The sequence below is a fragment of the Phyllopteryx taeniolatus genome, chromosome 2 (genome assembly GCF_024500385.1).
Source record: "Phyllopteryx taeniolatus isolate TA_2022b chromosome 2, UOR_Ptae_1.2, whole genome shotgun sequence".
Taxonomy (NCBI): domain Eukaryota; kingdom Metazoa; phylum Chordata; class Actinopteri; order Syngnathiformes; family Syngnathidae; genus Phyllopteryx; species Phyllopteryx taeniolatus.
In genome coordinates this window covers 14,729,107-14,873,285 of record NC_084503.1, presented here as the reverse complement: position 1 = coordinate 14,873,285, position 144,179 = coordinate 14,729,107, and the positions used below count along the sequence as shown (strand labels likewise).

The 144,179-nt window shown below is 41.1% G+C and overlaps 3 protein-coding genes across 7 annotated transcripts in view; all 3 read right to left on the bottom strand.

Moving 5' to 3' along the window:
• Positions 1-31,615, bottom strand: part of LOC133472066 (C-Jun-amino-terminal kinase-interacting protein 1-like) — a 46,796-nt gene extending 15,181 nt beyond the window's left edge. Inside the window, exons 1-5 of the mRNA XM_061762400.1 lie at positions 31,263-31,615; positions 22,215-22,326; positions 10,653-10,907; positions 2,191-2,272; positions 1-733 (exon numbers count right to left, since the gene is read on the bottom strand). The exon at positions 1-733 is cut by the window's left edge and continues 395 nt beyond it. Coding sequence (XP_061618384.1) covers positions 1-733; positions 2,191-2,272; positions 10,653-10,907; positions 22,215-22,326; positions 31,263-31,318 — 1,238 coding nt within the window. The 5' untranslated portion in view covers positions 31,319-31,615. The remainder of the gene's footprint in view (positions 734-2,190; positions 2,273-10,652; positions 10,908-22,214; positions 22,327-31,262) is intronic.
• An 18,934-nt stretch (positions 31,616-50,549) lies between these two features.
• On the bottom strand, positions 50,550-97,905 carry LOC133472043 (guanylyl cyclase-activating protein 2-like). Of its 5 annotated transcripts, none has more exons than XM_061762371.1 (9): positions 97,792-97,905; positions 97,316-97,507; positions 94,281-94,395; positions 56,068-56,156; positions 55,690-55,994; positions 55,445-55,594; positions 53,557-53,688; positions 52,851-52,959; positions 50,550-52,760 (listed from the first exon to the last, which is right to left on the bottom strand). In XM_061762371.1, exons 5-9 carry the CDS (start codon positions 55,885-55,887, stop codon positions 52,633-52,635), a joined length of 717 nt encoding a protein of 238 aa, XP_061618355.1. In that variant the 5' UTR covers positions 55,888-55,994; positions 56,068-56,156; positions 94,281-94,395; positions 97,316-97,507; positions 97,792-97,905; the 3' UTR covers positions 50,550-52,632. The 5 variants fall into 5 exon arrangements, with proteins under 5 accessions (XP_061618355.1, XP_061618364.1, XP_061618341.1 ...); XM_061762380.1 differs by having other exon boundaries at positions 97,316-97,518; positions 97,792-97,845; XM_061762357.1 differs by lacking the exon at positions 97,792-97,905 and having other exon boundaries at positions 97,316-97,720.
• A 21,416-nt stretch (positions 97,906-119,321) lies between these two features.
• On the bottom strand, positions 119,322-125,623 carry chst1 (carbohydrate (keratan sulfate Gal-6) sulfotransferase 1). Its single transcript, XM_061762342.1, has 2 exons — positions 125,330-125,623; positions 119,322-121,013 (listed from the first exon to the last, which is right to left on the bottom strand). Exon 2 carries the CDS (start codon positions 120,965-120,967, stop codon positions 119,690-119,692), a length of 1,278 nt encoding a protein of 425 aa, XP_061618326.1. The 5' UTR covers positions 120,968-121,013; positions 125,330-125,623; the 3' UTR covers positions 119,322-119,689.
• Positions 125,624-144,179: the final 18,556 nt, after the last annotated feature.

The window sequence follows — 144,179 nt, the reverse complement described above, 5'->3', positions numbered from 1 at the left end:
ACTTTCTTTATTCTTTCGTCCAGGATTATTCTGTCCACATCCTCATCCTCCCCACAGTAGTTTTCGTCCGTTGCGTCCACATACTCGACTGATGATCCAGTTCTCAACATTGCCCCTGCCCCTGTTCCTGACCCATTGAGACTGAAGTCCAGTGCCAGGGAAGAATGAGTTGACAGAGCCATGCTAGGTGGCGTGATGAGCGATTCAACGCAGGATGCGTAAGAAGGTGGGGCGATATAGACTTCGTCCTCCTCGTAGATGGAGGGGTTGGACTGGTCAGGTAGTGGCTGGTAAGGAGGTGGGCCTTCTGTATCAGAGCTAATGGACATACGACCCTGCTCACTCAGTTGTGAAAGGAAAGGCCGGTCCTGCGTGCAAGGAGGCTCTGAAGGGTCCGAACAGCGCTGCACTGGAGTAAGATAAATCTCCTCTGTGGGCTCCAGAGGAGCCTCTGAGTGGTGCTGGATCCTCTCCTGTTGGTAGCCACAACCATCCACCTTGCCAGCTGGATAGAGAGGAGCTGGTTTGTAATTCTGTGGCGCAGGGGGTGGTTTCGCCTGAAACTTTGGCCGCGTCGACGCTGCTGTTGTTGAGCTTTGTGAATCTCCAGACGTCTGCGAGTGCCTGCAGGGGGCGTCGGTGGAGGTGCCTCTGTCTTTGGTCTGCGCACCGCCGCTGCGCACCTTGTCTTCGTCACTCAGGCAGCTGTGCTCACGCAAGGGTGTTAGTTCACCTGGAAGATGAGAAAAGACACACAGCAACACAAAGACAGCACACACGCACAAAGAAACACAAAGGCCACACGCACACAAAAGGTTTAAGAACATGATGCACTCGTGACCACCAAAACAGACACATCCAGCGTGAAGGCGGACATGGCAACAAAATAGTCATAAAAAGTCATACAAAAAAAAAACAGAAAGACACAAAAGTATAAATGGTTAGGTAACATATGTCAGGATTACACAGCTAAATCCCCATTACTCATAAAAAGTCAAAGTACGCCGAAGGGATGGTGATTGACCGGTTATGTCATAATCCACTGCCAGGAAGTGCAGGCACGATGATTTTACTAGGGATGATACGCTGACATCCGACACAACAGATTAGCAAATACTGGTGAATATTTTCATACAATTCAACATTTAAAGGACCCCCCAAAAAGTTTGTCTTGATTTGCTGCTGAACAGTGTTGTCACATGAGTTTCTTTCAAAAGTACAGTTAACTAAATCTTTATTTTATTTTTTTATAAATATATTTTTGTATGCAAATTATTTTATCATGTAATTTGTTGCTACTATGAAGCTACCCATCAGAACAATAATTGTTTCTCACGTTCATAGTGAAAAGAAGCCAAGCAGCAACATGGCTTGGTTGCAGCAGGCTGTGAAAAGATTATTTTTAGTGTGTGCAATGCATGAATGTCATTTGCTTGTTTAAATGAAATCAGTTGTACCATTAACTTAGACTCACAACATTTGTTACACATGCATAATCTTAAAATACAATACATGAGCAGTAGATGACAATAAAAATGCTTAGTTTTGACTGAAAAGTACACGAATTAATTAATAACAATTCTGTATGATTTATTATTGTGGTTGTAGTTTGCAGAGTTGTAGAACTGCACTGCAGTGAGCAGTTTCAAATAGTTTGCCTTTAATTTAAATAAATAATAAGCACATACAAATGAAATGAGCATAATTCAATAAAGTAGACAATTTATTACAAACGTAAGCAGTTGAACTCCACATGACCGTTGACAGTCCAACGGAGAAATACAGTTATCTTTGTAAAATTGTCATTTTTGATGACGTGCCCAATAAAGATTTTTTATATTCTTCATGATATGAGGCAACCCTCTTAGAGGATATGTGATCTACAGTAGAAGCATTGAAGCACTATTTTTGAACCAAAAATTTTACATCCGAAACTGACAGTTTAGGGACAATATATACAGAATGAACGGTGATAAAGTGAAGAAAGTGAAGGGAAGAAGTGTTGTCATTCAGTTCAGGAAAGGCAGTTTGATCTGTTGTATCATTAACGTTTTAGCTGTAAATGTGAAAATAAAGAAAGTATTAATTTAAGATAAAGGTCAAATTCCCATCTGAGAGCATGTTGTATTTTGAGTGTATAAATTATTTGCACTTAAAGCTGCAGTCTGTAATGTGTGAAATTACCCTCACCAGTTTTGAGAGGTGACGATGATCCCGAAACCTTTTCCTGCCATGTGTATTTCTTCCCAAAGGAATTGTTGTTTAATGTATCCTGAGGAAAAAGAGAGGTAATTAACAAATGAAGGAAGTAGTGGGAAAGCAGAAGATGAAGAGAAAGGGCGACTAAGCTCTGAATTCTGAGACTCCACCTTTTGTCCCCAACTCGCCACACAACACACACAAAGCTTTTTTCTGGTGAATATGCACTGAATGAGTCTTTTGTCTGTGCATAATGGTGTGAATTTAAAGGGAACCAGACCTTTTCCCCATTGGGAAAACATACCATTATTTAATTTTCTATTCGATTTTAGTGTTCATTCTTGAAACACAAACCTGGAGTTCTACCCCAATTTCGTTGTATCTGCCATGACAAGAAATGGTTTTCTCTTTTATTCTATTCTGTACATATACAATAACAGTGAGAATCTGTTTATATGTTCAATTACATTGTCAAGTTACCATGATATGTAGTCTCTGTCTAAATTCTAAACAGCAGGTACAGGGTAAATTGAATCTTACTTGTGCAGAAATAATAAGTGGTATTATCATAATAATTATTGTAAAAAAATTTATTTTATTTTTTATTACTAAAGTCACAAACACATAAAAATGTACAAATAATAATAATACACTCCTAAGTCAGATCAGACCTGAGTCTGCTCTAAAAGAAAAATAATACAAACCCAATTCCAATTAACTTGGGACGTTGTGTTAAACACAATGCAATGATTTGCAAATCATGTTCAATCTATATTTAATTGAATACACTACGAAGACAAGATATTTAATGTTCAACCTGATAAACTTAATCGTTTTTAGCAAATAATCATTAACTTAGAAATTTATGGCTGCAACACGTTCCAAAAAAGCTGGGACAGGTGGCAAAAAAGACTGAGAAAGTTGAGGAATGCTCATCAAACACTGTTTGGAACATCCCACAGGTGAACAGGCGAATTGGGAACAGGTGGGTGCCATGATTGGGTATAAATGGAGCTTCCCTGAATTGCTCAGTCATTCACAAGCAAAGATGGGGCGAGGATCACCTCTTTGTGAACAAGTGCGTGAGAAAATAGTCGAACAGTTTAGGGCCAATGTTCCTCAATGTACAATTGCAAGGGATTTAGGGATTTCATCATCTACGGTCCATAATATCATCAAAAGGTTCAGAGAATCTGGAGAAATCCCTGCATGTAAGTGGCAAGGCCGAAAACCAACATTGAATGCCCGTGACCTTCAAACACTCAGGCGGCACTGCATCAAAAACCGACATCAATGTTTAAATTATATCACCACATGGGCTCAGGAACACTTCAGAAAACCAATGTCAGTAAATACAGTTCGGCGCTACATCCGTAAGTGCAACTTGAAACTCTACTATGCAAAGCAAAAGTCATTTATCCACAACACCCAGAAACGCTGCCAGCTTCTCTGGGCCCGAGCTCATCTAAGATGGACTGATGAAAAGTGGAAAAGTGTTCTGTGGTGCAACGAGTCCACATTTCAAATTGTATTTGGAAATTGTGGACGTCGTGTCCTCCGGGCCAAAGAGGAAAATAACCATCCGGACTGTTATGGACGCAAAGTTCAAAAGCCGGCATCGGTGATGGTATGGGGCTGTGTTAGTGCCAATGGCATGGGTAACTTACAAATCTGTGAAGGCACCATTAATGCTGGAAGGTACATACAGGTTTTGGAGAAACATATGCTGCCATCCAAGCAACGTCTTTTTCACAGGACGCCCCTGCTTATTTCAGCAAGACCACATTCTGCACGTGTTACAACAGCGTGGCTTAGTAGTAAAAGAGTGTGGGTACTAGACTGGCCTGCCTGCAGTCCAGACCTGTCTCCCATTGAAAATGTGTATAGCGCATTATGAAGCGTAAAATACGACAACGGAGACCCCGGACTGTTGAACAGCTGAAGCTATACATCAAGCAAGAATGGGAAATAATTCCACCTACAAAGCTTCAACAATTAGTGTCCTCAGTTCCCAAACATTTATTGAATGTTGTTAAACGAAAATGTGATGTAACACAATGGTAAACATGACCCTTTCCCAGCTTTTTTGGAACGTGTTGTAGCCGTAAGATTTTGAGTTAATGATTATTTTCTAAAAACAATAAGGTTTATCAGTTTGAACATTAAATATCTTGTCTTTGTAGTGTATTCAATTTAATATAGGTCGAACATGATTTGCAAATCATTGTATTCTATTTTTATTTATGTTTAACACAACGTCCCAACTTCATTGGAATTGGGGTTGTACATACATACAGACATAAATCAGGGTGAACTTTTTCCAACTTTTGTGTTTTTTTTTATACATCTAGATGGACATACTGGTCAGTGAATAAGTAGTGCTCATGGTTCCACAAGTGACACATGAGTGCTGAATGAGATAAAAATAATGAACTGGAAACTCCTGGGATCAGAATATTTGGTTGCAAATATGGTTCCTTTTACTATGCCCACCCACCGATGCATGACTCACTTTCCATTCTTCTGTACCAGGCGGAGACAGATGTCGCCGTGGTAATGAAAGACGTGGAAGCATCTTGCCATGAATTCAATAATATCATGGGCAAATGCAACTGTGTGTATTAATTACCCAGATCTATGTGGAAGTGACTCCATGTGATACCACCTGACTGAAAACTCGACCTCCCATACTTCTTCATCAAGATATGACATTGGTCATATCATTGAGAATAAATGAGGTGTCCACAGATGAATGAGTGAGTTTAGAGCACAGGTAGGATTTGCCTCCAAGCCCAGACTCACACAGAAATACTTACAAGTGTGGTGTAACCAGATGGAAGATTATCGGGATTCAGGATTAATCCTGATATCAGGTTGGCGTTTCTGTCTGAATACATTTACTCAAAGAGTCTTAGAGAGGACAAACAGAAAAATAAAAGCTGCCATGTAAGTCTGGGTGAAAAGGGACACAAATGTTTTCTCATTAAAGTAACAACATTGACTCAACACTGAAAGTACTGTGGTATCCCTCTCTTGTTATTCATCACAGAAGCCAAATGAAGCAGCGCCGAATATTTGCAGTTTGCATTTTTATTTATTCACTGACCTGGAAACAGTCACCCAGTTCCGTCTCTCTGCAACTCTCAAGCACTCAGATTGTAGAATACTACCCAGAAATCATTGGCACTCAAATATCTTATGTAATCATCTCAGCCAGAGTGGTTGTGGTTTGACAGTGGATCTTACGTCTGCCAGCATGATTGATGAAATTAAAACTAAAGCAACCACAACCACATACAAGTTATTCTATCATCATTTTTAGTCATTGTTTAAAGTATTTGTTTTCCAAGACATTTTTGTATTGTAGCACCGCTATGAATAATGAAGTACAGATCAATCACATTAGGTGCACATGAGCAATGTAATATGATCCAATACAAATGCTGTGATTCATCGCCATGTCAAATGATTTAACATCATCGTCATCAGGTACCGCAACTACTCTCTAATAGTATTATACAGAGCTGCCAAATGTTACGGAACATCCCTATATTGTTACGGAAATCACTGAACGTTGACTTGTTACGGCTGTAACACTGATTGTTCCAGATAAAAAAACTTTTTTGCGTCTGACATTACTGGTGTGTCCACATTGAACAGCTATTTGGTACACGCCATTTTATTACGCCCCGTGGCTGGCAAGCCACAGAAGCAAAATTTCTCTTTGCGTCCGGTGTCAATGCATTCCAAGTCACTGATCATCGCCTCCATAGTACCACATAAACTACACTTATTACCATGCTTCTTACAAAAGAATCACAAAGGGAGGACGAAGTGCTAATTGTTAAGCTATCATGTCATGCAGTTGCGAAACATTAAAATTAATGATTTGGTGGTACAGTACACTTGTCACATACGTCTGGCTGGAACCGCGGTTTCGCTGAGAGTAACCAACTTTCAATAACAAAATAACAGGCCAATTAATACGTGTTTAGAGATATAAATATAAAATCATGCACGACCACACAGGAAGCCACGTCTGAACTGGAAATGAATTAGTACGTCACAGCACACGTCACTTCAGAACGTGGGCAGGTTAAAAATATATTATTATTATTAATAAATTACGATTATGACTGTGGCGGCACGGTGGCCGACTGGTTAGAGCGTCAGCCTCACAGTTCTGAGGAGCGGGGTTCAATCCCCGGTCCCGCCTGTGTGGAGTTGGCATGTTCTCCCCGTGCCTGCGTGGGTTTTCTCCGGGCACTCCGGTTTCCTCATCCCAAAAACATGCATTAATTGGAGACTCTAAATTGCCTGTAGGTGTGAATGTGAGTGCGAATGTTGTTTGTTTGTATGTGCCCTGCGATTGGCTGGCAACCAGTTCTGGGTGTACCCCGCCTCCTGCCCGATGATAGCTGGGATAGGCTCCAGCACGCCCGCGACCCTAGTGAGGAGAAGCGGCTCAGAAAATGGATGGATGGATGGATTATGACTGTTGCACGTAAATATTCTTGACAAAATTAGGAAAATATGGGAATTCAGACAAATTTGGACAAATTGTTCTGGTAGTGAAATCTTATAGGTTGGCAGCTCTGATTATATGTGCATATTGGAATGCAGGACAAATCTAGATGTCGGATTCATTGAGGTACTCTGCATTATACATCTGTGTGTTTGTAGACAGTATTTTTTTCACTTGGATCGCATTAATTAAACTAGGCAACTGTACCTAATGAAGTGCTAAGTGTGTGTAAATTCATACTTTTAGCTGCTGAAGAAAGCGAACGACTTCCTAAGAACACAGCCTTTTGGAGCAATTGTTTCCTTCATACTTTCTAGTCGTGACAACTCAAACACAGAAAGGGAAACTCGGAAGAACAACGCTAAAGCGGCTTCAGCGGTCAGTTTTCCACCTCAGGGAAACCAGACAAACTAAAACACTGACAAATGTGACGCTGCTCAGAAAATCATTTTGACAGCCTACAAGCCTGGAGGAGTGAGTGTAGAATCATATATATATATATATATATATATATATATATATATATATATATATATATATATATATATATATATATATTTATTTATCGAATAACCTCAATAAAAAATAAATACAAATTATACTTTTAAAGTGCAAAATAACAGAGTTCAATTGAGTTATTATTTTACTGTCAGTATATGGTCGAACAGCATTTGCTTTCTCCACATGTGCAGCAATATACTTTGAAACTTCTTGATACAGCTGAGGTTTGGTTTTATTGACACGGCGGATAGGAAATTAGGAATCCTGTAGTGAGGCTTAAAGTGCTCAGCTGTCTCTGTGTATGCCTTGTTGAAATCACTGTTCCTGCTCTGCATGTCTTGACCTCTGAGGTGCAGTGGTGCACGCAATGAGATACACACTTGCAGTAACAAAGAAAGTATAAGTAACGATCGAATATTGTTAATATGACTCATTTTTCACAGAAGAATATATGCCATAGTGTATTGTTATATTGGCTGTTTATACAGTGGGTACGGAAAGTATTCAGACCCCCTTAAAGTTTTACTCATTGATATATTGATATATAAGGTAAGTTTAGCGCTCTGCTCAATGCGCCACGATATTTCCTGCACTATGCATGTGCATGTCCCATGATCCCCTGTGCACTTTGTAAGGGATCATGGGAGATGTGGTTTGGTTCTCAGATCAGCCCACTAAATGGCGCCATAAAAAAACTATACTGTTTGATACTCCCATGATCACCTATGACGTCACAGACAGGAAAACTTAACAGAGTAACGTCTTTATCATTAAAAGTGGTAAAACACACACACATCCATGTAAAGTCTGCTGCGCTTAAATCCAATGCGTTTTTTCCTAGTATCGATACAATCAATTGATTACCTTTTAGATTTAAGTCGATATATTTTCGTCCGGAAGGCTAACTATCGGACTTACGGAAACGGCTAACACGGCTAACAGGGCTACAGATTAGCTAGTACCTTCATGGAACCTGCACGTTGGTTATTCATCTTTCTGGGAAAATTCAGCGATACGTACAACTGCCGAGAGTCTCAAACTGCCGCAGTTTCCTGCCATGAAAGGCAGATGTGAAAGCAGCACACACCAGGTGACTGAACTACTGCAACGATCCTTCAGCAACAGCAGGAAAACTTAAAAAGCTTTGTCACAATAATCATGGACTGAACGAAAAAAAAAAGACTGGATGCACTTTCACTGGAGAAACAGCAGGGGAAAGCGTGAAAGTCCAGTTTGCAATTTAGTTATTTAAATGTAAAGGGAAGCAAAACATGCAAATAAGAACTTGATTTTTGTTGTTGTAAGTTCAACATATAAACACATATTTTTAAAAAGGCCATACTACAGCGTGTGTCCCATGAATGGTTTTACTGTACGTTGTGATGCATCTAATCTAACCTTAGAAGCAGTATTATGCGCTGCACTTATTGCACTTCAAATTCTGTGGACTGTTATACAGTACCTGCATTTGATTTGCAGTTAGTTGTTCATCTCTTAGAAAGTTAATGAAAACAAAAATTAAATGCTAATTTTTGTTGAGTTTTTATTACACAATACTTATCTTTTTTTTTTTGGGACAAATACCCCAAAAACAAACAAAACCTAAAACTAATACTGGAAATAATGCAAACTAAAAACAAAGGATTTTTGAAAAAATAAAAACTAACAAAATCTGCTGTAAAAACTAATTCAAACTAACTGAATTTGAAAAAGAAGTCAAAACTAAATCAAAACTAACTATAATATAAAATACAAAACTATTATAAACCTGGTATGTATGTAAGTATGTATGAATGTATGTATGTATTTGAGATGTCACAATATTCACAATATACCGAAATTAAAAGTGCCTCAGCATCGCCGAGGTCTGGTATAAAATAATGAGCCATTATTGTGTTTAAAATTTAGTTTTGTGCCGGTTATATGTAGCAATGCCGCTTAGCCAGGATACAACAGCCACTTTTTTTGCTTCCAGTTGAAGTTTCAAAAGTCAAACTGCAAGATTAAGAACAGTCCCCCAAAAGATGAGTGTGGATGTTGCCTTATCACCAACCCAGTTTGATTAGATTGGACTAAACTGTTCTTTTTATTAAAAGCAGACCAAAGAACAGTTTGACATGTTTTCCTTGAGAGACTCTTCTTCCAACTGATCCAACAAGAGACATAGTGAGCCTGTCACACTAACATTGCCTAGTTTATTCTTCATTATTTGTTGGATTGGTGTCTAATGGGACAGGGAACAAATATCCTTTCAGGTTTTTCTTCGTTAATCTCCAACGTTCCACAGCTGGTTTGGTTTAACTACATAGAACACATTTCACTGTAAATTGTAGCCTATATGTAAAAAGTTTATTCTTCTTAGGAGTCTGCCCTTTTACAAACAGTGTCAGTAATCAGGTAGATGTTAGCCAAACCCAGATGAATGGTAGCAATCAATGTTAAAAATATGGAAACCTCTTGGGGTCTGGGAGTAAGATTCATAGGACAAAAGGCCTCTGCAAGAGCTAAAGCCAGCATGGATCTCCTCAAGATATGTTCCTGCAAAGCCAAGACAAGCTAAACCAGTAAATGTATCCATGCATGAGGTGGTTAGGCAATGAGAACCCCAACAGAATAAGCATTTGCTATCATATTAACTATCATTAATTAGAATAATAACAGTACATAAAACGTGCTGAGGGAGCGGGATGACTAAACATGATGAGCGTGATGACTAAACATACATTCATCAGACGACCTAAACATACGTTTGCCGGATGACCAGAAACATGACTCGGATGGGCACCCATAAAAATAGTTCACACTAAATAAAGTGTGTCTGACAACACGGTGAAATCAAAAAGTCATAGGGCAACACAGTCCTCAGACTATGACACAAACCTGCCACCATAAACAGCCATTACCATTTACAAATCACACAATTCAACTTTGAACTTCCCGTCGAGATGGTTGGCTATTGCATGATATACTCTACAGATTTAGCAAAGGTAAATGTGCTGTATGAAAAGACTGGACAGGCACACAGTCATATTATACTTACACTCACACGCTTATATAAGCTCTTGTGTACTTGTAAGGTTGGCCCTCAACATACACTATTATTCGATTCACAGTGATCATAAAACAAAATCACAACTCTTGTTTCCATTCACATATGACAACAATAGAAATGATACAAACACCAAGGGGAGAAAGGTCTTGACAAAGTCTTGACAATAGACTGTTGTTCAGTTGAGTGAACACATCCTCTTACAGCAAATGCAAAGGATTCAATAATAATATGACTGCCATTGTCCAATAACATTTGCATTCAAAGACCAATATGTGCTATAAGATAAAATATGATTTTCCGACACTGTTGCGTGTATGCGTATGTGTATACAGTATGTAAAAAAATAAAATAATGAAATAAACAAAAAGACTTTACCTGTGTCCGGGGCACAACTGGAAAGAGGTTAAGGGTTGTCGGTCTCTTGGGCCGGTAGGTATCCATGGTAACAGGTTCTGTAGGATCCTTGGTGACTGGAGGAAGTGCGATGGAGGCTTTGGAAGACTCTTTATCACCGCGGAAACCGTCAGCACCATCAATGAGATCCAAATGCAGCATCTCTGCCTGGAGCTGTCCTACGGCGCCGAGCTCTGCCCTCCCCGCCCTGCCATTGGTCCCTCGTCTTGTGTGGCCCTGCAGTGATTGGAAGGCACATCCTGTCATTAGTAGCAGATAAACAGAAACAGACAACAGTGAGCGAGGGAGAGGGAGTGTGAGTGGATGACATGAGGAGACTGAACTGGCCAATTAGAACATTCCCTGACTTTGGCTTGCAGCACTCTCACCGTCAACACTAAGCTGGCGAGAGCCCCCAAAACAGCTGAGAGCCCCTTCCTCCCGTGCACTACAGAGTGTTTAGCTGCACAGCTTTTCTTTAACATGTTGAAATAATGGTTCATGCTGATGGTCTGACTTGGTGTAAAAATCCCCACTACATTGCCATTTGGCATTATTAAGACATTAGCTTTTAAGCTGTATCGGATGGACATTATCAGTCATTCAACACACACTACAGTGATGCAGCTTTATTTCACTATGACGAAAAATAATAGGCTATGTTCACACAGCAGGTCAATTCCAATTTTTTTGCCCAATGTGACATGTATCTAATTTTTTCATGTCAATGTGAACAGTGCAATTCCGATTTTTTTTTAAATTTTTATATCCGACCCAGGCCGGTATCGAACACGAGTGCAATATGAACGCTTAGCCAACCCAGACGTCATCAAACTACGACAAACGTCACAATTGTTGGACAAAACACGCGACAAAATCAAACGGCAGACAAAGGAGCAGAAAACAGTCAGTGTGGAAAAGATGATGCTGTATAACTGATAAATATAATAAAATGTTGGCTTCGGTTGCACAAAATCCTTGAAATTACCATAAATGCGTCATGACGAGACCTCCGAGAGGGGCCATATTTATTTCCGTCAACACAGCGCCTCCTGTTTGTGCACATGTGCAGCGTGACGTCCTTTTGTGCGCAGGCGTGTGACGTTTAAGGACGCATTCAGTCTTCAGTCGAAGTCCAATTGTTTTTGTAACGTTGAACAACTACATAAAAAGATCGGATTTCATTTAAAAAAATCTGAATTGGGCATAATTGCCCTGCAGTGTGAACGTAGCCCAAGCCATGTTTTGTAGGGAAAACCATGGGAATAGGCAACTGTTATTTTCGCCAATCCTCAAATGAGTTCCAGAAAAATCACACTACTGTACTTATTTGGACTTATTTTCAACCTTTAAAACATATTTGTTAGTTGAGGTGGATTTGTAACCCTGCTGTCGGGGAAAATAATGAGTGCACACAGCAGTACTGAATAGACAGTATACACAGATTTTTCAAAATGTTTGCAATATTTTTTGTCTGCCAGTAGGGGGCACACAGGTTGCAATGTTACAATATCCATCCATCCATTTTCCGGACCGCTTATCCTTACTAGTCACTGATGGTGTAGTGGTACACTCGCCTGACTTTGGTACGGGCAGCGTGCGTTCAGTTCCCACTCAGTGACGGTGTGAATGTGAGTAGGAATGGTTGTCTGTGTCTATATGTTCCCTGTGATGACTGGCGACCAGTTCATGGTGTAGTCCGCATTTCGCCCGAAGTCCCCTGAGATAGGCTCTGGCGCCCCGTGACCCTAACCAGGATAAGCGGTGTTGAAAATGGATGGATGGATGGCTTATCCTTACTAGGGTTGCGGGTGTGCTGGAGCCTATGCCAGCTGACTCTAAGTGAGAGGCGGGGTACGCCCTGAACTGGTCGCTAGCCAATCGCAGGGCACATAGAAACAAATAACCATTCGCACTCACATTCACACCTATGTGCAATTTAGAGTCTTCAATTAAACTACCATTCATGTTTTTGGGATGTGGGAGGAAACCGGAGTACCCAGAGAAAACCCATGCAGAACATATGCAAACTCCACACAGACGAGACTGGAGTTGAATCCTGGTCCAAGAGTGCCGCCCATGCTACAATATGCCAATTGTGAAGAAACATCAAGTCTAATCTACTAATTGGGCGCACCCAGGTTTGAGAAGCTTTTTTGAACAATGCTGTTTGATTTGGACATCCTGTGTCTGGTGTTGCGCATCTAAGCCTCATCTGTTTATGCTATTCAGAAGCAATGAGGGAAAAAGTAGAAAGCTACGATAGCTTGACACGCTGGCTGCTGACTAGCCAGGTGCCCAAAAACATGGGATGCATGGGTGACACAATGTTTTTCATACCCATCATCATTCGTCATTAAAGTTAAAGTTGCAGCCTTAAGTTAAGAGCACAACCAGAACGTTTGTTTTGAATATATATAGTACGGTATTGTGCCGCGACCCGACCCGGATAAGTAGAGAATGGATGGATGGATGGATGGTATTGTGCCTGAGGTTAACATTTGTAACACCTCTATGAATAAAGATAGTTTTTGTTTCAGATGAAAATTGTGTGAATTGCAATTGTTTGTTCCACTTTCTGCTCCATGTCAAGGTCGGATTTGTGAAATATATGGTATACTGTAACACTAAATGAATTAAAGATCGTCATCTCAGTCCAGATTGTTACTGTTGCCTGTTTTGCCTCTGCGAGGGTGGAGATGTGCTGTTGTTGTTGAATGAAAGCTCCATTCATATGGAGTTGAGAGCCTGTCTGTTGTACGGAATAGATAACTGAGTAAAGGCATCTCGAAGCAGTTTTGGGTGTCAAACTAATTTTTGTCACAGGCCACATACAGTTTCACTCAGAGGGCCGTTATGACTGTGAACCCATACATGTAAATGTTGAATTGCTTCCTCATATTATTACAGAGACACAACAAATTGATGGATAACTCGTTTTGAAATCATAAGTCAAGGATAATACTGTAATTTGTTCAATTATTTTTCAAGTTACTGTAAAAATGGGTATGGCAACGAAAAATGCCTGCAGTATCTCAACCTTATTATTTGAAATTTTGGAACAGATTTGAGCAGGAATCATGAAAGTTCACGCACATGATTTGCTATCACAGGCCACATAAATAGTCACCAATTCTGATCATTACCTTTATGGACAGAATTTCTAAGCGCAGCCAAGGTGTTGAGGGTGTCCGTTTTGGTGACCTCAGCATTGTGTCTCTGCTTTTTGCAGATGATGTGGTTGTGATGGCTCCATCAAGCCGCAATCGTCAACTGGAGAGATTCGCTGGAGGGATTTGCAGCCGAGTGTGAAGCGGTTGGGATAAAAACAGCACCTCCAAATCTAAGACCATGGTCCTCAGTCGAAAAAAAGGGTGGCGTGCCCTATTCGGGCAGAGGAGGCAGTCCTGCCCCAAGTGGAGGAGTTAAAGTATGTCGGGGTCCTGTTCACAGTGAGGGAAGAATGGAGCTGGAGATCCTCAGGCGGATCGGTGGAGCATTTGCAGTGATGCGGACTCTGAATCCGTTTGTTGTGGTAAAGAACGAGCTGAGCCGAAAGGTGAAGCTCTCCATTTACCAATCAATCTACGTTCCTACCCTCACCTATGGTCACGAGCTGTGGGTCGAACAAGAACAAGATCGCCGATACAAGCGGCCGAAATGAGTTTCCTCTGCAGGGTGTCCAGCCTCTCCCTTAGAGATAGGGTGAGAAGCTCATCTGGGAGGGGCTCACAGTAGAGCCACTGAGAGGAGCCAGATGAGGTGACTCGGGTATCTGGTTAGGATGCCCCCTGGTGAGGTGTTCCACACATGTGCCACTGGTAGGAGGCCCCGTGGATGACCCAGACGACGTTGGAGAGACTACGTCTCTCGGAAGTCCTGGGAATGCCTCGGGATCCCCCTGGAAGAGCTGGACGAAGTGGCTGGGGAGAGGGAAGTCTGGGCTTCCCAGCTTAAGCTGATGCCCCCCGCAACCCGCCCCCAGATAAGCGGAAGAAAATGGATGGATGGATGAACGGATGAATGGGCCACATAAAAAGATGTGGCGGGCTAGGCCTCGAGTTTGACACCTGTGAATTAAATGCAGAAATATTTATTTTCGTATGCCTTTGCGCCAAATAATAAAAATGATTATTCTATTCTATCCATCCATTTTCTGTACCGCTTATCCTCACTAGGGCCGCAGGGCGTATCCCAGCTATTTTAGGGCGAGAGGCGGGCTCCACTCCGAACTGGTCGCCTGCCAATCACAGGGGTCTTCTATTCTACGTATCTAGATATTAATATTAACTAATAATGGTAATATTGTTGTTATTATAACATTTATAATACATTATGTTAAAAAAAGGCTTCCCAGCCTTTTCAGTGTATGCAACCAAGATTGGCTGCTTTTGGCTTAACAGCTTTCGGCTGGTGACCCAAGAGTGATCTTTTTAACATAATTTTGCCGTCATCGAGTTCAGTTGACATCTGAAATCGAGCAGCCGAATATTTGAAGCTGAAATTGTGTCCATTGAATATTAGGATGGTAAAAAACATTCAGTGTTCGTTATACAAATTCAGAATCTGGTGACACAGATGTACTGTACCTCCATACATTGTGTCCATGCAGATGCAAACAGAAAGCCAAGTAACATGGTAAAATACATTAATGTTTAATCAATTGCATCAGATGACTTCATTCAACCCAATTTCTCTGCGGTAAAACATCAATCACATTTGCCCCCCCCAAAAAATAATAAGGTAGTCAAGTAGGAAGTGTAAACTGCTAAAATTTGCTGTCTCAGAGGCAAAACTAGGAAGACAGCATTGTTGTGTTAAGTGTCATTTTGTGTAAATGAATGCTCCAGATGTATCAGAGGGCTTTGTGTTCTTAGCTATGATAACTATTGCGTCTCTAGTCACATTACACTCAGGACATTGGAACTGGTTTGAATGCTTAAAAGCCTAATTTTCCTTCCCTTTAACTATTTCAAAGAGAAGATCAATATCTGCTAATGCACCCGGCTTTTGCTCGTCCGCTTGTGTTTTATGGCCTCAATTTATAACTGTCCCCTTTAAAAGAGCACTGCTCTGTTGCTAGGAGACAAGTGACGAAGTGGAGGCGGATGAGGAGTACATGCTGCTGGCGCCCTGACGACGCTGCAATACTGCGATGCTCAGCTCTCATCCAATCAGAGAAGCCAAAGCAGGGGAAATCTCACAATAGCCCTAAATTGCAACCTGATGACTCACAAATGATATAAATCACAACTATGTCATCAAGAAAGATTTCAATATTCTTAAAGGGAATGTCTAGCCTCAGAAGAAAATCTGTTCAGATGTAACATTGCCAGTGATTATCCTCTCAATAAAATTGTCACAAGACACTGTTGTTGTTTGCATTGATGAGGCAGGGTCCTTTCCGTCCATGAGTAAATGAGATGACGTGAGCAGTATCCAAGGAGGCAGTTCAAACCAGCCCTTGGTTTATTTTCAGCTCGAACACATGCGGGTGGGGAGTAAAACTAGGTTGCCATGGAAATAATGTAGCTCCATTTGCTGTTTTGCTGAAACATCTCTTACCCCACACCCTCCCTCACGTTCACTATGCTGTTTAATTCCTATTAATCTCATTGGCAGTTCCATCCAGCCTTTACGTTATTAGTAATTTGTTGTCATTGATTTTATTGATTACGTTTTAGACCACTAAGTACAGGAAATTCATTCATTAATTTTCCACTACATGGCCTGTTAAGGGTTGTGGGTAAATTGGAGTCTATCCAGGCAGAGTTCGCGTGAGATCAGGGGTACACCCTGGAGTGGATGAAAGTCAATCACAGGCAGGGCATATAGTGACAAACAAACGTTTACACTAACATTAACAGAAGTTAATTTAGACTCCCAATAAACAATCGTACCCAAACTCACAAACTAAAAATAAATAGCATCATTTAAACCGAATACAATTTGAATACAGAATTTAAATTACAGTTTTAATCTGAAAAGGCTTACTCTGGTTTTGCATGTTTTCAACACATTTTCAAATATAACTTCTAAGATTAAAGGTTAAAGGATGGAGGTGTTGGCAAATGGACAAAAATACCATCTCACTGAGTTAAGTTTAAGACAGTGTGCTTTATTGTTAATTCTGGTAAATATGGAGTCAATTGGCAATTTGTGCACAGTAATGATCTTAGTGGTGATCTTTTCCTCGAGCGTACTGATGTCCCTGCTTTCCACTCTGTGTGGGCCAGGAAATCCTCTTCTCCTCATATAAAATGACATCAGTCACTCAACACAGTTGAGTTCTCATATTACTTGTATTCCCCGGGTTGTAGACGACCGTGGTCAGCAAACAGTTTTTTGCATGTCGGTCATGATTTAGCCTTGATCGTTTTTGATTACTTCAAAATCAAAATGCATTCATATTTCTGAATCAAGCTTCGCAGGACGTTCCGCTGGGTAAGTTTAGCGCTCTGCTCAGTGTTCCACGATATTTCCTGCACTACGCATGTGCATGTCCCATGAGTCCCGAGAGGTGGGGTACATCCTGAACAGGTCGCCAACCAATCGCAGGACACATAAACAAACAGCCATTTGCACTCACATTCACACCTACGGGCAATTTAGTCTCCAATTAATGCATGTTTTTGGGATGTGGGAGGAAACCCACCCAGGTACGGGGAGAACATGCAAACGCCAGACAGACGAGGCCGGATTTGAACCCGGGTCCTCAGAACTTTGAGGCAGATGTGCTAACCAGCCGTCCACCGTGCCATCTCATAAATCATTGCGAGGCACAATTCACCAAACGTTGGGTTGTTGGCCCACTAAGAATGTGAGCTGGCTGAGATTGGACGTGTGGGTGACGTAAGAGGGGGCTATTTTGAGCTTGTCTCTCGCTCCCATTCATGTAACAGGAACTGGCCGCGACAACCATTCCATTCGACAATGAATGCAAGCTTCACTATCTCATCCACCACAGTTACCTTAAAAATTACAAATATAGTATTGTTGTAAAACACAACATGTATACTTTATAGAATGTATTTTTATCTCTGCAGTGGCTGAGACTTGCTCGCATAAAACCTGTAAAAGCTGTGTGAGATGATGGGCAGGTAACAACCATGGAATGGTCAGGTAAAATTAGGGTTGAGCATCGTTTAAATTTGAGCGATTCCGGTCCCGAATCCGGTTCCTCATTTCGCTTCCGGTTCCAAACGATTCTCGATTCCGATTCTCTTAAGGTGCTGCGTCAAAAAAGTTTGCATGGTTTAAATAAAGGGTGTCCAAATTATTAACATTAGCAGCCTGCAGTATAAACTAAAATGAACATTTGACTCGGGGTTCTTTATAACCAGTATCAATATCAAACCTATGAACAAAAAGGCAATGTGTGTGGAACTAACCCACTTGACTAAATATCCATTAATTAATGTTTGAGCTAAAATTTAAAGATAGCATTGTTAAAATAGTGATTTGCGACTGTTTTATCACATCAAATTGTTTATATGTGCACGTTTTAACTTGACTTCCTGTTTTAAGCTTGTAGCTTTGTATTTTGAAGGGTAAGCACCGGAACTCAGGATTTTAGCACAAAAAGTACATCACATGACACCGGTGAATTTTGAAAGCGAAAGTAAACGTAGACGGCAAGAAAAAGAGTAATAAATGGAACCAAATACTATAAAATGTTGATTCCTTTACCTTCCCACCGATGAAGCACAAGGTTAGTGTTTGTGATACTGTGAGACGTTTATGTGAACTTTGTCGAAATTCATTGTGATGTAAAGTTGCTAGTTTGACCTTTGATGAAGTTTTACCTCAATGTTAAGCTTTTTTTTTTTTTGTCATCCTGTCTTACGTTGGTTTGAAGACTAAAATAAATGCTAAAATCCATCAGTGCAAAAGTGCAACCCACCGTTTAACTTGTTGGGCGCCTCAATATTGGCATAGATGTATTGTTTGACTCACCCAATTTGACTTGATTGAAGCTGCGTGCGGTGTAGGCTGAGACTCAGAGCGGGTGGGACCGCGTCAGACTTCTGCACATTGTGAAAGCCTCCTTGGCACAATATAATCTTATTCCAAGTGTTGCACTGAGGCGACTGGTCATTTATTTTAACAAAGTTGAGACACACTTTTGTTCGCCGTTGGCCACAAGCATGTCTTCTTGTGCATTCTTCTTCGTTGGCTTTCACCACCACTTTCTTTTCGGCGGACCCTAGGCAATGAAACTGGGAACGTTAGTACCGGTTCCAATCGGTTCTCGATTCACGAACCCAACCCTAGGTATAATATATAAGCCATAAATATATGAATATAATTACCAAAACTACGTCATACTGTCGGTGATTTCAAATCCTGTCATTTCCAAGCAGTTTATGTTCAAAGGCTTTTGCATTCAAACGACAAACCGCATAGATGTCAAACTTAAACCATGTCACAGACACATTTTGACCTATTTTATGCATAAAACAGTAGAAAAAAAATCATTATAATGGAAGGTGACCTTTAAATATCCATTTTCTGTTTCATCTGAATTGTTCCTTGGTCCTTTACTATTTCTTCTTTGATGACACAACAGCCAGCCCCCCCCCCCAAGGCCCACATTCAGAGCTAGAGATATTACAATATATTATGTTCAGGAAGGCTATTCTATGGTTAGCACCCCAAATAAGAAGGCATGAAAAAGCATAGCGAAAGATCCCAAAATATCAAATGCTAATCTGCTAACGTAAATGACTCAGGGGAAGAAAAGCTTTCGACCCTCCTGTTTGTTGTCTTGGTTACAAGAAAAGAAATGAATAATACGGGTGAAGGAGGAAGCGGCATCAATGGTTCAGAGAGAACAGAGCTGAAGAGATCTGACAGAATAATACATTCACCTCTCTTGCGTTTGCTCTCTGTAGCCGTCATAATCTGTCTCTGGGTCTTTATTTTATAGTTCAAACATCATCCAATTAAATAAAAATATAAATCATTCATTTACTATGCCACAAGTTCAAAAAACACACAGTGCAGTAGGGGCTAAGGGTGCCCAAAATGTGCTTTAAGATAATGAAATAACATGACACAGTGTGGGATTATATGCAGTAAACTCATCACACACACTTTTACCAAATGTGCCTGAGTCGGGCATCTGGCATCTATCCGCTACTGGCAGGAAGCTACAGACCAACAACTCTGTGAGAATGACATCAAATCCCTATGTCCTGTTCACCTTTGGATTGTATAGTCTAACTTTGTTGTGTAAAAAAATTAAGGTGCACAGCAAAAAATAATTAGACAGAATGAATTAAAACAACACCTTTTGATGAGCTCGTTTTTCTAAATCAGGCAATGAGCCCTCGTGATCTGTCAGGGTGAATCCTGCCTCTTACCGAAAAGTCCATTTCACACAGTTTCTGCAATATGGGGTGCATCAAAATACATGAAAGTGGAAGAAAATTACAGTAGATTGTGTTTTGTAGTACTGTGCGAAATTACGATCTAAAGCATATCGTAGTGCACTCTTCAAATGTTTACCAAACCCTCAATCGTGCTAAATTGGGATTTTGACGTGTGGGGTATTAGGTTAGCACTGCTGCTACACTGATGAAGCATCTGAGGTGGGTTAGGGTGTCTCACGTTAGCTCAGCTCCTGCTCTGTTACATTTGTGTAACAATTGGAATGACGATAAATCAGTTAGACCTGCCTGTGAGTACAATGCAAGGATGATGTTCTAAAGAGGTGACTGTTATAGTACACGGTTCACCAGTGTGTTCAATAAACAGAGTCTCAGTCTGTACAGTTTGCACGTATTTCAAAAGAGTATGAGTTAGTGAATTTTTGTGTGACAAAAATGACTTTTGACGCCCTACAAATCGCATGCTACACAAACACTGTATGGACAACGAATTAAGTTTAATGTAACTGCAACAATGTTATTACTTTGTGGTAACATTTTTACATCACCGGCAAATATTCATTGATGGCACTGCTAGAGGAGAAAGAATGTAAGCAATATACCATCCACGGAGAGCTTAGAAGAGAACAAAATGGAACTGTTTAACTGCACTCTTAACCACAAGTTCCTAAGTGTGTTTCTACCCTAACCAGCTGATGGCTGTAATTTTGAATGCTTTTAAGCTCGTTTTTAAACCATCTGTAGCTCTTATAGAATTATTTTAATTGTTTTTACCATAACCTGCTGTTGCTGGAACTCAGAAGTCTTTTATATTGTTTTTAATCTCTCTGTAGCACTTAGAGATTTCATTGAATAAAATGTAAAGTGTGTAGCTCATTTTACACTATGTGAGTCCCAGGATGAATATGTCTTGAAACAATGAGTCCCAGCCCTGGAACATTGAGTCCCTGCAACTAACCCTCATCACGGAGTATACAGATACAGTAATCCTCCGCTACTGTATACAACGGTTGTTGCTTCGCGGTCCCGCTATATTGCAGATTTTTATATGCACAGTTTGGACAATATTTTTGTGTTATCCATTACTCTTGCTCTCTCTCAATATATTATGTTGCAGCCTGCCATGATAGCAAATTCTTTTGGACAATATATTTTCCCAAACACGATAAACAATAGTATTGTTGATGTTTTTATTTATGCCATTGATATAATGACATTATGGAGCATAATAATTGAAAAAAAAAACCTTTAAGAAAAGAAAAAAGAATAATCCTTTTTAAGAACAGTTAACTTTCAATTCTAAAGAATACTGAACATTAGCATTTTACTGTAGAAAAATAAATACCATACCTTTGATAATTAGAAAATATAATTAAATCAGGGCGGCACGGTGGACGACTGGTTAGAGTGTCAGCCTCACAGTTCTGAGAACCGGGGTTCAATCCCCAGCCCCGCCTGTGTGGAGTTTGCATGTTCTCCCCATGCCTGCGTGGGTTTTCTCCGGGCACTCCGGTTTCCTCCCACATCCCAAAAACATGCATTGATTGGAGACTCTAAATTGCCCGTAGGTGTGACTGTGAGTGCGAATGGTTGTTTGTTTGTATGTCCCCTGCGATTGGCTGGCAACCAGTTCAGGGTGTACCCCGCCTCCTGCCCGATGACAGCTGGGATAGGCTCCAGCACGCCTGCGACCCTAGTGAGGAAAAGCGGCTCAGAAAATGGATGGATGGATAATTAAATCAGACTCAGGCTCTGTTCGCAAGTGGCTATTTCTGACCATTTTTGTGTATTCTTTGAATTACAGATTCTGGTGATATACTGGTGCATTAAGATACGAATTGAAATCATTCCAAGTAACTCAAACACTTATCTCAAATCATCTTTCCCATTGTAATTAATGGAAATGCCATTAACTGGCTCCAAAATATTTGTAATGTGTTTTCAATTTATGTATTTTGAAATTTTTATTTTTTTTTACAAGAAAAAAGTGTGAAAGGGTCTTAAGTCAACTGGCAAAGGCCCAGCTTCCTCTTTGTCTCGAAAATGCATAAGCTGGATCCTGGAGCAAAATACAGTGGACTACAAAATGCATATCTGATGAATCTTTACAGAAAAAAACCCAAATGTTTTAGTCCTTTTGCTACAGTCTTACCTTTATATCCGGGCCATTGCAGTTGAGGCTCATTCCACATTCATCTGTGATCTCCGTAATCTCTGACAGGTCATCATCTTCAAACTCACCCAAGCTAATGTCATGGGTCAACCTGGTCAAAGAAAAAAGTGACAAGAGTTTAGAGGAACAGCCTCATCCCCAATCTTAAATTACCAGTCTGACAGAAAGACTACACCATGCCAAGCAATGGCCTCACAGATCACAAGGTCATGAAAAGAATCAGTTAAAAGGTCTGTAGTCATTGTCTAAAATGTACATCTGTAGAATAACAACACTACGACTTCACAGCACATTTTTAGCAGTCTTGGCTTCACAGTGTTTATTCCATTCGCAATTAAATTCAATCAACTCAAAAGGCACCTACAACCCCACGATGACCCCTGGAAATGAGATTATCCTCGACAAATGCATCCTGAACTGCATGAAACAGGATCCAGTAAAACATCATTTGTGCATACACAGTGTCTTTTGAACATTAAAGTATAAGCACAGACAGATCGGCGGCATAATTTTATTTCATTTCCAATATTTTACAATTATGTCTGATCTTATTTGTTCTACTTTCTTTGTATGTATGGGTTACTTGGGTTGTTCCCAACATCTGGTGAAAATTTCATGTCAATTGCACCGTTGGAAATATATTTAGTGAGAAAAATGGTGATGTGTTAAATACTTACTTCAGCCACTGTGTGTGTGTCAGTCATTTTATATATATATATATATATATATATATATATATTTATATATATAAAAAAATCATTATATATATATATATATATATATATATATATATATATATATATATCTTTTACAAAAATATTTAACTATATTTATGATTTCATCCGTACTGAAGCCGAGCTGTGGCTAGAAAGCAAAGCGCAGAGTTTCTGTCACCAAAATGCATGGGTGTAGTCGGGAATGGTCAATTTATCATTGCCAACAGCCTAAAAAAATACAGATACTGTGTCCTTATCCTTGCCCATTTCATCTTCTTTGTGTTCATCTGCTTCCTCCTTGACAATCACAACTTGTTTTTGTGGTTCAATAAAATATAATTCAGTATAGCATATTGTAAATGGAGCCTCAAAACCTGACACAGGGTCACAGTCACTCACTCAGGGCAAGGTGGGCAAAATAGTTAAGCTGCAGTGACATCAGTCTGACAATAATTTCAAGATAATGTCAAGTCTGAAAAGAATGAAAATGCGCCTTGTATATAAATAGCTATGATCATCTAAAGACACCACAAGTAAGATGTGCACGAGATTCAGGCAATCAATGTTTCTGTTTACATAATAATGAGGTACTGAAGGAGGAGAGAAAAGAGACAGAATTCCCAAATGGGTCCAAACACCTTCACCATTATATATAATACATGTATCTAATAGGGCTAATAACATCAGTGAAGAGTAACTGATGGTGTAATGGTGCATTCGCCTGAGTTCGGTGCTGGCAATGTGGGTTCAGTTCCCACTCGGTGACGGTGTGAATGTGAGTGCGAGTGGTGGTCTGTGTCTATACGTGCCCTGCGACTGACTGTCGACCACTTCTGGGTATAGTCCGCCTTTCGCCTTAAGTCAGCTGGGATAGGCTCCAGCACCCCATGACCTTGACCAGGATAAGTGGTACTTAGAATGGATGGATGGATGAATGTCAGTAAATTCATGTAACTGACATCAATGCTTAATTTCTTAAAATGAAACCCAACTTTTGGCACATTCAATTTTTCAGGTTCTTTGAAATCATTTTGCTGTTACTTTTAAGGAAAAGAGATAATAAGAAGCTTATTTTATATTCCATGTTTTCACTATTTATATGTTTACTAAATGTATGTGCATGACAGATCCAAGTTTGCAATCTTTGAAATGTGGCACCCCCTGCTAAAACCTGGATCCACAGTAAAGATCTGGCATTTGCTCACGTGTCTAACTCAACAAAATTTTAATTATTCGGTTCAGAGTTTTGAGCTTTCTAGACACATTTATGTTTGTGTACTGAAAATCCACAGCGTCTCAAATTTCACATCGGCATTCTCTGTGATCGATGAAGACTTGAAATGGATTGTACATGTCAACTTTGTCATCCCCTTAAAATGATACCAACACCCTTCTAACATTCTAATTAATGAATCTGCTTGAATATCCTTCTTTTACAGCAAGAACAAATGCAGCATCCTAATACAACTGATAATAGTTTTGTGGCTATCATGGACAAAAAGTACATAATTCTGTACATGCCACTGATTTGTGTTAAGCTGTGAAATATAAAGTTGCAAGAAAAAGTGATCTAAGTCACAACAAATGACAGTTTTCCTAAAGTAATACTACAAAACAATTATTGGTTTCCATGTTTTCATTGACCACAACATACAAACATCACCTTGCGTGGTGGAAATAAAGTATGGGAACCTTTTAATTTAATAACTGGTTGACCTCCTTAGGTAGTGAAAACCATAACCAAATGCTTTCTGTATTTGCAGATCAGACCTGCACAACGGTCAGTTGGAATTTTGGACCATAAATCTTAGCAAAACCGTTTCACTTCAGCAATATTCATGGAATGTCTGGTGTGAATCACACTCTTGAGGTCATGGTGCAGCATTTCTATTGGGTTTAGGTCAGGACTCTGACTGGGCCACTGAAGTCATTCACACTTGTTGACTTACTCCTGTCCTTTGGGTGATTGTCCTGTTGCATCACCCATCCTTTGCTCCGCTTCAGTTGGCAGACAGCTTGTACTAAGTTCTCCCATCATTCAATGTCTTGATAAACTGCAAACTTCAAACAAGTGGACGTGTGGCATGCTGGAGAAATGGCGCTGCTCATCTGGCGACATGGTGAAGGGCTCCTGCTGCATGTCTTTTGTTGGGTTGTAATGTTCCTGTTTAATATCGATTTTCGGTGGAATGGATGCACGGACTAATTGGAGGGGCATGTGCATGCTTTGGGTCTTACGCTGGGTGCACATCTAGAATAAATTGGGATTGAACCCCGGTCCTCAGAACTGTGAGGCAGACCCTCTAACCAGTCGTCCACCGTGCCACCTGTTTATGATCCAGGAAAGTATAAATTACAAATTAATATTTGACCTCTCTGGGACTAATAAAGTATAACCTGTATAAGTAAGTACAAGTCATTATGATTATTCTTCTCTAAAAATTAAAATGCTTTATATCACTAGCTCAAAAGAAAAAAGTAGTTAATTGTAAGTGAACTGGGAGGATCCAGAGCAGTTAATTTAAGTCTTAAGGAGTAAATTTTCTCTTGGGTTGACTTTAACATTTAATGTATTATTCAGTCATTTTGGACCTATTCTAAGAATGTATCATCGTTCTCCCATGATAGCATTATAATTCATTTAACTTGGTCCAGTTGTGTTCACATCGATACTGTGTGTAGTCATAAACATCAACATTCAATATACAATACTGGTCCAAAAATGTCGAGAAAAAAAGTTTGTTTCCAGTCTGGTTATTGTCTCTTCAAATCAATTGCCCAGATTGAATCACTTCAGATTGAGTGTCATAACAGATGCTCAACCCACCGTTGACTGTGCTACATTGTTCTACAATGACATCAGGGAGTAGCAGCACTGGAGAATGGATGCCTCAGCATTTCAGATGAACGTCGACATTATTCTAACAACGAGGGATAACAGGACATTTTACAGCGGTGTTTGTTCTTCTGCTTGTGTTAATGAGTGACAGTGTGACCTCTCACACGGCACTGAAATTGATGTTTTTCTCATATCATAGATAGGAATTAGCATTCCCAATTTGAACTTTAAGAAGCCAATGCTTTGCAAATAAACAGAGGTGAGTAGAGTAGCCAAATATTAGATTCAAGCAAGAGTACTGTTACTTTAGAGTAATATGACTCAAGTAAAAGTAAAAGGTAGTCCTCCAAATATTTTCTTGAATGAGCATAAGAAAGTATTCAGTGAAAAAAATGTAATGTAAATGTAAAATGAGTAACCCGTGAGTAACTTCTGATTAATAAAAAAAGAGCATGAACGTCAAATTAAATTAAAATAATAATAATAATAATAATAATAATAATAATACTGTAGTATATGGGAGTCCACACACACTTGTCACTATTTCAATTTTTAACTGCCCAAAAACCAACAACACATGCGTTGGGCCCTACAGAAATATTATTTGCTTTATTCACTTAAATGACTGAATGAAGAAGCTGTTTGCTGGTGACCAGACTGATTGATAGTGTTTGTCTGTGTGTGTGTGTTTGCTTGATGAGCACGCACGAGAGAGAGAGAGAGAGAGTGCGAGAGAGAGACATCTGCAACTCACTGCAAGGTGTTTTCTCAAGTTAGAAGTGGGCTGAAATTTCCATGTTTGTGCAGTCACAATTTAAAAGACTATGCCGCATGACAAAGCTGTTGTTTTTCGGAGTCTGCAGGGTAAAGATTTCCAAAATGAGTCAATTTGATTGGCCCACGAAGTGCTTCTGTGCGGTGATGTGACTGCCTTGTGCCGTCTCATTGGTGAATTGGAGTCAAATGACACTCGTGATCATGTTGGATTGGCCACAACGGCGCGGAAGTCGATTGTGATATAGATATAAATAGATCGCACACACAATAATGGATAAATAAAAGTAGCGAGCGGCATGTTGATCATTGTAAGGGAGTAAGAGTATCGATTTTTCTTCACATAAATACTCAAGTAAAAGTACAAAGTATGTTGCTTTCAAACAACTCTGATAAGTACAATTTATCCAAAATGTTACTTGAGTAAATGTAACAGAGTAAATGTAACGCGTTACTACCCACTTCTGCAAATAACAGATAAGTTATCAATCACCCTCCATGTGTATCCCCCAAAACCATCCCTGACCCCACTTTGCCAACTGCAAAAGTTGCCTACAGACTGTGTCACTGGTACTGAAGTTAATAAATGAATGATTTCATAAATGAATACATGCATCCATCTTCCATACCGCTTATCCTCACTAGGGTGGTAGGCGTGCTGGAGACTATCACAGCTAACTTTGTACACCCTGAACTGGTCGCCAGCCAATCGCAGGGCATACATAGACAAACAACCATTCACACTCACATTCACACCTACGGGCAATTAAGAGTCTTCAATTAAACTACCATGCATGTTTTTGAGATGTGGGAGGAAACCGTAGTACCCGGAGAAAATCCACACAGGCACGGGGAGAACATGCAAACTCCACACAGGCGAGGCCAGATCTGAACCCAGGTCCTCAGAACTCACAGGCAGATGTGCTAACCAGTCGTCCACCGTTCCACCCTGAATGAATGAATTCATGAATGAATGAATGAATAAATAAATAAATGTATGGGTATTATATAGAATATATGACTAAATCTCTTCATGCTTCAGCTGCTTTATGGTGGGGACCATACAATATGAGAGCATAGACATAAGCAAGAAAGGTAATACAGTAACAGAATTATGAGATGAGGTTGACTGATATAAAATCTGATCATTCATATATACGTTATATGCTGCTGAATGCATCATGTCCAATCCGACATGATACAATACAACAGCGCTTGCATTTATTCTGCTGTAACACATGGTTACAGCTAAAGAGATTTTGGAGTTATTGTTATTCAGTACCTTTGACTTAAAGCTGTTGTTTCCATCACAATGATACATTGGAGTTCAACAGCCAAAACATCAATTTGGAGTTTGACTAAAAATATCCATCCATCCATCCATTATCTGAGCCACTTATCCTCACAAGAGTCACAGGATTGACTAAAAATAAATAAATAAAATAATTATAATATGTGCCATATCACGCAAGCTCCCATTGTTTTTGAGTGGGCCGAGTTCAACTATTTTGACATTAATAAAAGACATTGGTTTCTATATTCTGCGGCTGGTTTTCATGCATTCGAGTCCATCTGTTTGTGGGTACGGAAAGTTTTCATCCATCCATCCATTGTCTGTACCGCTTTACACAAGGTTTGCGGGCCTGCTTGAGCCTATCCCAGCTATCTTCGGGCGAGAGGTGGGCTACACCCCGAACTGGTCGCCAGCCAATCGCAGGGCACACATAAACAAACAACCAGTCGCAGACCCCCTTAAATTTTTTACTCTTTGTTATATTGCAGCCATTTTCTAAAATCATTTAAGCTCATTTCCCCCCCCCCCACATTAATATACACACAGCACCCCATATTGACAGAAAAAAAAGGAATTGTTGACATTTTTGCAGGTTTATTACAAAAGAAAAACAAGAAGCACCCTTTTGAGCTAATACAGCCATGAGTCTTTTTGGGAATGATTTTGGTGGGCAGCCATTTTCACGTCTTTCCAGAGATGCTCAATTGGGTTTAAGTCAGGGCTCTGGCTAGGACATTCGAAAACAGTCACGGAGTTGTTCTGAAGCCACTCCTTCGGTATTTTAGCTGTGTGCTTAGGGTCATTGTCTTTTTTTAAGGTGAACCTTCGGCCCAGTCTGAGGTTCTGAGCACACTGGACAAGGTTTTCGTCCAGGATATCCCTGTATTTGGCTGCATTAATCTTTTCTGCACTCCGCCCCTGCGGCTGACAAACACCCCCACAGCATGATGCTGCCACCACCATGCAGCCATGGCCCAATGGTTAAGATCATTGCCTCCCACCGTGGGGGACCTAGGTTCAAGACCCCTACTGGACCATCTGCCAACATCCCCCGGACTCACAGCTGTGGTGTCCTTGAGCAAGACACTGATACCCTGAAATGCTCCCCGGGTGCTTCAGCTCCTCCCTGCTCCTGTGTGTTCCACTTACATGTGTATGTGTTCACAGTGATGGGTTAAATGCAGAGAACAATTTTTGTGTGCATGCATGCATGTTCATGACAATAGAAGATTCTTATACTTCTTCACTGTTGGGACTGTATTGGACAGGCGATGAGCAGTACCTGGTTTTCTCCACACATGCCACTTAGAATTAAGGCCAACAATTTCTATCTCTGTCCCATCAGACCAGGTAATCTTATTTGTCACCATCTTGGAGTCCTTCAAGCTCCATGCGGGCTTTCATGTGTCTTGCACTGAGGAGAGGCTTCCGTCGGGCCACTCTGCCATAAAGCCCCAACTGGTGGAGGGCTGCAGTGATGGTTGACGTTCTAGAACTTTCTCCCATCTGCCGACTGCATCTCTGGAACTCAGTCACAGTGATCTTTGGGTTCTTCTTTACCTCTAACAACCAAGGCTCTTCTCCCCCAATTGCTCAGTTTGGACGGAAGCTCACTTATGGCTGTGTGATATTTCAGTTTTTCTTTTTTAATAAATCAGCAAAGATTTCAACAATTTCGTTTTTTTGTCAACATGGTGTGCCGTGTGTACATTAATGAGGGAAAAAAAATAACTTAAATGATTTTAACAAAGGCGGCACGGTGGCCGACTGGTTAGAGCGTCAGCCTCACAGTTCTGAGGTGCGGGGTTCAATCCCCGTCCCCGCCTGTGTGGAGTTTGCATGTTCTCCCCGTGCCTGCGTGGGTTTTCTCCGGGCACTCCGGTTTCCTCCCACATCCCAAAAACATGCATTAATTGGAGACTCTAAATTGCCCGTAGGCATGACTGTGAGTGCGAATGGTTGTTTGTTTCGATGTGCCCTGCGATTGGCTGGCAACCAGTTCAGGGTGTACCCCGCCTCCTGCCCGATGACAGCTGGGATAGGCTCCAGCATGCCCGCGACCCTAGTGAGGATAAGCGGCTCAGAAAATGGATGGATGGATGGATTTTAACAAATGGCTGTAATATAACAAAGAATGAAAAATTTAAGGGGGTCTGAAAACCCACTGTATTTGACAAGAAGGACTAATGAGTGTTAGCGCTTCTTGTGTTACCTGCTCGCAAGCTAGCACTGACCGGTTAACTGACCTATACTTATTACTTGTAACCAAAATGCAGGTGTGTGTGTGTGTGTATGTATGTCTGAGTGTGTCCAGATGTGTGTGTGCGTGTGTGAATGTGTGTCTGCGTGTCTGTGTGCGTCCCAGTGTGTATGCGTGTGTGCAAATTAAGGGAGTGATTAATCTGTTTCATTGCTTTTAACGTAAAAGCTTACTTAAGTGTAAACAAAATCAAGATTTTAAGAAGGCATCGGTTTGAATGCTGGGACGAAATATTGCAAAAACGATTCCAATGGGAAAGTCTACCAGCGTCATATGCTCAAACTTCGAGGTACCATACTTATGCACTCCAATACAACACCACCAGATGCTATTTCAATAACTATTTCCGCAACAACTGAAACATTTTACGTTTTGTCAAGTAAAAGCATAAATTTTTACAGCAGAGTTTTACATTAAACTGACCCGCAGTCATTCAGTTTATGATGGTTGGGACACATTGAGATTACTTTTTAACATCTAAACCCAATTAAGATGGCTAAAAATATTCTAAAAGTGAATGTTATTCAATCTGTTCCATTTAGATTGTGTCAGGGACCTAACAAAGTGGCCAACAACAGCATAGTGCCATTACATATGTCAGGAGCATCACAATAAACATATTGAACCTGGCATTTAGTTGTTAAATTAGATTAAAATTAAATTAGATGTGCAGCATACCTGCAGCTGTGCACAATGATTCACACCTTTATACTCCTACTTAGAGACTACATTGGTGCAAGCTGCTGGTCATTCATCAGCTTTGACTTCTTGCAAGGACATTCTTAGGACCAGAGCAGGACGGTCCTGTCAGATGCCACACATCCACATCATTTGATGTATGAAAACAAGCCCAACACTTGCCTATTCACACAGAGCTTTTCCTGCACTCACGCCACTGTCAGAACAACATTATGCGAGTTATGAATTCCCTGGACATGCTATTTTTGGTCTGCAGGCTCTACATCTCTTCCTGACACACAAAGGCATACCCCTCCATTCAAGGGCAAGCCTGTCCTGAGCTTTAACATGCAAAGACTCTGCAAATAGAAAGAGGACATGTAAACAGTTGCACACAAACACAAGGTCACACAATCATGTTGCTGCGTGCCAGGAAAAAAAAGAGAAAACGTTCACAGTGTCCTACCATTTTTCCCATTGGTCCTCCATCCAACCCTCTTCTCCTTCGCCTCCCGAGTCCATACTGTAAGTGAGGAGGGCATCCGAAGCCGAGAAGCGGAGAAGGAGCGAGGGGTTTGGAGAGTGAAGGAGGGAGGGAGTGTGAAGGGGAGGAGCATCAAGAAGGAGAGCTGGAAGAAAGGGGTGAGGTGCAGCTCATACGGGTCGATGGAAGAAGCGTTAGATTCAGCTCTTGCTGCTGCTTCTCTTCCAGAGAAGAGATATTGAGAGGGAATTATTTAAAATAGAGAAGCTAAGGCCATCTAAGAGGAGCATTATTCAATCCGTTTCCGCCTCTTTTCCACTCTGATGTTTACACTGCCTGTGTGGATCAGATTGACGATGCTAAGGCAGGAAAATGCTGGCGTAAGCAGAATACCCGATGGACAGAAAGCCCAGACAAGAGAAGCATCAGCACAACAGGGCATTCCTCTCACTATGCACCATAGTCGTGCTCAATTATTCATGAGGTCCAGTGATCACACACTTTTTTTCTCTCATTCCCTTTCCATTCATCTGAGTAAAATACTATTGTAGCTTATAGCAGTTACAATGGTCACCACTCTTAGCTGTAATGATTGCGTCGTACTAACCAACACCGCAATAAAGAGACACACCCATTTAAAATGTGGGTTTTCATGTGGAACAAACAAATCCTGAAATTGCGTTGAAAAATGTACAGAGGGGTGAAAATATACAGTGCTGCCAAATGTTATGGAACATCCGTATTTTGTTACAGAAATAACTGAACGCTGAGTCGTTACGGCCCTAATACCGATTGTTCGTTCTGGATACTGGGAGGAAAAAAATCCAATGCTCTCCGGTGTTTGGCCACCGTGACGAAAATTTCCTAAGTTAATTAATTGAAAGAAGCACTGTATTCTTAAAAAACAAAACAAGTGAGAGAGAGAGAGAGAGAGAGAGGGAGAGAGAGAGAGAGAGAGAGAGAGAGAGAGAGAGAGAAAAGCTGCTTAGTGCATACTATTTTATTACGCCAGTCAGGGGGGCAGTGTCAACGCATTGTAAGTCACTTATCATCGCCTCCATGGCAGCGGATAAACTTCATTTCTTACCATGCTTCTTACACGTATCGTTTACGTTATCACGAAGGGGGGAGGAGTGAGTAGGAAAAGATGGAAAAGCATGATGCTAATTGCTAAGCTATCGTGTCATTACGTCGCAAGACACCGAAAAAAATTATTGGGTTAACAGTACACTTGTCACATAGTTCTGGCTGGAATCGCGTTATGGCAGAGAATAACCCAAGTTTGAACAACAAAATAACGAGCCAATTAATACGCGTCTGGATGTATAAATGTAAAATAATTCACGACCTCACAAGACGGGACCCCCTGAACCGGAAATGAATTAATACGTCACTGGAGATCAGGTTAAAAGTATATTAGTAATAATGAGTCACTGATGGTGTAGTGGTACACTCGCCTGACTTTGGTGCAGGCAGCGTGGGTTCAGTTCCCACTCAGTGACGGTGTGAATGTGAGTGCGAATGGTTGTCCGTGTCTATATGTGCCCTGTGACTGACTGGCGACCAGTTCAGGGTGTAGTCCGCCTTTCGCCCGAAGTCCGCTGGGATAGGCTCCAGCGTCCCGCGACCCTAACCAGGATAAGCGGTGTTGAAAATGGATGGATGGATAGTAATAATGATAAGTATTTATTATTTAAGGTATATCATATAAATAGCATGCACGAGACGACATCTTTACATTCACAAAATAGAAAGCTAAACTATTGTCCAAGGTTGAAAATAGAATTGGTAAAGGGGAATTAACCCATAGACAGATATTTTTGACGATAACATGTCAAAATTTCATGTACTTTAATTGAAGCGTCCACCATTACAAGGTTCATACAATAAAAACATTAAAACAACAAATATTGAAGCTATAATTTATTAACGATAGCGATTATAGAGGAATGATTATGTTGTATAATTGAACAGTATGCAGAATAATTTTTATCCTATTACAAAATATACTGCAATAACTGTCCCACGGTAATGTTCTTGACAACATTTGGAAAATATGCAAATTCTGAAAAAATGTATACAAATTGTTCTGGAAGTGAATTTCTATGGTTTGGCAGCTCTGAATATGTAACATGAGGATTCATAAAATAATGTGATTGTATAAGCATTTAGAGTTTTATTACAGATTTAATACCTCAATTTCTTGCAATAGTTCACTCTGTTGTTACAAAAGTTTTTGTATGTCTCTTTTCATCGTTCCACTGATTTTGATTTCAATCTATTGCATGGAATAACACTCACATTACAATTTTTTTTTTTACAAAAACTAAAGGAATTATTATAACTGGGTGATTGTATAGTGTATTAACTAAAGCATTCAAAGAGAAATGATAATTTGCCTACTAATCCATTTAATAAGACAATACCAAAAGAAATAAACTCATTTAGTTTTATTTACAAGCTGTCCCTGAACACAGCTCATTCACACAGGCACTGACTGCCAATGTAAAAGTGAAGGGCAGCTGCACTGAACTGCATATCAGCATTAATTACACGAACAAATGGTTAACCAAAATAACAATGTAGAAAAAAACAAAATACAATAAAACTGACACAGAGATGCATAGTTACCGCCGTTTGAATGTGGTGGTTTTTGAAGTTGTGACTCCCACCTCATTCCACTCTTTCTGGATCTCTGCTAGGTTCTTGAATCTTCTCTGTTTGATAAACCGCTGATCCGCTTATCCTCACTAGGGTCCCAGCTATCTTCGGGCGGGAGGCGGGGTACACCCCTGAACCGGTCACGAGCCAATTGCAGGGCACATAGAAACAAACAACCATTTGCACTCAGATTCACACCTACGGGCAATTTAGAGTCTTCAATCAACCTACCACGCATGTTTTTGGGATGTGGGAGGAAAACCCACACAGGCACGGGGAGAACATGCAAACTCCACACAGGTGGGACCGGGATTTGAACCCTGGTCCCCAGAACTGTGAGGCAGATTTTATATATATATGTACTGTTTCCCTATGTTGAGAGTTGAAATACTGTTACAAGCACACACAATTTTAATTCCAAACAAAACTGGGACCCGCGCTCTATGCCGAGTAAGGGCCAGCTTTCTCGATTGGAATGTGCAGATTCAGCAGAATTAAGAGAGAGGAAAGGAAAGGGAGGAAGCAAGAGAGAGAGAGCAAGAGAGAAGTTAGAGCTCATCATGATGAGAACTGCAAGGGGCAACAACTGCCATCTGCTCCAACTGAGGGTTGCTTACAAACCAGTTCAATTCAATCCACTGAACCAAAGCGTTCTTGTTGAAAAGCCTGTTTTTTTTTTTTTTTAATTCGAGAGAGGTATTTTATCAGAGGGAAAGTGTTTAAATCTAAGTCAAAACGACAGTGCAATTTATGTGATACATCTTTATTCCCAGTAAAATATTCAATATTGCAAATAACCTCAATAAAACGATAATAAAAAATAAAGAACAAAGCCTAATCATTTGATTAAAACAGTCTATATGAGGCAGGGACTTCCCTGCCTCATATAGACTGTTTTAATCCATAATAAATATAACAATCGGCCACTTTCATGTAATTATTTTGTCTTTTCAACAACAAATGCAGACTGAATACAATATTTGACATATTGTAATGCCCTTGGATGTGGTCAAGGATGACAGAGTTGTTGATGCCTTTCAAAATACAGTGAAGCACATTCATACAACAGCTGCTATCGGCTACAACTACAACACTGGCTCTCAGACTGGAGCAAGCTACACCTTAAAATGTCCCTTTGCTCTTTCATCTGAAATGTTCCTTTTCTCTTTCAACCTTGCTGACGCCACAACTCCCTCTCAACTTTGCCGACACTACAAAATACAGTGCCTTCTTTTTCGTAGTTTTCCCATTTTGGGGTAGCTATTGTGGCTAAGCCTTCTCCAACTGTTACTGGTAGGGGGACTCCTTTTGTCAATTTATTTTCTTAAATTTCATTATTACTGTTACAATGACAATAAATAAATTTTACGTCTTCTTATTCTTACGTACTCCATTTGTTTGAGGCCTAGTTCCATATAGGATTAGTTATAGGTTTTAAAGACAGCTGCCCTTCCTGAGTTAAACCCTCCCTATTTATTATATATATAAAGTTGTGCCAAAGAGTAACAAGGTGTGGTCCTGGAAGATTTATAGTGCCAATACAAAAATTATACTCAACTGACTCACAACATAGCAAATATACATGGACAACAGTCATGGGTTCACGCTGATTTCCGCATCCTCCAGACTGAATTATATTTTTTAGGCCAAGTTACTGTTGCGTCTCAGTAACAAAATATCTGTTAAAAAAGCTGTAATCACAGACCAAGACAGCAACGCGCCTTTATTGAAAATCGTTAGGTTCAGGAGTCCGGTCATTGCACCGGACTATTGCAATATTAGTCATTCGAACTGCTCTAAGTGCTAGAGGACTCTGCATCTTTTTGCACAATAGTTTTTTGTCAATGTCTTTATGTCTCCAAAGTGTTCTGTAAATTGACTGTCTGTTGTACTAGAGCGGCACCAACTACCAGAGACAAATTCCTTGTGTGTTTTGGACATACTTGGCAAATAAAGATGATTCTGATTCTGATTCCAGTGTGTCTTTAGTAATCCCTGGGGCCTCCTCCCAGTGGAATGTGCACTAACACCCTGCAGAGGAAAATAATTTTCGCCCGCTTGTGTCCGTGATCATATATATATATATATATATATATATATATATATATACATATACACAACAGGACACTTCTTGCTCTCACAACGCCCCCAACAACAACACACTACAATAAACACACATATTTCGTTACAGTATTAAAGATCAATAAGAATATGTAAATACATTCATTATTTAATGTTAAACTAAATAGTGATAACAACAATGTCAGCCTCATTTGTTGTGGATAAAATTGAAAAATGTATATAGAATTTATAGAAATTACAAATGTGTATTATGTTTCTTTCTTACGACATACACCTATTCACAATAATATCCAGAAGTTGGTTCGCAAGGAATTTTCTTGATTTATTATTGTATTCAAAGTTAGTGTATCTTAACTGTTGTTGTAGAAAATCTGTTCTTGTTGATAAGATAACGTCTAATTTATGTTTTGCATTTTGAAGTTGGTTTCTAAGCGTATCTGTATTAATTGCATATTCTTCTGTGAGGTGTTTAATTTTTTCCTCAATTCCATTTTCCAATTTTTGTTCTTGTTTTTTCTTATATGAAGAGCATGATATGATTCGACCTCTAACACAGCTTTTCTGGTTTCCCACTGCAAAGATGGGGATACGGTTGGGGAGTTGTTGAAGTTAAAAAATTCCTTCCTCACGAAATAATCAAAATCTGGGTCCTTCAATAGGGACGTGTTGAGGCGCTATGTTGGTAGGGGTCCAAAACTTGACTCAACTTTTAGATTGAGAGAAATTGGTGCATGGTCGCTGATGATGATTGGATGTATTTTGGGGGTAATTCTTTGAGCTGCCGAATTGTTTGAAAGAAACAAATCTATTCTTGAGAAAGAGCGGGGAACTTACGAGAAAAATGTGTATTCTCTTTTTGTACGTTTTTTCAGCCTCCATGTCAACAAGACCAAAGTCATCCATATACTGCTCTAGTATATTGGGGCATTGTGGCTGATTGCTATTTTTGAGATTTGTGCGATCTATTAAGGGATTTAGCGTAAGGTTAAAATCACCTCCCATGATAATTGTAGAACTGGCTGACAAGTTTAACAAGTATGAAAAGAGCATGTGAAAAAAGGCTGGATCATCTTTATTAGGAGTGTATTCATTGACAATTGTGTAAAGCTTGTTAAATATTGCAGCCTGTATAATCATGTATCGGCCTTCTGGATCTGTGTTAAATATATTGTAGAAGTTCTCATTTATTTGCTAAGCTTGCATTCGTATTATGGACGATTTTGAGAAAGGAAGATGTCTCGCCTTCAAGAAGATGACTCAGCAGGAATCATCAGAGAGAAGGGCGCCTTGACCAAGGACATGGCCAGGGATGTGGCAGGTGTTGGTCCCATGTCTTCACCTTGAAACCCTCCACTTAGTGTGTTGTGTCTTGTAAGCTTAGTATGCTATGTCTTGTAAACTCAGAAACCTCCCTATTTCAAATAAATACAGGAGCGACGGGAGAGATTGTTTAGAGCGTGATGAGAGGCTGTAATCTGAACAATCTCCCATATGCCCTCCTCATGAGAAAAAGAAACCAGCGTCTTCATTCCTTTTGTGCATTTGTATAGGTGTTGGGTGAGATAGATCCAACAATCTGCTACTGTACTGTTTATTGTAAAAAGTAGTCTTTTATGGACTAATATTTAGACTACTCTTTGTCTAGTTATAAAAGGCCAAGATAGGCTGAGTGAAATTAGAGTCAATGAGGCATTTTTCGGCGGCACGGTGGCCGACTGGTTAGACTGGTTCAATCCCCGGCCCCGTGCCTGCGTGGGTTTTCTCCGGGCACTCCGGTTTCCTCCCACATCCCAAAAACATCCATGAATTGAAGACTCTAAATTGCCCGTAGGTGTGAATAGGAGTGCGATTGGTTATTTGTTTGTATGTGCCCTTCGATTGGCTGGCAACCAGTTCAGGGTGTACCCCGCCTACTGCCCGATGTTAGCTGGGATAGGCTCCAGCACGCCCGCGACCCTAGTGAGGAGAAGCGGCTCAGAAAATGGATGGATGGATGGAGGCATTTTTCTTCTGACTCAGTAAGGTGCGTTTCTTGTAACAAGAGGAGGTCTGTTTTAAATTTAGTGATATAATCCATAATCTTCATTCTCTTTGCCTGTGATCAAATGCCATTGACATTCCATGACACAAAAAAAGTGTGACATATAATGCTTGCGTTTGTCATAATTTTAAATAGATTCTGTACTATGCATCCTTTGTTGATGTTTTTTTTTTACAGTTTTCGGAAGATTTTTTGGTATTATGTTGACAAATGTTATTTAGAGAGGGTGATAGAGATGCTATATTTAAGTACAGCAAAGCCAGGTTACATAGAAGGGTAACGAACAAACACTGAACAGAAAAAAACAGTGACAAGGGGATAATATGGTGTTTGGTGGTTGTTTGTAGTGTGCAAGAAGAGTTTTGAGCGACTTGTGTGTTTAGTGTGTGTGGAAACAAGCAGAGCAGAAAAGCAAACAGATAGGAGTGAGATTTTATCCTGGTGGCATTCGTGATTGTTTTTTTTGTTTTGTTTGTCTCAGCAAAAGTGGAAAGACTGAAACAAAATACAATACACTTTTGACGATTCATAACGACAACAGATCAAAAGTAGTACTTATCGAGACGAGCCAGGGCGTGCTGTTGGCATCACAAAACAGTTGGCCGTCGACATATAGCTTGTCGATAACTAGCACGCTCATTTGCCTTTCTCATGGTAATTTTTCATCAACGGGTACAAGATTTTACTCCTCTCGTTGATTTCCTTGGGGAACTGAACGTTCATTCCAAACGAAGTCCCTTTGAGCTCCCGACCTTTTGATTTTACAAACACTTTTTGGTGAAAGTGTTCAAACTTTGCAATGATAGTGGTCGGTTTCCTGGACGAGGGTCTCCCAATCGGTGGACACGGTGAAAGGTAATCTTCTCGACTGTATCTTGCTTTATCTTGAACGCGGACATCATGAACTTTTTAATCTGCACCTCTGGGTTTTCAGGAGAATTTTCTGGAATGCCGGAGAAATGAGATTGTCGCGGATTCTTTGTGATTGAATGTCCAGCGTAGTTTCTTTCATGAGTTTATATTCCTGTCTAAGAGTTTGTAGTTCTGCTGACGGTGACATCATGTTTGATCAATTGCAGTATTATCTAATCTCAGCTCATTGACCTGTTGTGTGAAGTCCAAACTATTTCTGAGTTCGGCGATCTCTTGGCGAAGCAAGTCAAGTGTAATTGAAAATTTCTTGTCGATTGAGAGGAGAACCCTCATCTGTGTCACTGTCGAATCAAGTAAATCTTCAATTGAAGAATCAGCTTCAGCAGCAGTTCAAGGCGAGGGCTCAGATCATCCATGACAGACGAGTTGACGTAGCTGCGGTTACGAGTTACCACTGCTAACAAAGCTGGCGAAGGAAAAGAGAAAAGAACGAAGAGACCAACCGCTGTTGAAAAAGAAACAAAGATGTGAAAAGATAAATTTTGTCTTGTAATAGCTGCTTTTCCAAGTCTATGCAAGGGGCGCCGCCATGTTTTTCGTCTTCAGAAATAACGCAATCTCTCGCATTGTCATAGCATGCTCACGTATTGTGCCTGCTCACGTGCTGCCCTGTATACATATTTTTTGAGCGGCATGGTGTACGACTGTTTAGCACATCTGCCTCACAGTTCTGAGGACCCGGGATAAAATCCGGCTTCGCCTGTGTGGAGTTTGAATGTTCTCCCTCTGCCTGCGTGGGTTTTCTCCGGGTACTCCCACATCCCCAAAACATTCATGGTAGGTTAATTGAAGACTCTAAATTGGTGTGAGAGCGAATGGTTGTTTGTTTCTATGTGCCCTGCGATTGGCTGGCGACCAGCTCAGGGTGTACCCCGCCTCCTGCCCGAAGATAGCTGGGATAGGCTCCAGCACTCCCGCGACCCTAGTGAGGATAAGCGGCTCAGAAAATGGATGGATGAATGTACTAAATCAATGCACTTACCAATCAACAAATGGGAGGAAGACCTCTCCATGTCTGCTGACCGTAGCTACTGGATACAGATTTGTAACAATACGTTTAGAATGACAAAAAACACAAATCTACATCTTATACAATATAAAGTGCTCCATAGAGCACACTTTACTCAATACACTATGCAATGTACACTAATTCAATGCTTTTGGTCTTTGGTTATACAAAAACTATCATATATTTTAAAGGTCAGGATTCCACTTTCCCCAATATTGTGCATACTTGGCAATTTAAGAATAATTGACCTCCCTAATAAATATTCACAATCATTACTTGTCGCGTTAGCTACCGCTAAGAAAACAATTTTATTAAACTGGAAAAACAGACAAGCTATTAACATCATCCATCCATCCATCCATTTTCAACACCGCTTATCCTGGTTAGGGTCGCGGGACGCTGGAGCCTATCCCAGCTGACTTCGGGCGAAAGGCGGACTACACCCTAAACTGGTCGCCAGTCAGTCGCAGGGCACATATAGACACGGACAACCATTCACACTTACATTCACACCGTCACTGAGTGGGAACTGAACCCACGCTGCCTTCACCAAAGTCAGGCGAGTGCACCACTACACCATCAGTGATGCTATTAACATCAATCAGTGGCTAAATCTCATCATAGAATATATTGCGCTCGGAAAAATATCAGCAGAATGAAAAAATCAATTACACATATATGTAGATAGCTGGTCACCTTTCCTCAACATGCTAAATCTAGACTCTTTGATTCCTTTGCCTGAGTAGGGTGCCATTTGACATTGGACAATAGCAAGACGATTTTCACTTTACTTGTGAAAGTAAACAATGGAATTCTATATTCTTTGTTGTCGAGGTTGTTGTTTTATTCTATTTATTTATTTTTATTTTTATTTTCACACATTTTAGATTGGTTTGCAAGGTGAAAAGACATGCATGCTGTGGGGATCTTCTCTTGTCCCTGTGTTTGCTGTTCCGGGCTCTGTGTGGGCGGGACTTTTTTCACTCATTCCTGATCTCGGGAGTGGGAGGGGGGGACCACTGGGCGACCTCCTGGGGAGTAATGGTGGTGTGATGGTGACTCACCCATGTTCCGTGGGTGCTGGGGCGGTGCCGGGTGGCACCTGCCTGGGTCCCCCGCTCTGGCTGCTGCTGGGGGCAGTGGGGCCCCGCTGTTGCTCCTCGGGCCTGCTTCCTCCTCTTCTCTCCGTTCCTTGTGTCCCGCTGCGGTCGACTCTTCCTCTTCCCGTGGGGGAGCCTGTCGGTCCCCTGCGGGCTGTCGGGCCCGCTGTGGGGTTCTTTTCCCAGCCTGGTTTGGGGGGGGGGGAGGGGGTCCACCTCCCACACTCAGGGGCGGGTAGTGTGTGCTGGCGGGAATGTGTGTGGAGAGGAGGGGCGAGGGGGGGCAGGGTCAGTGCTGCGGGTCTGGGTGGGGTGGCCCTCTTCGTCAGCGGTTGTTCGGCCTAATGGGCCCAACCTGCAGAATCCATGCCTCTTAAACACTCACTTAGGAGACACTCACTGTATATATTTTTCGCACTAATAACATCTGGGCACATACACATATCAAAGGATTCCTGGGGGACTGGTATGGGATCGGGAGTGTGTGGGTGTCGGATTGGGTTTCAGCACATCTGTGGCTCCCTGTGGCCCCCACTGAGTGACCAGTTGCCGGGGCGCCTCGGTGGGGCCGGCGGACCGCCCTGGGTCCCTCGGTGTGGGACGTGTCCCATCCGCCGGGTTGGTCTCGGGTGGATCCCTGGGCCTGATCCCGCCCCTCGATTGATTGGGTGGGGTGCTCAACCGCCGCGGTGCGGCCACAGCAATTACAGGACACTTCTGTCAGTCTTTGTGCATGTAAAACGGTGTCAATTCACTTGCATGTATCCGCAGGCACACACCCCTGGGACTCTTTCATTGGGTGTGGGGTCACGCACTTACTGCGAAAAATAACTCATTAATATGCAAATCGCTTGTGTATCCCCTCACTTATACTCTCATCCTGTAGACTTTTAGAATTTACATAATTAATCCCACCACACTTCAGTTGTACAGCCGGGTTCACGACCCTTGTCCTGCATGCTTCTTCTCCAATCCTTGTCCTGTTCTATCTTGTCCTGTTCCTCCCTCACAGGGTAGAGCACTACAGCCCCATGCAACACTCATATTTAATGTTTCATTGTTGTAGATAATGTAATGATTTACTTTGCTCATCCTGTTTACAATTAGTGTTTTGTCTTTTGTCCTTGTTTCTTTCTCCCTTCTAGAAACTTTGTTCTGTTCGAGTGATCAAGTCTGATTCTCAATAAACCTCAATTACAATACTAAGAAACCACAGCGGAAGCTTAAAACCTCCACTGTGACACAGTAAAACTGTTCTGGCATAAAAGGGATACAGATTTTCCATTCTGCTTGACCTAACAGCCGAACAGGACAAAAAAAACAACAAAAACATTGCATGGGCTTAAGCGGGCAGAGGACTTTGAAAGTGCTTATTTAGAAATAACAGTTTATCACCATTTTTGTTTTAAGTGAATAGTTCAAGAGCAAGACTATATATATAGGGGTACAGTAATTGTTCCTCTTCCAGTTAGGTTTTATTGTAGCCTACTTTCTTGGAACACAATAAACACCTTCCTTTTGAATAAAATAAGAAACGGTGGAAAATATAGTTCTTGATAAACAAATGTAACTAATAATAATAATTTAAAAAAAAAAGTGTCCTGCCTGAGGTTCAAACTCATGTGACCACCATACCCCATGGGGTGCACTTACTTCACTGTTTGTTATACTACAGGAACATGTATAAAGTGACATAATGCTGCGGATTATTTATTAGGTCAAAAAATTATCTTCATTCAACCTACCACACACATTTTTGGGATGAAACCGGAGTGCCCAGAGAAACCCCACGCTGACACGGGGAGAACATGCAAACTCCACACAGGCGGGGCCGGGATTTGGACCCTGATCCTCAGAACTGTGAGGCAGATGTGTTAACCAATTGGTCACTGTGCCGCTATTATGAACAACTAAAACCTACAGTGGGTACGGAAAGTATTCAGACCCCTTTAAAATTCTCACTTTGTTATATTGCAGCCATTTGCTAAAATCATTTAAGTTCTCCCCCGATTAATGTACACACTGCACCCCATATTGACAGAAAAAAACGAAATTGTTGAAATTTTTTAGATTTCTGAAAAAAGGAAAACTGAAATATCACACAGCCATAAGTATTCAGACCCTTTGCTGTGACACTCACATATTTAACTCGGGTACTGTCCATTTCTTCTGATCATCCTTGAGATGGTTCTACACCTTCATTGGAGTCCAGCTGTGTTTGATTATACTGATTGGACTTGATTAGGAAAGCCACACACCTGTCTATATAAGACCTTACAGCTCACAGTGCATGTCAGAGCAAAGGAGAATCATGAGATCAAAGGAACTGCCTGAAGAGCTCAGAGACCGAATTGTGGAAAGGCACATATCTGGCCATGGTTACAAAAAAAATTCTGCTGCACTTAAGGTTCCTAAGAGCACAGCGGCCTCCATAATCCTTAAATGGAAGACATTTGGGATGACCAGAACACTTCCTAGAGCTGGCCTTCCGGCCAAACTGAGTAATCGGGGGAGAAGAGCCTTGGTGAGAGAGGTAAAGAAGAACCCAAAGATTGTTGTGGATGAGCTCCAGAGATGCAGTCGGGAGATGGGAGGAAGTTCTAGAAAGTCAACCATCACTGCAGCCCTCCACCAGTTGGGGCTTTATGGCAGAGTAGCCCGACGGAAGACTCTCCTCAGTGCAAGACACATGAAAGCCCGCATGGAGTTTGCTAAAAAACACCTGAAGGATTCTCTGGTCTGATGAGACCAAGATAGAACTTTTTGGCCTTAATTCTAAGCGGAGAAAACCAGGCACTGCTCATCACCTGTCCAATACAATCCCAACAGTGAAGCATGGTGGTGGAAGCATCATGCTGTGGGGTGTTTTTCAGCTGAAAGGAGAGGACGACTGGTTGCAATCGATGATGATTGCGGCCACGTATAGGGATATCACATGACTTTTTTAGTTTAAGCCTGTAATCCATATGCTTTATCCCATACTGAACTTTGAGTGAACACATTTACATTGATTTTAAACAAATACTTCGTGAAAGGATAAAAATCTGAGTGACATGTAGGAATGTTCTAAAGCCTTATATACAGTACACCGATTCAATGAAACATTATATACACACACACAATTTTTTTTTACCTAATAAATAATCTGAAAAATCCGCAGCATTATGTCACTTTATACATTTTCTTGTAGTATAACAATAAGTGAAGCAAATAGACATCAAAAAAGAAGCTACAAATTTTGGTTTCTCAGTGCTTTGGTCAAAGTAGCAAGTCTTTTAAGGTCAGTGGGTTCAAGTCCAAGTGAAGTCACGAGTCATCACTGTTCAAGTCCAAGTCAAGTTGCAAGTCTAGTAACATTGTCAAATCTAAAGGCATCGAATTCATGACTTGAGCCTGACTCGAAATCCAAGTCATGTGACTTGAGTCCACACCCCTGACAAAACCTATTCAGAAGAGATAAGGAACGGATTATTACAGGAGCTTCTACTTACTGTTTACCACTTGGGGCAGCCATCTTTGAAAGTCAACTCGGTGGTAGTGAAAAATCTCTGACTTTCCTCACGGAATGCACCCCGGGTTTGGAAAAAATTAATGTTGAATGTTGAAATTGCAACTGGATTTGCAGCTGAATGTTGACTTGGTAAATATAAGATGAACCAGACAACATAAAGCAAAGCAAATTGATTGATATAGCGCATTTCATACACGACGTAACTCAATGTGATTTACATGATTAAAAGCATTTGAAAACAACAACAACAACAATCATCTTATAAACATTTAAAACAAAGAGAAAACTAAAAGTACAATTAAAACAGTGTATAGAGCTGCATCTGTTTAATGCTCTTTTGGGGGAGTCCAGTCAGAAGACCATTACAATAGTCTAGTCTACTTGACATAAAAGCATGGATGAGCTTCTCCTGGTCTGCTTGGCACATGCAAGCATACACTCTGGATATGTTCTTCAGATGATAGAAGGCAGTTTTAGTCATTGATTTGATATAATCGTTGAAAGTCAGGTCAGAATTTGGGCTTTGTTTTTTTAAAGAGAGTGACTCCATGTATTTACTAACAATCCTCTTTTCTTTATTGCCAAAAACTATTATCTCAGTTTTGTTGTGGTTTAAATTAAAGAAAATTTTGGCTCATCCATTTATTTAACTGTTTTAGACAGTGACACAAAACCTCAATTGAACTGTAGTTAACTAGCGACACTGCACTGCTAGATATAACTGCGTGTCATCTGCATAGCTATGATAGTCAACATTAAAGTTCTTAAGAATTTGACCCAAGGGTAGCATATACAGGCTGAATAGGAGGGTCCAAGAACTGACCCCTGAGGGGACCCCATAGGTCATTGCCATTCGAGGAGATTGAACACTTCCGATGGTTACAAAATAAACCCTTTCCTCCAGGTAGGATTGGAACCATTTAAGGACTGTTCAATTTAGTCCTACCCACGTTTCCAACCTTTTCAGCAGTATATTATAATCTACCATATCAAAAGTCGCATCGAGATCCAACAAGACCAGAATTGACACCTTTTCCGAGTCAGTTTTCAACCTTATATCATTTAGCACTTTGATAAGAGCAGATTCTGTACTGTGATGAGTTCAGAAACCTGATTGAAATTTGTCAAAAAGTCCATTTAAATTCAAGAAATTGCTGAGTTGATTAAAAATAACTTTCTCAACAATTTGGCTATGAAAGGGAGCTTTGAGATGGGTCTATACCTTGCTAACATAGAAGCGTCCAGCGTTCTATTTTTTAGAAGAGGCTTAATGGAGCTACTTTACGAGCTTTAGGAAACTCGCCTGACTGAAGTGAGCAATTGATTATTTGCTGCAAGTTAGCTAGCAGAGAATTTGCAATAGCATTGAAAAAGTCAGATGGTATTGAGTCAAGACAGCTCGTTGATGGTTTCAGCTGCTGTATTGTTTTCTCTACAGTTTTTTTGGTCAACTATCAAATTCTGACATGGTAATAGAAAAATAGAGTTTTTCCTGGGTGCCTTCAGATGTAGTATCATTTTATCATTTAGCTGATTTGTGCTGATATTTAACCTGATGGATTATATTTTTTCACTGAAATAAAAAGGGGGGTGGAGGTTCTTACTAATGATTTCAGAAAATTGTTGCTGTCTTGCCCTGACTAACTCTTGGTTAAAATTACAAAGACTTTGAAAAAAGTACTTTGGTGTTCTCACTGCAAAAAGTTTCACATCCTTGACAGCTCCATCACCAACTATTATGTTTGGGATGCCATTTTATTCTTGTATGATTTAGTTTCATAGCTTTAAGTGGTGGTGGGGGATGAGCATTCTTGGCCAGGGTCTCGTGAAAGTGGCTCAAATCTATTTGTAAGTCTGATGTCAATGTTTTGCATTGACTTGCGTCCTCTTTTCTTCGACCGTCCACGGCCGCTCTCTCTCGGGGTTGAAGAAGCACGCAACACAGGCCACCCGGATTCCTCGGTAATCTGCTGGTGTTCTGTCCTCCCTTTTAGATGTTTTTCCATATGTTGAGGCTTTGCTCCCAGTAAATTCCAGGGAGAACTGCTGGATGATCATTACCATTTCCACAGTCCACATCCTTGCTCTTTGTGGAGCAAAGTGGCTGTGCTTACCATTTTAAGACATCGGTAGCGTGGTTTCATTCCCCAACTGTCCATTTACATCTACATACACTTCAAGACAGTGGATTTTCATTTCCAGGACTGCCATCTTCTGTAGCAGTTTCAGTTCAGTTCAGTTCAGTTTATTTTTGAAAGGGGACAATGCAATTTCATAAAACACATGAAGTACACATGGTTAAAAAAGCCAGAATTAGCCAGAAGGCTAGTTTTCATCTGTAGTCCCCTGGCCATGATGTAAAAAAGCAGTAAAATACATCTACAAGACAATATAATACAGGATACATAATCAAACTATACTATTAAGAGAGAATAAAACCATAATTTTTTTGATCATAACAAAAAGACAACATAACATACTTGTCTTTTAGTGTTGGCAGCTATAGGTGTTAACTAGCCACATTTTCAGTTTTTTTGTGAAGGCCTTGTATGTTGTAAGCAGTTTAACCTCCTTAGGTACTGAGTTCCACTCACCAGCGCTCCTCACTGACCAGGCTGACTTACTGAAAGTGCTCCTGCGCAGAGGAATGAGACAGTCACCTCTGACAGAGCCTCGAGTGACACGCTCAGAGCTGTTTCTTTGGCTGATGAACTCAGCCAGAGGAGCTGGGGCCAAATCATGCAGTACTTTATAAATCAAATTTAAATCTGCAAATATGTGAAGACGGTCCCAGTTTAAAAGACTGTATTTTTTTAAAATTGCACAGTGATGATAGTGCCTTGGTTTTTTATCCATCACTTTAATTACTTGTTTGTACAAAACTTCCAATGGTTTTTTTGCATTCTGACCAGCCTGGGACCAACTGGTTATGCAATAGTTAAAGTGACTAAGAATCATCGAATGCAGGTAAATTTTTGCAGCTTCAGTTGACATTTCATTCCGAATTGCACGAAAATTTGCGAGGTTTAATTTGATATTTTTACACAATTTGTCAATATGGGCTTTAAAGGAAAGCTGTGAATCAATTATTAACCCAAGATATTTGTATTGGCTGACAATTTGCATTTTTTCTCCATTAACAAGTATGTCGGGGTCAGGTGATACTCTATTTGTTTTAGTGAGATACATGCCTACAGTTTTAGAAACGTTTAGCTGTAGACAGCACTCCTGCAACCAAGTTGTGACACAGGACATTGTATTAGTGAGTTTAGCAGCAACAGTATCTTTGGAGCGACCATGAACAAAGAAAACTGTGTCGTCTGCATACATTACGCACTCTGCTTCAGAGCAAACAGTGGGCAAATCGTTGATATAAAGACTAAATAAAAGGGGGCCCAATATTGATCCCTGAGGGACTCCAGAGGTTAGCCTAAGAGACTCTGATCTGCAGTTGTTAACTGATACAGATTGTGTTCGGTCATGCAGATATGATTCAATCCAGCTCACAGCTTTGCGAGAGAAGTTAAATTTTGAGAGCTTGGTAAGAAGAACAGAGTGATTTACTGTATCAAAAGCTTTCCTGAGGTCCAAGAACACCGCCCCTACAACTCCACCCTTGTCGAGAGAAGATTTTATTTTCTCAATGAAGAGGCATGTAGCCATTTCAGTGGAATGCTTGGATCTGAAACCAAACTGCATGGCGTGGAGAGAGGGGGAGCTGCTGATTAAATAATGGACAATCTGCTCTGACACCCATTTTTCTGCAACTTTGGAAATGGCCGGAAGAATGCTTATAGGTCGGTAGTTATTCAGAGAAGTTGAGTCACCGGATTTAAAGACAGGGGTAACAATAGCAGATTTCCAGGCCTTTGGAAAGTGACCAGATGAAATTGAAAGATTAATGATTGAGGCAGGCGGCACGGTGGCCGACTGGTTAGAGCGTCAGCCTCACAGTTCTGAGGTGCGGGGTTCAATCCCCGTCCCCGCCTGTGTGGAGTTTGCATGTTCTCCCCGTGCCTGCGTGGGTTTTCTCCGGGCACTCCGGTTTCCTCCCACATCCCAAAAACATGCATTAATTGGAGACTCTAAATTGCCCGTAGGCATGACTGTGAGTGCGAATGGTTGTTTGTTTCGATGTGCCCTGCGATTGGCTGGCAACCAGTTCAGGGTGTACCCCGCCTCCTGCCCGATGACAGCTGGGATAGGCTCCAGCATGCCCGCGACCCTAGTGAGGAGAAGCGGCTCAGAAAATGGATGGATGGATGATTGAGGCAATAGGAGGAGCAAGAGTTGAACCTAGATCTTTGAGCATGCTCGTGTCCATTCCAAAAACATCCTTTGCCTTAGATGGTTTGAGTGAATGAATTAAATCGATAACTTTGGTCTCAGTAATATTTGTAATAGTAAAGAACTGCGTTGTAGACAATGCAGGGTATTCCTTCATTTGTTTTACTGCAAACTTAGAAGAGATTTCTGACACAGATTCAATGAAGTAGTTGTTAAAAGCATCAGCCATCACTAGAGGTTCCGTCAGGATGTTTCCATTTAATTGAATTTGCATTAGTTTTGTTTTGTTATTTTGTGTAACACCCAATAGTTTTTTAATATAATTCCAGGTTATTTTTGAATTTCCCTTCGCACTATTCAGAGCAGTAATGAAAAAGTCAGCTTTAGATTTTCTTATTTCTTTCACTACCCTATTTCTCAGTGAGATAAAGTGCTGTCTATTGTATCCTGATTTGACCGACAACTTCAAGGAATGATCGCGTTCTTTCATCAGTTTCAGAATAAATGTGTTTAACCAAGGCAGGCCATTCTTTCTAGCTTTTAGTTTAATTATCCGTGTAAATTGTATAATAATTTCTTGTATTTTGTTGGCAAATTTAGAACAATCCTCATCTAAATTTTTACCAGCGAGTAATACATCCCAGTTTACTTCTTGGATGGAATCTTGGAAATTTTGTTGTTCATGTTTTGGTATCCTATTGGATTCAGTGGTGGCCAAGGGTTTGAAGCGCTTTTTATTTAATTTTCTTGAAACCATTATAAGATTGTGATCAGACAATCCTGTGAGCATATTGTATGGCTTCAAGATCCTTTCTGGCCTATTAGTAAAGGCTAGATCAATCTGAGTTCGGGTGGAGTTTGTAATTCTCGTAGGGCCATTAATAACCTGAGTCATATCCATATCATCCATAACCCTTTTCAATTTTTTCCTAACTTTGTTAACTTCCCAATTAACATTTAGGTCACCCATTATTATCACCTCTTTTGCAAGATTGAGTTGTTTCAGTAACATTTCCAGCTTTTCATAGAAAGCGGCATTTGATGAGGGAGGCCTATAAATAACTACAAGAATAAAAGACATTTGCTGTGACAAAGAAACAGTTAGTCCAAGAAATTCTAATCCATTCTCATCTGTAACATGTATTTCATTACAATTAAAAGTGACCTTGGCATAAATCATAACACCTCCTCCCTTAGAACCCTGTCTGTCGTTTCTAAACATTTTATAACCAGGTACAGATAGTATTGCTGAGGGCGAAGATTCATGGAGCCATGTCTCAGATAGGCAGAGGAAGTCAATATTTGAGTCAGTGAGAAGGTGATTGACCTGATCACTTTTCGTTAAAATGCTTCGTATATTTAAGTGTGCACAAAGAATGCCTTTTGGTTTACGTGTTGAGTCCCATATTAATTTAGAGTTATTAACGGTTTGGAACGCCCTCCATTTCCGGTGCTTTAGTATTGCGGGGTTTGGCAGCCCCCTGTTTCTTTTATTGGCAATGTTTGCATATAGCTTTACGCTGCCAGCTTCCGCATCAGCCGTCGGTGGTGGTGGTGGTGGTGGAGGCCCAGCCGTCGGTGGTGGTGGTGGTGGAGGCCCAGCCGTCGGTGGTGGTGGTGGTGGAGGCCCAGCCGTCGGTGGTGGTGGAGGCCCAGCCGTCGGTGGTGGTGGAGGCCCAGCCGTCGGTGGTGGTGGAGGAGGCCCAGCCGTCGGTGGTGGTGGTGGAGGCCCAGCCGTCGGTGGTGGTGGAGGAGGCCCAGCCGTCGGTGGTGGTGGAGGAGGCTCGGCCGTCGGTGGTGGTGGTGGAGGCCCAGCTGTCGTTGGTGGTGGTGGAGGCCCAGCCGTCTTTGGTGGTGGTGGAGGCCCAGCCGTCGTTGGTGGTGGTGGAGGCCCAGCCGTCAGTGGTGGTGGAGGAGACCCAGCCGTCGGTGGTGGAGTAGGCCCAGCCGTCAGAGGTGGAGGCCCATTGGCACACATGATAACACTTGCCTGTGCGCGGCTGGGCTTAGTCTTCGACGGAGCCGGCAGAATCAGTCACTTTGTCCTTCGTGCACCGCCGACGAGGAGCTCCCTCCGCCGCGTTGTGACCAGCTAGCTGGCGGCACGTTAGCTCGGCGGCTAGCGAGGTTAGCCGAGTAGAAAGAGGAGGACGCGTTTCACACCGGCGGACTTCGCTGCCTCGCCAAAAGGTCCGCCGCGCCGGCCGGTTCCCTCACACCTGGGCGATGGGTTGTGCTCTGTGCGCGGCTGGGCTTAGTCTTCGACGGAGCCGGCAGATTCAGTCACTTCGTCCTTCGTGCGCCGCCGACGAGGAGCTCCCTCCGCCGCGTTGTGACCAGCTAGCTGGCGGCACGTTAGCTCGGCGGCTAGCGAGGTTAGCCGAGTAGAAAGAGGAGGACGCGTTTCACACCGGTGGACTTCGCTGCCTCGCCAAAAGGTCCGCCGCGCCGGCCGGTTCCCTCACACCTGGGGGATGGGTTGTGCTCTTCGAAGAGGAAACCGACACTTCGAGTTCATCCAGACAGAAGCGCTGCAAGTTCCCGCGCGCAGGCTCAAACTCCTCTTGATTTGTGATAGTCTTCAGTGGAAAAGGGAGGCATCTTGTTGCTGGTCTTGTTGCTAATAGCAGGCTTGTGCTAATTAGCAGGCCACACTCATGTAATGGTAAGGGGTATCAAAAAATATTGGAATATGGCTACAACTGACTGTATCTACGAAAAAAAGTACAGTCCCACAGGTTTAAAAATATCCAGCAGTCTCTACTTCTAATTTCTTTTGAAGAAGAAATACAAGGTTATCATCAAGAAAAACGTAAACAGAGGCGAAGCAAGCAGAGCAAGCAGAAAAGTGTTTGCACTGTACGAGAGCGAGTGAGCGAGTGTATTAAATATGTAGAAATGTTAGTTGAGTTATTCGATGGTTGTTTTCATTCAGAGATTTTAACTCTACAGATTATAAAAGTTTGCAGATTGAACAGTGAACGCAGAACTGCTTGCAAATTATATTGACAACACTTTTAACGTCTTAATATAAAACTGTTAAATGCACAGCTCTAGCCAGCTGTAAAGGTCCTGAGGTCCTGATTTTGGTCAGAGGTCAGCAGAACCAGCATTGAGTGATAAGGTGCAATTGGTTATGTAATGTAGTACACATATGGTAGAGGTAAATTAATTGCACCCATCAACTGCCACCTGGTTCGTGTGTGTTTTACAGCGTGTTTACTTTTTAAATTAACATTTTTTTTGCTATGACACATTGGAGGTTTGCAGGTTAAACATTTGAAGACATGAAATATAAAAAAGCAACATATTAGAAACGTAAATGGCGGAAAGTCTCAAGTAATAGTAATAGTAGTAATAGTAATAGTACCATAATAATTTAAATGAATTTTGATTTATTATGGTCATGATAATTCTGCCCTGCAATTGGCTGGTGACCAGTCCAGGGTGTACCCTGCCTCTCGCCCCAAAATAGCTGGGATAGGCTCCAGCACACCCGCAACCCTAGTGAGGATAATAAGTGGTATGGAAAATGGATGGATGGATTATAATCCCTCAAGGGGTAATTCTATACTGTACCTCTGGAATTTAGTTAAAATTTTGCCTGCATGGCTACAGCCTTGATTTGTTTAAATAACTTCACGACTGGTCCACTTTCCCTTATGGCAATGATTAAATGTCTTTTCAATGGTGTGAAGGCCTAAAATGCATAGAGTACTTGGGCATCTTCAGAAGGTTGCACTCTTTCGCCTCTGCTCAAGAACCCATAGCGCAGGATTTATGTCCAATTTCAACATATTGAGCACCCATGGATCCTGCTGTGCTCCTTTAATGAACTCTTCCATATTAATGCAACCTGTGGAACAAATGAAAATAACAAATTATTAACACTCTGTTTTAAGGCCCGCAGGTGCTTTAATGCACAGGAATCATGATAAACACGTACCATCCCCATCACTATCAACAGCCTGCATTATTCGTTCCACAGCATCGTCTACTGTCAAATCGGGCTCATTTGTGTCTGTCTTTGTGCCTTTTTTTACACGATAGATGCTCTGGATAGAAATAAAGAGAACTTGTTGTAAATCATGTTAAGGTTATTCTTTACTGGAAATAGAAACAGTAGCACTTTGAACATTTTAATGTTTTATGATAATCAGATCCCTCCCCCCTCAGCAACAGGAAACTTTATACATAATAAAGCCAAATGATCACTGGTGTTGTTATTGATACTTTGTTGTTACTTGTGTTGTTCCCTCTGCACTATGTGGTAGATGGGCTTTGACTTGGATAGCGCTTTTCTACCTTCATATGATCAGAATTGGTGCTGTGAATAAATATTAGCCCCCTTTTCAAATTTCAACTTTAATGTTTAAGATCATCAAACAAATTTAAATATCAGTCAAAGATCACCAAAGTAAACATAAAATGCTGTTTTAAAATGGTGATTTTAATTAAAATTTTATTAGGGTGACACTGGTTACCACATCTGCCTCACAGTTTTAAGGACCCGGGTTCAAATCCAACCTCTCCTGCGTGGAGTTTGTTTGTTAATGTTCTCCCTGTGCCTGTGTGGGGTTTCTCCGGGTACTCGGATTTCCTCCCACATTCCAAAAACATGCATGGTAGGTTAATTGAAGACTCTAACTTACCCGTAGGTGTGAATGTGAGTGCGAATGGATGTTTTGTTTGTATGTGCCCTGCGATTGGCTGGTGGCCAATTCAGGGTGGACCCCACCTCTTGCCCGAAGAAAGCTGAGATAGGCTTCAGCATGCCCGCGACCCTAGTGAGGATACACGGTACGAAAAATGGATGGATAGATTTTAATATTAAGGGAAAAAAAACTATACAAAGATACCTGGCCCTGTGTGAAAAACAAATGCCCTCCCCTTTTAAAATCATGAATTAACTGTGGCTAATCATATAATTTGGTTCATTTTCACTGACCACACCCAAGCCTAATTACCTCTTGACCTGTTCAATCATGAAATCACTTAAATAGAACCTGTTTGACAAAATGAACTCGCCCAAAGGATCTCAAAAAGCTGCAACAAAATGCCACAGTACAAAGAAATTCAACAACAGACGAGAAATAATGTAATTGACATTTATCTGTCTGTGTAGGGTTAAATAGCAATTTCTAAAGCGTTAGGATTCCAGCGAACCACGGTGAGAGCCATAATCCTCAAATGGAGTGGCCAGACTACAAAAATTATCCCAAGAACACAGCGACGATTAATCCACAAAGTAACATCTAAAGAACTGCAGGCCTCCCTTGCCTCAATTAAGGTCAGTGTTCATGACTCAACAATATGGAAGAGATTGGACAAGAATGGCATCCATGGCAGAGTTCCAAGGCGAAAACCAGTGCTGACCAAAAAGAACATAAAGGCTCACCTTACTTTAGGAAAAAAAACATCTGAAGGATTTACAAGATTTATGGGAGAATAGCTACCCGATGGCCTAAAGAGACAAAATTTTCAAATGTATGTGTCTCATTACATCTGGCGTGAATGTAACACAACATTTCGGAAAAAGAACATCATACCAACAGTCAAACATGGTGGTGGTGGTAGTGTGATGTCTGAGGCATGCTCTCCTCCTTCAGGACCTGGACAACTTGTTGTTATTGATGGAATCATGAATTCTGCTCTTTACCAGAAAATCCTGAAGGAGAATGTTCACTATCAGTTTGTAACCTCAAGCTGAAGGCCACTTGGGTTCTGCCACAGGACAACCCCCCCCCCAAAAAAAAGCAAAATGAAGGTCTTGGGTTCGCCTGGTCAAAGTCCGGACTTGAATCCTTTTGAAATGCTGGGGCATACCTTATAAAAGGCTGTTCATGCTTGAAAACCCTCCATTGTTGTTGAATTAAAAAGATTCTGTAAGGCAGAGTGCGCCGAAATATCTCCACAGAAATGTGAATGACTCATTGCCAGTTATAGAATATGCTTGATTTCAGTTGTTGCTGCTGAGAGTGGGCCAACCAATTATTAGGTTTAGAGGGTTATTACTTCATTACAGCTTTGAATATTCCCCCCCCCCCCTTAATAAATACAATCAACATTTAAAATACTTTCACGGCACTGTTTTTGATAGAATTATATCCATTCCACATGTACAGATTTTTATAATTTGTATATTTTTTTTGTCTTACAAGTAACCTTTTATCCATTCTTCTATTTTCTATACCCCTTATCCTGTTTAGGGTCGTGGTTAGCTGGAGCCACTGCCAGCCCTCCCAGTTAAAATGGATATTTGACTTCCTCAGCCATCAGTGGCAGTGAATGAGTTAAATCATGGGGATACTATCCTTTAATATATGTAATGACATTTGTTTAAAATATTTTACAGTTGAAATCTTTATATTTCGAATCAAAGTAGAAAATAAAGTGTTCAGAAAAGGGATAAATGAATATAAAATTGTGTATGTATTGGTTTCATTACAATAATTCAAGAATTTTCTTTCTTCCAGTAAAGCTAGCAGTCAGGCTAATAGCAAATAAATTGAAATACGGAATAGGTGTACAAAGACTTACATTGATGATTGACCGAAGTTCATCCCTGTCCACATAGCCGTTGCTGTCTTTGTCATACACCTTGAATGACCAGCGCAGTTTATGCTCCATGTCTCCTCGAAAAACAAGGTTAAGAGCTGCCACAAACTCGAGGAAATCTATTGTATTGTCCTGAAAGGGAAGGTGGATTAAGATCCATTGCATTAATTTGGTATTTTGGTGTATAGATAAAATGGCCCATGCCATATAAATTTAAAATATCTCACCCCATTACTGTCAAAAGCTCGAAACATGTTCTCTGCATAATCCGATGCTTCACCGGTTGGGTCCACACCAAAGAAACGCTTGAATTCATGAAGAAAGAGTAGTCCACTCGGGCACTCCGTGACAAATTTTTTATACATATCTTGAAGCGCTTTGACATCAATTTCTTCGGCGTTCTCTGTTTGCTGTGCCTGCCCCATAGTTTGTATTTTAGCTGGTCATTGTCCTTGAGGCTGTTAGTATGAACTCCATCCTGGAGTGTGCAGACTAGAAATGGACGTTTTACTGACTTGGGCGTTCCATAAGCCTGTGGAATCCCAAAGATCCAGTTTACGTTAGAGACAGGTGATTAGTGTATTTCAGGATTAAGACTGGATTACCTCATTGGGGTTTTCTCTGTCTGGGTTAGCCTCAGAGTTAAAGGTGGTCTTGGCCACACCCACTGGTAAGCATGTTTCTTCATGCTGGCCTGAAAATCAGTTCAGTGAAAAAAAAGGGTCTTTGAAAAAGTGTAATTCTCTGGGATCCTCCCACACATTTTACATCATAAATAACACTGGGTTACTTTTTTTTTTAATTTTCTGTTTTTTTCAAATGATTTAGGGCAATTTTGCATCGCTGAATCCGAAAATTACATCTGTTTCTCTTGTTCCGGTCAGGTTTTTATGCCAAGTTGTTAACAGTTTATTAGTCAAATGTTACAAGCTTTGCTTGCTGTAAAGTGAATAATAGACATTGATAAAAGTACTGTACCTTTAAATTGAATGTTATGTCATCATTGTTCAAAATTCAGAGCATGAACCGCCGTTAATTTGAACCTTCCATCCATCCATTTTCTGAGCCGCTTCTCCTCACTAGGGTCGCGGGCGTGCTGGAGCCTATCCCAGCTGTCATCGGGCAGGAGGCGGGATACACCCTGAACTGGTTGTCAGCCAATCGTAGGGCACATAAAAACAAACAACCATTCGCACTCACAGTTACACCTACGGGCAATTTAGAGTCTCCAATCAATGCATGTTTTTGGGATGTGGGAGGAAACCCATGCAGGCACGGGGAGAACATGCAAACTCCACACAAGCGGGACCAGGGATTGAACCCGGGTCCTCAGAACTGTGAGGCTGACGCTCTAACCAGTCCTCCACCGTGCCGCCTAATTTGAACCTCTAAAGCGAAAATACCTGTACATACAAACAAAAACGTGGCCTTAGTTCAAAAGTTTAACCTTATTGAACAAAACTAATTTATATTTTGATTCAGCACATCAAAATTGTCCTAAAACAGCTAAAAAAAATCTTTGACAATAAATTTGTTGTTGACCAGTGTAATTAACCAATACTGTAGTTTGAAGAGCAACGTCAGCAGTTTTAAAAACATAAATTTGCAAGAAGTTGTAATATATTAAGTCATAAGCGTTGCGAAATGTACAACAAAAGGAATTCATTTCTTCCCCACAAATTTAGATTGTGATGGTGATTTATTAAATACAAGTATGAAATGGTGATAGGAAAACAGGAACATTAACTTTATGCGTACCAGGTCAACACAGACCTCATTGGCTCACTTTCAAAACCTTTTCGCAGCTGCACTATATACCTTTTGCCAAAAGAGAAAGTGTTTTCTTTTTAAACTGTATATACATATTGTACAGTTGTTCTTAGTTGCTCTTAGCTGTTGTCCAATAAATACAACTAAGAGCATAAGATGCTCAAGGCCATGCTAGTTTTGCAATTGGTATATCAAACTCTTTTAATTAGATTGTACGAGGCAAGGGAGCCAAATCCTTCGAGACGTTGCTTGAGGATGATCTCTATGTAGGTCAAACTTAAGGGTAACACTGACATTGTATTTTGTAAAGCACTCCCATGTGTTTCTTCTCCCTGATGAATTACTCCATGCATTTAAACCAAGTTTTAACAGTAGCACTTGGATCTAATGTAATCAAACATCTAATGCAAGAGTTAGAATTCTACTAAATACCAGTGGTGGGAGTATGTCACATACCTGTATGTGCAAGTCACAAGCAAGTCTCAAGTCATAACCTTCAAGTCTCAAGCAAGTCCCGAGTCACTGTGTGAAAAAAATCAAGCGAGTCAAGTCGAGTCAAGTCATTACTTGGTTTAAGCAAGTCAAGTCATACAATCTTGCTCCAGTGACCACATATATTGGAGAGATAATAAAATGAACAACAACTGAGATTATTATGGATTGAATATATTGCACCGAATTGTTTTAAAGTTGTATTTCAAACTCAATTTACCTGAACCTTATTGCTGAACAAACTTTGCTGTGTATGTAGTGATGACAGCCTTGTAACGCCTACGGTTCTTAAGAGAACACAATTAAGCAAAAGCCAATACCCTTTTTTTGTTGGTGAAATATAATTAGATGTGTACCTAATGGGCTAAAGGAGAATTAAAGAGATGCATAATTAAGGGAATAATACACGACAACAATTTCTGGTGGGAGGAGCGAGCATGTAAACAGAGGAGCTCGGAGCTCGGAACTCGGACCGAGAAAGTTGCAAATATAGAAATGAGATCCACCCTTAGTGTGTACCTGGGTAGCACACATGATTAAAAACAGCGTGAGGCACAAGCATGTATAGGTAGATAAAACAAGCCCATTTTGAGCTCCTTGCCACCTGCAACGCAAAATTAGGGAGGACAATGTCGTCAGCGTGCTCCATTTGTGTGGGCGGGAAGAAAACCAAAAGACCAAGAATGCTGGCACATTGTGCTGCATACAGTTGCATAAAACGGCGTACAATTAAGACAAGGGAACTGGGAATCCCTTTCACATCTGAAAATATATTTTTTTGTTTTTTTTCAAATGTTGTGTATTGATAGCAGGCTTTACATGATCAGGATTTTTGCGGCCAATCATCGATCAGCGAGTTAAAAAAAAAAAGATAACTGATCACCGATCCGATCACAAGATGGAGCAATGTGTGTATTTCAGTGACTTTTTCCATTTACTGTATATACTTGTGTACTGTATACTGAGTATCTTCAAAAGTATTCTCCAGTCAGGTCATGTATTCTAATCAGTCAAGTCAAATCAACATCACATAACAGAAATAATGGGTGCTAACTTACTGTAATTAAATTACTTTATTCTAATTAAATTACTTCACACACACCGAAACTTTAGAGAATGATTCGACAGAATGCCGGCATGTTTACGTATAACCGTTAGTGCTAGCACGAGCTTGCTAGGCAACATAACGTTTTGTTGCCTGTTTGCGAGCCGTATTGTATTAAAGGTACGTGAGCATACCTCAAGCAATCCTTGAATTTAAAGTCCTCTCCCAAGTATCGGTGACCACCACCACACGTTTTCCCCCATTTTGTTCTTATAATACACGTGTCGCGATGTCGTAGCCATGAAAACGAGTGTATCCGGTCATGTTTGAGTGACAAGATAAAGCCCAGTGATCGTAAAAGACGGAATGCGGTGGTATCGGAATACAAGATTTTATTGCAGTAGTCTGACATATTGCAATCGTGAAAGACCAAATTTGTCTTGTTGTCTAATCCACGCATTACGTGCTTGTCTGTCTCAGACGTGTTGTCTGTCCTAAACTTTTATTTATTTATTTTTTAAACAACTTCATTGGCGGTCATATATTTACAGTACCACGTCAAAAGACAAAAATGACAGCCTAATTACTAGTCACACCTTAGAAATAGGTGCTTAGTTAGTAACCATGAGCCACTGTATTAAATATCCATCCATCCATCCATCCATCAATTCATCCATTCTCAACACCGCTTATCCTGGTTAGGGTTGCGGTGCGCTGGAGCCTATCCCAGCTGACTTCGGGCAAGAGGCGGACTACACCCTGAACTGCTCGCCAGTCAGTCGCATGGCACATATAGACACAGACAACCACTCGCACCCACATTCACACTGTCACTGAGTGGAAACTTAACCCACGCCAAAGTCAGGCCTTCTTTGCAACAACGGACCGATATAAAGTCTGCATCACTGCAGACGCTGCACCGATCCGCCGGTCGATCTCCCGTTCCATTCTTCCCTCACTTGTGAACAAGACCCCAAGATACTTCATCTCCTCCACTTGGGGCATGATCTCATCCCCGACCGGGAGAGGGCACGCCATACTTTTCCGACTGAGGACCATGGTCTCAGATTTGGAGATGCTGATTCTCATCCCAGCCGCTTCACACTCGGCTGCGAACTGCTCCAGTGAGAGTTGGAGATCACGGCATGATGAAGCCAAGAAAACCACATCATCTGCACAAAACAGAGATGGCCACCAAACCGGACCCCCTCTACGCCTCGGCTGCGCCTTGAAACTCTGTCCATAAAAGTTCTGAACAGTATCGGTGACAAAGGGCAGCCTTGGTGGAGTCCGACATACTGCTGGATAAGTGGACCAAACTCTGACTCCGGTCGTACAGGGACCGAACAGCCCGTATCAGGGGGTTCGGTACCCCATACTCCCGAAGCACCCCCCACAGGACTCCCCGAGGGACACAGTCGAACGCCTTCTCCAGGTCGACAAAACTGTTGAATGGTTGGGCGAACTCCCATGCACACTCGAGGACCCTGCCGAGGGTGTAGAGCTGGTCCACTGTTCCAGGGCCAGGATGAAAACCACAGTGCTCCTCCTGGATCTGAGATTCGACTTCCCGACGTACCCTCCTCTCCAGCACCCCTGAATAGACCTTACCAGGGAGGCTGAGGAGTGTGATCCCCATGGAGTTGGAACAGTCTGGACCCCAGTCTGCCAATCTAGAGGCACTGTCCCCGATGTTCATGCGATGTTGCAGAGGTGTGTCAACCAGGACAGCCCCACAACATCCAGAGCCTTTAGGAACTCCGGGCGAATCTCATCCACCCCCGGGCCCTTGCCACCGAGGAGCTTTTTAACCACCTTGTGACCTCAACCCCAGAGATAGGAGAGCCCGCCTTAGAGAACCCAGACTCTGCTTCCTCATGGGAAGATGTTTCGGTGGAATTGAGGAGGTCTACGAAGTACAGACTCACAACGTCCCGAGTCAAGGTCAGCAGCGCCCCATCGCCACTATACACAGTGTTGATGGTGCACTGCTTCCCCCTGTTGAGACGCCGGATGGTGGACCAGAATTTCCTCGAAGCCGTCCGGAGGTTTTTCTCCAAGGCCTCACCGAACTCCTCCCATACCCGAGTTTTTGCTTCAGCGACCAACAAAGCTGCACTCCGCTTGGCCAGCCGGTACCTATCAGCTTCCTCAGGAGTCCCACAGGCCAAAAAGGCCCGATAGGACTCCTTCTTCACCTTGACGGCATCCCTGACCGTTGGTGTCCACCAACGGGTTCGGGCATTGCCGCCACAACAGGCACCGGCCACAGCCACAGCTCCGGTCGGCCGCCTCAGCAATCGAGGCGCGGAACATGAGCGTCGGAGGTGGGAGTTGAAACTCCTTCTGACAGGGGAGTCTGCCAGACGTTCCCAGCAGACCCTCACAATATGTTTGGGCCTGCCACGTCGGACTGGCATCTTCCCCCACCACCAGGTGGTGATCAATTGACAGCTCCGCACCTCTCTTCACCCGAGTGTCCAAGACATGCGGCCGCAAGTCCGATGACACGGCCACTAATTCGATCATCGAACTGCGACCTAGGGTGTCCTGGTGCCAAGTGCACGTGTGGACACCCTTATGCTTGAACATGGTGTTCGTTATGGACAATCCGTGATGAGCACAGAAGTCCAATAACAGAACACCGCTCGGGTTCTGATCGGGGGGTGGGGGCATTCCTCCTAATAATGCCCTTCCAGGTCTCATTGTCATTGCCCACGTGAGCATTGAAGGCCCCCAGCAGAACGATGGAGTCTAGTCGGAACTTCTCGACCTCACACACCAGCTCGGGCTCCTTCCCTGCCAGAGAGGTGACATTCCACGTCCCTAGAGCCAGCTTCTGTAGCCGGGGATCGGATTGCCAAGGTCCCTGCCTTCGGCCACCGCCCAGCTCGCACTGCACCCGACCCCTATGGCCCCACCCACAGGTGGTGAGCCCATGGGAAGGGGCTCCACATTACCCTTTCGGGCTGTGCCCGGCCAGGCCCCATGCGTGCAGGCCCGGCCACCAGGCGCTCGCCTTCGAGCCCCACCTCCAGGCCTGGATCCAGAGGGGGGCCCCGGTGACCCGCGTCTGGGCAGGGGAAAACTGAGTCCATAGTTTGTCGTCATCATAAGGGGTCTTTGAGCCGTGCTTTCTCTTGTCCCTCACCTAGGACCTGTTTGTCATGGGTGACCCTGCCAGGGGCATAAAGCCCCAGACAACTTAGCTCCTAGGATCATTGGGACACACAAACCTCTCCACCACGATAAGGTGATGCTTCCAGGAGGGGTCGGCTAAAGCCATATATTATAAACAGTACGTAAAGCATCAAATGTTGTTTTACGTCAAAACTAAACTACGTATTTTCATAATGTATAATGTGCCTGTGGATGAAAAAGCAAAGTTTGTGACCAGCTAATACAGGCTCTCTGTTCGGGGCGTATACAATACTGTATACAATAACTCAATGTCACGGGGTGCGTTGGCAAAGCTTATTTTTATGCGATGGTCTGGTCAAGTCGGGTTCGACCATGTTGTGCAGTGTTCGGCAGGCTTTAGGGTTAATGGAATTTATATTAAGGCCGCCCCACTTAATAAGTCACATACATCTTTTACCGTCTGGAAGCAGCAGGGTGTTCTACCGGGATACAGCAGCCAATCATTATTATTATTATTATTGGACCAGGGCGTGTCCTGCCAGGAAAATACATCGGAATCCGATGTCAACCTGTGATATGGTACGTTCCCTTTCCGGTTTGTGTCACTTGTAATTTCTTTCGGGTTTTGTGAATTTCTTTTACGTTTGTTCATTTGAAATGTGTGTTTTTTTAACATTTTTTATTTGTTGTCTGAAATGTAAATTTGGTCCGTGTTTTGTTAATTTGTTTTGTGAAATGTAAAAGTATTTGGTTTTTTGTTCATTTGTTTTCTGAAATGTAACTTTGTTTCAGTTTTTGTTTTCTGAAATGTAAAAGTTTTTCAGCGTTTGTTAATTTGTTTTTTTCATCTTTTTTCTGAAATGTACATTTGTTTCAAATTGAATTAATTTGTTTTCTGAAATGTAAAAATGTCTCACAATTTGTTATATTTTGCACTTTCCGAAGATGATTATACTATTACTGTATCTCTGAACCAACTCTGATTGGTTTCATATATGCATTTCAAAATTAAGGGGCTAAATTAGCCACTAATCAATGATTTACACTGAGTTTATCATTCACGCAGACAAGTTCGAGTCCATAATTAATAATTAATTGTTTTTGGAATGTGGGAAGCATGGCTCGAGTAGGCTACCTGGAGAAAATACGCAAGGAATCAACATTCAAGTCATTCTGCCTCTCCTTGTATTTAGCTTTCTATTTACTTTAGTTTCATGGCGTGTGCGAGTGAGGAGTTGGTTGATGACTGAAATGAAAAACTTTTTCATTATTATAGAAAATGGATGAATGGAGAGCTTCAGTGATGATCAACTCTATATGAACACCCATCTATATAATTCATTATTTCATAAGATGGATCATCCAATTGCACAATTTCTTAAAATTCACAAAATCATATAAAATAAATTGAATAAATACATAAGAAATACATTTCACAAAATCATATTCTATGCATTTCAGAAAGGACGAAAATCACCATTAAATCGATAAACATACTGTGAGAAATTCCAAAATTGTCAGTTTCATTCGTCATGACTGTCCACTAGGTGGTGACAAAAGATCACATCAAGGATCCAAGGCTGGACCACATTATCACATGTAAAGCGGTAAAATATGGTTGGCTGGTTGGAAGAAAATCCATCCATCCATCCATTATTTGAGCCGCTTATCCTCAAAAGGGTCGCGGGAACGCTGGAGCATATCCCAGCTATCATCGGCCAGGAGGCGGGGTACACCCTGAACGTATTGCCAGCCAATCGCAGGGTACATATAAACAAACAACCATTTGCACTCACATTCACACCTATGGGTAATTTAGAGTCTTCAATTAACCTACCATGCATGTTTTTGGGATGTGGGAGGAAACCGGAGTGGCCAGAAAAAACCCATGCAGGCTTAGGGAAAACATGCAAACTCCACACAGGCGGTGCCGGGGATTGAATCCCAGTACTCAGAACTGTGAGGCAGAAGCTCTAACCAGTCGTCACCGTGCCGCCGGAAGACAATCCTTTGACTGAAAAACATACTCCACTAGTTGGTTATGTCATGTTCAATTGACAGCTTCTAAATAATATGGTGGCAGCAGAATGAATTATGAAGTCTACAAAAAACATTTTGCCTGGCAATTTACAGAAAAATTTATCTAAACTAATCAGGAGAAGCTTCATCATGAAACAAGACAATGACCAAAACACAATGCCAACACAAAGGACTTCACCAGGGCAAAAAGTGGAAGGTCTTAGACTGCCCAAGTCAATCACCAGACCTTAACCCATAACATTATTTAATGCAATTGTGAGCTTTCTGGAAACATGTAGTGTTACCTTGGTTTCTATTGTAACATAGAGAGTTCAAAACTGTGTAAAATGTTTTCATTCAGCATATTAAATAATATTAAACCTACAGTACATACAACAGAAAGAGATGCAGGTATGTTGCTAAATGTTTCTAATAACAGTCATGTGTTGTCTACAAAATGTTGCCAAAAAATGTTTTTTCTTGCTTCTCAACAGAAAACTGACATTTGGTTTTCCACTGAGCTAACTGCAAGGGGTGTCTCAACCTTTATTTGTCTGCAAATTTTACTGGTTTGGCAATAAATAGCAGATTAACAAATATATTCAAGTTTGGAAGATATACCATCAGGTAAATATTGATAAAACTCATAAAAATGAAGGTAATGTAAATTTCCTCAGCATCATTACAGTATGGGACAAAACCTTCTATCCCAGAAACCAGTGAAATCCCAGCTTCGTATCTCACATTTCAAAAGAGAGAAAAATGTGAGGTTATTTCCATGAAACATAAAAACTTGTCATAGAAATTTTAATGAAAAAAATGTAGTCGCCTATCTATATTATCATGTAAAAACAAAGACAAATGTTTGAATACATTTCAAGCTCATATTCCTTCAAAGGCAAGACGACCAAAAGCAAGCATGAAAACAAGTATTAATAGCAAACCTGTGACTATTCTCATTCATCCAGGTCATTTAATTCTCAGGGCATTGAATAGATCGCATCTGGACAGTTCTGTTTGACTGAGAAGATGTTTCACCTCTCATCCGAGCAGGCTTCATTATCTTTAGTTAGTTAGTCATTGTTTGTGTTGAAGACTCAACTATTTACGCTCCAACTTGGAGGCATGGCCCACACAACGTATGGAATCTGTCATGATATGTGCCCTGCAGTTCCCTTTTTTTTGGGGGGGGGGGGGGGGGCTTTGTGGCTCGCGTTCCCCTCTCTCTGCCTGGGTAATCAAACATATGAGCACAAGTGTGTGTTTTCTCATTTGTTAAATAAAAGTAGGGCTGTGAATTTCAAAATAAGAACACGTAAATAAAAAGAAAGTATTTTCCGTTCAAATTAAGTGCTTAACTTCAGAATAATTCTATGAAAAAACTAACAAAATACAGATAATATCTCATGTTTTTATCATATGGGTAGAAGCAAAATCATGCATTGTAAAAATGCATTATACATAGGTAGAAGGGTTTTCCAGAATTTTGAGGTCAACTTTGGGGGTGCGTATTATACATGGGTGTGCATTATACACGAGAAATTCTGGTAATTGTTGAAGCTTTATAGGTGGAATTCTTTCCCATTCTTATTTAATGTACAACTTGAGTTGCATTGTGATATTTTGCGCTTTATAATTGCCACAAATTTTCAGTGGTACACAGGTCTTGACTATTGAGACACCCCCATATCATCACAGATGCTGGCTTTTGAACGTTGCGGCGATAACAATCAGGATGATCATTTTCCTCTTTGACCTGGAGGACACGATGTCCATGATTTCCGAAACAATTTGAAATGTGGACTCGTCAGACTACAGGACACTTTTTCCACTTTGGGTCAGTCCATCTCAGATTAGCTGGGGCCCAGAGAAGCAGGCTGATGGCATTTCAGTGTTGTTGATAGTATAACCTGTGTTGTTATTCGTGGTTCCAGCACTAGCAATTAAAGCCTCTAGTGTGTCTATTGAACTTATTAGGAAATGAACACCATATCACATGCATGTTAGTGAACTGGTGTACGGAGTTGCTGAGCTGGCACATTGAAGAAGGGTAACACCCACCCACAAGGGGGGGCCAAGCCAGCGAGCCCATCCAGCAGGGGACCCAACCAGGTGAACGCTACCGACCCCCCCAGGACCCAGGGAGGTCCCGAGCCCCACCAAAGTACCCCCCACCCCAACAGGCCCCTCCGCCAACATCGCCTGGCCCCACCAAGCACGGGGACCCCAGCCACCAACAGAGCCCAACGTCGGAGCCAGCCGCCACCCTAATTATTTTAATCTTCTCAAGATGATACGTTTATGTAAACCAAAACAACAGGCTTCGGAGAGAGGGTAGTCTAAGTTAATATGACTGGCCATGTCAATATTTTCCCTTGAAGAGAGTCTGCCTAATGGATATTGACTATTGTTACTCAGGGTAGCAGCAAAATATTTCAAACCATTATTGTATAACAGCCATGAAAACCAATTGTAACCTACTTTGTGTGGCATTGATGTAAAAATGTGCCAGGTCTCTTTATGACGAGATAAAGGTAATGTCAGGTACTTGAATGTTATTTTGCTAAGAGTGCTACATGCATCTGTCATCTACAGTAGCTATGCAGTATCTACCCTTATTTCTTTGTCTAATTAAATTGTTAACTCCATCAAGGGTGTCATTTTTTCCATTGCACTGTTTTTCTTTTATTCAAATTTGTTGTATTTTTACATTTTGTATGTTTCGTGTTTGGTATGTTTAATGAATGTTTGAACATTTCTCTTAATATATTTTCCCAATATTATTCTAATTATAGGTTGTAGTTAGAATGTCATTTAAATATTCATTAATATGAATTAAACCAACTTTAAAATATTCATTAATATGAATTAAACCAACTTTTAAATATTCATTAATATGAATTAAACCAATACATATACATAAACAATAGTCCCCCCCCCCCCAATGTACTTGTGTTCACAGTTCATGTTAGATTTTACCTTGGTCATTCAGAATCCAGTTGAGTTAAAGTACATCCTGCCATCTGATTCGTTGTGATATCTACTTTCATACAGCACTTTCCGCAGCACAAAATCCAGCTCAGGGGAATTTAGAGCACAGGGAACTGCTGCAAAAACACTTGATGATTATAATTTTGTCAATAACAGTCTGAATGAGTATGGGTGAGACAAAATATTAATACCTAGAAGATCTATCTATACCTTATCGTTCATACAGTATAATGATACACCAACATCAGATATTAATATTCAGCTATGCAGTTAATGATGGGTTTAACCTTTTTTAACAAGACAATGACCTCAGTATGCTTCAAGTATTGCCAAGATACTGTTTATAAACAGCATGTCGACTGTAAAACGTACATGTAAAACATTCAATACTTAATTGGACACATCAGTTTGTCAGTACTGAAAAACCGTGTGCTCGTATTTGTTTATTTTCAAGTGTTATGTATGCCTTATGTACAAAAAGCTTATTTCTACAAGTTTTCCCCTCAGTGATACAGCAGCACAGAAAGGCACAGACCTCCACTTGGCTAAACACCTGTGCCCTGCTCTGCAGTTAGTAATGAAGGTGAACCTAAAAAAGGTTTTTGGCTAAGAACAAGAAAATTGGGATGTTAATTAAGAACTGTTTTACCAACTCTTATTGATCAATTAACGTCCATTTCACAGAATGTATGCATTCATTCAATCAATTGTTACGTTTCCTGCAGGAGGAAAGTCATTAAAGCTAGAAAATATACAGCTGGGTAATCACGTCCAATCTACTCGGGCTGTCTCCTTCGCAAAAACACTAGATTATACTGCTGCAGACACAGTAGGTGCTGTCATATAAAAAATTAACCCTCTAGTAATTAATTGCAGAGGACAAATGGAATTGAAGTACCATAATTTCTTGTGTATAGTGCACACCCATGTATAATACGTACCCACAAAATTGACCTCAAAATTCTGGAAAACCCTTCAACCTATGTATAATGCATTTTTACAATGCATGATTTTGCTTCTACCCATATGATCGAAACATGAAGTACTATCTGTATTTTGTTAGTTTTTTCCAAATAATGATTCTGAAGTTAAACACTTTATTTGAACACATAATACTTTCTTTACATTTACTTAAGTTAATAAAAAGGGCTGTTAATTTCAAAATAATTGTTTTTATTATGCCACTAGGTGGCGGTGGTATATTAGAATGAAAGTGCACAGCTTTTTCACAACCTCTAGATGGCGGCATACATTTATAAAATGGGAAAGTCTTTTTCATTTCCCCCATACCTATGTATAATGCGCACTATTGACTTTTGATAATTTTGTGGGGGAAAAAAATGCACATTATACACAAGAAATTACAGTAATCCATTCCAGAGTCACACTGTTCATCGTAAAATGGTCATTAACGCTGCAGGCAATTTTTAAGTGCCATGCTTAATTAACTATTATAAAGTGGAAAAAGAAGGTTACCTTAATTACTCTGACATCATTGATAAAATATATCCATCAATATCTATATAAAACAAATATATACAAGTAATCATACTTTTATGATGTATGATGGCGGAATAGTGTAGTGATTTGACAAGTGGTATGTAGTACAAAAATATGTACTCACTATTAGTGCTGATGATGTAGTAATGAACACTCAGATTACTGTTGATGCCCGGGAGGTGAGTGTTTTAGGAATATCTTATTTTATTTTCTTATGTTGATATTGACTGAGCATCCAGGACAGAGATGCCAACAACTTCAGTTGCTACACTACCGCTACACCATTTACGAAGGATCTATGTTTGACACATTCCCCTTTGCCATCGAAGCCACCCCTCTGTGTTGCACAAAATAAAAGGTACGTTCACAGATATTTTCAGGGAGACTGGTGACACCTTGATGAAGATCAGCAGGAAGAGAGAGTTAAGACGCAATGGCAAAAAGCTACGGTAGGAGAAAACTCCCCCAAGAAAATCACGGTCCAATGTGACCCCCTGGTAGCTATCTTTGGGCGAGAGGGGGCGTACACTCTGAACTGGTCGCCAGCCAATCACAGGGCACATAGAAACAGAGAACCATTCACGCTCACATTCACACCTATGGGCAATTTACAGTTTTCCATTAACCTACCATGCATGTTTTTGGGATGTGGGAAGAAACCCCGGAGAAAAAACACACAGGCACGGCGAGAACATGAAAACTTCACACAGATGAAGTTGGATTGGCCCCCGTGTCCTCAGAACTGTGAGACAGATATGCTAACCAATCAGTCACTACTTATAAATGTAAATCAAAAATGTTTTCATGTAAATGCTTGCATTGAAATATCTCCTTGAGGTCATGTGACCTTTGGCAAGGATTCTGCAATGATACAAAATATCTTCATTCTACTGCAAAATGTGTTTGTGATATAAGGCTGGTGAAGTTGTTTAATTTGCAAAACTGTCTTTAAATTCTCTGCCTGCCTGTCTGTCCGCTGCAGCTAGGCTGTATGTTCTTCCCTTCTCTCTTCATTAACATGACAATTATTGCAATCTAACATCAGTAAACAGCAAGACAATTTGAAATCACGGATTTCATTAGTACAAATCCTTGTATAGGTTTCACCAAAAGAGTTTATGCTAGCTACGGTTGGGCATCGTTTGAATGTGAGCGATTCTGGTCCCGATTCCGGTTCCTTAATGATTCTCGACTCCGATTTTTTTAGGGGGCTAGGTCAAAAACGTTTTCATGGTTTAAATAATGGGTGTCCAAATCATGAAAATCCATTTTCTTAGCAGCCCGCAGCATAGACTAAAATGAACATTTGACTCTGGGTTCTTTATAACCAGTATCAATATCAAACCTATGAACTAAAAGCCAATATGTGTGGAACTAACCAAATTGACTTAATATTCATTAATTAATGTTTCGGATAAAAATTAACTATAGCATTGTTAAAATAGTTATTTTGATCAAATTACGTCAAATGGTTTATTTGCAAGTTTTAAATTGTCTTCCTGTTTTAAGCTTGTAGCCTTTTATTATTTTATTAATTTATGTATGGATCGGCGGCACGGTGGCCGACTGGTTAGACCGTCAGCCTCACAGTTCTGAGGTGCGGGGTTCAATCCCCGTCTTCGCCTGTGTGGAGTTTGCATGTTCTCCCCGTGCCTGCGTGGGTTTTCTCCGGGCACTCCGGTTTCCTCCCACATCCCAAAAACATGCATTAATTGGAGACTCTAAATTGCCCGTAGGCATGACTGTGAGTGCGAATGGTTGTTTGTCTCTATATGCCCTGCGATTGGCTGGCAACCAGTTCAGGGTGTACCCCGCCTCCTGCCCGATGACAGCTGGGATAGGCTCCAGCACGCCCGCGACCCTAGTGAGGAGAAGCGGCTCAGAAAATGGATGGATGGATGTATGGATCGTAACTCAGCATTTTGGCACGAAAAGTATCTTCACACCACACAGTTGAATTTTGAAAACGAAAGTAAAACTAGACAGCAAGAAAAAGAGTAATGAATGGGATAAATGCTATAAAATGTTGATGTTTACCGACCCACCGATGAGGCACAAGGTTAGTGTTTGTGATATTGTGAGACAACGTTAATGTAAATTTTGTCCCCATAATTGTGATGTAAAGTTGCTAGTTTGACCTTTGGTGAAGTTTTAGCTCAATGTTAAACTTTTTTTTCCTGTCATCAGCTCTTGCGTTGGTTTGAAGACTAAAATAAACGCTAAAAGCATCAGTGCAAGAGTGCAACCCACCGTTTAACTTGTTAACTGCCTCAATGTTGGCGTAGACGTATTTTATTGTTTCACTCACCCAACTGACTTCAATGCACGGTGTAGGCTGAGGTTCGGAGGCAACGCGTCAGAGTTCTACACATCGTGAAAGCCTCCTTTGCACAATATAATCTTATTGCACTGAGGCGACTGGTCATTTATTTTAACAAAGTTAAGACAGACTTTTGTTCACCCCGCCATTGGGCACAAGCAGGACTTCGTGTGCGTTCTTCTTCGTTGGCTTTCACCACTTTCTTCATTTTCAAATTTGAACGATTCCGGGAGAACCGGAACATTAGTACCGGTTTCAATTGGTTCTCCATTTTTGATGCCCAACCCTAAGGCTAGCCTAGATGCCTGACGACACACACACAATTTTATTTAAATTAAGAGTTCTGTCATGTCCCATGTTTGCACTCTACTGTGTGGCATTTTAATTATAAATGGTCAGTACTGTATAGCATTGCTGGGTAATCTTCTATAACAGTATTATTTTTTCCCATATTAATAGTTTACAATTAGAAATTTAGAAGTCATTTTACAAATAGGGCAAACTGACTTTTATAATTCCATCGCTTTCTGCACCTTCTCAACTGTGCTCCACTCCCCACTGTCAATGTGTGACAGATCGATGCTATATCCTTTCAGCTTCCCTTTGCAACAGTATTCTCCTGGTATTTGAGCTCAGCTGCTATGAGCTTACGCTCATTCCTCTGCCATCCACTTGCTTTAGAATAGCAAGCAACGATTAATCTTTTCTTCTTCCATTTTTCTCCCAAATCCCTAAAACTAATCCCTAATACATGTAACGGGTTCTTATTTTCACTTGCAATGTCATATGACAAATCTCAACTGTCGGGTTTTCAGTTCAGGGTGTGGATCAATCGTTTTTGGGCATCTGTGAGTATGGGACAACATTGTCGGTAGGCAGCACACCAAGCGATGCAGCTGAAAGCGACTGAAGTGAACCACTGCAAAATCAATTTTGATAATATTTCTTTGGTGCATTTTTGATTTGCTGTTACGTCTGTGACTTTGCATTGCACAACCGGAGCAAATCCAGTGTCCGACCGTCGGCCACTCATGAAAAGCCAAACACACTGTGTGACAGTTCAGTCGGTTTTGGTTGCGTCGCTCAGTGTTTTTCTTAAATTAGACTCTCCACTAAATACTGTAAGATCTATTCATCTTTTATTTGTTTGGTTTTGGATATCAGAATTATTGGACTGAGTGTCTCACAAGAGTCTCTTACAGAGCTTTTTCAATTCATGAGCAGTAGAGAAGATAGACAGTAAATTATGATGGGATGTACATGCTCTGTTGTAGAAAAAGCTGAACCAGGATGAATGATAGAGGAGGGTATTCACCTGCAGGTACACAATGCACAAAATAGCACATAAAAAAAGAAGTACATTCACAAAATGGCCACACAACCTTGAAATATTGTATTAGTAATAAATTGTGATATCCTCAGAATGAGTTATGCTAGGGACACATGTGGTGGTGTTAATGAGATGAGCCTATGTTAATTTTCAGGTCGAAGAAAAAATTATGCTGTGTGTCTACAGAAGAAATTTTTATGATCCTATTCGTCCCTCTGATGGAAAAATTCAGTTGACCCTTTGTTCTATTTTTACATGATCCTGACATGGTCTGTGTTTTGGTTTGGGTTGTGTTTAGTTTTGTTCCATGTTTTCCTGTGTTCCATGTTTGTTGTGTGCTCATTTGGTTGTTGTGTCCCCCTGTTCTCGTCAACCTACCTTGTGTTGACCAATCAGCTCTCTCCAGCCACTCGTGCCTTGTCCAGGTGTTCCTCGTTGTCTCGTCAATATGTTTGTATTTAGTTCCCTGGTTTCTATCAGTTCTTGTCAGTTCATTGTCGTTGTCAGGTTTCTTTGCAGTATGTTATTGTCAGATGTCATTGTCACTGTCTGTGTCATGTCATAGTCGTTCAATTATTTCACCAGTCATGTCTTGTTTCTTGTTTTGGGTTTACTCAAGTGTTTCTTTGTTACTTTGGGTTTAGATTTTGGACTTTGTTAATTTAGTATTTAGACTTTTCCATGATCCTTGTTTTCCTTTGGAATTAAATATAATTTTTTATATACTTCTGCATTACTGCGTTGCCTCCTTGCTTCCCTGCACTTGGGTCCTCCATGTTTTTGCCTTGCCTTCCTCGCCTTCGACTACCCCAACGTGACAGAATGAACCGACCAGAACAGGAGCCAGCGGGAAGAACATGGCGTCACCCTGGACACTACCAGACTGCCTCCCACCGTCCTCAGTCTGCCAACCATACCTACTCTCCTCCAGTAAGCCCTATTGTTGCGTCTTTTCTGTCCTTTTCACCTGTGTCCCACACTTGTCCTAGTTATTCACCATGCCCTACCATTTTACATCCAAATTTTTTTAGATTCAGATTTTTCTGATTGTGAAGGTGGCCCCGATTTAGTTAACGTCCTGTCTCATTCCGACTCTGACACAGATTTAGATTTTTCTGGCGGCCGTCTCCCGACCCTACTGCCTGGCCCCTGCATTACCATTGGGTTTGGCACCGTGGCCGTCCACCAACTCACCTTGGGTGGCCTGGACGGCCACCAGACTGACCTGAGGGGTGGACTCTGTACCCTCCTCCAGGCCCCCTTCCACCTACCCTGGGTTGGTGACTTTTTGGTTTTCTTTTGGGGAACGTCTGGGATCCGTTCCTTTAGTCATGGTCTCTGTTTTGGTTTGGGTTGTGTTTAGTTTTGTTCCATGTTTTCCTGTGTTCCATGTTTGTCGTGTGCTCATTTGGTTGTTGGGTCCACCTGTTCTCGTCAACCTTCTACTTTGTGTCGACCAATCAGCTCTCTCTAGCCACTAGTGTCTTGTCCAGGTGTTCCTCGTTGTCTCGTCAATCTGTTTGTATTTAGTTCCCTGGTTTCTTTCAGTTCTTGTCGGTTCATTGTCGTTGTCAGGTGTCATTGTCACTGTCTGTGTCATGTCATAGTTATGTCGTTCAGTTATTTCACCATGTCATGTCTTGTTTCGGGTTTACTCAAGTGTTTCTTTGTTACTTTGTGTTTAGATTTTGGACTTTGTTAATTTAGCATTTAGACCTTTCCATGATCCTTGTTTTCCTTTGGAATTAAATATAATTTGTTATATATTCCTGCACTACGTGCGTTGCAGGGTCCCTGCACTTGGGTCCTCCATGTTTTTGCCTTGCCTTCCTCGCCTTCGACCACCCCAACATGACAGATCCATAAACATCAGTAGCAACAAAGACAATACTGCAGGTAAAACACAAAATATTATCAATGTATACAGAGAAACACATGGAAATTTAGATTTATAAATATTCCTGAAACAAAAAGTTACACTATAATGATGATATGATCAGATTTTGTGATTTTTAATTATCATTATTATTTATTTTTCACCATTTTGGTAAGTAGGGGTTCAAGTAATTTATAGTTTGTGTCTAGAATCTCACCCGACCGCTTACTGCTGCAGTATCTTGATTCATAAACCAAGTTATTGTTTAGTTGGTGAATGGTTCTTGTGGGGGGGGCACGGTGGCCGACTGGTTAGCACAGCCATCACACTGTTCTGTGGTTGGTTGTTTTTTTTTGTCTGGGCTCTGGCTTTCCTTTGTGGGGTTTGCATGTTCTCACTGTGCTTTTTTTCCAGTTACTCCAGCTTCCGTCTACATTCCAAAAACATGCATGGCAGGTTCATTGAAGACTCTCAATTGTCCTTAGGTGTGTATGTGAATGGTTGTTTGTCTATATTTCCCCTGCGATTGGCTAGAGACCACTCCGGGGTGTACACCGCCTCTCGCCCAAAGTCACCTGGGATAGGTGCCAGCAAATCTGCAACGCGAGTGAGGCTCAGCGGTAAAGAAGATGAATGAAGATGGTTCTTTCTGAGGAACTAATGCTATACTGGAACACTTATAACTACTGCTGTACATAGACAGACCAGACATAAAATTAAAAACAGATCGTACTTTTTAGTAATTATTTGTATTTGTTCATTTATATGTAACATGATGATTCCTGGGTATACATCACCTCTCACCCTGTCAATCTTAATGAAATGCAAACAATAGGATTTTTGCATATGTATAAGCATACAGTAAGGGATGTGTAAAAAGTAAAATATACATCTCAAATCTCAAGACTGCACAACACAGTGCGCTGCCATGGACTAGCCTTTATACTAGACAAAACAAATGCATAAAATATTTCAAACAGGAGGAAACAACATATGGGTATAAGTAGAAACTATCTTTTAAAAGTTCATCCATTTTCTATACAACGTACCCTGTTCAGGGTTATGGCCGAGCCAGATACTTTCCCAGCTGTTACCGACGGCCAATTTAGTCTTCAGTTGGAGAGAACCCACCTGAGCACAGAAGATCATGCAAACTAACACAGATTGAAACCCACAACCTTCTTGTTATGAGGCTGCTTACCATTCTATCACTGTTACCCCTTGTTAAAAAAAGAAAAAAAAAGAAAAGAAAATCTTCATTTACTATGAAATTGCCTGGTAACTTAAAACTGTGAACCAGTGACGTGCGGTCAGGGTAGGCAAGTAAGGCAGAGCCTCACTGCCCCCTGGTGGTCTTTCATTTCCACTGCATGTGAATAGTAAAAAAAAATCTTATGATTACATTAAATTGTTCCATTTTAGTTATATGGTCCATGCTTTACATTGATTTTCTTTTTCAATAATTTCAATGATTTCATCATTAAAATAGCAGAATTTTCACATTTCCTGTTTAAATGCATAGGAAGCAAAGCTACGAGTCACGCTGAGTCATCGCTCCCATGATGCTTCAAGAGACATCCATTCAGGCAGGCTGTGATTGGTCTGTGGCTTCACACAAGAGACATTGGTGTTTCCTCATTACATCGCCAATAATATACATTTTATCACACATGTACTACACTTACTAGCGTTAAACGTTTAATTTATTTAATGAAAGTGTGTGACATTTAGTCTTTCTTATTGACCAGAAAAGCCACTAAAAGTGCACAGTGGAGTCTGGTATGTACGGTGCCACAACCAACATGTGGCAGTGTTGAGTTGAGCTTCATAGAGCTCCAGACGTCACGTGACTGTCAGTCAGGCTCCCATTCCTGTTCCGGCTCCTCGGCGGCCACAGCAGGCTCTCCTTCTGGTTCCGGCTCCTCGGCGGCCGCGCCAGGCTCCGGTTCCGGCTACGGCCCCTCACCGCACGTCACTGCTGTGCTCTTTTTAAAGTTCACACTGTACTGGACATTTTAAAGAGTGATTGGAACAGAGCAGGTTTGAATGCCCACCCTGAAAAATCTGTCAAGAACTGGAACTAGTAAATTAATCAACCCTGAGTTGACTCACGCATCACAGATGAAATGTTGTTTTAACAAGGGATAAAGGGGTAGAATTGTATACAGTTATTTTCTCAACTGCACCACATCAGAAGTCTTGATGCACCATCCCTGTCAAATGGTTTAAACATCTTATTTCAGACTGCTTAAACCAAACCTAATCAGCCAATCTGAGGAAGGACAAACTGACCCCCGCCTCTTCCTGTTCAGCCACTTTGGTGATGACACTGAGTGAGTAATTGAATGTTAGAGTACTTGACAGCTGTGGTGACAACTCCAAAAGTTACTCACATGGTAAGACGTATTTAAATGGGAAATTTTGAGAGTGGAAGTAGAATAGAATGAAAGCTACTCAGATAATCCCTCGGGTGATGGTGTTAAGCAGTAAAGCTCATGTCAAAGCACATACAAATAAGGCCTGCTTAAAGAGAAAATGGGGAACCTCAAATGATATAGAGAGTACTCAAATATATAATGGTCAGTTATCATTTGTCGAATGCTGACTAACACAATCAGGTGTCTATTGTTCAGTGTTTCCACGGTTACCTTGATGACTTGATTTAAAAGTAACTTAGTTCCATCACAGATCACTTGTAACTAAGCAACTAAATTACATTAAAAGTAACTTTTTTTTAGTTACTTTCAGCAGCTGCTGAGTGGCAGGAATATCTCCTATCCAAATTCCTTGGTACTAATAAACACCAGGCAAGTTACAGAATGATGTCATCAACATGAACCAATAACTTATATATTAGTGTAGTTGAAGCCACATTAAATTAGCTACTCAGTGCAGACTTGACATGCCAAATACAGTATGTACAACAGGCGCACCATTCTCAAGTACACTTCTGTAAAGAATTAACTGACAGAAATCCAAGGTTGGGAGGGTTATTTTAAAAATGTATTCTGATACAGTTACAATATACCTGTTAATAGAATGTAGTTAGTGACATAATTCAAGTACCATTCAAGTACAATTAAAGTAATGTAAACCAAAGCAAAGCAAAGCAAAGCAAAGCAAAGCAAATTTATTTATATTGTCATGGAGTCCCCTTTTTGGAGCTTGGGTGGCGCTTTTTGCGTAAACTCTCCCTCTCTCTCTCTCTCTCCCCCTCCCTCTCTCCCCCAGCAATCAGCACCACCTTGGCTGTGCACCTGTCCTCAATCAGCACTCATCACTGCCTGCATAAAAGCCTGCCAGATCCAGGAAACCATTGCCAGAGGTTTGACACTCTATTGTGTGCTCCTCCTGTGCCCACCGCCTCGCCAGCCGCTCCAGCCACGCTGCCAAGCTACCCCACCTGCTCACGTCACTGCTTCCCGACCGTCCACCATCTTGCCTTGGATATCCTTACCCTGAGCCAACCCTCAATAAACCATTCTATACCTACTCCCTCCGCTTCAGTCTGCTTTTGGGTCCGGTCTAAGCTGATATGATTAGTATTGTGACATATATAGCGCATTTCACTCAATGTGCTTTATGCGATGAAAAGCATTTTAAAACAAAGAAAAAAGATCAGCTTATAAACATTTAAAACAAAGAGAAAAATAAATAATAAATAGTACAATTAAAACAGCGTACAGTGCAAAGAAATATCAGTTAAAAGTGGAAATGCTCGAAAAAGCATGAGAAAAAACCTGGACTTAAAAACATTCACACTTGAGGCTGACCTCACTTCTGTTGGCAAATTATTCCATTTGTGTGCAGCTTAAAAGCTAAATGCTGCTTCACCGTGTTTGCTTTGGACTCCACTATTTGACCTGAGTCTGTAGATCTTAGAGCCCTACTGGCTTTATACTTCATAGTATTTCTTTCATGTATGCAGGACCTTAACCATTTAGTGATTTATAGACCTGTAGCAGAACTTTGAAATCTATTCTTAAACTGACTGGGAGCCAGTGAAGAGACTTTAGAACACACACCGACGTGCACGCGCAGACAAACACACACCCAAACACACTTGCTCTCACCATCGTAATTTTGATACCAACAGCGAGAAAACTTTTTTGTTCCCGCTGACAAGTTTAGCAGCTTTCACTAGCAAAGCTGTGGGTGATTGACAGGGGGGGAAGCACTTACTTACATGAATGTCAGTGGTACGGCGCATTAAGCCAGCTTGCGAGTTCCGCCGGAGCAGTTCCGACTCCAGAGGATGTTGAAAGCTCTCACTTTTCTTCGTAAATATTATTTAAGCTAAGTATTGTAAGTCATTCAGTGATTCAGTCCTTACCTCTGTGATACTGTCTGACCACGCACTTATCCATCCATCCATCCATTTTCTGAGCCACTTATCCTCACCAGGGTCGCTATCTTCGGGCAGGAGGTGGGGCACACCCTGAACTGGTTGCCAGCCAATCGCAGGGCACACATAAACAAACAACCATTCACACTCACATTCACACCTACGGGCAATTTAGAGTCTTCAATTAACCTACCCTGCATTGCAGCAGTGCATTTCTTTGCAATTTTATATTTGTTGTACCTTCACTGTGGATTGCATGATAAACAGTGCATGACCACATTGCTTATTGCTGAATAATTAGCCTTTACACGAATATTATGACCATGTTTACAATCCCTGGCTGATTACTTACAAAAGTGAAAGAATAGCTTTGAATCGCCCAAGGGACTTGCTCATCCAGTTTGTCCAGCCAGTTACTGCTGTCCTCTGTCAACACACTAGAGACTCTTAATAAACAAGCATTGAAAGGTTGTGTAGAGCAGCAAATGTGATCAATATAGAACAGTGATATGTGCTGCTGGTTCAGCGCCATGTTCGAGTCTAGAGACCATTTTTACTACAATCAATAGATGTACAGCTCTCTTTTGACAACATTATAACTACCAAGAGGTAGACGAGATCCAGCTAAATGACCTAAGACACATTTCAGAGTCATAAGAATGGAGTAAACATGACACAAACGAAACAGTTATAAAAGAACATGATTATTTTAGGCGGCAACAAGTCAGCACCGAATAACACAGAGCCGCCACACAAAGGATAATAAACACCCCAGAAAATTAGCTGACATGGACATAGAGTTTAGTTGTTATGGAGAAGAAAACAGAGCAGTAATGCCAACATGAGCCGATGCATTCATATTTGAGACATGACAGCAATGAAGTTATCTAAAGGAAGTAAAGGTGATGCAGTTTCATTAACACTGCATCTCATCACCGCTTTGTTTTGATTCTTAATATAGAAAGTGTGTTCAGCCTCGTTCAAAGGAAACAAGCAAAAGATCATCTGGAAGATGCTGACATGCACTGTATGCCCCATAATTAATAAACTTTATCTGATGAAGAAGTCAGCAAAAGGTGGAGAGTATGCAGGATGCAGCCCATTGAAATTTTTATCAGTCTTTATCAGAACGGTAACCTTCTTGTCACTGCCCTATGAAACCAAGTACAGGGCCAATGTACTGTATATTCATGAATTAAAATACTTTTCAAAGCGAAAGGTGTTATCTTCTGATAAGGCCTTCCCTTCTCGGTTCTTTTGGGTTATTATACTTTAGACACTTTGTTACTTGTGAAGTTTTGCGGAGTGCGCAAAACTTTTAAAAGGTTTCCTTACTATACAAGACATAGGATGAAAAAATGGATAGGACGGTGTTATAGTGGTTAGTGTGTTTGCTTCACAGTCAAGAGGCCCTGGGTTCAAATCTCAGCCCCAGGTCTCCTGAAGGATGTTTGCGTGGGGTTTTCTCCAGCTCTCTGACAGCACACATTGACGTCGACCAATAGGATTACGTATTGCAAGGGCGCATCGCCACCCTTGCTTGCCGTTGTCAACATTTATTCACACGCACAAACCAATGTTTACCGAAGCTTTAGCACATGATTCAACAGAATGCCAGCGTGTTTACGTGTAAATGTTAGTGCTAGCATCAGCTGGCTACATGAAGTTAGGCTGCCTGCTTGTTTCAAAGAAGGTTTCAAAGAACACTAAGTTGCTTAAAATCATGCACTTTTACATTCATATACGTATTATACGGAAGAATAGATAATGTACTTGGGTGCACTGCACATCACAAAGTGAAATAATGACCATTTTCATATTCAAAGGTGCAACAGGTATATGCTAGTTTACTTGGAGTTCAATACTTCAAAGGATGACAATATACCATCTTGAACATTTAAACTGTCCAATGTTGTCTCTCGTGTTTTGCTTTTTTTTAATCATTGCTGTGAGAATGAGGTCATTGCACTAATGATGAATGGTGGAGTTCTTTGACCACAAAATTATGTCACTACAGATGGGCCTAACACAGTTGTAATTACAACGAAATCTAATGACTACACAATTCACATCTAGGTATAAAACAATTATCTGATGCACCACAGAGGCGAGGGAAATAATTACAACAGATGTCTCCTCATCACAGTTGGAGGCAAATTTGGCCTAATGACAGGAAATACAGTATAAGCTATGTCCCTAAAAGGTCCAGTTGGAGAGCTATTAAATGTTCACATTAAAAGCTCTAACAGAATATTCAATTAAAGCGTTCTCAGTGTAGGCTCCAAATAGGCAAATGTAAACTTTATGAAAATTTAATTTAAGTAATTCAACAAGGGCGGCACGGTGGACGACTGGTTAGAGCGTCAGCCTCACAGTTCTGAGGTGCGGGGTTCAATCCCCGTCCCCGCCTGTGTGGAGTTTGCATGTTCTCCCCGTGCCTGCGTGGGTTTTCTCCGGGCACTCCGGTTTCCTCCCACATCCCAAAAACATGCATTAATTGGAGACTCTAAATTGCCCGTAGGCATGACTGTGAGTGCGAATGGTTGTTTGTTTCAATGTGCCCTGCGATTGGCTGGCAACCAGTTCAGGGTGTACCCCGCCTCCTGCCCGATGACAGCTGGGATAGGCTCCAGCACGCCCGCGACCCTAGTGAGGAGAAGCGGCTCAGATAATGGATGGATGGATAATTCAACAAGATATTTTGGGGTGTGCATCTGAAATATGTGCCTGAGTTAGTTGTGCACTTTGTTTTTCAAATAACACTTGACAATACCTACTGTACATAGCAGGTGGAGTACTGTAGAGAGAAAACAGAGTGATCCAAAGCACTTTGCTTGGAGGGTATGATGTGTGGACTAACCCAAACTCATATTTACTCCTGCAACGATCCCATTCTATACGGTACTCACACATTGTAGTACCTTTTATGTCTTTTATGGAGATATGCCCTGCCAGTATAAATAATGGATTTTTTGCTATGATTATGCATATAGGAAACATATTAGAAAAACATTCAATCAGGAGTGAAATTAAACAGCAGTGTAGTGAACCATTCCTCCACTGCAGTATATTAACAGAAGACTCCCTACTGTTAAAAACAAGTCAGAACCCTTGTGAGAAGAGAAGCCATGCTCCATCTCCCCTCCCCCTATCCCCTGTGCCAGTCTTTCTCCTTTCTCTGCACAGTTATTTTTGCAGGTGCATCTGCAGTGATCTATTTTCCTCTTCACATCTTTCAATGATTCATGCTTTGAGGTTTCCCACCCCCTCTTTCGAAAAGGCTTAGCGAACAAAGAGACAAAACTGGAGGAGGTGTGATCAGAAAAATGAAAAAAGTACAAAATCCTGAAAATAAGAACAAAGTATGGAATAAAAAAAAAAACAATCAATACACAAGAGCAAAGCATTGCTATAAAAAGTGGAAGAATACTTTATAATTTTTCTCTTTGATGTTTCAATGTAAAATTGTGTTTTAAGAAGAGAAAATCTCTTCACATGACATTTTAAATTTCTGTAGCTCGGAATATTTATTTTGATATTGTTACAAATTTTCAGCAAGCTTTAGTTCAAACCATCATGTCATCAACAATGTAGTTATGCTAGTTATCGCAGTATACACGGGGAGTACGCTGCCTGTTTACCAGGTTTGGTCACGTGACGTTCGCAATGCAAGTGTGAGAGCAGTTGTAACGTTAATTTCGGTCGACGGCAGAGGGCGATCTTGCCAAACATGGCGGCCCCTGAGATGGATGAAAATTGATGAATTCATCTGTTTAATTCTTATTCCATGAATGCAATATTAGCTAGAATAGTGTGTTTACCCTGTAGATGTAAACGTACGCTTGCAAAAAAATAAAATACAAAAAGAAAAATATTTGAGTTCATTTCCCTTTAAGGCAAGTGGGTATCACAGACTGCAGTAGCACAGTTCAAGGATGCCCCTTTCCCGTTGTTGGTCAAACCAAGCAAAGACATGAGGTGCTGTCTGGGGGGATCTGTTGAGTGCCTTGATTCCTTGCCACGTTCCTGGAATTTCTGCTTTGGAGGTTATCCTTGATGTGCTGTTTGTATTTGTGCATGACCTTTCTGATGCGTCTCTGCAAGAACTTGATTATTATTTATTTATTTTGTGAGCCTGCTGGTATCCTGACTTGAAGACATCATTGTGTGCTATGAGCAGGGTGTGTGGGTTGCCGTTCAGCCATGGCTTCTGGTTTGGGAACACCTTACAGAAATTGATGTAAGACAGCACAGAAGATATGGTAACCATACAGGACTGTTTTAACGCTACAGACATTTGCAGAGAGGACAGACCTGGAGGGTCACCATATCGTCTTCGCCTCCTCACTTGAAAAGCTTTTACTGTTCGTCTGCATATAATAGGCTTACATGCAGGGGTCAAAGGGACAGAGAGATTGTCTAAAAGTTCAAGATGGGGGAGGGAGGTGGTTTTGCTATTAAAATGGAATGCAATTACGGTATACCTATAAGTGGTATAAAACATTGGATGTATGAATAATGAATAATACTGTTTCACATTTGAAACTTATTATATGCTTCTACTTATTGTATTGCATGCTCACATTGTCGTGAGTTGTCAAGGGATATCAGTTATTTTTCTTTTCTTCAACATTTTTTTGTTCTTTTTTCAACTTTATTGGGTGTGGGTGTTTTTAAAAAGTGTGCGGGTTACGACGCACCTGACAACTACTACGACCACTAGTACTACTAACAGTAATGAATTGGTCTAATATGGAGGTTTTCTAGATATGCAAAGAAACTATTTACAACTAAAATAGAAACAAAATTTCTCTTTATAATGCCTTGGGAATAAAGATAATTTATTTTCAGGAGCAAAAATATTTTCCTGCACTTTCTGCTCTGTGTCAAGGTTCTTAGTTTGTGAACATATCAAATGAAGGAATCATTATGATCCTTAATTTAACACTATTTTAAAGATTGTCATCTTATTCCAGATTTTTTAGTTTTTGTCCTGAACATGGAGATCTGCACAGAGGAGGGCCAGAACTATTCTAGTGGGATATCGGGCTGTGTGCCACCCAAAAATCATGAAAGATCCAAACCTATTTGCCTTGTCACCTTTAACAGAAAGCTGTGATGGAGCAGTTTCAGTTTTAGTGTGTTTCATGAATGAAGAAAAAAGTATGGATACAACTGTGGCCCGGTTGTCACTGCAAGCCCCCCCACCAACAACTTGATAAACTACATTCTCCCAAGCTGTCCCGCTGTGCAAGACAGGACGCTTGGCGTATGTCAGCTGGACCTTAAACTAATTAGCAGCTTCCCGACAAATTTGGATTCCAGTCATCAAAGACCCCTTTGATGTGCGGAACCAAACGGTGGGGAGATCCTCTCCCCAATAAAACCAAGATGGGACAGATCGACAACGATGGATTTATTACTTGTAGTTGGATATCCCACAGACTGAACTATTACTCCCAGACCTTGAGTTATGTTTAATAACTGCCTTTTTTCAGGAACTCAAATACAGCAATGAACTATTTGTTTAATATTAAACATGCAAACGCTGTCGTATGATAGTTACTGCAAACCTGTGGACTCTCATTCGAAGTTTCTTTAACTAAAGATAAATGTCTGTTTTGATATTTTACAAACTCTGCAGAAATACTCCAAATGTAAGCCTTGATGTTTGTGTCATTGTTTCAACTTTGCAGATCCAGCTGCGAGACTTTGAGAACTCTTTGTTTTGATTTGAAGATAAACAGTACAAAATGTTGGATTGAACAATAAGCAGTTGATCTGCCAAGACTAAAGTTGAAACAATCATTCTATGTGCTTGATCTATTAGTAAGACTACAAAGTTGGAAGTATTTTATATTAATATATGATTTTTACACCATTTTTATGGCTAAACTGTTGACCGAAATTCAAGTCGATGGGCATGGTCTTCTTCAGTTTCCCCCCATTTCTTAGACACACCTCCTGGGTATTTAACCTTTGACTCCCGTCTCCTCTTGGCTTTTTGCTTCTTCTCGCTATTGGTCCTTCATGCTGAGGGTGACCTAGGCACGGCTCCGCCATGCTGAAACCCATCCCCCCTCCCCTTTTCTTTGTTCAAACACGCGGTTCGGCCAACCCAAGCCTGGGATGGAGACTTGGCTTCCCAGCCTATGTGGCTCACTGCCAGGCGATCAGAGCAGTTGCTGCTAAAACTACCAGATACGCTTCCAGCCAGGCATGATCTCTCTGAAATTGCTAGCGAATCCCTGGAAAGGCATGGAGACGGCCATATTCTCCCAACGAAAGCGAGACGAACAACTCCCCTTTTTCTTCTCCCGCCTGTTTTTTTTTTATTTTATTTTTGTCCATCCTTTTTCTTCAACCAAACCTGCCTCCGTGCCTCCCGATACGACTGAGACAGACCACCCCAAAGACCCACGGATCTATGGTCGTGAGTAGGACACCGCAATCATTGCCAAAATGTACAAATTTATTGCATACTAATTTTGGGGTAAAATACAAGCTTCACACAAGTTCCAATTTCGTACTTCATTGAAATAAATGGGGTGGCTCCCACATCCCAAAAACATGCATGGTAGGTTAATTGACAATTCTAAATTGCCCGTAGGTGTGAATGTGAGTGCAAATGGTTGTTTGTTTATATGTGCCCTGCGATTGGCTGGCAACCAGTTCAGGGGTGTACCCCGCCTCCTGCCTGATGATGGCTGGGATAGGCTCCAGCACGCCCGCGACCCTAGTGAGGAGAAGCAGCTCAGAAAATGGATGGATGGATGGATGAAATAAATGGCAGCACCAATCATATCGGAACCAAATTATCCTCTATCCTCAAGCCTGGAAGCATTATATATTTGCACTCCTAACCGTACCTTTTTTTCATACTGTATTTGTCATTTGTTGCTGTGCGCAGCATGAAGTATGGCCCAGGTCATCTGACGATTGTTTTCAAAAACACTGTGATAGACCTTAGGCTTCCATAAAAAGCCACCCTTGTGCTCCCACTGTTTAACAGCAGTTGTGGAAGAAAAGTGAGAATGGGAGAGAACAGGCTGACACATGCGACACAGGCTGAAAAACCCAAAAATACCATGAGCAAAATGCCAACAACAACAGCAGCAACAAGATCAATAGCAAAATTAGGTGGCAGAAAACAAATATGTTAGTTGAACAGCATCTAATTGTTGGAGAATTAAAATCAAACCGTAACGTTTGTCTATATTTGCAATTCAGTCTCTTTTTAAAAACGGAATGTGTCTATGTATGCTCCTATTTTTGTCCCATATCTGTAGTCTGGTCATGTTGGCAGCAGACTGAGTTGCGTAAACCTTGTGGCAGCAATGTCCTCCAGGGCCTCATGAGGGACGAACAAGCATTCCCAGTTGTAATGAGCTACAGTATATATATTCCCTCCCTTCTGAGTCTATCCCAGGTTGGATCAACTCCAAGGCATCCAGCTGCAATCGTAATGAAATGCTAGAGCCACCTTTAACCGACTCCTCTGAATATGAAGGAATAGTGGCTCTACTCAAGGCTCTTTTCAGATGCGTGAACTTCTCATCCTAACTTGAAGGCTAAGAAAAGCCCTTCTATGAAGCAAGCTCCTTGACAAATTACCACCTCATTGTAGCAGTGTGCTTTGTGTGCCTGCTAGTGTCTCGAAAAGCAAAGTGATTACCTTTGGATGTCCAAGACCACAGCATAGATCCTGAGAGTATTTAGTAACATCAGATGGAAAGTAAGGCATTGTACTGAGTCAAATACAGTCATCAGTTTCCCTGTGACAGATAGTTTTGGTTAATTTGGTGAAGCTTCCTTTTTTTCCCTATTAGACATTTTAACACAAAAATATGCCCTAACTTGGCGGCACGGTGAAAGACTGGTTAGAGCGTCTGCCTCACAGTTCTGAGGACCGGGGTTCAATCCCCGGCCCCGCCTGTGTGGTGTTTGCATGTTTTCCCCGTGCCTGCGTGGGTTTTCTCCGGGCACTCCGGTTTCCTCCCACATCCCAAAAACATGCTTGGTAGGTTAATTGACAAGTCTAAATTGCCCGTAAGTGTGAATGTGAGTGCGAATGGTTGTTTGTTTGTATGTGCCCAGCGATTGGCTGGCAACCAGTTCAGGGTGTACCCTGCCACCTGCCCGATGATAGCTGGGATAGGCTCCGCGACCCTAGTGAGGAGAAGTGGCTCAGAAAATGGATGGATGAATGGGTGCCCTAAATTCTTAACTGTAGCTGTCTTGTCATTTAGTGTAAAATAAAACCTCAGGGAAGCATCTTCAGCATAATGAGTATATGCCATATTTGTGGAGTTGGTTGCTGCATGACAGCATTGCATTTGTGGAGTGCGATTTGTGCATGTTCAATGAGCTGGACTAGTTGCCAGTCAGTTGCAAGGCAATTAATAATGGGGGATTGACTAGTAATTAAGCCTGTTTTTTAATAATTTTAGTAATTTTCGTGACGAATGCATGTCTAACGCTGTGCTTGGCGTAACTCTGTGAGGAGGCGGGTGTTTGCAATTTCCTAGATGAGCGCTGCCAGCGTACTTAAAAGAGGGGCATTCCGCGCCTCATGTGAGTGAACACAGCTGACTTTATTCACTGCCAATGAAAGCGGCTTCTCTCATTCATTGTGACTCCACTCTGCGCACCTCCTGTATGACCAAGCTTCTCACCCTATCTCTAAGGGAGAGCCTGTACACACTGTGGAGGAAACTCATTTCGGTGGCTTGTATCGCAAGATCTGCCAGAGAGGGCATTCCACCCTTTTCTGACTGAGGACCATGGTCTCAGACTTGGAGTTGCTGATTTTCATCCCAGCCGCTACACACTCGGCTGCGAACCACTTCAGTGAGAGTTGAAGGTCACAACTTGATGAAGCCATCAGAACCACATCATCTGAAAAAAGCAGAGATGTAACACTGACGTTGCCAAACAGCCTTGGCTGTGCCTAGAACTTCTCTCGTAAATGGTAATGAACAGAATCGGTGACAAAGGGCAGCCTTGGCCGAGTCCAACTGTCACTGCAAACGAAGCCGACTTACTCCCGCCAATCCGGACCAAACTCTGATACCAGTCATACTGTCCGTATCAGGGGGTCCGGTACTCCATACTCCCGGAGCACACCCCACAGGACTCCCCGAGGGACACGGTCGAACGCTTTCTCCAAGTCCACAAAACACAATGATTGGGCGAACTCCCATGCACCCTCGAAGACCCTACTGGGTACTGGTCCACTGTTTCACGGCTAGGACGAAAACCACACTGCTCCTCTTGAATCTGAGATTTGAGTTCCTGACAGACCCTCCTCTCCATAACCCTTGAATAGACCTTACCAGGGAGGCTGAGGAGTGTGTTGGAACACACCTTCCAGGTCCCACATCTTAAAAAGACCCCCCTTTTTTTTAGGCCATATGCACCCAAACTTTTTATGTAATTTTTTTTTCATGGCCTGAAACGTTATTGTAAATAAATGTCCCTCCTACCACTTATCCGAGGTCGGGTCGCGGTGGCAGTAGCTTTAGCAGGGACGCCCAGACTTCCCTCTCCCCAGCCACTTCATCCAGCTCTTCCAGGGGGATCCCGAGGCATTCCCAGGCCAACCGAAGGATGTAGTCTCTCCAGCGTGTCCTGGGTCGTCCCCGGGGTCTCCTCCCGGTGGGACGATATGCACCACACCGGTGCTTGGTCATGGTAGCATTGTTGACGTAGAGTACACATCAGAGGCAAGTCACTTTTATGAGCCGCAAGGAGTTAGTGTTCTTCCTAGTTCCAGATTCGTTGCCAAAGGCGAATGGCTTGACATAAAAATGTTACAGTACCAGAAATAGCATGTTCCAGACTCCAGAGACTTGTTTTGTTTTTGTTAACATTGCTGCCATGCCGCTCTCTCGCTCTCTGCACTGCGCTCTACGGCATGATAGACAATAGATATAACCATCATGATATGGCCGCCACGTCAATACCCCGCATTTAACATGGCCGCCACGTAGGCATGTATTTTGGAATAGGATCTAGTCATATTGTATATCTGTGACCCGGAAATACATCAGTCCCATTCTCTGCCTGCATTGCGCCACAGCGCCAGTAAACAACAGCAGCCAATTCTGGAATGATCAGATTTTGTCAACGGAAGTTTAAATAACAAATAGAAACTATTTGATGATGGGCTATTACCATCAAAATACTGCCATTTTATTTTCCCATTGTGGCCACCCATTCAGTCCACACTAGTAGCCCGCTGCAGCTTTCACCGTACATTCTCAAAAACATGAGGAAACAGCTTGAATTGTGTTTTTTGTTAAGGAGGAATTAAAACACAAACAGGACTTTTGTCTGTAATATGCAAACAAAAATACACAACAAATTATGACAGGAATTATGGTGAAATTAGATTGATGACTTTGCATTCCTAGCAGCTCTAGCTTACTATGTTAACAAAATATATATCTTATCTGGTCTTATATTACAAAACCAAATAAATCCCATATAATGACAATCGTACAGTGTTTTAACGAAAGCATTCTGATACAAATAATAATTTTCCTAACAAAGAACACATTTGCTGCCATTTATGGAGAGTCCCTGAACGCACCTCGCGCATGTAAACATGAAAGGTGGCCGCACTGAATCAGCTGCCAATACGGCACTTGTCCCAGACATGACGATTCGTATATAGTGTGTTCAGATGAGATTTGTCCTGGAAGTCCCGAAACAAAACCTCACACTCTTGAATGAAAATGAACTGTTCGAAAAGCTTTCAAGGATGCCAGAATGAGCCTGTTTTTAATAACATTCATCAGGCAGAAATGAACTCAGTTAAGCTCACGTTTGCCCACAATATGAACTAGTTCATGAACTTTCCTTCATTGAACTCATTCAGGTACAACACTACCTATAAGATTGTCGATTTGTCCCGATTTTTGGGTCCGAAACAGGTTGAGCCAACAATCTTGAATAATTATCGTGTTCAATATTTATGAGCAAAACTCTTTATGTGTGTGGGGAAAGCCGACGTCTCCCGAGTCATGCTGCCGAGAATTGTGACATGAAATGGAATTTAGCCAGTTAAAGAAGTGCCCTATACTGACAAACATGGAAACGACTGTAAATGAAAAACATTTCTTATTTTTCTTCTATTAAGCCTGTTTGCGTAGATTAAACGACTAGACTAAATTGTCCATAGGTGTGAATGTGAGTGTGACTGGTTGTTTGTTTTTGTGCTCTGCGATTGACTGGCGACCAGTTCAGGGTGTACCCTGCCTCTTGCCCACTCGGCTGGGATGGTCATTGCACCGGACTATTGCGATATTAGCCATTCGAACTGAGGACTCTGCATCTTTTTGCACAATTGTTGTTTGTTGTTGTTTTTTGTCAATGTCTTTATGTCTCCAAAGTGTTCTGTAAATTGACTGTCTGTTGTACTAGAGCGGCTCCAACTACAGGAGACAAATTCCTTGTGTGTTTTGGACATACTTGGCAAATAAAGATGATTCTGATTCTGAGCACACCCACGACCCTAGTGAGGAGAAGATGTTCAGAGAATGGATGGATAGATGGATAGACTGTTTACATTGCATATGTCAATGAACAGACAGATTCACAAACTGTTGGGTTAAATCACAGGTGTCAGATTCAAGCCCCGGGGCCCAGATGCGGCCCACCAGATCATTTTATGTGGCCCACAAAGGAAAATCGTGTGCATCTACTTAATGTTTCTTGCTGTTCTGTTCCAAAATTGAAAATTGTCTTCACTTTTAACTTTAAGAGATTGGAAGCATTTTTTATTACCAAACCACAAAGTAAATTTGTTTTCCTTTACTTCACCTTTATTGCACCGGACTATTGCAATATTAGTCATTCGAACTGCTCTAAATGCTAGAGGACTTTGCATCTTTTTTCACAATAAAAAAAATAAAATAAAATAAATAAATAAATATACCGGCATTACCAGATAACTAGCAACCCTTTACTGCTCAGTGACTGTTTATTTATTATTATTTTTTTTTTGTCAATGTCTTTCTGTCTCCAAAGTGTTCTGTAAATTGACTGTTTGTTGTCGTACTAGAGCGGCTCCAACTACCGGAGACAAATTCCTTGTGTGTTTTTGGACATACTTGGGAAATAAAGATGATTCTGATTCATGTTTTCTTAGTTGTCCATAATTATTTTTGTGTATACTGTAGAAGAACAAGAAGAACCATCTTTTCTTGTCATGAACACATGCACATGAGGTTTTTCCCCTGCAGTTGACAGTATTGAATAGAGCAAATACACACACTTGTTAGTGGCACACACTTGAGCAGGGGGGAAATTAAGCGCCCGAAGAGCGCTTCAGGGTATCGGTGTCTTGCTCAAGGACACCAGTGCCATGGGTTTGGGGTATGTATGGTCCTTTTTTTGCCGCCTCCTCTCAAGATGACGTGTAGTTTTTTGCCAACATTCTTTCTGCTGGTCAGTGTCTTGAACCGGGGTCCCTACGGTGGCAGGTGACAATTTTTAACCACTAGACCACAGTTGTATGTAATATAATATGTAATATGATGAGGCGATTATACATTTACTGGTTTCACAGTCATGTGACACGTGACAAAAATGAGTTTGACACCCCTGTTTAAATGATTGAGAAAGGATTGTTTTTAAGGCTACGTCATAAACAATACATTTGTGGTAACAGGGTTCTTCAATAAGACATTACAATGCATTCGGTATCCTCGCTGAGAAAGTTACAGCTCACTGGAAATGGAATGGTTCACAGTGCTTAATAAGTCCCTTGGGTCATAACAGACTATTGTATCCTTTCAACAATTATCATCTATTTGATTGTGTCACATACTGTATATGATGAAGTAATATTTAAAATGATTTGAAATGACCTAATGAGAATTACTGTTGCTAAAACTCATATATTTGTACCAAAAAATACCCATGAGTACTATAAAGAAAATAAACAAATATAAGCAGTTAGATAATAATGTATTTATTTAATCTAATTGTTAGATTCAAATAACAGACAATAACTACGCTCGTCCAAAATTGCTGGTATTCACATTAATAGTCCATCCATCCATTTTCTGAGCAGCTTCTCTTCACTAGGGTCGCGGGCGTGCTGGCGCTTATCCCAGCTATCATCGGGCAAGAGGCGGGGTACACCCTGAACTGGTTGCCAGCCAATCGCAGGGCACACATAAGCAAACAACCATTCGCACTCACATTCACACCTACGGGCAATTTAGAGTTGTCAATCAACCTACCATGCATGTCTTTGGGATGTGGGAGGAAACCGGAGTGCCCGGAGAAAACCCACGCAGGCATGGGGAGATCATGCAAACTCCACACAGGCGGGGCCGGGGATCGAACCTGGGTCCTCAGAACTGTGAGGCAGACGCTCTAACCAGTCGTCGACCGTGCCGTATGTTTTCATATTTAGTTTAAACTGGATCTCCGAAAGGTCGATCAAATTGAGCTACACTACAATGTCTGAAACAGTCTCAATACAAAGAAAAGTACAATCTAACGCTATTGCCTTTCTTAAATTGAGAGGGATATAGACCATTTGTCACCAAAGTTTCACCATGATTCAAGGGTGTTCACAAGCAGAAGGTAAATTATATAGACACATGAAAAACAATAGTTGTATGAATTGTGCAACTTTTTAAAGAAAGGCCAACAATGTGAACCCCATACCACGGCGCGATCTTTGAATATTGAGCACCTTTACGCTCGCTCTCTCACTCTTTCTCTCACACAGTCATACACACAGAGGCTCGCTTACACACACTCACATACACACACAGAGCCTGGAAGATCATTCTTCCTTGGGGAGCGGATGCAATGCAGCAATCCAACACTAGTTCTGCTGCCTTTTCTGGTCTGCTCTAACAGGGGAAATTGGTAAAGTGCCATAAGGACATGTATCCTTATAAACCCGTTAGTCTGTGTGACATTTGCACCACGTCCCATTTTAACAGTTACTACTTTTAGACAAAGGAATTATTTGTGTGTACTGATTTGGAAATTCCGGTTGCATCAGGCAAGCATATTATTTCACCCTGTGCAAATGAGGACTCAGCGTTGAATTCCTAGATGGCAGTGATTATGACACGGTAATTAGTGAGATGGTTATGCGGTGATGAACATAATTATTGTATGCTCATCAAAGGATGTCAGTCTAGGCCTGCTGTGAAGCCCATTTGGGGAAAGCAAAAGCTTGACTTTTACAGTATATGAAGCACTCGCATGCGATTAAAACAGTTTACATTCAGATACTGTGGGCATAATCTAAACTAAAGATCAGAGGATTGTGGTTGATTTTAAGTGGATGACCTTAACCATGTTCAGTTAAACACATGCAACATGTAAACAACAGATATGGGCACTGCAATTACTTAAGCTAAATTATCATTCATAATTAGGTCAAATTAAATATTCATATTGTGGAAATAACTGACTTGTAAATAAAACAATGTTTGGAGCTTGTCCTCCAAAGCTATGAGTTTACTGGCTCAAGTTTGTTTATGTTTTTCATGGTGTTCAATAACATTCTGGTTACCTTTAGTTGCAAAAAAAAAAAAAAAAAAAAAAAAAGGTCTCTGGACTGTCCGAATATTATCATGGAAAAGTTTAGCGGACGGTGTACAACATCCTAACTTGAATAATACAGGACAGATATTGCATGGCTTTCTCTCCTCTTTTCTTAAAGCCATCTACTCCAGTGAGGACTCCCACATCTCTCTGTTCAACTCTCCTCCCTTTGAAAAGTCATACCGTAAGCAGATTCCTGAAAAGCAGTGGTGGCAGGGGGGGAAAAGAAATACCTGCAAGGATTAAAAACTAATCCAGGCTTTTGGACTGGGGAGCTCTGGCCTTGGCCTCCTGTCCTTCAAAACACAGGGAGTTCTCAGCTAATGGGTGGGAGCTTACATGTATGGGGTGATAGAGGTGCTCGTTAACAGGCAGATGAAGTATTCACCGTTTCTAGAGGCTGGCATTAAGTGGAAGTGAGTCGTGAAGTGAAAAACAGGACTGCAACTGCTTTTGTACAGTCTAGGTAATCAATTCATGGGGACATTTTATAGAAAAGGCACTTTTTAATTATTTGTGTACAAATACTGTACAGTAGTTGGGTCTCTGGAGTACCTGCCCACCCATTCACGTGTGAAATTACACAACCAAGTAAATATTTTGTTAACTGATTATTTCCGAGTCTTTGCTAATTTTGGCAAATTATGATTTCACAATTTGTGAGGTATTTGTTTTTGCTGAAGACTCTTCTGTACTCGCCACATGCACGGATCAAATCTCCACTGTTGAAAACACAAATGATGCTTTTACTTCATCTTTAGACTGCTTGAGAATGTGTTGTGAATCGCAATGCCCTAGCGCTGCCAGCCCTCGTCATGGTTACCAAAGCCATACTCAGCATTTGCCCCTCTGTATGGGGTTGGTATGGGATGGGTGGAAGGGTGTTATGGGGAGAGACTCATTTACATGATACAGGACCGCCCATTCAAAACAGCCAAACCGAAGCAAGGCATAAATATACTGTGCTGTATTCTTGATTCTTGTATTTTGACAAAAGCATGTCACAGAAATGTTGTGATGGTACTTGAGATGTTATATATATATGTTATAATATAATAATATATATGTTATATATATTAGTCATTCAAACTGCTCTAAGTGCTAGAGGACTCTGCATCTTTTTGCACAATTGTCAAAAAAAAAAAAAAAAAAGTACCAGCATTACCAGATAACTAGCAACCCTTTACTGCTCAGTGACTGTTTTTTTTTGTCAATGTCTTTCTGTCTCCAAAGTGTTCTGTAAATGGACTGTCTGTTGTCGTACTAGAGCGGCTCCAACTACCGGAGACAAATTCCTTGTGTGTTTTTGGACATACTTGGCAAATAAAGATGATTCTGATTCTGATTCTGATGTGTTTTAAATTGGGAAACAATTGCATGCCTTCTTTAAAGTTATAGTATCTTACCTGTGTATTGAGGCATCCGAGATGTTTACTTTGTGTGTACATGATACATTAGACAGATGTCATATCATCTTGTCTGATGTCAGATGATACTGCATTTATGGGAAAAGGAAGAAGTCTGTAAGAATAGACAGGCATCATATGGACATTATGTCATTGGACTGACATATGTTAACATCATATTGATTTGAAAGGACAGGGTAATGATACCATGTTGAAGAACATTTTGTGATTCAAACTTTGAAAAAGTGAATTATTTTTATGGATCTAGCTAATCATTGCGCAAAGACTGATTTTGTTGTCTCAAACAGAGTTTATACCATACATTCAGTACCAACATATGCAGTTTAAGTATAGAAGGCCAGCCCTCGTAAATGAGAATAAAATGCATGGTGTGGGTGGTTGGCAATTCCTTGAGTACTCGATGAAATATCTGAATGATAATCAATTCTAAAAAGATTCGATGGCGACCGCCCTAATACTGTGTGTATCTCTCTCTCAGAGAGACATTAACCATGAAGCCTACTACAGATGGACAAGCAAACCCAAATGCAAAGCTCTATGAATTGTTTTTACAATGGAACAATGGAAGTAATGAAGGTACAGAAAAAGACGGTAAGGTGAATCAAACCTGGATGATCCACCATCTGTGTTTGTGCTTGCGCATGAATATTTGCATAATCCTACATACATATCACTGAAGTGGATGTCATTGTCAATTCAATGTAATCCTGTTACATCCAGATGCTCTGAGAAGCTCTAACGTGATGAGGGAGTGACAAATATGTTCATTCAGCATCCATAAAAATCTAGATCTTCTGACTTGATTTGTTATTATGAACCGGGTTTAGTGGACATTGCTATATTCATGTATTGTAACAGAAGTCTGTAGGGGTTTGCTCTCAGGGATGGCGCCATCCAAAACCCCTGCTCATATTCAAGGCTATTTGTATTTCTCAACTCCACTGCTGCTCAGCACAGCATGTCGCAAAATCAGCGGTCTAAAAAAGCGTAAGGAAAGAATGATAACCCTGAAAACGATCTAACAAAGGAGACGCCCTAGAAGAGAGTTTAAATTAAAAACAGGATTCTGATGGGACGTTAGCAGCAATTACCGTATGTGTAAAATCTGCAGAATGTGGGATGGTATTATTATTTTGATTTTTTTAAATGACAGGTACAAAATTACAAACCAGGAAGAAAATACAGTCCAGCAAATCAAATGGGAGTTAAAGTTTCAATTTTTATCAGTAATCTATTAATCTGATTTGAAAAAAAAAAAAAAAAAAAAAGAGAATAGCTTTGCAGCACCCCTTGTCCTGTGAACTAGTAGCATAAGAAACTCCCCAGAACATGTTTTATCCCGGCAGAGTGAACAGTCCCCAGGGTAGCCCTCATCATTCAAACTGTTCCACATATTTTACACAGGGGGAAAGCATGATGGGCATGTGAGATATTCTGTTTCAAAGAGTGATTGGCGGTGTCAGGGGGTGCAATCTAGCAAGTGCAGCTTTGCAAGAACATCTTATTCCCTTAAGGTTTAGTGGTAAAATGTGCTGTGCTTAAATGTGGAGTGACCACTATTCACTATTGGAATAAAGGCCTGCAGAACCAACGGGCCAGTAAATACCAACAACACCATTATGGAACTGAAGAAACACACAAACCAATTGAGGCCGAGCAGAATTAATTATAATATTCATTCATTCATCTTCCGTTCCGCTTATCCTCACTAGGGTCGCGGGCGTGCTGGAGCCTATCCCAGCTATCTTCGGGCGAAAGGCGGGGTACACCCTGAACTGGTCGCCAGCCAATCGCAGGGCACATACAAACAAACAACCATTCGCACCCACATTCACACCTACGGTCAATTTAGAGTCTTTAATTAATGCATGTTTTGGGGATGTGGGAGGAAACCGGAGTGCATGGGCAGAACATGCAAACTCCACACTGTCCTGGGTGTGTGTTCCGGTTTTTGTCTTCCCCCTGTTTTATACACACCTGCTCCTGAGAGAATCTTCACCACCTGTGCCTCGTTCACCCTAATTACACCTTGCATTTAACCTTGTGTCTCATTCTTTCTCATCGTCAGTTCGTTGTACCTTGTCGTCGCGTTCCAGCATTCCTTGTTTCCACGTCAAAGACTCACAGTAAGACGAGACCCCGTCCCGATTATTGACCTCACCTTTTTGCCTCATGTTTTTGGCTACTCTTGTCTTTTTTGGATTGCCTGCCTGTGTACCAACCTCTGCCCGTATATTAAACCTCTCTTTTTTTAAACTGTCCATTTGTTTTGGAGTCATTTTTGGGTCCTATCCTCTGTTCCGTTCATGACACACACAGGCGGGGCCGGTATTTGAACCCCGGTCCTCAGAACTGTGAGGCAGATGTGCTAACCAGTAGGTCACTGTGCCGCTGTGATTATACTCTTTATCACATAATCTTTTTGTGTATTGATCTGTGACTTCTAATGCATGATTAATTTAATTTCATTCAATTTAAAAACTGAATACAGTATACAGGGTTTGAGACTGCGACTACAGTGGTCGCATCAGCGACCTTTTTTTCAGCCTGTGCGATTAAAAATTTCGTCGTCGCACTTGCGCAAGTGCACGTTTTAATGGTTGAAAGTCCCCTTTTTCCACTGCAATCTTTCCTCTTGTACGCTTTCAGAGAGAGAGAGAGAGAGAGACAGCCCTCGGAGCCATCACTATAAAAGTTGGCTGCTGGCCCATCTGAGTTGAACAAATGATCAATTGACCAGTTTTATCTGCCACTGCTTGTTACTTGTGATGGGCACAGCAGTTCTTTTGAGTATAATGACTCACTAGAATAAGTTCATTAAAAAGATTAGTTCAAAAGATTCGTTCACTGAATTGTTCAGTTCTTTTTCACTATCAAGTGCTTCCTCATTCGGTTAATGATTCAGCCCTGAGGTTCACGTTCACTCACCACGTCCATCTAAGGTCTATGCGTTGTTATTGTCATGTATTGTAAACGAGGAAAGGCGGGGAGATTTAAAAAAAAAAACCACCTACCTATCTTTCTCTCAGCAAGCTCTCGAACACTCCGCTTTGGTCGAGATCCGTGCGGCGAGCTCAACTACCGCACATATCGTTCCACGTCTCCTCTACATTCACGTTGGCTGCCGCCGGCCGGCGACACTGCATTCCATCGCGTTGGAAAGCCTCGTTGACGCCGGGGCTTCCTGCTCACCCACCTTTGAGTGTCTTGAGAAAGGCTATATTATTATTATTATTTAAACAAAATAATTTAAAATTCAGTTTAAAATTTAAACAAATTGTATCTCTGCTTGTTTTCATGCGCCTGACTGACTTAACATTAGCCGTTAGCTTGGCGAAACGGATGCTTGTGAAAAGCTAACCGTGTGAACGAATGGTTAGTCACTCATGAGTGCGTTCACTGCATAATATGTCGTCCCTTGCGCGAAAGAATCACTCATCGTACTAGTTTGGTGTGAACTTCTGTCCGAATCAGTTTACTGCATACGTACTAGTACGTCTCTCCTTGGCGGATCGCGAACGAAGAAGTTGAACGAAAGAATCACTCGTGGCTGACAGTACATTCAATTCACTTTTAGTTCATCAGTACATTCAGTTCAATTCAGTCCCTCCCCCGCCTCAGCGGCGCTGCCTGACACTGGCTGCTCATTGGTCATTTTCCGAAAACTCAGAATGAGTGACAATAGGTTGCAGTTCTCCTTTGGCGCAGCTGATCAAAACTGAATTTTTTTTAAAAAAAAATCCCACTTTTGTGAATCACTTCCCTGTTTATGTATAGCATTTTAATATACATTTATATGCAATTAATATAATATGTATTTCCTTGTAGGCCTGATCGACCTCAACCACGCATGTCTGTCAAATCAAGAAATAAAGTGCATGTGTAAATGTCTGGTTGTTAAATGAGTTTTGTTACACTGAAATGCAAACAATAAGAAAACAACACTCGACAAACAAGTTTTGATATAAAAGTATAGTTGAATTGCAAATCAGTATTACAGTGATAATACTCAACAACACTAATTGTAGTAGACAGAGATAATATGTATGTGTAAATATCCATCCATCCATTTTCTGAGCCGCTTCTCCTCACTAGGGTCGCGGGCGTGCTGGAGCCTATCCCAGCTGTCATCGGGCAGGAGGCGGGGTACACCCTGAACTGGTTGCCAGCCAATCGCAGGGCACATAGGAACAAACAACCATTTGCACTCACAGTCATGCCTACGGGCAATTTAGAGTCTCCAATTCAGGCATGTTTTTGGGATGTGGGAGGAAACCGGAGTGCCCGGAGAAAACCCACGCAGGCACGGGGAGAACATGCAAACTCCACACAGGCGGGGCCGGGGATTGAACCCGGGTCCTCAGAACTGTGAGGCTGACGCTCTAACCAGTCGGCCACCGTGCCGCCATGTGTAAATATATACATGTTATTTAATTTGTTTTTACTAATCTTTCCAAACAAATTTCCGCCCTTAAACTTCCTACTGCTGCCGCTTCAGCTTGACTTGCACTGGCAAATCTAACTCGCATGTTGGTCTCCTGTCCTCTCATGACTTTATAGTAGTAGTCTGTTAAGATTATGGAGACACCGTCCGACCCACTCCCTGCTGTGTGTGCTTGTTTTGATGTGCTTGACTGACTCAACATTAGCCGTTAGGTTGAGGAAACGGCTGCCAGTGAAAGCTATCCCCGTGAGGACGTAAGGACGAACGGTTAAAATCACTCATGAGTACATTCACTGCGCAGTACGTCGTTCCTTGCGCGAACGAATCACTCATCGTACTAGTTCGCAGTGAACTTCCGCATGAATCAGTCATGGCAGAACAGTTCACTGCATACGTTCTATTATGTCGCCCCTTAGCGGATCGCAATGAAGTTCTACGAACGAATCACTCTTGGCTAAGGGATTGCGAACGAAGAATTTCAACGAACGTATCAATCGTGGCTAACAGTACATTCAGTTAACTTCCAGCTCATCAGTACATCAGTAGTACATTCAGCTTGACCCTCAGCCGCCTGCGTGGTGCTGCCTGATGCTGGCTGCTCATTGGTAATTCGGCGATGTGAGTTACGCCGGCGAATCGAAAATCACATGGCAGTACGTTTCGTGAAGTCCCGTCCCCGCCTGCACTCTAGCTGCTCATTGGTCATTCGCTGAAGATTAGGAAGTGAGTGACAGAACGCGATAGTAGTTCCGTTCCCGCTCCCAGCCGACTCAGTCATGGCGCCGGCCAAGCTCAAAGAACGAATCATTTTATTAACTGATTCAGTTCAGTACGTTCACCAAAAAAAAAATCTTTCTTTTGAAAGTAGATCAGTTGGCCCTGGGGATGGTCTGGCTGAGAATTTCAGGAGGGAAAGAAGCAGCTTCAGTCGAGGAAAAAGGATTAAAAAAGGGAAAACAAAACAGACGGAAAAACGAAAAAATAAGTTGTTCTTCACGCGTTTTATGGGAGAATGCGACCGTTTGTCTTCCGGCCTTTTTCGTGGACCCGCTGGTAAATCAGAGAGCTCACGCTTGGCTGGAAGCATAACTTGTACTTTTAGTAGCAGGTTCTCTGATTGCCTGGACAAGTAGAGGCCGGGAAGCTGAGTCGCCATCCCAGGTAGTTCGAAGAAAGGGGGGGGGGGGGGGAGGGGGAGGGCTGGCCGAAGCTGCCCCATAGCTGAGGATCAAAGAACAGACAGCCAAGAACCAAGAGCGAGAAAAGGCGGAAGCCAAGGGTTAAATACCCAGCGGGCGTGTCTAAGGCACAGGGGAAGTGGAGAAGACCAAGCCCATCGACTTGAATTTAGTCTATAATTTGGCCCATAAAAAAATTGGGTTTGAAAATCACATTAATCTAAAATACTCCCAACTTTGTACTCTTATTCAGAGATCAAGCATGTCGAATGATTGTCTCAACTGTAGTCTTGGCAAATCAACGAATTGTTCAATATACTTTCTCAATTCGTACTGTTTGGCTTCAAATCAAGAGGACAGTTGTCAAAGTCTCCTAGCCGAACGTTTAAACTGACACATTAACAACACAGACATCAAGGCATACATTCAGAATATTCCTAAATCTTTGTTTATTACAAACGTGGGATTTCAATGTCCACAGGCAGAGAGGTGTGGGGGTGGGTTGGGGGGTGATCGTGTTCCATTGTTCAACAGTCATCAATCACTCCCCTCCCCCCCAACCATGCTGTGCCAGTCATGAGATTTGCAACCAGTTTTACAATGTCATATGATATAAACCAGGTTTCCTGTGTCTTCACAATCTGGCTGATTGAGGTTCAGGATGCAGGAATGCAACAGTTTATCAGTTCTTGGGGTTGCCATGACAACCGGGCCATAGTCGCTACAGTTATAATTGTGGTTGTGAATTACACTGAAGCACTGTACTGCATCATACTGAGAGTCATATGTGATAATTTGGTTACCTCACTTAATTACATGAGAGTCAACTATATTAGAAACATCTCTCAGGTGTAGGCAGTATACTTCTACACCACTGCAAACTGCAGCCACAATAATAAACACAATTTTACCTCTCTGATAATGTCAATGATAACCAAACATTCGTATCTTTGTAACGGGCAAATATTTGATACAGCTCTTGTATGGGATATCATTATATTGCGCAGGAGGTCATAAAGTTGCCATTAGTTGGTTTATGAGAGATGAGAGCAAAGAATTTTGACATCTCCATCATATACACAAAGCCATATATCTGTAAAATGGAACACGCAAACGCTTCCAGCAAAGAGTGCCTAGAGTTTTTCAGCCAAATTGAAAGTTGGTTACAGTATCTCTTGTACCTGCAAGGTCTGGATTGACATATGAAGTCGATGTGGCCGGCTGTGCCTGAGGAATTGTCTGAGCAAAGATGCACACACGCATCCTATTCATCCTTTGAGGCGCGCGTGCACAAACACACATGTGCACACACATAGACTTTAAATATAGACTAATAGACTTGTCTGCATGTATAATCCTTTGTTTTATCTACTTTGTATTATATATATATTTTTTTAAAAGCTTAAAGTGTTGAGAATTAGGACTCGTGCTAAAACAGTTAAGGCAGTGCATTTGGTATGTCCAATGTTCTTGTGATGTCCATATCAAATAAACGAAACGGAACACACACACCAATACTGTATCTTGAAGAGCTTTAGCTCTTTGAAGCAAGTTACCCTTTCCTCTTCCTTTTTGTCCCCAATCGCAAAAATACAGTACTGTTTTTTTTTTGTCAGAAAAAATAGACCATGCATGCATTCATCCATCTGTAAAAGCACTCAGATTGTGGACACTCTGCCATCAGAGCGCAGACGGTGACTGGAGGAAGAAAAAGATTTGCATGCCGAACGTTGGCAGTACCACTTTAAGTCTCTCTCGCCACTCTTCATGTCCCCATAGATACCTCCAACATATATGTCTAAGTGCCCTCCACGTGATGGAAACCACAGGTTGTCAAGAGGCTTTTAAAGCTGAGAAACAAATGTTGTCACAGGGCCACTGAATCATGAAGGTCATATGATGTATCGGTCAGTTCCCTCAAGTCATTATGAGACCCGATGGTGGTCTATGACAGGAATCTAAAAAAGGGTTTTGCCCTTGTGTTTTTGCATGAGCAATGTCATGCTTTTGGGTCATATTTGACACACAACTTCACATAAAGGTCATTTATCTGTGACATTTACAGTATGTTGATTTTGTTCAAACTATGCCACTTCTACTGCTTGTATGCTTGTGCAACTTGATCACACCAAATGGAGTGGGGAGTTGCAGGCAGAAAACAGACATTCAAACATTTTCTTTGGCAGTAGGCATGTAGAAATTCATTTTGCAATTATAATCATTGGCATGTGGAGTAGTTTATTTTTTCAGCTTTATGTGAGAACAGTGGACATCTGTGGTGAATAACAAGCAAACAGCACACATGACTGATATAATCCTACTGTTATTGTCAAACATAATATATTTGGACCCCACAGCAAAACAACAGAAGATGCAGGTTTACAGACTTTATTCAACAAAGGGAGCACGCTGAGGTGAAAACAATTACTATGAACAGAAAGTGACGTGACAGAAGGTCAACGTGAAAACCATCTACGGACCGGTACCTAAATAAGGACGGTGGACAGGGAGCCACAGGAGGAAAACACTAAAGGAAACTTGGAGAACAAACTCTAACCTACACAAGGAAGAGAAGCAAGAACAGAAAAACAGCAGACGAAAATAGCTACTGACAGGACGGAATGAACGTGGGAATGCGCGAGAATGTAACAAAGCTGGCAAGGCAATGGCAACAACCAAAATACAATTTCTCAGCATTTTCCTCCTGCGTCTCCCATGCTTAAATACATGATGATGCTTAAATACATGATGACAAATCACCAGCAGCTGCATCGCGGGAGACTCCGCCCACCGACCAGCACCCAGGGACTGCAACGCAACAGAAAATTCCACACAGGAAACAAGCAAACAAAACAGGATATGACACCTAGTGGGTGCATCTGAAATGTACTCCTGCTTTAATGCCAACTACGAACTATTTAGCAGTTTTTCACAGAGTTCATGTTTTTGTTGCTGATGATGGTAAAATGTGAGCATATAGTAGTTTAATTTAGATTTTTTTTCTTAGTGATTTTTATTACATGTGGATGACTTGATTAGGATTCGTTCCCTGGAAGTTATTCTAAAACACTTCTTCCTCAACAACATAATGTGCAGCAAATAATGTATTTATTTGTGTCCCCAGGATGAGGTGTTTTAATGCACTGTATATTTAGCCCTTCATCAGTTTGGATATATATGATACGTCAACAAAAGTTATTCTCACCGCTTTGCAAAACATGACAAAATGACTTAGACTCCTGAAGTAAATAGTTGTAAAGGTTTGTCCATACAAACAATTTTATTATTCTTTTCCAATACACTATTGATCATTTTTTATGATTCTGAGAAAAAGGAAATGTATTTACCCAGACATGCAAATTTAACAAACAGTAATTGTATCCTGTTAAAACAATTAATTGGCTCTGTCTTAACATGTTCCCTCAGGTAGGCGCTATCGATCAATTCAAACTAGAACTAGCAGACATTCCAACAGCTTCTTCCCTCTTGCAATCAACTTCTGAAACACCTAACCTACAATTCCATTACAACATGCTGGCAATTTCTTGACTTGAGTTCGTTGTCACATTTCTGTGGGGCCAATTATGTATTACTCGTGCACTCACTGTAGTTGTCTCGCCGTGCTGCACTATTTGCATATAGTGGCCACTCATGCCAGAGTAGCATCTGCTCCATTTGCACACTGATTGAGGAGTATCTGTAACATTTGCACAACCATTGTCCCAGATTATCGCACTACTCGTCACTTTAAACCGCATACACTCCTTGAAGTCTCAGTGCCCTTTGCACAATGGTCATTGCACCGGACTATTGCGATATTAGCCATTCGAACTGCTCTAAGTGCTAGAGGACTCTGCATCTTTTTGCACAATTGTTGTTTGTTGTTGTTTTTTGTCAATGTCTTTATGTCTCCAAAGTGTTCTGTAAATTGACTGTCTGTTGTACTAGAGCGGCTCCAACTACCGGAGACAAATTCCTTGTGTGTTTTGGACATACTTGGCAAATAAAGATGATTCTGATTCTGATTCTGATTCTGTGGGGCCAATTATACATTACTCGTGCACTCACTATAGTCGTCTCGCCATGCTGCACCATTTGCATATCTGTTGTTGACCAATACTGGCCACTCATGCCAGAGTAGCATCTGCTCCATTTGCACACTGATTGAGGAGTATCTGCAACATTTGCACAATCAACATTGTCCCAGATTATCGCACGACTCGCTAGAAGTCTCGGTGCCCTTTGCACAATGGTCATTGCAATATTAGTCTTTTGAACTGCTCTAAGTGCAAGAGGACTTTGCATCTTTTTGCATAATTGTCAAAAAATAAAAAATAAAATGTACCGGCATTACCAGATAACTAGCAACCCTTTATTGCTCAGTGACTGTTTTTTGTCAATGTCTTTATGTCTCAAAAGTGTTCTCTGTCAATTGACTGTCTGTTGTCGTATTCGAGCGGCTCCAATTACCGGAGACAAATTCCTTGTGTGTTTTTTGGACATACTTGGCATATAAAGATGATTCTGATTCTGATTCTGATGTTCAACAAAGGATATGGAGTCTACAGGATGAATGGAGAGATACAGTCGATGTTTTTTATATTGGGCTTTTATCTTGTTTTGAAAAAGAGCTCTTCATTTATCAGTGTAAAGTAACAAATTATTTAGTTACAGGAACCCCTGGTAAGTATGGCAAGTAAAGTACAGATGTTGTTTTTACAGCGGAGACAGAAATTCATAAATATGTTACGGAGAAGGATAATGTGTAATTTGCTTCTATGACTGAGCTTCAATTTTGTTCTCACTAGCAGCAACACTATGGTCCTACTGGTATAATGTGTGTTCACTGCAATTATAGATATGGATTTTCAATTATTTTACAGCAAAATGGCATGACATGAGATGTTCTGCTCAACTACACACAGATGGAGGGAGGCCCAGGGCTTTGCAGATCCATCCCAAAACAGTAATGGCTTCGTGGCTCTTAGATATTGGATTAATAATATCTTTTCCCAAGGAAGTACTTTCCTCTGCTGCCTATTAGGGGTACTCAAGCTCTTTTTTATTTTCATGAACAGGAAAGGAGAAAATAAGGGCAGTAATTTGACAGCAGGAGCTACAGAGCAAAGCAGACTTACTCTGAACCAGGACAGCTAGCTCCTATGACAATGGGATTCCAGATTAAGTGCTGACAAACATTTTTTTCCCCAAGGCCCATGGAATCCATACAGACCCCTTGCAATTTCAGTTCAAATACATTAGTAAAAAAACAAAACAAAAGAACAACAACAAAAAACTGTTTTAGTCAGATTCCGAATTATCCTGTCAGTAAAAATGAACTTTTAGTCATGATCAGAGGTGAGTAGGAACGCGTTACATTTACTCCATTACATTTACTCAAGTAGCATTTTGGATAAATTGTACTTGTCAGAGTAGTTTTAATGCAGCCTACCTTTCACTTTTACTCAAATATTTATGTTAAGAAGAAACTGTACTTTTACTCCGTTACAATGATCTACATGGTATCCTCTACTTTATTTATCAATTATTGCTGATAAATTTTTTTTCGTGTGTGGTCTGTTTAGACTGACTTCCGCATCGGGCGCCGTTTGCTCCAATCTAGTGTAAGTGCTAGTGACGTTTGACTCGAGTTCACCAATCAAACGTCTTCTATAGGGCTTCACGAGCATAGATATAAACACTAGAAATGACAGCCCGCCTAATCGACGTGCCTACGTGGTGGTCATGTCGGGATGGTCGTCGTTCCCGTAGGAGGCAACAGCGCGTGACTGTGTTTACATTTCAGACAATGAAAAACAACAGCTTTCATGCATTGTAGTATTTGTCTGGGACTGTCTGCCCAAACGGCGGCACGGTGGACGACTGGTTAGAGCGTCAGCCTCACAGTTCTGAGGACCCGGGTTCAATCCCCGGACCCGCCTGTGTGGAGTTTGCATGTTTTCCCCGTGCCTGCGTGGGTTTTCTCCCGGCACTCCGGTTTCCTCCCACATCCCAAAAACATGCATGAATTGATGACTCTAAATTGCCCGTACGTGTGACTGTGCGTGCGAATGGTTGTTTGTTTGTATGTGCCCTGCGATTGGCTGGCAACCAGTTCAGGGTGTACCACGCCTCCTGCCCGATGATAGCTGGGATAGGCTCCAGCATGCCTGCGACCCTAGTGAGGAGAAGTGGCTCAGAAAATGGATGGATGGATGTCTGCCCAAACATGGATATTCCAGCTCACTTCTAACTTGAGAAAACCCTTTGCAGTAAATTGCTGATGTTTTTGTTGTTGTTTTGGCTGTGCATATTAGCCCCCATTTGTCCTATTTTATGGTCATAAAAAGGAAATGTAAAACATACATCTTTTGGGGTATGTGCTAATCTCCCTCACACACATGTACGTGCACACACATGCACGCACGCGCGCGCACACACACACGCACAGTTAGATTTTTGTTTTTTATTTGACGTTCATGCTCTGATTTAAAAAATAAATCAGAAGTTACTCAGATTTTTCACTGAGTACTTTCTTCCTCTTTCTCAAGTAATTTGTGAGAGGACTACCTTATACTTTTACTTTAGTCATATTACTTTCAAGTAACAGTACTCATACTTAAGTACAATATTTGGCTACTCTACCCACCTATGGCCATGATAAGTTCATTTTCATGTCAACTCAAGTATATGCAGTCTCATCTAAATATAAGAACACTTAACAGAGACCAGATTTGACTAAAAACTCAAAAAATTTGACTAAAAACGCCGATATTTTATTTCAGTATCAGTGCACTGTACACATCATAGAAACTGTATATTGACCTTCCTCTGTTGTGCTTGTTCAGCACTGTAGTTCTAATAAATTGTATGTTGACTCTTCTGCAAGCATGACTTCATAAAGAGTTGGTGTATTTTACTTTCATCCACCACTGCATATAAGATCCATTACACGCTGAGTAGAGAATGAGACTAAATAAAATGTAGATTTTTTAAAATTCAAATTCATTAAAATTTTCAAATGTAGCTTTTTGCGTGTAATGTAAACATAAAATTCTGTTTGTTACAATAATATGCGGCAGTACAGAGGACAAATGGTTATAAGCATGTCCACCTCACAGTTCTGAGGTTGGAGGTCCGAATATGAGCTCCGGCCGTCCTGTGTGGAGTTTGCATGTTCTTCCCATATTGTGTGGTTTCCTCCCGATACTTCCGGCTTCCTCTCACATTCCAAATTGTTAGTTTAATTAAAGACTCTAAATTGTCCATAGGTGTGAATGTGAGTGCGAATGGTTGCTATGTTGGGCTATTCTGTATGTGTCCTACGTTTGGCTGGCGACCAGTTCAGGGTGTACCCTGCCTCTCGCCCAAAGTCAACTAGCACGCGTTTCAGCACACCAGCGATCCTACTGAGGATAAGCGGTATAGAAAAAATGGATGGATGGATAATAACATGCATGACTACCACCAGTCCCACACCTTGGCCAGTACACAGCTGACACTTGTCGTTTGAGAGAAATGCACAGGACATAATTCCGCATGGAACATATGGCATAATATGGCCATGAATCCGAACTTGGACTTTGTTCCATAACATGTGAACAGGATTATGAAAGTAACATAGCAACCCATGGGAACACAATGACCTATTTATATTATTTCTAATTTAGAAAGAGTTTAACAGTTTGTTTAAAGACACACCCCATCATGACTTTTGTAGTTGTTACATTTTCAACTGCTACTCCAATTTCATTTGCCAAATTACAGACTCGTAGTGATAAATGGGATGAACTTAATGTACCTCACAAAACAAAATTTTGATTATACAATACATGTTTTGGTCAACTTGCATGTTCTCTCAGGTAGATAATACAGTACATGCGTGGTATTTATTTTAGCCTACAGAGCTACTGTATGCCTGATATAAAAACTATTATATATTATATATTAGTTTGGAATATAAAGTGCCATATTTCCCCCCAGATTTTAACCACTGTGGTTCAAACAATGATGTGCCTTATTTATGTACGTATTGGTTCCCCATCCCAGGAGCTTTCCATTCGTGTTGACTGCTCATGAATTTTTTTGATTAACGTTTTAAACCAAATCCAGTTACAATGAAGCATTCAAATCAGTATTTCGAGCTGCTTAAGTAGACACTCCCATCATGCAAAAAATGAAATGTAATGCTTCCAATCCAGCCTTCAAGTTGAAGGCGATCAACCTTGCCATTGAAAAAGACAATCAAGCTACGGAATTCTGAGTCTACAGTATGCCTTATTTTTGTTGTGGCACAGCAGTACTTTTGCTTTTATTTTACTTTGTGCTGTTTGCACTTGGTTTTATTTCATATGGTTGGCAGTTTTCATTTTCTCTCTATTTTGCCTTCCTCGGCAAATAGCGAACAGTTCTCCAAATGAGAGGCAAAATGTTCTTGCTTCAAGCTGTTTGATTTGTCAGTCACCATAAATATTAATTTAAACTACTTTTGACATAGCATCACTGTTATTATCATTTGCATAATACAAGTCAGGTTGCTTAATGCCACCATGCAATGGGCAACGCTACACTTCAAAAACATGGCAGACGTTTAACATACATCTTGTAAACATGAAATGCCGCAAAAAAGTCAATTCAAGTTTATTTCTGTAGCCCTTAATCACAAGAGTCTCATTAGGCTTCATAGGCCCACAGCTCACAAACATCAACGACAAAAGAACCCACAACTAACTGGACAGTAAATAAAAAATCCGCTTCAGTGGCTTTGGTATTGGTGCACAATATCTGTGAAATTTGGCCTTAATTCACTCACTGGCTTGTAACATTTCGGTATGAACAGCATTTACAGACCAGATTTACCATTTATCAAGCGTTTCATAAGAAACTTAGTCGACTATGTCAAATATCCACTGACTGCACAACTGTAATGTGTCCAGTTATAAAACGATAAAACAAGTATTCCATAAAATGAAAAGACCCCTTTTAAAGCGACAGTTATACAAAGCCAAAAATATTTTAGGGTAATCTATTTTTAAACTGCACGTTGAGGTAATCTGAGTTTTTGACTCAAAGAGTATAGTAAATCTGACACACAGAGCCTCAAGCCAATGTGTGTATTCCTGGAAGTGTGCAAGTCTGATCGTGCTGAGACATATGTGTGTGAGCGTATGTGTGTTACCTTGCGGCATACACACTGCTATGGTTGTGCATAACACAGACTGCCTGCAGGCCGACACGATCATTGCATTTCAAGAACTGAACACCTGTGTTGTGCAGCCCAGTCAGAGTTGAGTCATAGCTCCACACTGATAGGATGGGAAGACAAGGATGAGGCGCTGAATAATGGAACACCGAAATATTTTACTCTTATGTCTTGCTGGCTTGCAGTGATTGCAAAATAATCACAGGTGTCCTTTGAATCATACTAATACTACAGTATATCATATAATGTACGACATTAACAATGAATTGCTGTGTTTATGTGAAAGGATGAGTGAGAATAGGATTTTGCATGGATGATGGATGGATTTAAATTTAAGGAGTCCTGTCACACACGTTAGGATTTTTCAGATCTTTAAAAGATCGTTTATCTGTTATAGACCCCACACATGAAGATTTAAAGAAAAAAAAGAAGGAAAAAAAAGCATTTAAGTTTTTGTCATACTTTGTATGGTGATCTCAACACAGAACACCACACACAATGATTCTGTTCTATTTCCGATCTCATATCTCGTCCGCCAAAATGGAAATCTTGCATGATCAAATTTGAGCTAACAAAAACGAATAAGAAGAAACAATACCGAATATGTTGTGCCGATGACTCCCGAGTGTTGCCGCAGGAGAATGGTGATGTCTTCAATAAAAACTCTTGCTTTGGAAAATAGGACATGTTTTTAATTAACACCGCCTCCTTGTTTCTTAGTCGGGTAACGTTATGATTGGCTACATTCTGTTTCCAATCACAATTCACGGCGTCATCACACAGGAGACATCGGCTTTCCCCACACACATGAATATTTTTGGTCATAAATATTGAACACATTTAATATTTAAGATTGTCTGCGATACCTGTTTCGGACTCTATTGGGAACATTTTTCACTCGTAACACACCTCAGATCACATGATAATCTTATAGCATAATCATATAAGACATAAAATACTCTGGCATTTGTCATCCTTGGTCAGGAAGGAGCAACATCGGGACAAAATTATCCCGATTTTCGGTTTTCTCCGGGTATTCCGGTTTCCTCCTATATTCCAAAAACATGCACGTTAGGTTTAATGTTCAGCTGAACAGACTCCCCAAAAAGTATTGTAAATTTGACACTTATCAGAAAAGAGTCTTATTAACAAGCTGGACAATGAATTAATGAATAAAAAAAATCGCAAAGTATTTGAAATCAGGCTTCAAAATGGTCAAGAATTTAGACATTCTTTCAGCTTCCAGAGACGTTATTAGGATTCCCACTTAGTTTCCAGTTGTGTGAATGACTGCCAATTTTGAACATCTCTGTCGGGACACTTATTATTCGAGCCCTCACTGTTTTATCACACTGCACTATTTGCACACTGTTGTTTATTACTACTGGCCACTTGAGAACTCTCTGCACCTTTTGCACAATCATCATTGTACCATTCTGGTCCACCATCCGACGTCTCAGGAGAGGAAAGCAGTGCACCACCAACACTGTGTATAGTGGGGATGGGGCGCTGCTGACCTCGACTCGGGACGTTGTGAGTCGGTGGGGAGAATACTTCGAGACCTCATTCCACCGACACGCCTTCCCATGGGGAAGCAGAGTGTGGGTTCTCTGAGGCGGGCTCTCCTATCTCTGGGTTTGAGGTCACCGAGGTAGTTAAAAAGCTCCTCGGTGGCAGGGCCCCGGGGGTGGATGAGATTCGCCCGGAGTTCCTAAAGGCTCTGGATGTTGTGGGGCTGTCCTGGTTGACACGCCTCTGCAACATCGGGTGGACATCGGGGACAGTGCCTCTGGATTTGCAGACTGGGGTGGTGGTCCCCCTTTTTAAGAAGGGGGACCGGACCGTGTGTTCCAACTACAGGGGGATCACACTGCTCAGCCTCCCTGGTAAGGTCTATTCAGGGGTGCTGGAGAGGAGGGTCCGTCGGGAAGTCGAATCTCAGATTCAGGAGGAGCAGTGTGGTTTTCGTCCTGGCCGTGGAACAGTGGACCAGCTCTACACCCTCGGCAGGGTCCTCGAGGGTGCATGGGAGTTCGCCCAACCAGTCTACATGTGTTTTGTGGACTTGGAGAAGGCGTTCGACCGTGTCCCTCGGGGAGTCCTGTGGAGAGTGCTTCGGGAGTATGGGGTACCGAACCCCCTGATACGGGCTGCTCGGTCCCTGTACGACCGGAGTCAGAGTTTGGTCCGCATATCCGGCAGTAAGTCGGACTCGTTCCCGGTGAGGGTTGGACTCCGCCAAGGCTGCCCTTTGTCGCCGATTCTATTCATAACTTTTATGGACAAAATTTCTAGGCGCAGCCGAGGCGTAGAGGGGGTCCGGTTTGGTGGCCTCAGTATTGCATCTCTGCTTTTTGCAGATGATGTGGTTCTGTTGGCTTCATCAAGCCGTGACCTCCAACTCTCATTGGAGCAGTTCGCAGCCGAGTGTGAAGCGGCTGGGATGAGAATCGGCACCTCCAAATCTGAGACCATGGTCCTCAGTCGGAAAAGGGTGGCATGCCATCTCCAGGTCGGGGATGAGATCCTGCCCCAAGTGGAGGAATTCAAGTATCTTGGGGTCTTGTTCACGAGTGAGGGAAGAATGGAACGGGAGATCGACAGGCGGATCGGTGCAGCGTCTGCAGTGATGCGGACTTTGTATCGGTCCGTTGTGGTAAGGAAAGAGCTAAGCCGAAAGGCGAAGCTCTCAATTTACCGGTCGATCTTCGTTCCTACCCTCACCTATGGTCATGAGCTGTGGGTCGTGACCGAAAGAACAAGATCCCGGATACAAGCGGCCGAAATGAGTTTCCTCCACAGGGTGTCCGGGCTCTCCCTTAGAGATAGGGTGAGAAGCTCGGTCATCCGGGAGGATCTCAGAGTAGAGCCGCTGCTCCTCCGCATTGAGAGGAGCCAGATGAGGTGGCTGGGGCATCTGATTCGGATGCCTCCCGGACGCCTCCCTGGTGAGGTGTTCCGGGCATGTCCCACCGGGAGGAGACCCCGGGGACGACCCAGGACACGCTGGAGAGACTACATCGTTCGGCTGTCCTGGGAACGCCTCGGGATCCCGCCGGAAGAGCTGGATGAAGTGGCTGGGGAGAGGGAAGTCTTGGCGTCCCTGCTGAAGCTACTGCCCCCGCGACCCGACCCGGATAAGCGGTAGAGAATGGATGGATGGATCATTGTACCAGATCATTGCACTATTAGTCACTTTAAATTGCTATAAATTGCTTGAGGACTGCATCATTTGCACAATTACCATTATATCAGCATCACCACGCTAGTGTTACACTTCCATTGCTCAATGACTTTCCATACTCATACTCCATACTCTCCACACTGTTTTTTATGTCCTAAATGTATATTTTGTCATAGTGGCTGTTTGTTGTCATACTAGAGTGGCTCCAACTGCCGGAGACAAATTCCTTGTGTGTCTTGTAACATACTTGGCCAATAAAGCTGATTCTGATTCAGTTTTTTCACATGCTTTTAGCATTTATCTTCAAAGATATTTAATGTATTTAGAAACAAAACACGACAATGAGTTAAGTTCAACTCTTGACTGCGTGATTATCATTTTGGCCATAACCATGCAGCCTGAGTCACATCCATTAATTCCCACCTTCCTCCCCCCACAGAGAGCAAGCAGGTACCCATGAGCTCGGGATGGAGATTTGCCGGGGGTGGGGTGATGGCGAGTGTTTATTTGGTATTACCATCTGTCGTAATGTTAATTGGGCATTGCTTTACATTTACACTGGGTATGGAAAGTATTCAGACCCCCTTAAATTAAATTAAATCAGCCATTTGCTAAAATCATTTCAGTTCATTTTTTCCTCGTTAATCTACACACAGCACCCCATATTGACAGAAAAAAAAACTGAATTGTTGAAATCTTTGCAGATTTATTAAAAAAGAAAGCTGAAATATCACACAGCCTTAAGTATTCAGACCCTTTGCTCACTATTTAGTAGAAGCACCCTTTTGAGCTAATACAGCTATGAGTCTGTTCGGGAATGATGCAACATGTTTTTCACACTTGGATTTGGGGATCCTCTGCCATTCCTCCTTGCAGATCCTCTCCATTTCTGTCACGTTGGATGGAGAACGTTGGTGGACAGCCATTTTCAGGTCTCTCCAGAGATGCTCAATTGGGTTTAAGTCAGGGCTCTGGCAGGGCCATTCAAGAACAGTCACGGAGTTGTTCTGAAGCCACTCCTTCATTATTTTAGCTGTGTGCTTAGCGTCATTGTCTTGTTGGAAGGTGAACACTTTCCTGAACACTTTGGAGAAGGTTTTTGTCCAAGATATCCCTTTACTTGGCCACATTCATCTTTCCTTCGATTGCAACCAGTCGTCCTTCCCTGCAGCTGAAAAACACCCCGACAGCATGATGCTACCCCCACCATGCTTCAGTGTTGGGACTATATTGGACAGGTGATGAGCAGTGCCTGGTTTTCTCCACACATACAATACCGCTTAGAATTAAGGCCAAAAAGTTCTATCTTGGTCTCATCAGACCAGATAATCTTATTTCTCACCATCTGGGAGTCCTTCAGGTATTTTTTAGCAAATTCCATGCGGGCTTTCATGTGTCTTGTACTGAGGAGAGGCTTCTGTTGGGCCACTCTGTCATAAAGCCCTGACTGCTGGAGGTCTGGAGTGATGGTTGACTTTCTAGAACTTTCTCCCATCTCCCGACTGCATCTCTGGAGCTAAGCCACAGTGATCTTTGGGTTCTTCTTTACTTCTCTCACCAAGGCTCTTCTCCCCCGATTGCTCAGTTTGGCTGGACGGCCAGCTCTAGGAAGGGTTCTGAATGTCCCAAAACTTAAGGATTATGGAGGCCACCGTGCTCTCAGGAACCTTAAGTCAGAATTTTTTTTGTAACCTTGGCCACATCTGTGCCTTGCCACAATTCTTTCTCTGAGCTCTTCAGGCAGTTCCTTTGACCTCCTGATTCTCATTTGCTCTGACATGCACTGTGAGCTGTAAGGTCTTATATAGACAGGTGTGTGGCTTTCCTAATCAAGTCCAATCAGTATAATCAAACACAGCTGGACTCCAAACCAACACCTAACCATCTTAAGGATGATCAGAAGAAATGGACAGCACCCGAGTTAAATATATGAGTGTCACAGCAAAGGGTCTGAATACTTATGGCTGTGTGATATTTCAGTTTTTCTCTTTTAATAAATCTGCAAAGTTTTTAACAATTCCTTTTTTTCTGTCAATATGGGGTGCTGTGTGTACATTCATAAGAAAAACATTAACTTAAATTATTTTATCAAATGGCTGCAATATAACAAAGAGTGAAAGATTTAAGGGGGTCTGAATACTTTCCGTTCCCACTGTAAATAATTGTTAGCGTTTCCATTGTAAAAGTTGATGGCAATAACTAGTTTTAATACATCTATATTGATTGCAAATTTTTCCTGATTTTGTGGCACCCCCCGGATGGCATGGCGCCTTAAGCATTTGCCTGCTCTGCATATGGAGCCTTTGCAGTTAGAACAGCTTCCAGCCATATGGAATTTTTTAATGTGTCTGAATTCCATAGATGAATTAAGGTTAGTATAATAATAAAATAAGCACGTGAGAGGTTAGGTGTTGGTGATGTTGGATGAGAGGATATGGCTCAAAATCTCTGCTGCAGTTCTTCCGAAATGTGTTCAATGAGTTTGTCCACCGCGTAACAGCCATGCTACAATAGCAAAGCACCTTACCACTTACAAATGTCCAAAATGTATTTGTAAGATCTGGAAACAAGATTCAAGGAAAAAAGTTAAACCCAAGACAAACAAACATTAGATGTGCATTTGTGTGATGCAGTCCATATCTGCAATCGGCCGTTGTTGACGTCCAGACAGCAAAGTGCAAAGGTTTTCTTGCTACATAATTTGAGTGATACAGACCAAATGTAAGATTGGATTGGACTTGAAATGATGTAATAACTGTTGCGTTATCAGGCCAATAGTCTCATTACATGCGAGTGCTGAACAGAACCAACTGCATGTTGAGGATTCACGGGTAAATAGTCATGCAAAAATTTAAATCTTTCTGAACAGTAGTTTCTATTGGCTTTATGCTCAGTGCTACTCGAACAGAACTATTAAATAGTGTAGTAGAGATACAGGCTAATTTGAGTAAATAAACATGACTCAGTGAATCTTCCATTTTTGGTGTTGTTTGCAAGCAGCTGCTAGTGTAACTAGAGTGGAAGATAATTTGTCTAGGCTGGAATTATCCTACAATTAACTATGTTTTTATTTTTTTCATGCATGATTTAATTGGGGTTGGTTTATTGTAATGTTTGTGTCGCTAAAACTCTGCTCTGAAGTTTTTTTTTTTTTTTTTTTTGCAAACCATGAGTTGCAAAACAAGAATTATATGATTTTGAAAGACATTTTTTTTATGTTCCAAGCTTAAATGTTTTTTTTTTTTTTTAAACCAAACCCTATCTATAATAACAGTGTTTAATGTCTAAACCTGACCAAAGATCTACCAAAATGCTCACACACCATTCAAAATTTTTTTTTGTTAACTGGTTAAATTTTCTTGTCACATTGTTTGAGTAAATTTTTGCATGATTCTTTTATTTTTCGATTTCTCAGAGGGTCACTATTTGCTCATGGCTGCTCATACTTGTCTGCCTATGCGTGTGCCCACCATCTCATTTGAGCTTTTCAGGCCAGCCGAGGGTAGAATTTGAGTAGCGGCAGAGAAGCAATGAGAGCTGCAACTGACCACAGTGATGTGAGCACCACTGACCTGCCCATGTGATGCTGTGTGTACATGAACACATTCACACACATTCTAGAGCCTCTCTTACACAGAGGCTGCATATTCATTTCCACATGGGCATTATCCATCAATGGTTCTTCAAGTGTGACTGCATGTGCATGTCATTGGGTGCATGAGAGCGAGCGACTTGGGCTTGCCAGTAGCAGCTGTCACTCCCGGTTATAAAGGACAGATTACCATGTTTCCCATCTTCAAATCTGCTATTGCACATGGCACAGTGTAGCATATAAATGAACTAAATGTTAAATATTATACATGTCCAATGAAAACCATCTACAGTATTTCCACATCGTGACAATTTGGACTTATACTGTTAAGTTCTCCTATGTGTACTGTAAAATTGACAGAGTCAAAAGGAATAATGAAAGCGAGTTTTTTTTTTTGTACTTGAAGCAGTCAGTCATTTCATAGGTAAAGAAGTGAAAAATCAAAAGTGAGCGCTGAAACCCATGAGAGATATGTACCAAGACATCGGTGGACGAGGGAAAAACAGAAGAAAGAGGACTTAGCTCCAGCCTTGATGCTGAGGAGGATCAAAAGGTTTGTGCTCTGAATCTCAATGGACATTAGGCCACCAATACTGATGAGCATTCATTCAAATGTTGTTTTGTGGGTAAACACATCAGTCATTGTACTTAAATTAATAAATTAAATTAAGCAATTGCCTGTTATGACATCATCATCATGTAAATGAAACTTGAAATTCACATTTTATATATATATATAGTATGCTGTATGATTATTGTGTTAAGATATGCACAATATTGATTATATATAATTGTTATTATTTTCATTTACCTTGAATTTTGGATGAAAATGTATTCAATACATGAAAAAAAATTGTTCGAACTGTCCCATCGGCATAATAAAAAAACAGCTCAGCCTTAAAGGGGTTTGAACTCTTCAAAATGTGTCTAAAATAAATGTGACTGCAATTAATGCCAGTTATTGTCAATACAGCTAGAGTTAATTGCAACTAAAAATAAGAACACACATATTTGGATTATTTTACATAACTTGACAGATACAACATTAGTACATGCACTGCATTCAGTTCTTGACCTTTTCCTCTGTAATGTTGCATGGTTCAATAGCATCCCTATTGCCACGAAAATGAGAAAAGGTTTCATCTCAAATGATGAAGGCTTATTAGCAGAGGTGGGTAGTAAGCGCGCTACATTTACTCTGTTACATTTACTCAAGTAACATTTTTGATAAATTCCACCTGTCAGAGTAGTTTAAATTATGTGAAGAAGAATTGATACTTTTTCTCCATTACAATGATAGACATGCCTCTCACTACTTTTATTTATCCTTTATTGTGTGCGCGATCTACAACCCCAATTCCAATGTAGTTGGGATGTTGTGTTAAACAAATAAAAACAGAATACAATGATTTGCAAATCATGTTCAACCTATATCTAATTGAATACACTACAAAGAAAAGATAGTTAATGTTCAAACTGATAAACTTAATTGTTTTTAGCAAATAATCATTAACTTCGAATTTTATGGCTGCAACGCGTTCCAAAAAAGCTGGGACAGGTGTCAAAAAAGACTGAGAAAGTTGAGGAATGCTCCACAAACACCTCTTTGGAACATCCCACAGGTGAACAGGCTAATTGGGAACAGGTGGGTGCCATGATTGGGTATAAAAGGAGCTTACCTGAATTGTTCAGTCATTCACAAGCAAAGATGAGGCGAGGTTCACCGCTTTGTGAACAAGTGCGTAAGAAAATAGTCGAACAGTTTAAGGACAATGTTCCTCAACGTACAAATGCAAGGAATTTAGGGATTTCATCATCTACGGTCATAATATCCTCAAAAGGTTCAGAGAATCTGGAGAAATCACTGCATGTAAGCGGCAAGGCCGAAAACCAACATTGAATGCCCGTGACCTTCAATCCCTCAGGCGGCACTGCATCAAAAATGTCAGTAAATACAGTTTGGCGCTACATCCGTAAGTGCAACTTGAAACTCTACTATGCAAAGCAAAAGCCATGTATCAACAACACCCAGATACGCTGCCGGCTTCTCTGGGCCCGAGCTCATCTAAGATGGACTGATGAAAAGTGAAAAAGTGTTCTGTGGTCCGACGAGTCCACATTTCAAATTGTTTTTGGAAATTATGGACAAAGCCAAACCACATTCTGCACGTGTTACAACAGTGTGGCTTTGTAGTAAAAGAGTGCGGGTACTAGACTGGCCTGCCTGCAGTCCAGACCTGTCTCCCACTGAAAATGTGTGGCGCATTATGAAGCATAAAATACGACAAGCCGTGCGAGTATTTACCAACTACAAAAACAACAGCTTTGTCATGTAGCTCTTAAATTGTGACTGCACAAATGTAGATATTTCAGCCCACTTTTAAATTGAGAAAACACCTTGCGATAAGTTACAGATGTTTCTATTGTTGTTTTGGAAGTGCATCTGGCAACATTACCCTTATCTTAAGGTCTCTCGCTCACTCACACACATATACACACACACACACACACAATCAATGAGTCTGGTAAGTAAATAGCTTCTTCATTCAGTCATTTCAGTGAATAAAGCAAATACTTTTTCTGTAGGGCCCAATGTCAAGTGTTGTTTTTTGCGCAGGTAAAACTTTAAATGGTGGCAGGTGTGTGTGGACTCCCATAGTTAAATTTGAAGTTCATGCTCTGATTTTTAAAAATCTTTTTATTAATCATTACTCAAGTTACTCTTGAGTATTTTTCCACTGACTCTTACCCAAGTAAATATTTGGAGGACCACTTTTTACTTGTACTTGAGTCATATTATTCTTCAGTAACAGAACTCTTACTTGAGTACAATGTTTGGCTTCTCTACCCACCTCTGCTTATTAATCTCTAATACATTTTGGATGTGATACAATGCTGTCTTGTATAAAGCATCCAATTGTCTTTGTAGAAAAAATTTTTTTCAGTTGTATTAGTACACCAAAATGAGTTGATACTGAAACAAGCAATTCATCGGCCATTTAACTGATAAATTGACGTTTTCCTTTAAACCTACAATGACATGTTTTTTCGAAAGACATAGGCGACTAAATCTGTGATCGTAATGACGATACTTCAAATACAAAATCATAAACGATGTTTGTGCTTAATCAGATTCTGCCTCAATTTGGATTAAAGGCTTTATAAATATCAACATCCAAGTTAATAACGCCATAATCATCTTGAAAAATGTCACTTAATCTCTAAATACCCACTGAGTAGAGACTTTAGAATTACCTTTGTTTGTCACAGACGGTTGTAAATCTGCTCATGAAAGACTTATGACCACCATTTGATTTAACGTCCGTTAATGCAAGGAAGACACATTTTTACTTAGTCTCCTTCCCCAGCACTGCATGCCAGTATCTATTTTCTTATTACATGGATAGAAACACTGAAAAATCTGACTGCAACATTCACTATTTATTGCACAATTTTGTAAATGCTCGTAAAAGAAACAATAACTCATTCCATGTACCAACACATTTTTTGAAGGGCAACATTTTACCTGCATACACAAAGTGAATGACGATAATGTCCTGTTAATGGGGAAAACATATATGACACATTTGTAAACTAGCTTGTTTGATTATTTAGTGTTTTAAATGTGCTGTTCATAACATTTGGGGATCATCTATCGTCCCTTCGTGCATTCAAATTTTCATTTAGTGCAACTTTGAATAGACAAACTAAAAACAAACCAACCAATGACATGATAAGGCAACAATTATAAATATATAAAAAAATAGTCATTTGAGAACTATCTTTTGTTACAAAAAGGGTACAAAGGTTTTGTCTTGCACCAGCGAGATAGACATGTTTTTCAGTTGCTGGACCGACCTCACAGCCTTGTATCCCAATTGTTGGAGAACCTTCTGACACACGGTTTGAGTGTATTCTACCATGTCATAAGACAGTTTCAAGCGCCAACTCTCTGCATTAGCTGCGGAGTCTCGTAAAGTACCAAATTTGTGTTTTGCTGATGGCTCATTGCTGCCATGAGTGTTTGCAAGAATCCAGTCTTCCACATTTTTATCCATGGGCAGCCCCAGATAGTCATAGATCTCCTTCGTCTTGGGGAGTGGATTTTTAGCCAAATCTTCATAGCGAACCAACATATATTTCCCTTTCAACCAATAGGGATGGCTAAGACCAGTAGAAACAGAGCTTCGGTAGTCTTCACAGACAACAGTGAGCTGACTCAAGTCAAGATTGTAGGGCTTTCGCCCTGTGGCCCTCCATATACGCCACAGCCGGTATGTATCCCTGAATGTCTCAATCCGGGATGATAGGATACCACGAGGGTCTCTGACAAGTTGGATCACTTTGATATTCAATCTGGGGTCCTCCAACAAGGCGCGCAAATCCCCAATCTCTGGCACACGGACAGTCTTGATGGCCACATGTTGTTTATCCCGACAGGCTTCAGTTGCCAAGGTCAAGTTAAGGAGTGCACATTTCTTAACACAGTCCCCCTCTTCTACATTAACATCAGCTGGGCCAAAAGCATCACATACAGGTTGCTGGCACAACGCCCGGCTCGCACCACGGCGGAAAAGTTTGTCTGTGGTGTGGTTTGTTGGTGTTGGTTTGATGTAGCTCTCTAGGAAATATAGGTCGCAACCATACAGACTTCTCAATAGGTCTCGGCTAGCCCCCAGCATCACACGGCGGTCTGCTGAGTTGTGGCTGTGGGACAGACGGGGCATCAATGTGGTCTGGACATGATAAAGAGGTTCAAACAGGTAAAAAACCTCTTGGTGCTGGTTGAGAAGTTGGCCAACAAAGGAGGAGCCGCTACGAGTGGTGGCCAAGACCAAGATGTGGGTTTTGCGGCTTGCATTAACGTAAAAGAAAGGGTAATCATCGCAGCCTCCTGCCCCCCGTTCAAAGGGAGATTCGGTCTCCTGATCCCCCAGACCGCAATTATGTGGGCTGGGCAATGTGCACAACTGGAAAGGCTTGGAGGTGAGTGTGCGGATGGCTGTGTACTGGATGGCGATGGAGGCCAAGGCCAGCAGGATCACTGCCTTCCAGGAACATTGCATGGCGGAACCACTTCATTTAGACTCATGGATCCACATCAGGTCCTCCCTGTAAACAAACAATTTACAGCAAAGTAAGAAATTGCACTGATTATTTTAGTTGTTAGTAGTTTTAAGTTGTTTTGTAGTTTTAACCGTCAGGTTCACGAATTATGTAACCCTAAGTCAAAAGAATAAGTACGTGTCTTTACTCTTCTTAGGACATGAAAAGAAATTATTAACTTTTTTTCAACCATGTGATTACAGGAAGTTACAGACATGTCTACTCCCATGGACTTCATGTGCCTAAGTACTCAACATAGACCTGTACAAACCCAATTTAAGAATGAACTCAATTGAGTTTTATGACAAACCCATGAAAAATTATTATTTTTTATGCTTGAAGAACCTTGTGTCAAACCTGCACACATTTTAACATCATAAGACTCTATTCTTTAGTCCTAAATAGGAAAACAAACAGCGCTCACAACTGTGAAGCTAAGTTAATGTTTCAAAATCTCCCCAAAAATCTCCCAAAAAAACCAAAACTGCTGTGTGAGTCTACATTCTTTTTTAAGAGTGCATGACTGGTCTGACAATGCCATCATATCATGTCACCATTTCAGTGACAACAGTTGACAGTCTTTGCATCTTTGAACATCTGCATCACAAAAAAAGTCTGTTTGTTTTCTCATTAACCTGTGTATAGTACAGTATATGCTCGGGTGACTGTTCCATCCATCCCCGGCTGTGTGAAAGTAACCAGTTAGTAAAGCATCAAAACACTAAAAAAACACCTTTTATGAAATTCATCTCCAGCCATTCCCAAACCACTGATGCAACCCCTACAGTATTTGCAGAGCTCCGGTACACATATCTATAAGTCCATGCCTTCACCCACACTTTCGCTGGAAGTGGTTTTCATCACTCAATTCACTTTCCAATTTCCTAGAAGTCTCCATCAAAGTCATTGTCTTGGACTTACCATAAATATTTGCTGGATTCAGTGTGGGCATGCTGGGCACGTTCGATGTGAATATCTTCCACAGCGCTTCTCATCCTGACTGTCAACATCTCATCTTCCCCTCCTTCACCAACCTCAGCTCCAAACTATTAGTTGTTCCCTGGTACCCAATTATCATCACTATTACCCCTATACTCCTGATCAATGGAGTAGGAGTGAATTTCCTGGACTATTCTACAGGCTTCCCTATTCTTTTGCTGCATTTGCAATTTACAAAATATGCCCCCCCCCCCCCCCCCCAAAAAAAATAGAGTTTCTAACATAAACTACAACTAATCTGCACAAAAATGGTTTAATTTTAAATAAATAACTTATAACTACACCAAACATGCTCTCAATTGAAACCTAGATAGTGTTGTACTGTAAATAAAGTAACCAGTTCATGATGTCCACTACATAGGACACTTGGGTGTTTCCAATTTACTAGTCATTTGAATTGTTTGTTTTGTAAAAAAGAGGAATATAGTTACTTAGATTTTTCTGCATCTCATCATAATCTTTTAGAAGGACTGGCAGGTTATTTGTTGTAATAACTAACCTCTGAATGAACCTCAATGGGTGAGGTTAGAGTATTCTAAATTCCGCCGTAAAAACCTTTAGACGTTACTGTAGACGTTCATTTCGTCAACTAGAATCCAACCGTTTACTGCCACCGACGTACATATTCGTCATATACTGTATGTTTTTCAACAGGGAAGGGAGGGAGATCGTGTGACACTGCTGTTTGTGAATTTCAAGCTTGTAAACAACTGTACTGACGGACAGACGCAGGTAGATGACAGTTATGCAGAACTTTAGATTTGAAATCAACTCGGATTTTGAGTACCCGAGAGATTATGATGGATAAAATGGCCACAGGTTGGAAGTCGGACAAGTTTAGGCATTTTACACACGAACAGAATATGTATATGTAAAGTATAAGCAGAGTATGTGTCCCAGTAGTTAGCAGAAATGTGTGTGTTGTGATTGTGATAACGTACGACGCAGATCTTGGACGAATGTAAAAAGCAATTTACAGCTGGGATAGGCTCTAGCACGCCCGTGACCCTAGTGAGGATAAGTGGTCCAGAAAATGAATGAATGAATTTTCTACCAAAAGCCATTCCAAAACATTCTTTATGCTGTTTTATATAAGGAAACCAGTGTTTGTATGCTGTCACTAAAGCAAAAAATATTAGCATCAAAGTTACTGTTCCTCTTGACATCGTCGCTATCGAGCAAAATCCCTGTATGTCCAAATGTGGTCAATTTAATATTTTTTCACAAATCAATACTATTGGTCTGTCCCCACGTTGTCTGTCATTTTTATACATTATTAATCAATTGAAAGTGTTGAAAATAGCTTGAGAACAAATCTATCAAAGCTCAAATGTGTTGTAAAGCTCCACCTGTACCCACACTCATGTGGTGGCGACGTATATTATCATGCGATTGAACATAATTTTGAGGTTGTTAGCGTGCAACAGTATATCACATCAATATAAGGTATCATACCAACATCAACAATGCAGTGTTTGGTAACTCAAGCAACTTTTTTGAAAAGTACAGTAGTTATTGTTGGAGATGCAAGAAAAAAAGCTAGTTTTCTCTTTTTTTAGGGGGAGAAACAGCTATATTTTGTGAAACCAACCTATATTCTATTGCTAATTTCTAAAGAACGGAAAATGGTTGAATCAAACTTTTTCACCAGGTGAAAGAAGAGTTATTCTTTCTTTTGATATATTGGGGATTTAAATAATCATAAAACAATATTCTGTGGGTCTGCTCAGTCAAAATGCTCAAAAACGACTCGCAATATAGGGAACTCTGCTTTGAAAACAGCAGCACTGAATGAGTTAAACAGCTGTCCACGGTAGTAACTGCGATGCACCAGAGGGTTAAAACATCCATCCATTTTCTGAGCCGCTTCTCCTCACTAGGGTTGCGGGCGTGCTGGAGCCTATCCCAGCTGTCATCGGGCAGGAGGCGGGGTACACCCTGAACTGGTTGCCAGCCAATCGCAGGGCACATAGAAACAAACAACCATTCGCACTCACAGTCATGCCTACGGGCAATTTAGAGTCTCCAATTAATGCATGTTTTTGGGATGTGGGAGGAAACCGGAGTGCCCGGAGAAAACCCACGCAGGCACGGGGAGAACATGCAAACTCCACACAGGCGGGGCCGGGGATTGAACCCGGGTCCTCAGAACTGTGAGGCTGACGCTCTAACCAGTCGTCCACCGTGCCGCCAGGGTTAAAACAAATTAATAAAATATTATTTTGAATTAAAAATGGAAAAATGAAGGAGTAGCATGACTTTTAGTTTTTAGGTGAGTGATTAAAGGACTGATAATCCTCACACTACAGCCTTCATTTTACACCTGCTGATCAATAGAAGTGGACAATTACGCATTCAGTTTAAAAACAAAATCTGAAAAATCCTTGAAAAAGAATAATGTCCTCTTACTGATGGCACTAATCCAATATAAATAGTAATGGTAAAATAAGCAAAATGGAGATGTGTCTTCTGACTGCTTGTATTAGATAAAATATCTCGATGACAGTCCATGGAGAACGTGTAACATTAACACATAGTCCTTTATTATATTTACTTTTTGCAATATAAAAAAACAACAACTATAAGCCAACAGTATTGGCAGTTGATATGTAGCCTCACTTTCTGCCAACTCCAATATCTATGCGTCAAGTACCATGATGGCCTGATTGAAGAGGGTTAAAAAAAAACACTACCCATAAAAATTGAGAGTAAAGCTGTACAAACAATGTCATGTCAAGGGGAAAGGTTGCTGTAAGTAAAAAAATAAAATAAAATTCCAAAACAGCGAATCAAAAGCATGTGCATTCATGCAGAAAGCTTTGATGATGTACAATAAATAAAGCCTCTCATCATCCCCACATCTGACAGCACTACATTTTTCAGGTCCAGCAGAAAATACATTTGGCATCACTTCAAATTCTTTCAGCGCAAGTTAAATATGCACTGCCTTGTAAAAGAAAATGAGCTTGCTTTTCCCTGGATAAATGGAGATAATGGATATTCTGTGACTTTACATTGCTGATGTCTTACATTGAGAGGAATCTACATGGGAGCTAATTTAAAACCCAGGGTGAGATTTCCGCTACATAAAACTCACATATACTGTAGTGTATGTAGACCGCAGTGAACAGGTTGAGCTTGCTGATGATCTGATGTGAGATGGAGTCATGCTCAGTAATGCTGCGATAAGGCAACGCTGCACAAACGAATGCATCCCACCCAACCAGCAAGTATTCAAAAACATTGCGTTGATATGTGCGTGCATGCTGTCAAATCGTGCATCCAAAACATGTACAATGACTATATTTATCCATTTGTGTTACCTTGTTGGTAGCAGGAGTGTTCTCATGATGCTCCGTGCTCGTTGCTTCCCTTTAGTGGTCATAAATGTTTCCAAATGTGCGCTCCTTTATCGAGTAGAGGGCTTATCCTTTTGTGACGTTAAAGCATGCTTCATCAGAGAAAAAAGTGCAGTAAAAAGTGGAGCGGCTATGGTGTTATGATCGCGCAGTCAGGCGGTGAGGGAGACCGGGGAGGTAGCTAGTCTTCTTTTTAATAATGCGTGTGTGTGAGGTACACAAGGACTGATTGTCTGGACCACCCAGACCCCTCCTCTTTCCACCTGCCTCTCTCTCTCTCTCTCTCTCTCTCTCACACGCACCACGCGCACACACTCACCACGCCATCATTATCATCATCATCATGATGCTCTGTCCTATCCTGCCATATCACAGTAACTCCCTCCCTTGCCTCTTTCCATCCATCCACCAAATGACATTTAGTCCACGTCATCCCATCTGCCTTTTCAAATGTAGCTGTAAATATTTCATTGCTATTGCAAATATCCATCCATCTCTAGCTACCAGGGAGCTGGAGCCTATCCCAGCTGACTTCATGGGAGGGGAAGACTATATGCCCTGAACTGGTCACCATTACATCACAGGGCACATATTGACCCAGGCAACCATGAACACAACCCACACTGCCTGCATAAAAGTCAGGCCAATTAACCACTACGCCAGTGACCCTATTCGAAATATATATTCTTTGTATAATATTAATTATTAATTGTGTGTAGTACTGTACTGACAAGTCCAGGGTGTGGTCCAGTGGCGTGCAAAGGCTGGGGGTGGGGGAAGGGGGGGGGGGGGGGGGAGGAGGGGTCAGCGGGGGGGGGGGGGGGGGGGGGTGCTGTCAATTGTCTGGACTCCATTGTTGATTAATGATGCAAAACGGAGTGCACTACTTGGCTGAAGCCAACATGTTTCCAAGCTGTTTATTCAGTGTTAGCTGTTTGCGTTTGAAAGAACAACAACACGAAGCCAACCTTCAGAAATTCAGCTACATCCACAAAGACTGCTCAATATAATGCTGAAAAAAATTGTTTGAAATACAAAAATAAAAAATAGACGATTTTCTTCATAGCATGTTAAAGACCTTTAGTCAAATGCTTATCACTAATTAAGATATGAACTGTACGTAAGAACATAAGGTCGTGATTATGTTAGAAGCAAACTGATGATTTATCGAGTCTTCATTGGTGGTTTATCACACTATTAATTATTTTTAATTTATTTTGTTGGGTGCATTTTAAAATTTTTAACTGCGAGTCATTGGCCTGTCAAGTGGCGAGTCATCCTAAAACCTCTTGACGTCCATATCGCTACCTGAAATATCATGTCAAATCAGTGTTCATTACGTTTAATTTATATAAAGCAAAGTGCAAGCAGTAAATCCAGTGATAACCTTTCAATCAGTGTGCTTTGATAACTGATTCAATAAGAGGAGTGCCAATGCAAAGGAGTAGCTTCTCTGTAGTTAATGCTGGTGTTAGAGAACCCGCTCCGAAAGAGATAAACACCTAAATGTGATAGTTAATTAATTTTATATTGTGCATGGAAAATTATATTGCGTATACACGTACACAACCTTGTGCATTACCTTTAGATACATTGTCAAAATTATGAATAGATAAATGTGTTATCTTATGATGATGAACTCACTCACATGTTCATTTCATGCACCTAATAATAGGCACTGACTATTACACAATTAGTATGTTAATCTTGTTAATTTATGTGTGTGTTTAGAGGACATTAACATCAAATTGCTCACTTGAATTTGATCAATGGTCATTTCCATAGGCTTTCTCAGATGTGAATTGGCTGAGATTATTTTCTAAAGGCTTTTCTTACATACTGTTCACATGTAGAGAACCTTGAATGCAATTACAGTCCCATTAAGTCACATTCGTTTAACCTTTGGTGAATAGTACCTCATGTTGCTGGGAGAGCCTTGCAGAAGAAAGACCCTGCATTTGTTTAGAATGGTGCCAGAGGGAGGCAAAAGAAGCAGCAGCTAAAGCTTTGTTACCACAGCAGTACCCGCAGCATTGATGTCAATGAACCCAGCTTGTGGGAGCCATGTCAGGAGACACGCTTGCACATGGAAGCTGAGCATCTGCTGCAGCATGATAGCTTTTGTCTGCATTATTGTGAAGGGCCATTTGTTGTGAATGTGAGATGATTGGATTTAGAGCTTGCATTTGTGTTTGCCCTTTTAAGCGTTTTTATTTTACACGTACAATTATATAGTCCTAAATAGGTGAGTTATAGTTAATACAATTATTTTAGAATAAAATATTCAAGAGAAATGGATTATGATTTTTTTAAAAAAAGCTATCAACCAGACTTCAGTATACCTCACTGGAGCATTTTGTTTTTAGCCGAGGATTAAACTAGCGTGTTTTGCTACTTATCTGGCCTTTTGTGGATTTTGTGCAATACATGCATCATAAGATGGACAAGTCGCAACAAGCTGTGTGAAGAGACAACAGGATGACTATACAGTATGTGTGAATAAGGAGATTCGCATTTAAGATATGTCCTAATGGATCGTCCTGCAGTGCAATTCCAGATGGATATTATGTGATGTTTGAGGTAGGAATTGACTAGCAGTCACAAGAGCAATGAGTAAGCAAAAGGAGCAGCGAGTGGGGGTTGACTAGGGTTGGGCATCGGGAATCGAAAACCGAATGGAACGGGGACTAAAGGCTTCTTTATACTCGCGTCACTGCGGCTATCCGGCGCGTAGTTTGCCTTTATACTCGAGTGCAACCCATGCGCGCAGTTTTTAAAATGTACTGCAGTTCACCTCCAAGTCAAAGGTGTCGCTACGGCTGGTATTGGCTAGGACACCACAGAGTGGAGTTTCCTCTGCGTATTTTTGGCCATTTCCGGTAGCCGTTTTTACTTTCCTTCCAGTAACAAAGAACAAAGCAACAACAATAGCGACCATGGAACAGTGTCTGCTAGAACAAATGGACCTAGATGACCAGATGATATGTTTAATTATGCTGCAAAATCGATAGAGAAGGTGGCGGCGTAGATGGTATGTAAAACCAAGGGGCACGCTGAGTACGTCATCACAGCATATGACTAAAACGGACCAATCACGAGATATTGTCTCCGCGGCGCAGCAACTATTTTTGCCGTGTGCGTGGCAAGCTACGCAGAGGGGCCACACGGGGCAATCCGTCGGTCACGTGATCCAATGCGGGCTATGTCGGCCACGCGACCGCGGGAGTATAAAGAGGCCTTAACGGTCCAGTTTTTCCGGAATTGTTCAAATAAAAAAAAATCGCTTCCCAGCTTCAATGACTAGTCCGCCAAGCCAACCCAGAAGAAGTGGCGAAAACCAACGAAAAAGTGGCGAAAACCAACGAAGAAGCGGTGAAAACTAACGAAGGAGAACGCATACGAAGACGTGCTTGTCCCCAACGGCGGTGGCGGCGAACAAAAGTGTGTCTTTGTTCAAATGAATGACCAGTTGCCTCAGTGCAACACTTGGAATAAGATTATATTGTGCAAAGGAGACTTTCAAGATGTGTAGCGTCTGCAGCGCTCCGAGCCTCAAGGCCTCTTTATACTCCTGCACGCGCGTGGGCGACAGCGCCTGCATTGCATCACATGACCGACACATTGAGCCGCGTGGCCCCTATGCGACACTTGACGAGCACACGGCACAAATTGTCGCCGCACGCAGAATGCCGCAGAGATCATCTGTCGTGATTGGTCTGTTTTAGTCACATGCTGTGATGACGTACTCAGCTACTCAGCCGCACATACCACCTACACCGCCGCCTCCTTGATCAATTTTGCAATATAACTAAACGCATCATCTGGTCATCTGGGTCCATTTGTTCTAGGAGGCACTGTTCCACGGTCACCATTGTTGTTGCTTGGTTCCTTGTTCCGGAAAGTAAAAACGGCTACCGGAGTTGGCCATAAAATGCAGAGGAAACTCCACCTTGTGGTGTCCTAGCCAACACCAGCCGTAGCGACACCCCCTCGACTTGGAGGAGAACTGCAGCACATTTTCAAAACAGCGCACATGGGTGGCGCTCTAGTATAAATGCAAACTGCGCACGGGATAGCCGCAGTGACGTCAACACGGTCGCCTCCCGCACGAGTATAAAGAACCCTTTAGCCTACACCGCGCAGAGCTTAAAGTGAAGTAAACTCTCAGTCAATTGGCTGAGTGAAACAATAAAATACGTCTATGCCAACATTAAGACAGCTAAAAATGTAAATGGTTGGTTGCACTTTTGCACTAATGTTTTTTGGGGTTTTTTTTTGCATTTATTTTAGTCTTCAAATGAACGTAAGAGCCAATGACAGAAAAAAAAAGCTTAACATTGAGCTAAAACTTCCCCGTAGCAACTTTACATCCTAATGAATTGGGACAAAATTTACATAAGCGTTGTCTCACAGTATCACAAACACTAACCTTGTGCCTCATCGGTGGGCAAGGAAAGGAATCAACGTTTTGTAGCATTTTGTAGCGTTTTGTAGCAAAAAAAACAAAAACAAAAAAACGGTGCAGTGTGAAGTTACTTTTCATGCCAAAATGCTGAGTTCCGGTGCGTACCCTTCAAGATAAAAGACTGAAAGCTTAAAATAGGAAGTCAAGTTAAAACTTGCACATATAAACCATTTGAGCTGAAACATGAATTAATAATATTAAGTTCATTGGATTAGTTCCACACACATTGCCTTTTAGTTCATAGGTTTGATATTGATAATGGTTATAAAGAACCCCGAGTCAAATGTTCATTTTAGTCTATGCTGTGGGCTGCTAAGAAAATGGATGTTCATAATTTGGACATTCTTTATTTAAACCATGCAAACTTTTTTGACCCAGCCCCCTAAAATAATTAGGAATCGAGAATCGTTTGGAACCGGAATCAAAACGAGGAACCAGAATCGGGACCGGAATCGCTCAAATTCAAACGATGCCCAACCCTAGGGTTGACTGCTCACATTAGCCGCAAACTACTGTAACGGGCCACTAAATGGTTGGTTGTGATACCTAGTGTATTCAATGACAATGTTCTTGTTAATTAAAAGTTTTTTTTTTTTTTTTCTGCAATCACACTGCCACCAAATTAAATTAAGCAATACGGGTGATGCAGTCATTACTTTATTCCAAAGCAAAATAAATTAATAAAAACTAGTGCCCACATGTAATTATGTGATTGTCATGTTTTTCTTCCCCGAAGCTGATCTGTTGAAGAAAATGGATTCCGGGCGGCTATTTGGTATTCAACACAAACAAAAAGTACCCAATCTGCCTGCCCTTCACTGAATATGTAAGTGACCTGAAAAAGCCCCCCTTTCTCAGCTCTCGAGCAGCAATGTTACTGCTTGAAATTCCAACTAGATGGTGGTCCCTCAGGATGAGCTTTATGCAGTGTAAATCCACAGAGCTTCGTCTGTCATTCTGCGATATATGGTGTCTCTTTGATTAAAGAGCCCTCTTACAAAGCAGCCAGTACAGCAGTCTTCCATATGTATGGGCTTACACATTTGATATATGGCTTTGCAGCTGAGGCTAAGATAACATAACATAACCTTTGGAACGATCACATGCACACGGATACAAAGAAATAACCCAAATAAACATACACATGGCATTTTACTCCTTATAGGCATTACAAATTTTTTGTTGTGACTTTTGGCTCGTAATAATAACCTTTGGAAAATATACAAGCATACACATGGATACAAAAACATTCAAACAAATGTGTACATAACATTTGAACATAACATAACATTCACTGTTAGCAAGTGGCTAGCACAGTGATATTCCAGTTCTCAGGTTGGAGGTCTGAATCCTGCTCCAGTCATGGCCAACATATAAGTTACAATCAAAATTTAAATCTTTTCAATATTTGAATTAAATTTTGCCATTGCACTGCCACGTTGCCACTGAGAACATCTCTGTTTCTTTGTTAGTGGGAAGCCTAGCATTGCATGCTGTGCACCAGTGTGTTGTAATCTCGGGTGTAATTTGACACTGCAACACGGAGTGAGTCTTGCAGGTGTCCATCAGTGAGGAGTGTTCTGTGTTTGTCTTAATTAAGTTCTGGTCAGGAAAGGCAGATCACACAGCGAGGTTGATCCAAACAAGCTGGTAACCTTCATAGCTGCTGTACATACACCACTGTATTTTTCTGTGTCAACAAGACGCCAAAGGTTTGATGCAGCCTGATAGGCTTTGAGGTTCAGATCATTTTGCAATGTTACAATTTCAGTCTCCACCTGTCCAGCATCCAAGCGAAACATTGCACTTGTCAATGTGTTGTGTCCATGTTCATGAAAGGGTTGTAAATGAATGACACACAAGGCTCAGGCTGACAAAGGTCACAAAACCTGTTCTCAAACTCTTGCCCGTCTGTTTATCAGTTGAGACTACTTTTCTACAACTTTGTCAAAATTCTTAGATGCATAAGCACCGTCTTTAAGTATCATCTACCCACAGAAGGAAAGTGCAGCACATTTTTTCCTCTGTAAATTCCATCCATCCATTTTCTGTACCGCTTTATCCTCACAAGGGTCGCGGGCGTGCTGGAGCCTATCCCAGCTATCTTCGGGCGAGAGGCGGGGTACACCCTGAACTGGTCGCCAGCCAATCGCAGGGCACATATAAACCACTCGCGCACACATTCACACCTATGGGTAATTTAGAGTCTTCAATTAACCTACCATGCATGTTTTTGGGATGTGGGAGGAAACCAGAGTGCCCAGAGAAAACCCACGCAGGCACGGGGAGAACATGCAAACTCCACACAGGCGGGGCTGGGGATTGAACCACGATCCTCAGAACTGTGAGGCACACGCTCGAACCAGTCGTTCACCGTGCCACCGCCTGAACGATCCTAAAGTTCACCAATTATGTTTATGAAATATAGACCATTTGTAATGTGCTTGGATATAATCCAACTTCACTACAGATAACTTCCATAAGTGGCTTTAATTATTTACCCTTCCCTTCAGACAAAGAAACAGAGCTTTATTTTACTATATTCTGCAATTATATTTTTGTCAGTAAGTCCATTGTCTTATTGGGGTGTGGGTAATCACCCAACTGGGATCCTGCAAAATATTAATTTGATCAGAGCCATGATTTATGGATGAGGTTAGAATGGATTCAGCCAACATAATATAAACTGGGGTGTCGAGCTCAGTGGTTATTTCCTGAACAGCAGCACCAAGGATACAACATGGTGCAGAGGGTGCAACCAAAACCATTCTTCCCACTCGACTAGTGTTGTAGAATGGTCCTGTAAAATTCTATATTTTGAGCTGGAACTTGAGTCTCTCCCTAAAGAAATGGACTGGATATACTCTGCCGGTGCCAAATTAAGATTTAGTGATTTTATTTATTTTTATTTTACTATTACATGTATAGCCAATATTACTGGGTACTGAAAGCCTGACACAACTCGGATGTGCACATGCCCACAATGAATGTAAACAACTTCAACCCCAATTCCAATGAAGTTGGGACATTGTGTTAAACATAAATAAAAACAGAATACAATGATTTGCAAATCATGTTCAACCTATATTTAATTGAATACACTACAAAGACAAGATATTTAATGTTCAAACTGATAAACTTTATTGTTTTTAGCAAATAATCATTAACTTAGAATTTTATGGCTGCAACACGTTCCAAAAAAGCTGGGACAGGTGGCAAAAAAAGAATGAGAAAGTTGAGGAATGCTCATCAAACACATGTTTGGAACATCCCACAGGTGAACAGGCTAATTGGGAAGAGGTGGGTGACATGATTGGGTATAAAAGGAGCTTCCCTCAATTGCTCAGTCATTCACAAGCAAAGATGGGTCCAGGTTCATCTCTTTGTGAACAAGTGCGTAAGAAAATAGTCGAACAGTTTAAGGACAACGTTCCTCAACGTACCATTGCAAGGAATTTAGGGATTTCATCATCAACGGTCCATATCATCATCAAAAGGTTCAGAGAATCTGGAGAAATCACTGCATGTAAGCGGCAAGGCCGAAAGCCAACATTGAATGCCCGTGACCTTCGATCCCTCAGGCGGCACTGCATCAAAAACCGACATCAATGTGTAAAGGATATCATCGCATGGGCTCAGGAACACTTCAGAAAACCAATGTCAGTAAATACTGTTCGGCACTACATCTGTAAGTGCAAATTGAAACTCTACTATGCAAAGCAAAAGCCATTTATCAACAACACCCAGAAACGGCGCCGGCTTCTCTGGGCCTGAGCTCATCTAAAATGGACTGATGAAAAGTGGAAAAGTGTTCTGTGGTCCGACGAGTCCACATTTCAAATTGTTTTTGGAAATTGTGGACGTCGTGTCCTCCGGGCCAAAGATGAAAAGAACCATCCGGACTGTTATGGAAGCAAAGTTCAAAAGCCAGCATCTGTGATGGTATGGGGCTGTGTTAAGTGCTGTGTTAGTGCCAATGGGTAACTTATACATCTGTGAAGGCACCATTAATGCTGAAATGTACATACAGGTTTTGGAGAAAGATATGCTCCCATCCAAGCAACGTCTTTTTCATGGACGCCCCTGCTTATTACAGCAACACATTGCCAAACCACATTCTGCACGTGTTACAAGAGCGTGGCTTCGTAGTAAAAGAGTGCAGGCCTGCCTGCAGTCCAGACCTGTCTCCCATTGAAAATGTGTGCCGCATTATGAAGCATAAAATATGACAATGGAGACCCCGGACTGTTGAACTACTGAAGCTGTACATCAAGCAAGAATTGGAAAGAATTCCACCTACAAAGCTTCAACAATTAGTGTTCTCAGTTCCCAAACGTTTATTGAATGTTGTTAAAAGAAAAGGTGATGTAACACAGTGGTAAACATGACCCTGTCCCAGCTTTTTTGGAACGTGTTGCTGCCATAAAATTCTAACTTAATGATTATTTGATAAAAACAGTCAAGTTGATCAGTTTGAACATTAAATATATTGTCTTTGTAGTGTATTCATTGGAATTTGCGGTTGTACATAAGTGTCAATATCAGGCTGTGAGAAAATAGAAATAGTACAAATGGTGGACAGAGGTGGGTAGAGTAGCCAAATATTGTACTCAAGTAAGAGTACTGTTACTTTAGAATAATATGACAAGTAAAAGTAAAAAGTAGTCATCCAAATATTTCCTTGATTAAGAGTAAGAAAGTACTCAATGAAAAAGCTACTCAAGTAAAGAGTAACATGTGAGTAACTTCTGATATATATTTTTTTAAATCAGAGCATGAACATCAAATAAAATAATAATATATGGGAGCTGACACACACCTGCCACCATTTCAATGTTTAACTGCCCAAAAACCGAAAACACATGCATTTGGCCCAACAGAAACATTATTTGCTTTATTCACTTAAATTACTTCACGAAGAAGCTATTTGCTGACCAAACTTAGTGATTGTGTGTACGTGTGCGACACCATAGGATAGGGCTAATATTGCCATATCCACTGCCAAAACAACAATAGAAACATCTGCAACTTAGGTATTTTCTCAAGTTAGAAGTGCGCTGAAATATCCAAGTTTGGGCTTTCACAATTTAAGAGTTGCATGACAAAGCTGTTGTTTTTTTAAGTCTGTAAAGTAAACACACACGCCCCCCCCAAATGAGTCATTTTAGAAGGTTACGTGCCGGTCATGTGACTGCCTTGTGTCGTTTGATTGGTGGACTTGAGTCAAACGTCACTCTGGTAATGTAGGATTGGCGCAACGGGCGCCCTATGCGGAAGTTGAAGATGGAGTCTAAAAATAGACACGCACACGCAAGAATGGATGAATAAAACTAGCGATCGGCATGTCGATCATTGTAACCGAGTAAAAGTATTGATCCTTCTTCATATAATTACTCAAGTAAAAGTCAAAGGTATGGTGCATTTAAAGTACTCTGACAAGCACAGTTTAACGAAAATGTTATTTGAGTAAATGTAACGCGTTACTACCCACCTCTGATGATAAATACATTAGTTGACTGACAATGAGAACTGCTGACTACTAAAACATTTAGGTTTAAACAATACATTTCAATATACTGTAGACAAAAAAGTAGAAGAAACACCCATGGCAATATAGAAAAAAATAATCTAGTTGTTTGGAACTACTATAAAAAGATTTGAATAATGTGGCAGAGTGAAAACATTTTCAAGATTGTTACTGCCCATTGTTGTTTCACTGTATTAAACCCTAGGAACATCTGCCAGACTGGCATAATCTGTAGAACATCTGGCCATCCCCATAAAAATTGAGTTCAGAATGATTTTGTTAAGTACAGGCAGCAGAGCCCAGGTATAAAATTCTAATAGGTGTAGAGAGGCAGCAATGACAGGTGACCTGAGACCTAGGCAAAGATATCCTAGGCAACAAAGTCCTTATACAATTTCTGCATTCCCACCACAGCCACCATTTTTTTAAAATCATAGTAAAGAAATGTTAGCTGATAGCAGTTAGATAATTTAGCTGCTCCAGTAAAGTCCCAAACTGTCAGGTGTTCCTAGAATTGCTATTAACAATTTAGTTCTCAGTAGTTCTAACTCACTGTGTACCAATAGCACAGCTTTTCCAATCTTTCCAAATCCAGACCTTTTCAAAACCACTGACAACCGTAATAATGCTAATGCTACCCAAACGCCACATCCACCATAGGATTAACATAAGCTGCAGATGGTACTGGGAGATCTTTATCCTTACTCAGTGCCCTTAATCATTTAGCATGCCAAAAAATTAGTAACCTACAGCTGGTGACTGGATATCTGGTGAATGTCATCTAAAGCAGGCAGCGTAAGTGATAGACAAAACATGCTTTCCTGAACAAGTACTATATTTCTAAATCAAACAACGATATCATCTGTTCTTTTACTACCAAAATACACAACTCATTAAGATTTACTTTGCAGCTTTCCACCAAAGCATGTTTGTTCTTAAAAGAATTCCATACTGTGTCTACTAATGTAGAGTAGGACACCTATATAGAAATGCACTGTAATTAGTGCATCATGGATTGTCTTTATGTACTTAGCGGGAAACAACAAAAATGTGAATCTAAAAAGAATTTTTAATTCATATTTATTTCAGTTTAAATGTATTTATTATTTAAAATTCATTAAAAAAAAAACTGGGTTTCCATAGTGTAGTGGTTATCACGTTCGCCTAACACGCAAAAGTTACCTGGTTTGAAGCCGGTTGGAAACATCTTATTAGCTGGAACGGTGGACGACTGGTTAGAGCGTCAGCCTCACAGTTCTGAGGACCCGGGTTCAATCCCCGTCCCCGCCTGTGTGGAGTTTGCATGTTCTCCCCGTGCCTGCCTGGGTTTTCTCTGGGCACTCCGGTTTCCTCCCACATCCCAAAAACATGCATTAATTGGAGACTCTAAATTGCCCGTAGGCATGACTGTGAGTGCGAATGCTTGTTTGTTTGTATGTGCCCTGTGATTGGCTGTCAACCAGTTCAGGGTGTACCCCACCTCCTGCCCGATGACAGCTGGGATAGGCTCCAGCACGCCCGTGACCCCAGTGAGGAGAAGCGGCTCAGAAAATGTATGGATGGATAAAAAAAACTGCACAATGACTTCAAACTTCAAACAATATGATGAATAGGCTACTATCAAATTAATACACCTATGTAAAATGTCAATCAAACATGGATATGCGCATGCAAAATATTTTTGCCACCAAACCCCCACAGTGCCATAAATAGGTTAGATGGTATAGGTGGAAGCATAATATTTAGCAAATTTCATTAAAGAGACACTTCAGTTTTCTACTGAAGAAGAAGCCTAATTCGGGCAACTTTGTATTTATTGTCACAATCAGCTCACCGACAGTGACGATAAGGGAGACTGAACAAGTGGCGTGCCTCCAAATGTACATTTGTTAGCGGCATTAACAAAATGAAAAGTTAATAACGTAACCCAAGTCAAATCCAAAGGTTTCAAAAGTCAATCTGCGAAATGGGAGATCACCAGATCCCCACTGGGGGCACTATTAAAGCCCTTTCCTCTTTTGTTCCGTGCAAAATTAAGATTTGAACCCAGAGCCGTATTTCCGCACATGCAACGTGCTGCCTCGTGTTCATTTATGGAGCTAAAAAATTTAATATTTCTCTTCGGCTAAATCCTTCACATCGGGGGCACCTATTTTATAAGTCTGCCTCCTTAGGCGATCCTCTTCCTAAGTACCAAAGTCGATTTCTCTTTATCACATTTAAATAGTAATTACACTTTAAATCCTTAATTTTTTACTTTTGCGTATTAGTCTCCCCTGAGTGAAATCTGGACCTGGGTAGCAGTCGTAGCAGGCACAGAATGTAACCTAGACAGCTTTCTCCCTGTCCAAACACACAGGCTTTCAGTCCTAATGGGAGTCTGTCAGGATGAAAATCGACTGAATGTCATGACGTTTGTTTTTCGGACTTCCTCTTCCACTTCAATAGCTTTGTCCATATTGATCTGCTTTAGTCAACTCTCTCATTCTTCACAGAGACAATTCACGTGATTTTATGGATAATAAAGTATCGAACATTAGGCAGTTTTCCTCTTTATCATATAATTTCTAATTATAACTAATAAAATACTGGTGAGCCTCTCTCATCGAGTCATCTTTTTGTTCAGTTGTACTGAGGAAATGTAATCTGTATCTTTGAACATCCCATTTCCAATTGAGGATGAAGCAAATTGATTTAATAGTTTTACTTAGAAGTAAGTTTTTAACTGGACATGTTTCCTAATGAATTTAGGTCTTTTATGAAAACACAAAAGAAGAAATCCTGACAAACGTGTTTGGTTGACAAAGGTCATAACTCATTTCATGGGAACCCAGAGGTGCCAGTTTTTCTGCTCTAACTGACACGTCATTGGCATGTGGAATGATTTATTTAGATGTGACAGATGTCTCAAAAGCTAAATTAGAGATTATTTCATCTAACAGGCTAAAAGGGAATGAAAAGACTTCCAGTTTAATTATTTTGGCTCAGCAGGATACCTATTAAACCTTGTAATTTTTGTTTTACATACGGACAGGCCAATAAATTTTGTGTAATCGTGTAGATAAGGCAAATTAAAGTGTTGTGCTCTGACTGACCTGTGTATGGCAGTAAACTAACTAACTAACTAAATAACTAAATAAATAAATAAATAAAAGCCCTTGAATTGTGGTCTGTAACTCATGATCTTATTTTTCTCCTGGCTCAGGTTTCTGCAAATGAAATGAGAGAGATGGCCCAAACACCAAATCTTGAATATGATTGTTTTTTCTTTAATGGCATGAAATAACACCTTTTCTTGTGAAACACTTGATTTTTTTTTTCATGCATAATCTCTGACCTACAGGAAATCATACTGTCTAGTAGATGTAGATCTAGTAGTCTTGAAACAACTGCAGCAACCTTTTTTTAAATAAGGTTGTTTTGTCTTTTTATTTTACATCTGTAAAACACACATATTGAGCCTGTTCCTGCCTATTGTTCTGATAAATCATGGTAAATGTAATCTTTAGAAGGATTATCTCATGCTATTGTCAGGGTTGACCCAAATTTGTGCTTGTTGCCGTGGTAATCAACACCTAAATCTGTGTTTCAGTACCCTCACTTGGCATCACAGATACTCTTGGAAATGCTGTGGGGTGGATGGGGTAGGCTTTTGTTCACCTTCAACTGTAAACGTAACTTAACAAGAATGGACCCGGTTATATGTGATTAAGAGATGTAAGTATGGCTATACTCATTAATTATGTATGATCAAATATGTCATAAAGTATACAGAAAACTACAGTTATATTGTGCCATATAATAATATTTTACTCAGCCCTCGTGTAGACAAATCAATTGAGTTGTGTTCTCAGTTAAAGGATTAATAGCTAAAGAACCACAAGTAAATGTACTTAGCCAATTTAGTTGAAGACTGTATATCCAACTTCCAAGTGGTGCTGAGGCAGGTTATAGGCCAGTAGTTTGAAGGTGTCGTTCCCTTCTTGGGGTCCTTCATAATGAGTACTGTCAGACCGTGGGTTAGCCATGCTGGGTGGCTCCTGGAAGTTAGGAGCTCGTTCATTTGTGCTGCCATGCAGCGTTCACGGAGAGCAGTAAGATTCTTTACCCAATAGGTGCGAATCATGTCAGGCCCCGGTCATGTCCAGCTCTTCATCTTAGACACTATTGCTTGCATATTGCCACTGTTATGACTACTGGTACTTGTTCTATTGTTCTATTAGTCATTTCAAACTGCTCTAATTGCTAGAGGACTCGGCATCATTTTGCACAATTGTCAAAAAAATAAATAATTGTACCGGCATTACCACATTACTGGTAAGCTTTTATTCCTCAGTAACTGCTTTTATGTTTTTATGTCTCAAAAGTATTCTCTGTCCATTGACTGTCTGTTGTCGTACTAGAGCAGCTCCAACTACCGGAGACAAATTCCTTGTGTGTTTTTGACATACTTGGCAAATAAAGATGATTCTGATTCATATATATATATATATATATATATATATATATATATCCATCCATCCATCCATTTTCTGAGCCGCTTCTCCTCACGAGGGTCGCGGGCGTGCTGGAGCCTATCCCAGCTAACATCGGGCAGGAGGCGGGGTACACCCTGAACTGGTTGCCAGCCAATCGCAGGGCACATGCAAACAAACAACCATTCGCACTCACATTCAGACCTACGGGCAATTTAGAGTTTCCAATTAATGCATGTTTTTGGGATGTGGGAGGAAACCGGAGTGCTCGGAGACGCAGGCACGGGGAGAACATGCAAACTCCACACAGGCGGGGCCGGGGATTGAATCTCAGTCCTCAGAACTCTGAGGCTGACGCTCTAACCAGTCGTCCACCGTGCCGCCACATATATATATATATATATATATACATATATATATATGTGTGTATATATATATATATATATATATATATATATATATATATATAGATAGATACACACACACACGCACACACGCATGCACACACACACACACACACACAGACTCCAATTTTTTAAATTTTATTTCCATAATTCCATTCAAAAAGTTAAACTTTCATAGATGATAGATTTAGGGCTCACAATTTAAACAATTTCAAGTATTTGTTTATTTTTACATCATTTGGGCTTCCAGCTCATAAAATCCATGAAATCAGGAATTCCAAAAATTTGAATACTGTGAAGTAATCACTGTTTATTTCTCAGTTTTTGAAGAAAAAAAAGAAAGTAATTAGGGTCACATTAAATCAATCTAAATATGGTACTTTCAAAACGAAATGTTGATTTTCAATAGTTGGTTGGGAATCCCTTTGGTTCAATCACTACCTCGATGCGCCGTGTCATTGAGGCAATCAGCCTGTGGCATTGCCTGGGAGTTATGGAAGACCAGATTTCCTTGATGCTGTCAGTTCTTCTTTGTTTTTGGGTCTGGTGCCCCTCATTTTCCTCTTGATAATACCCGATAGATTCTCAATGGGGTTTAGATCCGGCGAGCTGGCTGGCCAGTCAAGCACTGTGATGGCATGGGCATCAAACCACGTTTTGGTGTTTCTGGCGGTATGGCCAGGGTCCAGGTCCTGCTAGAAGATGAAATCTGCATCTCCATACAGATCCTCAGTAGAAGGAATCATGAAGTCCTCTAAAACATTCTGGTGGACTGTTGCGGTGACCATGGATTTAAGAAAGCAGAGTTTACCAACACCTCCACTGGACATTGAACCCCAAATCATGACTGACTGTGGATATTTCACACTGGATCTCAAGCAGCTTATGTTCTGTTCTTCACCAGTCTTCCTTCAAACCCTTGGACCTTGTTTCCTGAATGAAAGGCACACAATACTTTCATCGATAAAGAGGACCTTGGATTACTGGCCAACAGTCCAGTCCTTCTTTTCCTAGGCCCAGTTGAGGTGCTTCCTACGTTAGCTCAGGATCATAATTAGTTTGACCCGAGAAACCCGACAGTTTTAGCCCATCTGAGTAGATGATTAGTGTGTGACACCCAGTTTAAAACATTTATGGCCTGCAAAATATGGGCTGATTTCTTCACAGTATTCTAATGTTTTGAATTCCTGATTTTCATGGGTTTTATGATCTGGAAGCCCAGATGATGTAAAAATAAACAAATAACTACTAAGAGAGCTGCTGGCCATTGTCCTGGTGCTGCAGGAGTGGAGGCACTGGCTGGAGGGTACTAGGGAACCTTTTCAAGTTTTCACCGACCACAAGAACCTGTCTTGCCTCCGGACTGCTGAGAGACTCAACCCCCGTCAAGCACGTTGGGCCCTGTTCCTTACCCGCTTCGATTTCGTCATCACTTACCGCCTCTATGTTCCTCTTTGTAAAGTAAAACTTTTTGAAGTAATCCTATTTTTGGTGATTGTCGCTTTAGGCGAATTGTACAACCCCAATTCCAATGAAGTTGGGACGTTGTGTTAAACATAAAAAAAAAACAGAATACAGTGATTTGCAAATCATGTTCAACCTATATTTAATTGAATACAATACAAAGACATCCATCCATCCATTTTCTGAGCTGCTTATCCTCACAAGGGTCGCGGGAGTGCTGGAGCCTATCCCAGCTTTCAACGGGCAGGAGGCGGGGTACACCCTGAACTGGTTGCCAGCCAATCGCAGCACTACAAAGACAAGATATTTAATGTTCAAACTGATAAACTTTATTGTTTTTAGTAAATAATCATTAACTTAGAATTTTATGGCTGCAACACGTTCCAAAAAAGCTGGGACAGGTGGAAAAAAAGACTGAGAATGTTGACGAATGCTCATCAAACACCTGTCTGGAACAAATTGGTCTACAGTACCGTAGTCAATCAGGATGCAGAATACAATGCGGGTTTGTACGCTCCTCCGGGCCAGAGGAAAAGAACCATCCGGACTGTTATGGACGCAAAGTTCAAAAGCCAGCATCTGTGATGGTATGGGGCTGTGTTAGTGCCAATGGCATGGGTAACTTACACATCTGTGAAGGCACCATTAATGCTGAAAGGTACATACAGGTTTTGGAGAAACATATGCTGCAGTCTTTTTCATGGAAATTTGCGAAAGCTTTCTCTGCGTCAAATGACATTATGATCGCATTTAGATTTTTACACTGTGACATGCTTATTAAATTTTAACAGATGTCTGACATTATTTTTGGAATTTCTACCTTTAATGAAGCCTGTTTTATCAGAGTGGATTATCGACGGGAGTACCTTTTCAAGTCTCGCTGCAAGGGCTTTCGAGATAATCTTGATATATACATTAATCAGTGATAAGGGTCGATAATTAGCCGGGAGAGTGGCGTCTTTACCTGACTTTAGTAATAATTTAATTGAAGCTGTGTTCCTATGGCTACTAATTTGACCTATATCATTTACCTCCTTGACTGTTCTGAAAAATATAGGCGCTAGTATTGGGTTGAAATGTTTCATGAATTCAACGGCAATTCCATCCGGGCCAGGCGCTCATCCCAATTGCATAATTTTTTTAATGCGTTATATAATTCTGTGATGGTTAAAGGAACATCAAGGCTGTCTTTAATTTGTGTATTTAATTGAGGAATGTTTAGATCCTTAATAAAAGTTTCAATTTCTTTTTGGTCTGGGTTTGTTCAAAGATGCGTATAAGCTGCTGTAATAATTGGAAAATATTTCATTTATTTCTAGCGGTGACTGTGTACAGTTGCCATTTGAATCTTGGATTTATTATGCTGAAGTTGGTCCGGAAGGAATTTTCCTGATTTATTGTTGTACTCAAAGTTAGTGTATCTTAACTGTTGTTGCAGAAAATCTGTTCTTTTTGATAAGATGTCTAACTGATGTTTTGCCCGTTGAAGTTGGGTTTTAAGCATATCTGTCGGATTAATTGCATATTCTTCTGTGAGGTGTTTAATATTTTTCCTCAATTCCATTTTCTCATTTTTGTTCTTATTTTTTCTTATACGAAGAGTATAATATGATTCCACCTCTCAATGCATCTTTCCCAGTTTCCCACAGGAGAGATGGGGATATGGTTGTGGAGTCGTTGAATTTAAATAACGGTGTGTGGTGGTTGTTGGTAGTGCACAAGAAGAGTTTTGAGCAACTTGTGTGTTTAGTGTGTGTGGAAACAAGCAGAGCAGGAAAGCAGACAGATAGGAGTGAGAATTCATGCTGGTGGCATGCGTGATTCCGTTTGTCTAAGCAAAAGTGGAAAGAATGAAACAAAATACAATACCCTTTTGACAATTAATAATGACACCAGATCAGAAGAAGTACTTATCTAGAAGAGCCAGGGCGTGACGTTGGCATCACGAAACAGTTGGCCGTCGACATATAGCTTATCGACATTTCACAGATACTTTTTACTGAAAGTGTTCAAACTTTGCAATGATGGGACGTGGTTGGTTTCCTGGATGAGAGCCTCCCAATCGGTGAACACGGTGAAAGCTAATCTTGTCGACTGTATCTTGCTGTATCTTGAGGGCGGACATCATTCACTTTTTAACCTGCACCTCAGGGTCTTCCAGGGCATTTTCTGGAATGCTCGAGAAAATTAGATTGTTGGACATGCTTCATGATTGAATGTTCGGTGTAGTTTCTTCAGATCTTCCTTCTGGGATAATGCCTCACAGTTCTGAGGAGCGGGGTTTAATCCCCAGCCCCACCTGTGTGGAGTTTGCATGTTCTCCCTGTGCCTGTGTGGGTTTTCTCCCGGCACTCCGGTTTCCTCCCACATCCCAAAAACATGCATGGTAGGGTAATTGACAACTCTAAATTCCCCGTAGGTGTGAATGTGAGTGCGAATGGTTGTTTGTTTGTATGTGCCCTGCGATTGGCTGGCAACC

Excerpts from the sequence above, each read along its gene's own strand:
- LOC133472043 (XM_061762371.1), bottom strand. The coding sequence starts at position 55,887 with ATGGGGCAGGCACAGCAAACAGAGAACGCCGAAGAAATTGATGTCAAA. Across the intron at positions 55,595-55,689 it reads GAGCTTTTGACAGTAATGGG|GACAATACAATAGATTTCCT; the intron begins GTGAGATATTTT and ends CTTCCCTTTCAG. Across the intron at positions 52,761-52,850 it reads TGTTGATAGTGATGGGGATG|GTTGCATTAATATGGAAGAG; the intron begins GTACGTGTTTAT and ends TTTGTTCCACAG.
- chst1 (XM_061762342.1), bottom strand. The coding sequence starts at position 120,967 with ATGCAATGTTCCTGGAAGGCAGTGATCCTGCTGGCCTTGGCCTCCATC.